This window comes from Desmodus rotundus, chromosome 12 (genome assembly GCF_022682495.2).
Source record: "Desmodus rotundus isolate HL8 chromosome 12, HLdesRot8A.1, whole genome shotgun sequence".
In the NCBI taxonomy this organism is placed as follows: Eukaryota; Metazoa; Chordata; class Mammalia; order Chiroptera; family Phyllostomidae; genus Desmodus; species Desmodus rotundus.
Genome location: NC_071398.1, coordinates 55,663,627 through 55,788,743, shown reverse-complemented (window position 1 = coordinate 55,788,743; position 125,117 = coordinate 55,663,627). Strand labels below are relative to the sequence as shown.

The following is a 125,117-nucleotide window of genomic DNA, read 5'->3' as shown; positions in this document are numbered from 1 at the left end:
TCCCATGCTCCGAACCCAGGCCTCTGGCTCAGCGGTCTCGGGGAAAGTGCTGTCCCAGTGCACTCGGATGTCAGGTTCACTCCTGGCCTCGGCGCCCTGTGCCCGCCATCTCCGCCGCTCTAGGTGTTCCGGTGCGGGGTCTTTCTCGCCTGTCACAGCCTGGCTCAAAGGTCACCTCCTCGCTGCCTGATCGGAGGCAGCTATCCATTCCAGTTGCCCTCCGAATCCATGGGCACACGAGTGTAGCTGCTCAGCATCCGCCTGTGTCACTGAGTAATTACACTGGACACATAAAAGAAAACCTCTGCCTCTGGTCACACTGTCAAAACAGACCCAAGGATGTTCACCCAATTTAGAGACTGTGAACCGGCATTTGTGGAAGGTGACAAAACCAAATGAACTTTGGGGAGTGCGACATTGCTCGCATTTCCACTTAATTTCCTCTTTCCCTCTCAGGCCGTCAGCATCTGCGACACGAGACACCTTCACTGGCTCCCTTCTTCTCAGACTCAAGAAGAAAAGCAAAGGCGCAGGGCCGCCGGCCCCCCAGCGGAACACCCTGAGCGAGCTCCCTGCAGGGGCCATGCCTGGACGCAGGGACAAACTGGGCCGGCTCATGAGCTCTTGCACCCTCGCGCCAGTATTGCAAAAACATCTGCCCAGTAAGTATTTAGTGAGGAGAGAGAAAAGTGTGGTTTTATGCCGCTCACACTGCAGGGAAGATGATTCAGCCACGCGCACCGAGTGTAGCGCCATATTCTGACAACTTGGGGTCTTCTCCTGTACTTTTTCCCATTCACCCTTTAATGCACGAACACAGAAGTAACTTAGAAGGACATGTTACCAAGTCCCATTCAAAATATCATCGAACGTTCCTTTTTACAGTCCGTTATGTCAGCCAAAATATTTTTACCTTCTCAGTCGTTTTGTCTTTTTTTAGGTTTTCATAGGTTTTTTTTTCCTCCAATTTTCTGATTCAGAAAACACCTTGGCAGGTATAGCCAAGGTTCCTAGTTTAGGGGCATGAAATACCTAGGTCTCACAAGCAGCACCATCGGCTCCACCTGCTGACCGCAGGTGGCTGTCGTGGGCTGTTCTCAGGGTGGTTGTCACCTGTTGCAAAAACCCTCGACTGAGATCTATCAGTAGAGGCCAAGAGGGGTTTGTTCTGTCTTTATTTTCACTCCACAGTGCACTCCGCTTTGGCAGAGACCAAACTCCAAAACTAGCTGACTTCAGCAAGGCTCGCGTGTCGAAACCTGACCCAAATGGCACCAGGTCTTCTAAGTAACGTAGTTGTTTTAGCGCCCCCTACACACCGATGCCCCAGGCATCTTCCCACCTGGCCCTTTCCCGCCCGGAAGGGTTCACAGGTGACCCTCCCAGCCTGACGGTGCCCTCATGCCGACCTTCTCCAGAACCTGGGCAACACATTTCGCCATTGGTGACCCTTCCCCGTCAGTGGTGAAGACGCCAAAGCACCAGGCCAATCCAGGGACACCAATTACATTCTCACATTGAAGGGCTGGTAGACATGGGGGTTGGGTCTAGTGGCATGAAAGGAAATGAACGTGGATGATGGAAGGGAAAGGGTCTGTGCCGGGGTGGGGGGGGGCTTCGCACTCAGGTGAAAGTGTGGAACTGCCCTCTGATAAGCTGAGTTCCAACTCCTGGAGCCCACACCCAGCAGGCTGTCTGCCACCCTGTGCCACTCCACCCCCTGCCCCCACCAGCAACCTGGCTTATTCACTCAGAGCCCACCAGGTGCCGCCCGCACACGCTGCTTTATCTGCCGAAGATTATTTTGAAACCCAAGGTCCTGAATTAGGTGTTTTTATTCCTACTTTAAGGATTCGGAAACCAAGGCTAAGCTGGGTTCTTCTCAAAACATCTCCTCTCACTGGTCTGCAAACCCAGGCATGTCTAGCTGGAAGAGGGAGGCGATGAGGAGCCTACCTTCTGAACCGAAGCCTGATCATCGTAAAATGCCCCGGCGCTGCAAACGGCCACGGTGGCCCTCCTGGCGAAGGGGGACCTGAGCACAGGTGAACTGCGGTAAGCCATAACCCCTTAGCCGGAAGCCCAGTTTCACGGAAGAGAGTCCCCACATGCTGTGGACCCCCCAGGGACTGCCCGCCAGTCCTGTCAACAAGAAGTGACGCTGAAGGAGCAGTGTTAACACTGCACAACGCGTGGAGCTCATTGCTTTTTCCGGTGACTGTGGCTCTTGCTTCCAACCAGGCGAAGGCGGAGGGATTACTCTCATCCTGATATTAAAGTGGAGGAAACAAACTCGGAGAGAATCGGTGATTTGCCAGGACTCAAATGCCAGGCCTTGGAGTCAGGCCCTCTTCATCATTTCACTTCAAGTCACACCTCTCCAGGGTGAGAGCTTTAATGTCACCTTTTGTGAAGTTAACCCTATCTTTAGGTCCCTAGTACTTGAAGCCTTTGGCTCTTACCTGGGACCTGAGTACTGGGTGGTGAGGAGCAGGTGGATGGAGTGGCCTACAGCTCCTCCTAGTGGCCACTAACACTCACTGCCGGGTTTCAGCGTCGGGAACCCAGGACACCAAGCAGCACCCGCTGCGGCTTCGCGTGAAACACCTGCACTCACACCCATCCCGAGCCCCAAAGAGGCCTGGTTAGACGTCTGACGTCTGGTCGACACTGGGGTGCATTAGCAACTGGGGACGAGCATCACGCAGATGAAAATGATAAAATTACCCCCGGATTCGTTCGGCAGAGGTGGAGCAGAGACACCAGGAGCTGCGTTTTCCAGCGTCTTCCTCGCACTGCATGGCAATACACGTCCAGGCTTCTTATCCCCGCCGATGACACAGTCGTCCGGCACCGCGGAAACTCCCTTCCTTCTCCGCTCCCTCCTGACCACACATGGCATCTCGATGCATCCGTCCTAACGACCGGCTCCCTCCTCTCTTAAGAACAGAGTGCTTCCAGATGCGCAGCTAATAGCTCAAGAGGGAGAGCTACTCCATCCTCCAACCCCGATTCCTTGTGGGGTTGATGCTTAGGGCGTGCCCTAATGCCAGGAGTTGGTTGTCCGGGAAAAGTGGCCGTTTCCAGAGCTGTTAACAAGACCACAATCTCAAACGTCTGTCAGACCAGCTGGGACTGATAGCCTCCTCCGCGGGAAGAGGACGCCTCACTGACAACCTCCCTCGGAGCTGGTCCATCCGCTCTGTAATGCAGTCTTGCTCCTGCCTGATTTCTGCACCAGAGCAGCTGAGGAGCCCCTAGATGAGATATCGGAACATGTGCTTCCAGAATTGGGTACAATTCATTGTTCACGTGATCGGAGACAATTTCGTGCTGAATGGAAAGCACCAGAAATAATGCCGATCTGGCAATGTATACACGCACCGGCTTTTGGAAGGGTAGCAATGTCGGCCTTGCGCTCGCGGGGCCTCCTGGCCGCTCTTCAGGGGACCCATTCAGTGCTCAGTGAAGGAATCACGTGGCTGTGGGCTTTTTAAAAAATGACTCAGTATGCACATCAACTGAGCATTGTAATGCTCACTTTAAAAGCTATCAAAACCAATCTTTCCAAATTGCAAGTGATTTTTAGCCATGAGTTCATTCTCTCACTTTTAAAATGCACATTACATCTCGGGTAGATGATGTAATCTGCACTTAAAAAGCAAGAAATCAACCTGAGGGGTTGGCGGGTCCAGGATGAGAGCCACGTGGCCCCCAGGACTCGATGTGGCCTCTCAGATGGAGCAAGGGAGAACCTCTCACACTGGGAACGTCAGTGCGGGGGGTGGGGGGGGGGTGGGGGGGGGTGGGCCTTGGAAACCATTGTTCTCCCCAAAGCAAGTCCATGAAAACAAACGCAGCAAGTGCTTTGAAGGGCTGTGGATTTACAGTATGTGAATGACAGATCGCACATTCGTCCTTATGTATTTTTTTTCTCCAAAAGAACCATGATTAAACAGATCCGAAGACTTGCCCAAAGCAAAGAATGGAGACTATGGCATCACACCGATAAACATTCACTGAGAGCCTACTACGTACCAAGCACAGTTCTGCTCAGACGTGCGTAGTGGTTTAGAAAATTTGGCACCAGCAGCCTGTGCCTCTCTGCTTGTCCACGTTTAGAAAATTCTCTCCGTAAAATGTGGATCCCCCGGGCTGACAGCCTCTCACCAGGCCAGCCTCCCAGCTGTGAGTCTCAGTCATTGTTGAAGCAGGACAGTGCCACCCAGAGAGGCGGGTGACGCGGGTGGGATGCCAGGAGCATGTCCTACACAACAACACACGTATGTACACCACATACAACACATGCATACACAGCTGCTCACCTGCATGCCTGAGCCTGATTTTTTGACGTCATTCCCCAAACCTTCTCTTAGAATACTCAGATTAATTAGTTTCTCCTTTCAGCTCTCCCTCTCGAACAATATGTATGCATATGGATATTCTCACCTGAGGACATTATTTTTTCATTGCTTTTAGAGAGAGAGGAAGGGGGAGAGAGAAACACTGATACAGGAGAGAAGCATCCATTGGTTGCCTCCCATATGCACCCGGACCAGGGGTCAAACCCGCAACCCGGGAACGTGCCCTGACCGGGAATTGAACCTACAACCTTTCGGTTATGGGATGACGCTCCAACCACCTGAACCCCAACCAAGCCCGACCAAAGGTTCTTTGTTCTCTCCCAAACACAGATCCTAGGAAGGAGCATAACCTCAAGTCAACAGAGACATGCAGGACTTGTAAGAGAATTTTTAAAATACGTGCATTTCTAAACACAGTTGTTGGGGTTACGGCAACTAATAAAAATGCAGAGAGACAGGCAGCTTGCAGTGGATTCAGGCACTAGGAACCCCCAGGGGCTTAGCTGGAGGAAAAGACCCCACCGGCTCAGGAGCAGCATCCAGATTATAAACTCCTCCCCAGGCTATGTGACAAGGAGCTTGCGCATTCATCTTTGCTCCTGCTACAAAGCTGCCGCTGCGCTGCTCTCTCATTACTGCTAGAAACTGAACACCCGCCGCAGAGCAGAGCGAGAATCCCAAAGTCTTAGGAAAGACAGTGCAGGATGCTCAAAAAGCACGCGTGAAAAGATTTGCCTTGGGAACCTCAAAATCCATTGGCAGTGGGTGGCAGGACTGAACAAGAGATACGACAAATTCTACCACTATTTTGGCTCTTGAATCTCAAAAAGTATATACATTTGTGGTTGGACTAATAGTTTCTTCTCAGAAGCCATCTCCAACAAAACACAGGCAAATTATTAGATAATTTAGAAGATTTTATGCGTTGATTTATACACATCACTACAGAATTGGACAAAACCCCCCAAACGAAGCTCTGTAAAATCCGAGCCCACGGTAACTAAGAAATGCCTAATGTAGGTGGCAGGTAACATTCTGAACTACTCTGCCCCAATAGAGACTGCGATAAAAGTGAAGTGCGAGTTTGAAAAACGGTGAATTATCCAGATCTTTATTCTAAGTCCAGTTCAACAATTACTGAGCACATCCTGGGGAGTTCTTCTCTGGCCTCGGCCGGTTCCTCACACCCATGCACTCACGGGCACTCTGCTGAGAAGGTGGGGCCCACTTCGGTCTCTGGGGGCTCCTTCCGGGTGGCACTCTCCTCTGCAGCCCCCTGGAGAGGCCATCACCGCGCCTCTTTCTGTCTGCAGATTCTCTGCTGTGTCCTTCCGACTTTGGGTGTCGGCCCAGCTCGGCCAGGGTTCTGCTCCACGTCTGTGGCAGTGAGCTAGGGAAATGACAGGGGCATACACTGTCCCCCACCCTCGGGGCATCAGTGCTGTCCTTTGCTACCTGATGCTCGTGCCTGGGTTAGCCTCATTCCATATATTGCCCCCTTGTTTACTTTTTCAGGTTCGGTGGTAGTTACTGTCCGTCTCAGTTGGCAGTGAATGTCCCTGAGCATATTCATTCTGACCCCAAAGGACAGCCTGGGAGCCCCAGCACACGAGCAGTGAAGGACAAAGGTGACAGTCACACAGTCCTGGGGACTCACAGGTTCCTTTGCGAAGTAACCCGGACAAAAAGGAGAAAAATGTCTTTGACCTGAACTGATGATGTCATTTAATGGGGCATTGCTCTCACTAAGTACTCTGTACTTGAAAATAATTTAAATATTTTAAAAATGTCTTTTAAAAATGTTTTACACTAGTCTTGAGTAGCTACAGTTGCTACATTGCCACATGCTGATTTTCTTTTTCACTGCCCATTGAAAGCTCTTCTCAACAGACTATAGAGAAATCTAGAAGTTATTCACTTTATATACTTTGTATGTAAACTCAACTTTAGAAGACTCTACAGAATAAATCAATGGAAATATTTCATAATAAAGGAGACATATTTGATGCGTGGGTAAAACATAACTTATGGAACCTCGTACCCATCGCTGACTGCACCTGCAGGTGAAATCACTTTACCTGCTTTGCCTCAGGTGAGGGCTTGGCTGTTTCGGACTCCCCAGGAATCTAGTTACATCAGTTGGACCATTATAGAATATGGAGCCAACAGTTAGCGAAACCGGCTCACCGAGTCGGTCAAACACGGCTGAGCTGGTCGTAGATGGAGCCGTGGACCCTCCGGGAAGAGTACTTCCTGAGAGGTGGTATGGGCTCTGGGGAGCACGAGGGGAATATTTACGATTTCTTCCATTTCCTGTAATGTTTCTATCGAAGGACTTTGAAGTTACAACAGTACTGAAGCTCCTTAGATCTGAGGGGCCTCTGCTCTCCGAGGCAGGATATCCGTGATCACAAGTAGTCGCTGGCGCGTCTAGTTCTCACAGCAGAGAAAGAAAACCACAGCCAGAGTTTGGCATCATCCCACCTATGCCCTAAACAGAACACCCGCATTACCTAAATCAAACACATACTACAAGAAACACGCCTCCCAGGTACCCACTGGCCACTACAAAGCAGAAGTATGAGCCCCAGATGGCATCCATGGGCGGAACTGTACATTGATGCTGGACTCACCAGTACACAGAGCACTTCTTGTCACTGACGAGGCAGTAGGTATCACAGTACCCACCAGCCTGCTTAAAACTTCTTAGTGGCAAGAATTGAAGTTTTTGCTTAGAGAACAGTTTTGTGGATTAAGAGACGTTAATGAAAAACAACAGCACAGCGCCCTCACCATCCTATAAGAAAAAGAACTCATGGACACGGACGACAGTGTGGTGATCGTGGGCGGGGGGTGGGGGATGGACATGGGGGGATGAATGGTAATGGAAAAATACAGTAAAATATCCAATTAATATAAAATAAAATGCCGTTGACAGTGGCGTCTTACAATTCCGGATCTGCTCCTAGCTGCGTGTTTTGGTTAAGAAAGAAACAGCACAGGCTGCAGTGAGCATCAGAAGGAAAATAACAGGATTTGAGATGGGGGCTGGGTGAAGTCTCACGGATGCCTGTCATTTTAACATGAGAAAATGCTTCAATGTTGCCTAATTTGGCAGGTGTTCCAGGAGGGGAAGCGACCTCACAGGAGCGAGGAGAGCAGCCCATCCGCACAGATCTATAGTAATTAGTTCTCCGAGTCTTGCCTGGTCGTTCCTCCATCTGCCCACGCTGTGACTCCCAACCCTACCTGCACAGCAGGTTCTAAAGGTGCCTCCTCCTCCCTCTCCATCCCGGGGCTGACTTGGCTGGGGGGATGCTGCTCTTCCTTATTGAAGAGCGAACGCTTCAGGGAAGTGCAAAGGGGCTTATGCTTATTACAGATGAGTTCTGAAGGTCTCCGGCCAGGATGGCAGTTTGGGGTCACGGTGAAGAACACAGACTTTGGTGTGAGTCACCCTGACGGTTGTGCGAGGCTGTACAAGCTCTGTCACTTCTCCAAAGCCTTCCTTCTTCCATCGGAGAAAGCGCAACGATTGTTGAGGTTTCATAATATCAAACAAAAGCTGATCACAGTAAAGTGTTTGATGCAGTTACCTGTCAAGAATATCCACAGTTACTACAAAATCAGAGAGGAGTGTCCTGTGTGTGTGTGTGTGTGTGTGTGTTCTCCCTGGAAGGGCACTGTGACCTGGTGGCTCTTTATTTTACTCAAGATTCACAACGGAACACAGCGAGATTTTTGTAGCTTAAATAAGTGTTGAGGCAACCATGTTTGCATGCATCCAATATGATGTATAATGAGCCCATCACATAGAGCCAATACCATAATGTGACTCAAGTTCTCTGTCAGATTTACCTGGGGACACCGGCTTCTCAAAGGTCCATGGGTGTGGAAAGACAGTGACCAAGGAGCTTCGAAGCCAGGGTGCTGGGGCTGGCAGCGACCCAAAGTGTGCGGAATGGGCCAGCTGTCTCTTGTCACCTCTTCCACCCTCTTCCTTCACATGAGCTGGACTCGGAGGCCTGGGGGCCAGGCATCCAGCTGATAACAGCTCCCCAGAGCTCAGGGTAACAGCTGAATTGGGAGGAATGCTGTTGGGAGAGAGAAAAGTTTGACTGAATGGTGTCTCTGCTCCACCGCAAGAACCAGAGAAATGCGTATTGAAATAGTAGAGAAGTGCATTATTCTCCTCTTTACTATTTTTCAAGCTCTTTTGGTGAGTGACTTATTAAATTAATGAATGGAAATAAGGAAGTGGAACAAATTTATTCTTTTCCATGGTGTTTGTTTGGACACGCTGGGAACCAAATGTCCCTCAGCCATCAGGGTTCTCCCCGCACGGTGCTGCTTTGTCGCCCTGCGGGGCCGCACGTGACACAGAGCCCAATGGGTCCTTCAGCTGGGCTCCGCCTTTTCCGACCTTCAGGCGACTGGGTGTCAGACAGCTCAATGAACGTATCGCCACCCACTCCCAACAAGATTATGCATCAGACTCTTCGTTATCCACTCTGATGAAAGATTTCTGAAAGCCAAAAGGAAGAAATTAACTCCACGGTGAAGTTTCCGTGGTGAAGTTTCTCTCTCCGTCAGATTGTTAATATTTCCACGGTTGTACAGTCAGCACGATCGGGGAGGAGACCGATTACATCACCTAAAGGGAGGACAGGGCAATTCGCACAAGGACGTGTGACCGTTGGGGCTCTCCGCCCACATTCGCTCTGGATGGAGCATCACAACAGCGTCCAAGGGCAAGAAGTAAAATAACCCATAGAGCGAGTCTTTCTGAACGTAATGTATACCCAAGCCAAGAAATCACATTACACTTTGAGTCAAATATCTCAGATTTTAATGATCTCACATGTAAGTTTTCCACTAAGCAGTGTTTCAGTGATAAATGCTTATCATCTGAGATGATGTCTGCCTTTTCATCATTAACGTCACCAGTGATGAGAGCGGCTGGTATCGGTGTGCGGAAGACGTTTTAGAATAAAACCACAAAGATCAGAAACTGTGGGCGACGGAGACACGTGTGGATTTTAAATGAGAGCACCAGCTCCAACGCTAGGTGCAGGCTTGATTTGCCAGGCCGCCTCAGGTGCCTTACGTCTCTGCAGAGTCATAAATGCCTAGTAATGTGCTTGGTGAGTGGCTTCCCTTTGCAAGGAGGACGACTGGAAGGACATGCAGACTTTACACATCTTTTACTTCCAAATGTTCAACTGAAAATAATTTAACATCATGAGTGCAGGCAGGCAGGGGGTGTATCAGTGTCAGGCAGCGTGTGACCGCGGTCATTATTCCACGGTCACCTCTCACCACGCCATCGCCCTGGCCTCCAAGGCACCTCTCAGTGTCCTCCCTTGCCTCCTACTAACGTGTCCTCTAAAAGGCAAGTGAGGACGTCTCTCTTCTCCGCCCAGAACTCTCCAGTGATTCGCTTCTGTCTCAGAATGAACTTGAAAGCACTCGCCATGGCCTGCAAAGGACCCTCCCCCTGCAATCAGGCCCCTGGGACCTCCTCCCCACGGCCACCCACCCCCTGCCACACTCACCTGCTCCAGCCACGCTGTCTCCATTGCGTTCGGAGACTAACGCAGCCTCCAGAGTTGGGAGCGAGTCTATCCCCGTAGTTTAAACTGCCCAGCCTGTGGTCTTGTCGCAGCCCTTAGCAAACCGACACACTGTTTTTATGAAGAAAAATACCAACTCTGTTGCCCAGAAAAATTAGTAAACAGGCCCAAGGTCGCACAGATAATAAGTGATTAGTTCAGATCCAGAGGTTGAGCTCCGAAGCCTTACCCTCAGCTATTAGCTGGGAGGGCGCCCGGCTCTCTGGCCTGCAGAAGTGGGTGTTCATTGCTCCCCCTGGATCACCCCCAGCACGCAGGCGCTCCATAATTACTACCCACGACACACTATCGATCGGTCTCTTCGGAGATCGCCAAATTAATGTTTGGTGTTACCAGGCATTAGAGGGAAATAATTACTCTAAGGTTAAAGGGGACAGAGAACGTGGGCATTTACAGTGTTTCTTGAGTGATCTAAATATGTGAGAACATTCTTGAGACATTTTTTACTTCACGAGGCAGATTTTGAAAACTGCCTGTGATTTAGCAGCCCACGCTGACCCCGAGAAAACCGCTCAGCTTAATAGTGGCTGAGCTGTAATTTACTCAAAACGGACAGAGAGAGCACTTCCCCTCAGAATGGAAAATGTACAAAATTATCGAGACCAAGTGGGAAGTACGGAAAATTTGTATCAGAAAAGTAAATTAGGCATTATCCTTCCCTAAATTATCTTATATAACATATCACATGTAATATATAAATCTATCAATATATCATATATAACATATTACCAGTATATATGTTTTATCTACATACCTATAAATATGTATATTTCTCAGATACTGAAGACCCTTAATTTTTTTTTAAGATTTTATTTATTTATTTTTAGAGAGATGGGGAAGGGAGGGAGAAAGAGGGAGAGAAACATCAATGTGTGGTTGCCTCTCGCACACCCACTTCTGGGGACCTGCCTGCCACCCAGGCATGTGCCCTGACTGGGAATCGAATTGGCGACCCGTTGGTTTGCAGGCCTGCGCTCAATCCACTGAGCTACACCAGCCAGGGCCTGGAGACCCTTAGTTTTTAATTAAGCTCTTCCTCCCTAACTCATATAGGTACATCAAGATGATAAGTAAAACTTTTAAATTTTTAAAAAATATATTAGTTTTAAAATGGTATAAATTAAAATTTTAATTTAATTTAATTTTCCAAAAAATCAAGTTTCTCAATTTTAAAAGCATTTTTCTGGGGCGAGTGATTTGTAATGAACTTGTGCTGAGGAGCAGAACCAAAAGTGTCACAGCGGAGAAAAAAGGGAGGCCCCTTCCCCGTTGCTGCCACCGGCCACTTACTTGCTGTGACTAAAGACAGTGACCTTCAGTGCTTGTGCCCTGTCTGCAGTATACGGGAAGGAGGTTATGGCAAAAGGAAAGGACAGTCACTTAAAACAATCTTTAGCCCCGGTTGGTGTGGCTCAGTGGGTTGAGTGCTGGACTGTGAACCAAAGGGTTGTGGGTTCGATTCCCTGTCAGGGCACATGCCGGGGTTGCGGGCCAGGTCCCCAGGGTGGGGCGTGTGAGAGGCAACCACACATTGGTGTTTCGCTCTCTCACTGTCACCTCCTAATCTTTGGATTAGGAGGTGACAGTGAGGAGAGAGGAGAGAGAGGAGACAGCTCTAATTCTGACTGTTGTCGAATTACTAAGACCAGGACCCACTACGAATTTGTGGGGCCTGGCGCAAAATGAAAATGCAAGGCCACTTGTTGAAAAATGATCAACTTCAAGCCAGTGGCAGCTGATCATTACACCAAGTGCCAGGCCTGCGAAGCCCGGGATCCTGGAGGACCATCCAGACCCCAGGCCACGAGACCGGTTCTAACTGAGACCCCAGCTCGTGGTTTCTTCGTAAACTCAGCGACTAAGTCAGCTGATTTCCGGGGTCCCTTACAGTTTTTAGGCTTCTCTTATGACTATAAAATACTTTATGCTTCTCAGATGAAAAGATTATAATGTTCACCTGATATAGCAGAATGTTGTGAACTTTTTCTCTAATTGGAATTATCTACCAAAATGTTGTCTATTATTTGTAGCCTTGACTTAGAAGAGAAAAACCCGGACCCCTAAATGGGATTCTTCATGACTCTCGCCCCAGGTTCCCAAAGGAACACTCCAGTAATCTCGCCTGTCAGAGAGAAGGGACAGCGTAGGACCCGCGCACAATAAAGAAAGAAGAAGATGCGGCTACTGTGTCTTTTCTGTCTTCAGGCTGAGAAGTGGACAATTACGTTTTTTTTGCTTTCATGTTCCATTTTAGTCCTTCAGAGTGCACTAAAACCACGTCAATTATGCCATCTTGGGTTCTTCGGGGTTTTGTGAGGCGATAATTAAACAAAAAAGTGCTTCCTCTAAAAAGGTATTGTGTGAAGCCCATTTTCCCCTTTCTTAAAATGTCAGACTGACGCCCTCACGGTGGGAGGTGTTCCGGCACGACAGAGGTGTGCAGGGGCTTGGAACACCAGGGTGCAGGACGGGTGCAGGACCGGGGGAAGGAAAGGGGAACGAGTGAGTGACAGTGATGTTACTTTAAGAGGAAGCCGTGTTTTAGAAGAACTTCCCAAAGCTGAATTAAGCGACTGCAGTGATGCTGTAGAAGAAACAAGGAATGGGGGAAGGTATCTGTCGGCCCTTCCCGAGTGGCTCTGGGCGGACGTGAGGTCCGAGACCAACCTGACGACGCCTCCGGACACTCTGTCTTCCGGTCTGCGAGTCCCCACAGTAGAGTCGGGGGAGTGGGGAGAAATAGGATTGCCATTCTGCCCCCCCCCCCCCCCCCCCCCCCCGCGGCTCTGACTCACGGCCGGACGGTGCTAGTCACCCGCCCATACTCAGCTTTCCCTTGGCCTTTGTCCTGGGACTCTGGTCTTACTTGGTGGAAGCTGTGTGCACAAATAAAAGTTAAATCCTGCGGTCTCCCTTGGAGCTACAGTAGGCACAGTAGGTGCCTGGCCCTTGACTTCCAGCACAGCTATGTATTCCAGCCAGCACAGATTTCCTATCAGCCAGGTGAACTGGTCCATCTCCTGTATGCTGGCTCTGAAGTGCTACACTTGACTTGTTTTACTTATCTTGCAACTCTGGCTTCCTTAGCCTTCAAAATTCTGTTTTCCCCCTTACATGCTAGCAGCTCCTTTCAAATCTCTGCTGCCACCACTTTAGTTAAAATCTCAGTAATCTCTAATCCATCCTGTAGCAGCATAGCCTCAATTAATCTCCAGCCTCAGACTCAAATGTAACTTTTCAGTTTTTTATACACAGAATCACCAAATTTTCCCTAATTGCTTCGAACTAGCACAGAATAAGAGAATGCGAGGCAGAGAGTTAAAGATAATTATTGTTACTGTGACTGTATTATTTCCAGACGTAGACACGAAAACTCCAGGAACAGTGGGAGATGACAGAACCCATGTATATATGGTCAATTAATTCTTGACAAAGGAGCCAAGGACACACAATGGGGAAAGGACAGTGTCTCCAACAGATGGGGACACTGGCCAGCCAGCCACAGGCAAACGGAACGGAACTGGACCCTGTCATACACCATACACAAAGGCCCACTCGAAACAGATTAAAGCCTGCAATGCGGGGCCTGAAATGGTAAAACTCCTGGAAGACGGATAGGGGTAAGTTCCTTGATACTGGTCTGGCAATGATTTTTTTGGATTGAAGCAAAAATAAACAAGTGGGATTATATTGAACTACAAAGCTTCTGCACAGCAAAGGAAACCATCAACAGAATGGAAAGGCCACCTATGGAGCAGGAGAAAGTACGTGCAAACCACATGTCTGATAAGGGGCTACTACCCAACATATATGAGGAACGCACACTACCTAACCTCAGCCAACTTCTGCTAATTCTCCCAATTCCTTAAACAAATTCTGATGAAGTCTTACCTTGAGACCCCTTCCCTCTCCTCCACTATGCTCCAGACAGCGCCTTTCACTTCGTGCAGTGCATCGGGCTTTTCCCCACCCCAGGGCCTTTGCACGTGCTGTTTCACGCAGTCCCAAAGTGCTTCCTGTGCTTATTTGGTTACTTCTTATTTGCTGGGTGCTCGGTGGTCCTTACTGTTTACTCAGTTTAAAATCGATGCTCAAGCCCTGGCCGGGTGGCAAAGTTGGTTGGAGCATTGACCCATACACCAAAAGGCAGTGGGTTCGATCCCTGGTCAGGGCACATACCTAGGGTGAGGGTTTGATCCCTGGTTGGGGCCCATTACGGGAAGCAACCAATGGATGTTCCTCTCTCACATCAATGTTTCTCTCTCTCCCTCTTCCTCTAAAAACCAATAAATGTATCCTTGGGTGAGGATTTAAAAACATCGATGCTCCATATTATTCTCTTAGTTGTCTCTACATCATAGTGCCTGCCAGTTTGTAGTTTTGCATTGTTATGGGTGTGCCCCTCAAAGAGGGCATGCTGAGGTCCTAACCCCCAGGTGATCAAGTTAAAACGAGGTCATCAGGGTGGGCCCTCATCCATTATGACTGGTGTCCTTGTGAGCAGACGAAATTGGGACACAGAGACACTCAACAGGAAGCAGATATGAACACACACAGGGAGAAGGTGGCCCCGTGCCTGGGGGGATGCCTCTATCCGAGGAACACCAGGGACTGCCAGCCAACACCAGAGGCTGGGAGAGGCGAGGAGGGACTCTCCCCTACAGCCCTCACGGAGAAGGTGGTCCTGCCGACACCCTGACCTCAGACTTCCTGCCTCTGGGGCTGCGAGACAGTCCGTTTCTGGTGTTCTGACCCATTTTGGGTGCTTCTTTATGGCCTCCCTAGAGACGAATGGTACATCGATTGAGATGTATTTATTATTATGCACGATGTCGGTGTTTTCAGGAGGCTTTTAGCTTACCGAGGGCAGGTCACCTTTCTCTTACTTACTGGTACTGTTCTCACTGCCCAGGTGGCGGGGTCGGTGCCTACCGGTGGCGGGATATGTAGATTAGCACATGAATGGACGCACGGATGGGGATTTTCAATGCAAAGAGGTTCAAAAGATTTTACAATCGCAGATGTTTCAAATATACCACTTAAAAGTAATAATAATTTAACCTTAAAATCAGTAATCATAATACTTCAAGTAGGAAGAGAAAATCTTTTATGCATAATTATCAGATGCCTCATTTAACCAGCTCTGATGAGCTCTTTAAATTGCATGTTCAGGGATGACTTCCCCCCAAATGAGAAAGCATTGTTCTTCTCATCTTACCCCAAAATTACCCTGTTATGTTTTAGAATAAAAAATACAAACAATCTCTTCAATCTCCATGACTTACATTAAGAGAACTATAAACAGGAACTGCGGAAGCTCAGTTTTGCCCTTTGGAATGTATGTAATAGAGTGTTGTCCCGAGAGGCCAAGGTTTCAGGTTCGATCCCCAGTCGGGGCACATACAAGAATCAGCCAGTGAATGCGTCAATAAGTGAAACAACAAATTGATGTGTATTTTTCCTCTCCAAAAAAAAGATCAGTAACTAAAAATGAAAAAAAAGAGTTACACTCGCTGAGGATGGCGAATGCACACACACAGCTGCCTATTTGAAAGGCTCTCATTGCTCAGTAACCTGATAACGAGGGACATCAATAGATTATCAAACCCCACGGAGCTGCAGTACACGAGAAGGAGGCAGTACCGGAAGAAGCAGTGTGCTTGCCGCTGGCTTCCTGCTCCAGTGATTTCTAATTCACATGTCTTTCCACCAATCACCACACACACTGACACACCACACATGCACACGCACCCGTGTACATAAATAGGAACTCACATATGTGTCTATGGCTACCTATAGTCACACATGTGCATTCTATGTGGAACCTTCCTTAATATATCTTTGTTAACGATGCCCAGTAGCTTGCTTCATCTCAGCCTGAATTCGTGGGTGGGCATTCGGGTGCGGGAAGGGAGGGGAACAAGGGGAAACTGATGCGGAATTTAATACTTTTTTGGGGGGGAGTCAAAGTACATAGCTTAAGTCAGTTGTGTATAATTTATTCTCACACTTCCTAGCAATGTACATCTGGCAGATTAATTCCCCCTTTCCACAGATGGGAAATTGGGGCTCAGAATTTCAAATGCTAGAACGCCTTTATTTCCTTTTTACAGTATGCTCAGAGCTTCATTCTACCTTGATGGCTCCAACCGCTTATCCAAAGCTGTTATTAAACACCCAGGGCCATTATTTCCGCATCTGCGAGCTGGGTGTCAGAATCAGTGCCGGAAAGACTCTGTGTCCAGGCAACTGCCATTTCTCTCTGAAGGTCGCCTGTCTCCCCACACCTGGTTTTTGTATGAAAAGAACACACCACAGCCTGTCCTCTCATATGAAACTTTTTATTAAAATTGAGTCTTTATAACATATTTAAAATGACAAGTCCCACAGACAAATACACAAGAACAAAAATTTCTGTATTTCATTATTGGCATACAAATTTAAGAACATAATTAAAACTAAGCCAAATATTTATACATATGTATATGTATATATGTATATGTGTATGTGTATATATATATATATATATATATATGTATATATATATATATATATCCCAATTTATATCAGTGATCTGGAATACCTGAGTTTCAACTTGTTGGTTTTCCAGATAGCGTGAAACATCTCACACCCACTTCATCAAAGACACGACCCATCCGGAAAGAATGACTTTGGCTAATTGGTGCTCCCTCCCAAAGGTCACGGGAGTCTTCCATGGGGTCAAGGATTCTCTTCACAGGGCTCTTTGGAGCAGAGGTCGCTCTGCGATGTGAGGAAGGATTCCCACGTAGCGAGGCACTGGGTAACGAGAACACATAGCACGGGCAGATGAGCAGTACTTCATGGTCAGTGTCAAAGGATGAAAGCCCTCACCTGTCTGGCCTACAGCAACCTGCCCCTCCACTCTGCCACCAGCTTGCCAGGACACTCGTCATTTTCTACATGTTTTCATTCTTAATGAGGGAAACTATTGCTCAGTAAGGGGAAAGCCTAGAAGAGGGGAAAAGATCAGCACGGATTTGTTGGCTGAAATGACGCACTGTCATCCCACTGTCTAAGGTACACAGAAGAGGCGGAGCTTTTGCGTCGGAGGAGGCAGGTGTGAGGTGTGGGGCAGAGGGGTGGCCACTCAGGTACACAGTAATCAGATCCGAATCCCACACTGCCAAGTGTGAGTTTGCACCAGTTGACAATCTCTATTAGAGTTTCTGCAGCTACAGCTCAGGTTAATGACAGTGCGCGCTTACCACCGCAGCAATTGTCAGGAAAAGTTAAATTTACGTCATCGGTATAAATCTTGAGGCAGAACGAATGCCTAGCACAGACCAGGTGCTCCAAAAATGAGCAATTACATAATGGCGGTCTGTTGGGATTAGGTGCCGAGACGTGGTTGTTAATGGGCCAGGAGAGACTGGAGGCGGTGAAGGCGCACACGGTGACGTGGCCCACGCCGCTGTCTTGCCCCAGGCTCATCTTCCCGTGGCCCATGCTCGCTTGTCTGGGTGAAGTTCATCCACAGAGCAATCTGAACAGTTTCCGTGTTATACACATAGGAAGAAAGACGAGGATGGCCGTATTTCTCGTCCAAAATAATGGGGGAAGAAAGTACAGCAACATTTTTAAAGTGGTAGAGGAAAAACCACTGTCAACCTAGAATCCCCCTCAAAAACAAAGGTAGAGTAAAGATATTTTCAGGCTTTCAAAAGCTATAGAATTTGTCACCAACAGACCAAACTAAATGTTTTTTTTTTTTTTTTAAGTCTATAAGGCAGAAAAGAAAGGAGCAGATAAAAAGAAGGACTCATGCAAAGGAATGAAGAGCCCTAGGTATGGGGACTGCATGGTTACATATGTAACATTTTAGCACTTAAATACATTTTAAATATAATTGACTACCTAGTTAATAATAGTAATAAGATCTTGTGAGAATTATAATAGCTGACGAGTGAAATGTATGACAAAAAGTGCATAAAGGCCAGGAGAAAGAAATGGAAGAATATAATTTCAGGTACTTAAGTGGCTGCTATAATATTACTTGAAGGCAGAATAGAAGACACGTCCAATAAGCCTGAAAGTAACCACTAAAATAATAAAACAAAGAGTTATATCTAATAGACCAGCAAAAGATCTAAAATGACATCGTGAAAAACTGTCCGTTAATTCAAAAGAAGGCATAACAAGGAAAATGGGAGCAAAGAACAGAACAGACAAATAAAAAATAAACAGCAAAATAACAGATTATGCAAAAAGGCTCAATAAATTTAAAGTCAAATCATATGAAGTTTATTCTCTGAACATAATAGAATTCAATTAGAAACCAGTAATAGAAAGATATCTGAAAAATCCCCAAACAGTTGAAATATAAACAAGACACTTACAAATAACCCCCTATGTCAAAGAAGAAATTAAAAGGGAATGTAGAAGTATTTTGAACTGAATAAAAATGGAAACACGACATACGACAATTTGGGGATGGCACTAACACAGGGCATGGACAAATTTATGGCACTAAATGCCCACATCGGAAAAGAAGAGAGGCCTTAAATAAATGACGTAAATTTCTACCTTAAAAACTCAAAGAAGAACAAATTAAACCCAGAGTAAGCAGGAAAACAAACCCAGCAACCAACCAGAAAAGAGGAGAGTGGGAATCAGTGCAGCATGAACGAGAGTAACACAGGCTACCAAAACTCACTCGGGAAACAGACAGCCCAAGTGAATCTGAACGTGGTGTTAAATAATTTCCACACACACATACACACACACACACACACACACGCAACTTCAGGCCCAGTTGGGTTCTTTCAAGCTTTTAAGGAAGAAATTGTATTATTTCTACACAATCCCTTCCAGAAAACTGAAGACACAGAAACGGTTCCAACTTACCCAAACCAAAGATACTACAAGAAAACGACGAACCATTACCCGTCATAAACATGGATGCAAAAATCTAAACCACATTTCAGCAAATCAAATTTATGACCAAATGGGATGATCAAATTGAGCGCTTGGATAGGAACAGATTCCCTACCCACCTCTTGGAAGCTCTCTCTACTTCCAAGAGTGCCTCTGCCCTTGAAGATGACTGAGTTGCTCCAGGCCCAGCACACAGTCAGTCCTCAGGAAATGCACCTGACTACGGAGAAGAATATACTGGTCGCCAAAACACCTGAACTTTCAGTCCAACTATTAATCGGTCGACATGCTGGCTTATTCAGCTAACTTCGTTTTCCCAGAAAGCCTGTCCCCTCCTCGGGGTGCTGACGAATGAAGGGGTTCCCAGGCCCGCAAGGCTGAAGGTCTGACCCTGACTGTGCAGCTGCTGATGCTACCAGATCTGTTCTGGAATTCTGGCAGCAAATTTTTTACTAAATAAATGTGAACTGCCACCTCCTGCCAAGGTTTAATATTCAGCCGTTCCACATTCATCCAGTTAATACACACAGATCTATTTAAAATAATAAAAGACAATATCTAACAGCTTTCAATCTTTGTTACTTTCGTGCTTTTTTGAGCATGACAAAACTAAGCAAAAACATAAGAAATGGATCGCTTATACAACATAGTGAAACAATTTAGCGCAGTCCAGGACATTGATAATTGGAGGATATAAAGAATCATCAAAACGACAACCACCAAAATCTAAAACCCTAGGGTGAGATTTGTTTACCATTGCAAATTACATTTTTAAAAAGCTATGAGGCTTCTCATTGTTTTCTATCAAGGACTTGATTTTTTCCCACTTTTAAATCTTCACGATTAGTGAAGCCAGCGAAAATCTATCAAAATTAGCATAACACCGGAAGTACTTGTATGATCATTGCAGAATCAGCCACCGAAATTCCACTTTTAGTTGAGTCCACACTATTCTCTTTGCTTCCATGCTGGATGAAATCGAGGACCTGCGCCTTAGAGCAAAGACAATTGAGACCCATAGACGCCAGCGGCCTCTGCAGTGTTCTGCTTCCCACGGACACACAGCGAGCACTTCTTCCGCAGGGGCCGGAGCCAAGGGCCCCAGACTACAGCTTCCTTTTGAAGGAGGAGCCCAAGAACTAGGCTGGGCCTGAGCTGGGGAAACAGACCCTGCAGGTAAACTTATTTTAATTCCAAAATAAGTTTAATTCCACATTTAAGAATCAGTATTTCCAAGCTGGTGGGATGTGAGGAGGTTCTGTCCCACTGTGTGACCTCAGGCAAACCTCTGCCCCTCTCTGGGCCTGTTTATGCGCTCCCAGAGGAAGGGGCTGGGACCACGTGTGCCCGATACCTTTCCTCCTAGAACTAGATGGGCAGGTTTCCAGGGGCTGACGGACATCACCTGCGATTCACAAATATGCCTTTCTGTGCTGGCCATGACGGAGTGTGAATGCATCACATGCAAAATTTTACTTCTCCCCTCGGTCTTTGATATCTGTGAGATAATTATCATTACAAAGAATTTCCAGAGATTCATACACAAATGAGACATATTCTCAGTTACTACTATTGCTACCCGTAGTCTACATTCACAGAAACCTTATTATGTGCTGGGCACTGAGTTAAGGATTACATATATCTTATCTATTGGGCAGCTGGGACTCGTTGGGTTGGCCAAAAAGTTCATTTATTTTCCCCGTAAGATGGCTCTAGTAGCGCTTAGTTGTTTTGAAGTTCACTGGAAACAGTTTTGTTAGATTGCATTGTGACAGGTGTCATATCAGCATGCCTTTAAAAGTTTTTTATCAAAATTGGTGAATTTTTGTGTAGCCATTTTAATATTTTAGGTGAAGAAGATAAGCAACAACTTCGGTGTACTGTGCTTTATTATTTCAAGAAAGGTTAAAACACAACTGAAATGCAAAAAAAGACGTGTGCAGTGTATGGAGAAGGCGCTGTGATTGATTGAACGTGCCAAACGTGCGTGGTTTTGCGAAGCTTCGTGCTGGAGTTTTCTGGCTGGACGATGCTCCACGGTCGGGTGGACCAGGTGAAGGTCATAGTGATCAGAGACATTTATTGAGAACAATCAACATCCTACCACACAGGAGATAGTCAACACACTCAAATAGCCAAATCAATAAAGTTACCGATGAAAGTGAAAAATGTGTCATTTATTTTACGGAAATAACTAAATAGACTTTTTGGCCAACCCAATACTTCCTATGTTGGCAATTTCACGCTCAAGGGAAAGAAATCCTGACTTAAAGGATAAGCTGGCTGAGACTCCAGAAAAATATTTCCAAGTATGAAAGTTTCAAAACACTTATGTTAGTGAGTTACCGGGAATACGGAAACTTGCTTCTAGGCCTTTTCTTTCATCTTTCTTCACGCTGTTCCATAGACACACACCTAGGTACATCTTCACACCCAAACAGCTCTATGGTGCAGGCACCGTGATTTTTAGTGCCTTAGAGAAGAGGACACTGGAATAAGGAAAAGTCTTCAAGGTCTCTCGGCTCAAGGCCACAGGCTACCCGTCCAAAGCCCACGCTCTCCGCCACCATGTGGCAACACCAACGCACAGTCTAACATCCTCCCCGATACTTAGGGGAAAGGCTGCAGCCCTGCTCACGGAACAGCTACCAGAAAACCTGGTTTCATCCGAACAGACTCACAGACACAGACAGACTGACGGTCACCAGAGGGGCGGGTGCTGGGGGGCTGGGCGGAAAAGGGGAAGAAATTAAGAAATGCAGATGGGCAGGTACAGAACAGTCACGGGGACGCAGAGCACAGCTTAGGGAATATAATCAATACTATTGTCATAACTCTGCACGTACCAGGTGGGGACTGGAAGTATCGGGGGGACACTCTGTAACGTACGCGACTGTCTAACCCCCGTGCTGTACACACGCCTGAACCTGATACAGAACAATGCTGAATGTAAACTGTAATTGTAAAGTAAAACTTAAAAAGGGACATTTAGTTTTATCCAAATTATCACAAAAATCAAATTAATATCCTCTCTATAGCTCTACACTAAAATAACCATAAATTTGCCTAAAATAACAATACCGCTTATGACAGAATGTGATATAAGCCAAGCCTTACCATATATTTGTTTTTTCTTTTAACTTTATTTATTTATTTATTTATTTATTTTTTAGAGAGAGGGAAGGGGAGGGAGAAGGCCAGGGAGAGAACATGAATGTTGAGAAAGAAACATTGATGGGTTGCCTCTCATACACACCTTGACCACGGACCGAACCCACAACCCAGGCACGTGCCCTGACCCAGGCACCAAACACCAAACTGACAGCCTTATGCTTTGCGGGACGACACCCAACCCACCGAGCCACACCAGTCGGGACCTACGTATTCCTTCCCAACCAAGAATCTGCATAGTAGAGCAACAGGCGTGGTGCTTCCCGCGTCTCCCACGAATGCCCGTGTCTAGAAGTGCCTCTGGGACAGCACCGCAGCAACTGCATCTCTCTCAATAAACCAAAAACGACAGCCGTGCCTGGATGTCCTCGAAGTGCTTGGATGCTGTCTCCGACCACCGTGGGCACAGGCGACATAGCTCTTATTTAAAGAAATGCAGAAGCTCAAATGTGTAAACGTCTCTCCATGGAGCCAACCTCAGTGCAGAAGAAATTCCCTTATAAAACTGCAGACTGTGCCTCAGGGGAGGGCTACGGGCTGCGGAGCGTTTGGGGAATTGCTTTTTATTCCTAACCCTAAGATTCAAATCAGAACTGAGGCCTCCAGGGAGCTGCGTATTTTAAAATTATGAAAAGTAATCAATCTCGAAAGACATTAGAGATGATGTTGCTAGAGGGAAGCAACAATTATTATTTTGAAACAGTTCAAAATTACTCAAAAATTTCATTTTTGGAAAAGTCCAAATCCAGCTTCTAAGAATCCCCTGCCTACGTATAAGTTTAGGAATGGCAATAACTAAAAATAATAGTATTTATATATTTTTTAAGTATCGCTTTTACATCTCTCTCAAGAACAAAAGTAATAAACGTGCATTTGTTAATACTGCAAATAATGAAATAACTACAAACGTGAACACCACATTTTGGACTCATTAGCTACACACGCCACCTTGTGGTCATTTCTTTATTATTTGTCCTGGGTCTCCAACTCAAGATCTGCTAAGGAGAGAAGGAGCCTCGGATTTCATTTATTCCACTTCCCGTTTTTACAGCTGGGAAGACTGGGACTCCAGGAGGACTAAGGCGGTCAGAATCTTTATAGCAAGAATTAATCCCCGAGTCAAAATTCAAATGCAGTATCTTTTGCACTCAGATATTTTCTATATCATATCATTGTTTTTGACTAATAACAAGCCAATTACAAGAAGCTGGTCCACGTCAGTACCAGACGCTTCAAACATGGAGTGTGTCTGTGTTTGGTTAGCCAGACCCCAGAAAACTGAAATGAGCACGTTTACCTTTGGATTACTGGACAATTACTGAGGCGCAGCCGTGATGTTGGACTGCTCTGTTTTAAGGCAGTTCGTGAGTTTTCTAATTTTGTTTTCCAAAAGAGTTGTGAGAGCTGTGGGGGGAGGGGAGGGGAGGGGAGATAACGGGAGGGGTATCGACCCCTCTCTTTGACAGGTGAGGGGACTGGGTACAGAGAGGACATGGTGAAGATTTTGTAATGAGCCAGAGGCAGGCATCCTGATACCCAACTTTATTTATTTATTTTTTATCAGTAAACCCATCTTCTTTCTTCAAGATCTTATCTCTCTTAAAGTACTCCAGATTTGAGTTCCCTTTTTTTTATATTTGCAAAATATTTATATTTGCCTAAATTGTTTAACTCACACTTTCACTCTCCTTGGTGGAAAAACCACGAGTGAAATAAAATTGAAGTACAGTAGTTCTGTTTTGTTTCCTTAGCACGGTTTCCATTAGGAACTCGTTTTGCTTACTTTATTAGTGCTCGTGAATCCCTCTTTCTCTGCCTTCCCAAAGCCCATCTTGGCCTCTAGTGGCCCCTGGTCTACGGGTGCAATCACACGGGAGTGGTCGCATCTGCTCATTTTCAGCATCCCTCCTGCTTGTAGAACTGGCCACTCCTCTTCATCATAGTCCCTTTGAGAGTCCGTGACTCTGAAAATCACCACGACCTTTTCTGTCATTTTTTAAAAGCGCTTCACGAAATTCTGGAACTATGACTGAGAATGGGCAGGGGTTCCTTCCTTTGCTTTTACCTCCCACTTGAAAAGGGCACTTTCCCCCAGGAGCCTCCCAGGTATAGGACACTTCCCCTCGGGTGGGTGGCACTAAGCCTAGGAATGCTGATTCCCACCTTCTCCTGTTAATTCATACAGATTAGCACAAAGGCCACCATTTATCCGATTCCCAGGGTTTCTACGAAAGAATGAAGTTTCAGAGAGTAATCTAAACTCCACCCACAGGAGTCAGAGCTCTGTAATTGCTCTGCAGAGATGAGTCCCTCAAAGCCAATGTGTGTGATTATCTCTGCTTGGACCAGGGTGTTTGAAACATTCACGGAACTTACAAAATGGTCCCAAGTGGGTAGTGAACCACTAAATTTAAAACTAGCAATTCCTGCACTAGAATTTCTCCACCCCCCAAAGAATGCATTTCTCAGTGAACACAACTATCCTCGACGGGTGTCCAGGAGAGTCAGTGCTCACCCGTTACTTACTGCTGGAAGGGCCACTACGATTACTAGCTCTTAAAAAATTTCTCTAATTTTTACATAGTCCACAGTAGCTTGACTTGGAGTTTAGGAAAATAAGCTGGGTCATTCATTTGGCTACATTGTGCATCCCTGATCACGACTTCTTTCTTTATTTGCTTTCCAGAAATAGCGCCCACTATAATTGTGTCCCTGCTTCCCAGAATTCCCTGCAGATACGTATATTTATATTGTTCCATAGTGATGATGCCTTTCTATGAAGGCTGTGCATTTTGACTCAGGTAATTTAAGTTTTCTTCCATTAAAATTTTAATTCGCTGTAAAGCTGTATCGATCAAGTGAAAAATATACGTACTCATTCTTCTTCCATAATAAACTGTAACTTCCTAATGATGAGATTTAAGTTCGAATTTGGAGGCTCCGTAGTGCTTAGCACAGGGTTTTGACGCCAACTGAACCTTAAGTGAATGATTTTCCATGCGGCATCTGACATCTTAAACAAGACTAAGAGCATCTGAATGAAGTGGCCTCTGACCTGGTGAGGCAACCACATGGGTTTATGTTGGCACAGTCAGAAAGGGCCATGATAACATGGTGAATCGCTTTCCTGTAATTGTACGTAAACGTACCACTAGGAGGAAAGGCTATGGGCACACAATAGATCTCTGTATTTGTCAGTGTCCTCAGCTCTGTCCCTGCCATTCTGGCTTGTTCTTAGCATGCATGCATGGATTTCAAAATGAGAAAAATAAGCCTATGAGACAGGGACCTCCATCCACTGCCTAGTCTATTGTGCAAAGGGATAAATTCCATCGTTTTAAGTAGTATGTTCACCTAACAACACACTGCTGTATTTGGCAAAAACTCACATTATGTGTTCTTTTCAGAATTCTGATGCTAAAATTAAACTTGCGAAGAGTATATCTTCTCAATCTGTAACATATACGTCTTCTCAAATCTCTTCACCACCACCATCACCAGCATCAATAGTGAGAGCAGGAGCTCTTTTGTTCCTGCTGGGGAGCAACTAGAAAATGCCCTGCACTTGATCGGACACGTCACGTTTGGTGGTGTTAGTGCTCCTTCGTATTCGAGCAGCAAATCAGTGTCTGGTCATTTGGGCGCTAATAGACTTTGAAATGATTCGCTCCTGTTCAGCTGGATTTGGAGTTTTATTGTTTTGCTCTTCTCGTTTTCAAAAAAATACCCAATAAAATTATTCTTAATTACTGGTCATACAAAACAAAATGGGAATAGCCTCATTTTATAAAAATACCTATTTTATATTTGGTGTCAAGTCTCCAATTAAATCCACACATCTAAGCACATTTCAGTACGATAGTATCTGCCTTCTGGGACAGATCTTCACCTTCTATTTATAATCTGACTTTCCTCTATCACTTTGATATTAAATTTAAAGTTATAAGCCAGCTGTGACCATTTGACTTCATAAAAGTAAGTCGAAAGGCAAATGTTTGTACTGTATTTCATCTATCACACCAGAAACAAATGTTGATGAAAACATGAAATGTTTTCCCAAGAATGTGACTACATTTACAAAGGGAATGGAAAGATGGCGGAACACCTCACTTCCCTGTGTATCTGAGATACTCTGAAGTTAACCCATCACAGCACATCGTGGCTGAATCACGAACACAGCACAGTCTGCGGGCTCATTGGGAAGCCTTGACTTTGGGGCTCCAATCCCCCGATCATGCGTGGACCAATGTGCCAATCACTTCGAAGTTACTCACTCGGGAAAAAACCAACAAACAAATAACTGGAGCCGTGGGCGCCTTCTGAGGCTGCAATAACGAAAACCAGCGGTTCCTGCAAGTTCACATGCCCGAGATGAAGTGCACCTGATGTACGCATTATTCAGTAACGTTTAGGAATGTAATTCACTTGCAGGAAAGTGTAAAAACATAGCATATTGATACCAAATGCTGTGAAGAACAAAACTTGTGATATGGTAACATGGCACGTGAGGCTAATGTAATTGTTTCTAAGAAAACAGTTATTTTGTATAAACGGAATTCAATCTATGAGAATGATAGAAGTGTGTATTTATGTGAGAGGTATAATCAAAACCAAACACTGCTGTGGGAGTTCCACAGAATGGCTGTGGACATTTTCTCTTAAAAAGAAAGTCCTGACTTAGAACAATTGTACAGATCTTATCATTGAAAGGAAAATACAGTAGGTGCATTTGTCACGTGATTTTCATACCCTAACACATTTCTGTTTTATAATCATAATCACTTATGTTACATACTCCAATTTGCTTAGGGGTGATTTCAGTTGGTTGTCCACTAGCTACTCTGTCAAGAAGTAAAATATTTTAGCTTATAGTACCTTTAAACTGACAAGCGCTACAGACTACAAAGCGTAAAACAGTTTTCCTAATGTATCGGTTTCCTGTATTCATTAATTCGGCCAGAGATAAGGTTAAAGATATATGTTGAACATATACCTTCTAGAATATGCTTAGAACATGCTGGATGAAGAAAGTGATAGGATAAAATTCATTTAAAATAATAACTGCTTTGGGGAACTGCTATAATAATAATCATTTGAAAAGCAAAACGATGACTAACTTCTTTCCTGCACTAAAACAAATAAGTAATTGAACTGAACTAAACTAAAAAAAACCCAAAACCCAAAACAAACAGCAGGCTCCCTCACTGATGGTCTGAGCAGCCACAGAAGGTTGGGCAGTCAGGAACACAAGGGGTGGAACATGGACGAACTTCCGCTAATTATAACTGCTGTTTCTTTCCTCACTTTGCTAACCCTCCACTGTACAAGGGAGAGAAAAGGGACGTAAGGTAGGAGAAGCCCTAGGAAGCCTTACCAAGCCCTTGTGAGGAACACAAGTCCTTCCAGAACAAGAAACTGAGGGGAAAACCACCAACCACATGGTGGCATATTCTCTCTCACGTGGAGCTCAGGGGTCCTGGGTGGGGGCTTGTGTGGAAGAAGAAAGAAAATGAGTCATCCGCACCCTCATCTCAGTGGGTGGGCTCAGCGTCACTGGCACCGAGCCACCAAGAGAGGCTCTTGAATGTGACACTTGTTTCCTTAATACTCTTCCAACACAGGACAGACAGAAAGCGAAAGAGGAGATAACTTTGTAGATGAGGCGATGCCCAAATCACGAATCACCTGTTCGTAATACTGGATGTTCCGCTCGGCCATGTCCGAGAAGGCTGACTTGATGTCATTGCGCATATTTTGTCTCCACCTTTCCCAGTCTGCTTTCAGCGCATTGTTAGCGCACTCCACCTTATCTTCGAGTTTTCCGATCTCTTCTGTAAGCTGCATCAGACACAGACAGGGAGAAATTGATCTACAGATTCCAGCCACTGAGCAAAGTCACTGAATCTAAGCCGAACATTATATCAGAACAGCTTAAGAATAGTTTCTGTTTTTTGAAAAGTCACCAGTACTTACTGGGCACCACCTGGTTAAAGTCGGAAGAACACTGAATTCGGTCAGAGATGTTGAGAGAGATGCTGAAGGCGGCCTGCAAAGAGCACCTGCCCCTGGCTAACTCCCTCCAACCTCGGGCTCCAGCTTCACTCATTACAAAGCAAAGGAAGTTGAACTCAAAGTTATCTTAAACGTCTTCTGCACTAACACCCTCATTACCACGACTGCTTGTGGTGATAGCGTTTAGGTTAAAGGACATGGCTTCATCCGCTTCAGCTTCCCATTCCCGGTCCTCAGTTTTCAATTGTTCTTTGCAGAACACTCAACGGACTGGCGTGTTATGACTTCCATAAAGATGACCGCATCCAACCGGAAGGCCAAAGGGATCCGTCTGTCCAATCTCACTCAGACAGTGGGTCACGGAGGCAGGTTTCTGTCTCAAGATACCGACAGCTTTCCCACGCTCCCCCAACAGGCCGAGTGGGGCATCTCTACCTCCTCTCACCTCCCCCGCCAGCCTGAGATGTAGTCCATCAAAGTGTTGTTTTACATTTGGCATATTTATATTTATATACATGCTTATATACTTATACATATTTTACGCCCACTTATATTTACACAGAGTCAGCATATATTTATTAGGTGTTTTCCTAGGACAGAATAAAGGCGGGTAGCCTCATCAGCATGCACTGGGTTTCAGACAGATTGTATGTTAGACTAACCCGAGTTCAGGTCCCACTTCTGGCTTTTACAAGCTCTGTAACATTGGGTAAGACTCCCTGTGGAAGCCCTAGTTTCTTCATACGTAAAATGAATATATACAAAGATCACTATGTCACATAGGAATTGTTACAAAATTGCATGAAATAATGAGCATTAGTTGATTTGTACAGTGCCTGACAATGTCTACTAAATTTTATCTCCTATCATACCTGCCCCTCTACCACCATCACCACTACGATCACCTCCACCTCCTTCACCACCATCATCAACTGATGAAACTGAAGCTGATTCCCTACCTTCCCTCCTCCAGGACTTTGGTCTCTGGAAACAAGCCACCCCTCTGCCAGGGTCTAGCTCTTAAGTCAATTTCTGGTGCTAGTTTTTAACCACTTCTCACTATGTGAGGAAACCGATGTATATGTTTTAAGTATATATGATCAATTCTTGCCCTCTTTGTGGTTATAGCTGAGTATTTTCTCCTCCTTTGATCATGTCATCATTACCTTAGTTGGCAAAGAAGACATGAAGCATTTCTCCCACACGGAATCGGCTCCCCATGATTTCAATTTAGGAAGCTCTGATAATTAATAAGCACAAAAAACCTCTGTCTCTCCGAACAATATAGAAAAGTGTAATATTATTAGGTGTCCTTCCTGTCATTTGACTTCAACGTCAGCAAGTTCTTGGGGATAGGAACTGTGCTTTCAGAGGGTGCCGCCCAGCCTCCGAACACACGGAACACACGGCCTCAGTAATAGTTACTCGAAGTGGGAATGGAAGGTGGCTTAGAGACCGGCAGGCCAAAGGTGCCTCTCCAACCACACAGCAGGCGCCAGGAACTCCACAAGCAGGAAACACAACTCCTGTTCTTTACTGGAAAATTTCACGGAAAAGGCTGCTGAAAAGACTCCAATCTCCAATCATTCTTTTCACAAATACTGGAGGCTATTTGGCCCTCTGTTGGTGGAAACAGAAGAAGCAAGCAACCTTTTTTATTCCCCAGTAAAATGTAATACCAGAATAAGTAATAGAAGGTTGTAAGTGAGTGAAAAAAAATTTATATTTAACAGCAAGGCTAATGGGTAATTTTTGGCCTCAGTTGTTATGTGCAGCTAGAAATCAGCCATGCTGCTGAGTGAAAACCATTAATACTGAGCATTCAGGCAAACAAGACAGCGTCCCTTTTCGACGGTGCGTGCTCACAACGGTACCGGTAACAGCAGCTGGAGTAATGACCGCCTAGGAAGCCATCACTACGTCATTTCGACTGCATAACAATGCTGCGAATTTGGTAGCATTATCTTCCTCCAACAAGCTGGGACCCCAGGAGGAAGGACCGAAAGAGATCACATAGCTCTCAGTGGCAGCACGGAGGCTCGGTCCAGGTCTGCCTGGGCGGAGCAGGCCCTCTCTCCACGCTGACTGCGCAGAGCCGGTGGCTCCCGAGGTTGAGCTGATTCGGCTCTGACCTCAGGGAGACTGCCATCTGTGGAACACAGACACGCAGAGATAAAGCAAACCCAAAGGCTGCCTTGCAAAGCAGAATGTGATTTGTATTCTAACGGAGGGAAAAGTGAAGTGGTCTCCGCGCTACAGAAGGATTCAATCTGGCTGGGGTAGGGGAGGCTGTGGCTGTGAATTCAAGTAGGCAGGGACTGGGGGCGGGGGTGGCGAGGGGGGGCCTGGATGAGGGTCCGGTGTAAAGGAAACCACGGACACGGTATGCTGCGGAGGGTGGCAGAGCTTGGGGAAGAGGTCGGTTAGGAGACTGGAGGTGGGTGGGGAGGCCTGGAGACGCAGCCGGGGGCTGGCAGACCACTGGAAGTGGGGAAGGCAGGGCATGGTGTCTGTAGGAAACGGGAAGACACGGCAAGTTTGCGACCAGGGCGGAGCTGGATCTGCAATAAATTCCCAAGTCTGAGACATGCAGGAATGGTGAACAGATAGGACAGGAGGGAGGGAACCGGTCACCTGCAGCGGAACTATGGAGACACAGGGAGCAATGACAGAGAGGGTCCACTTCATTGCCGCTCACTCATCCGCCCTCCACTCAGCAGCCCCTGCTCTGCCGTCCATCCGGGAGCTTGCTCTCAAGGACTCACGGTTAAGGGGAGAAATGAAAAAGCAGCTCAAAGCAAAGGGGCTCTACGTCACATGTAAAGCAACTAGCAGGTGGCAGTCCTAGAAGCATGCTTACTTTGGAGTTCCTGATGATTTACAGGTGGTCCGTGACAGTTGCTACCTGGAGTGTGACTAGGGGACCATGTGAGTACGGGACCGCCAGGAGATGAGGAAAGAGAGGGACAGTCATCGACCCTGAAGGGTTTCCACTGAGAGTATTCGGATTTTAATAGAAGTACAACAGAAACACTAAAGAAGCTTAAGGAAGGGGCAGGGCAGTTGTAACAACCAAATTTCCAATGCTGGGGTCCCGAGAGAGGGGAGATTAAGGTGCTGGGAGGCAGAATCACTAGGCTTTGGCAATGGACTGTGTGTGGGCGCTGGGGTACAAGACTGCTTGCTGATCAGGTACCCTGGAGGATGGGGGTGGGGGACAGGGAATGAAGGCAGCAGTCAGCGCCCTGCTGGGGGAGGTGAGCCCCCAGTGAAGGTGCAGAACGCTCACTTGCATCCGGAGCATCACACGATTTTTGGAGGCCAGCAGGAGTCAAGGTCTCATGTAGGCTTTGACACCTCTAAAGTGACCTGCTGTGGTGGTTTGGGAATTTGGGTGGTGGCGTCGTCTTACCAGATGCACGTGAGCACAGCTGAGCATCTGAAATGATGAAAAATTAGAGCTCTTTGTCAGGGGCAGAGAAGTAAAACCGAAAGGCAACCACCCAGAGAAGGTTCTCTGCACCTCAGAGCAGTGGCTGGGTGATTCCAACCGGCAAGAATGAGACCTCTCTTCCTTATCCAGGTTTTTAACTCGGTGTTTTCATGCTTCAGTTGCCCTAGAATTCCTTCTAGGGGGGGGAAAAAAAAAAGTGATGTGGCTGCTCTGAAAACTGCTAGAAGACTTGTTCCTATAAAATGTCAGTTGCCTATGGTATTAAGTAGTTGTTTTTGGCTCCTTCTCTTCAAAAAATTCATCATTGCACACCCTTCTAGGTCAGTGACCTTAGAGCCTGGCTCTGACGTCCCACATCAACAGCGTGACCTTAGACAAGTTCAGTGCCTCCAAGGGTGAAGTTTGCTCATCTATATAATGAGGAAAAAAGAATCTATTTCATAGGATTGTCTTGAATAATGCATTTGAAGCATGGGCAGCACAGGGTAGGTTAGAGGGATACTCTAAAGCCATTTTGAAAGGATAGGGTCTCATCACCGTCCTGACACAGGACAGGTGAAATGCCCGCCCCCTCACCTGTCCCACTGAGGACCTGCATGAAAGAGGGGGACCGGGCACAGAGAAACAGAGGGACACATCGTCAGTAGCTAAGGAAGCTCCCCAATACTACCCACAGGACTCAGTGTTGGTGGCCGGACTAGACAATGCTGCCAGGCAAAAAAGGCCATGCAAGGCCGCTAGGTCATGTCCGTTTCCAAGTTGGGGTCAAAGCCAAAGGGTCCAGAAAACACCTCCAGTCTAGGGGAAGTGGGTTGCCAAGTCAAGTTGCTTAATGCCCCCACTGTAATCCAAGCAATACCAGTATCTAGCCATTCACGGAATGATAAAACCCTAACACTGCAAAGGTGCTTTAGGGAATACTTCCTAGTAACTAAAATAACTGTCCAGGTTGAGTTTTGTTTTTTTTTAAGGCCATAATATTCCAAATGTTCTCTTAGGCCTTTAGTTTTTCTTACTTACCAGAGATTAGTGTTAGGTTTCAGAAAAGACATCAGTCCATTCAACAATTATTTGTTGAGCACTTATTACGTGCCAGGCACCATGCGAGGAACCGTCCTACTCTGTGAAATATTGTCCTTTTCCCATTTAATTTTTGTAAAATCCTCACTTGAGGATATGTTTACTAATTTTAAAGAGAGAGGAAGGGAGAGCGAGAAACATCGATATGAAGGAGAAACATTGATCTATTGCGTCCCATATGTGCTCTGACTGGGAATCGAACCTGCAAACTTTTGGTGTAGGGGATGATGCTCCAACTAACTAACTGAGCCACCAGGCCAGGGTCTCATTCATTTTTTCACATACTGATTTTGTGGAAGCAAATCTTAACATCAGAAGTCCTCTCAATTCTGATACCGTTTCCTGGTGAGACTGTACTGTGTGTTTCTCAGCCTGGGATTCCTACATCCCCAGGAACTCTCAGCAATGGACTAGGCTGCCCCTGTCATGCCGAAATACTGCACCCTCTCATCACAGACACTTCGCAGAAAGCATATAAAATAGTTTTAAATTAACACAAACTCAAATACATTCACATGGAACGTTAAACTTTGATCTCACATCGGCCACTGACGGGGCTCCCTCAGACTGCTGGGGTGCACGTTCCAACTTCCCTACATCCAAGAAAGTACTTGCTTTTTGTAAAAATGTTGGAACTACCTGTGCCATGAAAATATGTGCTGGAAGCAAGTCTGCCTAACCACCGAACTGCATGCTCTTGGCCTGACAATTCCAGGGGGGTTCATTGCCATGATTACCAACAATTTTGTCCAAGTATCAGTTATAAAAATTACAGATGGGGAATGCAGCTTCCCCACAGTCTATTTCTGCAGCAGTGGCTGCCCAGATGATAGGAAGACACAGACAACATTTTTCACCCGTCCTCTCTCCCTGCGACACAGCCGTCTAGGGGGAGCTCCCTTGTCTCTGTAAGAAAGAACCCCCTCCGTCGACTGTTCCATCGCCCACCCTTCCTCACTGATCCCCGAGATGGTCATCTTGCACCCCTCCCCCTTGCTGCCCCCAGACTGCATCTCCGTACATGTGTAGCAGGGGGGCCGTGTGGGCACAAAAACTCTCCCACCCCACAGGGCTAAACAGCGAACGAGGGTCTGTGCCTAATGCATTACGGGAAGTTTCTTTCCTCCAGTCACGAACGCTGGCAATCTCACACAAGTAAGTCCAGCGTGTGGGAACCTACGAGGCTAGCGCGGCCTTGATCCAAACCCCGACCTTTCTGGTGTGAGCAACGGTACTTACAGATCATTTCCCCCAGCTTTACTGAGGCATCACTGGCAGATCTGTGTATGCCGGCTGTGTACCACGTGAGGGTGAAGCGTTCTTATTCAGAAACACGGATACAAAAGTCCTAGAAAACTGAGCAAGCCAAATCCAGCAAGGGCCACGTCGATTCTACCCCGAGGATCCTCGGTTGGTTAAAATGAAAAATCTCAGTGTAAATCACCACATTAAGTACATAGTGGAGAAAAACCACACGATTATATTAGTAGGTATGGAAAACCAGTCAGTGAAACCCAGCAGCCACTTACGCGTCTGGTCACACAGGAGCAGGTAAGAACTGCCTTAATCTGATTAAATACATGTATGTGAAAATATAGATACATACTATGGCACACATCCTTACTGATGGAAAAAATCTCGAAAGCATTCCCTTTAGAATTTGGAATAATACAGGGAAATCCCATCACCAATAACACTATAATGCGTTTTTTAGCCCGCTCAGTGAGAAGTGGAAAAAGAAATGCAAAGTATAGTGATCGAGTAAATGAGACAAAACTATCGCATGCATCTGTGATAGAATTTTCTACATAATAAATGCCAAAGAGCCTACAAATTATTAAAATTAAAAATAATTTAGAAGATTGCTAGATATAAGATTAATATGCTAAAGTGAATTACATTTCTATACTCTGGCCAAAAACAACAGCAAGAAAATAAAAATTCCTAAATCCATAATTTATGATAAATAAAAATAAGATAGGAATAAATTTATCAAAAGATGTAGATCTTTTTGGAAAAAACATTTTAAAACTTTATCAAGAGATATCAAAGAAGACAAATAAATGGCAGGGTGCCTGATTCTATTTTTAAATCTTCAGGTTAATTCTCTTTTCAGAGAATTATTTAATTCCAGCTTAAATACCAGTTCCTCAGATAATCCTTCCGAGAACAGCATTTCTGTACAAAATAGGTTGTTTGTGCTAGTTTCTATTTCAATCTGCTGTTCAGTTCCTTACCATTCATTAGAACTAGCAACTGTCTTATGTATTTGCATGCTTTCCTGTCGGAAGGTAAGCTTTACTACCAGGGCCCCGGGTCCACGTTCCGACCACCACATACCCCCCATACTTCCGCTAAGTGGGAATTTGACAAATATTGGTGGAATGAATGAATAATTTTAGAAAGGTAAAATATTAGGAATGAATCTAGGCTTATTTCCCTACTGCCTGTACCTAACCCTAAAGGCACATATCGCCAAAAATTTTTGAGCCGAACAATACAATTTGAGGATAATAGCTATTCTTAAAAAAAAATCTTCATTGTGTTCTTTGTTAGATGGCTTCTCTATTATTTCCTTTTATGGAATAAAATCAACCATTCAATCTATTTATTCAAATGCTAAAAATTTCTCCTCATAATCAGAAAAGCTGGGAAATTATCATTTCGAAAAGTTCTTGAAAATAATATACCTAAATAAAAAGATTTAGATTGCCACTCCATCAGAAGACAATAGAAAACTCAAGAATTCAATTCTAATCTGACAGCTACCTCTTCTTCGCAAGCATTAATTAAATTGCAGGGGAGAGATAAGAGCTCTTAACAAGAAAATTACGTTATTTTGTGATTTGCGAGAGGTAAGACGTGTCTGAAGAAATGAGACGCTTGATTATACAACGCTGCTCAGGCACACGTGTGATTACTGAGTAGAACCTTTGTTACCTACTTCACAGCACACGCTTGTGTCAGGAAGTAGAAGCCCCTCTCCCCGAAACCCACGGTCGATTTGGTTATCGAAAGGGAACTTTGTGCAGTGAGAAGCAACGCACTTTCTAAAAATGACAATTTGAGTCATAAAATACCACAAACGTCGGTGACACATCACCTGTCACATCAGCGCCTCCAATGCCATTAACATCCCTCACAAAAAAGAATAATCACAATTTCCTGCAACCCTGGAAGCAACAGGAAGTCAATTATTTAAATGGTCCCCTTTTAGGACATGCTTTCCTTTGAGTCCTCTGCACAGCAGAGACACTAAAACACACATTCGAAAGAAGAGGATTCATTTCTTTCTAGGTGCTTCCATGAGTCCTGTTAATATAAACCCTTTAAGAAAGAATAATGTATCTCCTTAAAAATAAAACAAAGCCAGGGTCTTTTAACCAACTAGCTATGATAATGCCCTGCACTGGTGTCTAAAGCACATTATCTAAGCTTCGGAAAAATGCTGTGTTAACGTTAGGTTACTGAGGTTAAAAATTATTTCAAAGCTTGAATCTGAACTCACTGATTAATTACAGAACTTCACGGGCTATGTGATTTTCTGTCATAAAATATTTTAATTACATTCAGTATCTAACCAAACAGCATCTCACATCTCATCTCATCAAATGCTCACCATACACCCACCAGTAACTATTGTTTTTCCCATTTTACTAACAAAGAAAAGTAAGGCTTATTGAGGATTAAATGACTTTTTTAATAATTTCTTATGACCCAGGTTCTCTCTCTGATTTGATTCCCCGGAAAAAGCTTACTCTCCAAAGCCTAGAACTAGATTAAATCAAAATGCGCTTAATTTAGAGATATGGCACCATGTGAGAGGAAAAACTATGGCTCTGTTCTTTGTGGAAATATAATTTTTTTTTTGTTTTTAGAAGAACTATTTAGATGATTCAGAGTCTCTAACATATTATTCTTTTGTACTTTTTTCCTCTTAACAAAATTTTTACTGACACAAGCTCTAATTTATATGCATTAATTCATCTTCAAAATATTTTTCTTCAAAGTAAGCATTATTTCTGCATGTTCATGGCTAAAGAATAATTAATGTCTGATTAAGGTCACAAGTTAAGTAACGGTGAATCAGAAGCCTCCCAGGCCACAGACTCCCTGTGTTACTGCTCGGAGCATGATCAAATATTTATTGAGGCAGGGCCTGGGGGGAGAGAGAGATGTGAGACAGACCCTCAGGGCACATTTGTTATTAACAAAAAGCCTAAATTAAAAGGAAAACGAATCTATGTTGAGTTTCTACCTGGGACAGCTATTGAAACTATTGTATTTGTGGTAGGCGGAACTCCGCACGCCTCCCCCACCCCCCACTCATCCACAAGGGCACCATACTTGCATGCTCTTCAATCCTGAGATGCTGAAACGACTGGGATTTTCACCCACCCTTTGCTCTTTCTGTAGCAGGTGAGATGGGGGAGAGGGGGGAATGTTGCTGGAGAAAGACACAGAGCTTGCACTCTGTCTGCGGGAATTGCAAATGGCCACACACCACTACAGTGTCTCATTGTCCCCGCACACCCTGCCGTCCCCGGCTCACAGGCCCTAGTCACCCGGACTGTTCGGTGGTATGTTCTCCTTCCAAACCAGTAAGCCTTAAAAACACAGTCACTTCCCTAAACAAAATTCATGGGGAAAAGTTTTGGAAGGGGTACAATTTTTTCACCTCGCCCTCATTTTCCGCCCGGTAACAGTGGGCGTGCGCCAATTCAGGTTTGTGTTCACAACAGACATGCGCGTGTCTGCGGATTCCAAAAGGCACAGAACTGAAAACACACCTGGGGGTCACAAATATGTAGTAAAAACTGTGTATGTCTTTGAGATAATGTGGAGTTCTTTACCTCTAGTTCTTATATATTGTTTGTTCCTTATTTCCTCTTAGAGTTAAGATGGCTCCCACAATTATACTGTAAGTACAACTGGTTCAGAGAGATTCAGTAGATTAAATGTAATCTCACTTAAGGGCCTGAATGTAATTTCAACTCCTTAACAGTTAAGGAGGAGTTACGTGTATACAGTCCTGAAATACTTCGGCCCTTTGAAGGCAACTGTGAGGCTGATGTAGCCCCCTGGTGAATGTGAGTTTGACACCCCTGCTCTGGTGACTAATGTGAAGAGTCGGGGGAAGCAGGGGACAGCTCCAGGTATAAAAACCAAGATGTGATGGGCTGGAGAAAGCTAATGGCTCAGGAGAAACGAAACCCTATTGCTGAGACGTGAGTGAAACTTTTCTCCTGAGGCCTGGTGAAGGAGAAATGGAATGTAGTTGGTGCTGTTGACACTTAGGACCAAGTGGCCCAGGTTCTCCTTACAGATCGGTGGTGCACACCCAGGTGCAGTTTAGGTGAAAGTGTCCTACGGAGTCCCAACACACCCTCTGATAGTCTGTATAAATTCAAACATATTTCGAAGTATCCAGGGCAAGCGGCCACCGTTAATCTCAAGCTAATTGCAGTCTCTCTCTCTCTCTCTCTCTCTCTCTCTCTCTCTCTTTTTTTTTACATAACAGGAAGGTGTAGCAAGCAGGAGGACAGATACCACTTTCCGAACTTCGATCTGGGAGAAAGCAATAGCCGATATATACTTCAAAGAACATTCCTCTAGTACCATTTATACAAATATTTATAATCTAAGCCTGGTTATGCTGGGCTACGAGTTTCATGTGATTTATCAACCCTCTTGGGACGATATCACCCACTCTTTATAGCTGAGCCGACTCAGCAGGATGGTGGGGCACCTTGTCCCCCATGACAAAGGCAGACACACGGTGCTGAGGCTGAAATCACACGCGACTCTGTGACCGGATTTAAGACCTCCTGGTAAATGCTTTTCAGAGGCTGCTCTGTGAGGGAGTGCCAGGGGCCTACCAGTCAATGGCAGAGGGAAGAAGTGACGAGGCCAGATTCTGAATGGACGTCCCAGGCTCAACAGACTCGTATTCACAGGGTAGGGCTGCTTCTGTTGCTATTTGACCGAACCTTGATTATTATCCTTCATGAGCTTATATGAACAGGAGCACATGGGTGCTCTTCCTACCACTCCAACTCTGATGTCCTGAGTGAGGGGCCTGCCCAGGAAGGTACAGGGGGAGAGGGGTTCCAGGGCTGCCCAGTCCTGCGTTCTGGGAGGAGGCAGCCCAGGCCAAGGGTCTTCCTGGGCACGGCATCGCTCGTCACCGGGCCCCAGTTCCCACCCGGCGTGTGTCCACCACTCCTCCACGCTGCAGCACTAAGTAGGCGTGGCGCATATCTATAGGTTGTTGACCCGGAATCCCATGACCCGAAGGAGCCCCAGCTGTGGATGGGTATTTGCAACAGGCTGTGTCATGGCGTGTCCGAGTCAACTCTGACAGTCATGTGCCTGCTCCGGGGAGCGATCTGACCGTGGACTTCTCACAGCTCTGGCCAGTGAGATGTGAGAGGTGCTGATGACTTCTAGGACAAACTGATAAAAAGAAATCTACAGGGACGAACCCCCTTCTCCTTCCACTGGGGCGTGTCCTTCATCCACTGCTGTGTGAGTGTGAGTGTGGGCATCGGTGTGTGTGTGTCTCTCTCACACACAAAAGGAGCAGAGAGAGGAAAATGGATACTGGGAAATGAGACATATAGAAAGAAATAATTTGTAAAAAGGTCAGGAGAGAAAGGTAAGACAAAAATATCTGAGGAAAGGCAGAGGCAATCTCATGCCCTGCCCCCCAAACATACACACACACACACACACACACAAGCTACATCAACATGATCATTTGTTTAAAGCTCAGAGAGAAGGCAGTGTTGCTCTGTGAAGCACGCAGGGTACTATCAAGAGCATGCGAAGATTAATAACCATTATTTGAAGATAAGAGTAAAATACTGGTTCAAAAATAGCTAGTCACACAGAGCAAGGACCGGCTTGAATAAATTTGGTGTCTGTTTGTATCGACTGAATGTGGCTATATGCAAATCCAGACTATAATGATCTTATGAAAATGCAAATTTATTTTTTGCTCACAGAAATACCCTGCTAAACAGCGATGGCATTATTTCCAGATCCAACGCTCAGATTCTGTGCACATATTGCTAAATGTCAAATGTATTCATATTCATTTATATCTGAATGCTGCTTTGAGTGGAAAACTATAACTCACCCATTCAAAAATGAAAAATAAAAATAAAGTGGATATGCAGCATTATTTGGCACCACAGATGAACCTTATTTATCTTACAGTTAAGCAGTGAAGTGAATAAGCATTTTCAAACAGAAGCTCCGACTCTGAAAACTTACAACTAAACTGCAAAAACCTCAAGTTCCTCCAGATATCTGAGATTCCTCATCATCCCAGTTCTCGTCACACCTTCAGCTCCACGGTCAGGAATTCTCCCACTTTGAACAGTTGGAATGTCTTTTTCTTTGGGGCCCATGATATAACTGTCAATGTCTCCTGAAATATTTTATTTTCTACACTTATCTTAGTCATTTTTCCTCAAGCTGATTTTTATAAATGCCTCATAAATGGAGACGTGCTTAGGGAAGCCGAATGACCCTAAATGCATGTTTAGTCGTCATATTGGTCCAGTGACCTCCCACCCGCTGGAGCGCTGTCCACCCCCTTTCCTTACCCCCCAGACATCCCGTCTCTGACTCTGCATGTTGAAGTGGGCCAAGGGTGGGTCATGGGACCTCTTTATTCCCATCCTTCAGTGACCTCCACAAATCTCCTTGCTTGAAATACTGTCTGTCTGCTAACAACTCCCAAGTACATACCTCTAGGTGGATTCCTTCCCGGCCCCTGGGCTTTTACACAGATTTTCATATGTAACTCCCTGTTCAGCATGTCCACTCAGGAATCTGACAGACATCTTAGCTTCTATGTCCAAATCTGATGTGTTCTGAACCTGTTCTTTGCAAAGGCTTCCCCATCTCAAGGAATGCGACTCCTACCTCCCAGTTGCTCAGCCCCAAAACTCGTTATCATCTCTGACCCTTTCCCCCCTCCCAACCCACAGTCCGTCAAATAGTATACAGCTCAGCCTTTGAAATACACTCTGAACCTGCGTGCTCCCCGGCACTTCCGGCCTGGCCCAGCTCCGCCGTCTCCCATCCCACGCACACACCGCACACCTCATCCTTGTCTTTCCCAAGCTCAGTGGCTGTTTTGCAGCTTCGTGTCACTCCTCTGTCCACCTGTTCTCTGTCTCACTGGGACCGCACCCTGTGGCTGGAAGATGCTATGAGATCTGACCCCTGGTCACCTGTCTGACTCACTTCCCACAGCTCTTTTGCGTGCCCCTTCCGTTCTAGCAGTACCAGTCCCTGGGCTTCTCCTGAAATGTGCAGGCATTTCTGTCCTGGAATGCTTTGGGCCCAGGTGGGTCAAAACCTCGCCTCTTCCAGGTGTGACTTAATCCCCTGTTGGTAAGACCTTCCCTGACCCCTCATTTTAAATGGCACTGCCTCCCAGCCCTCCCTCTCCGCCACAAGCATCCAGTATGGCAGTACACTATCAATTTTCTTTAAGGCTTTATTTCTGGTCATCTCTAACCACTGGAATGCAGGCCTCCTGTCTCCGGGTGCTTGCCATGTGTCTCTCACGTGGTGGGTAGTGACACGGGCTGAAAGGTTTTTGTTGGACACCTCTCCCTTAAATGTCATCTTATTGTGATGGCACATCTCTGATTTTCTTCTTTTATGCTCTAGCTCAGTTTATCGAGCCACTGTCTACACTTCTTATAGGCCAGAAAAGTTAAGAGTCACTAACAGCTTGAAATGTTGGCTGCCCTCATGCTACGGAGTCAACCTTCCACCTACATTCCTCTCAAGTTCATGGCCCTGCTGAAAGTCCATGACCACTGACCTCTTTGGTTCAGGCTCTCCCTGGGTCCCCACTGCCTCCTTCCTGACAAATGATGACGTCCCCTTCCACCGGACTGCAGCCACCTTCAAAGCATTCCCCTACCTCCCCTGCTCCTGCTCTCTACTCCCCCACCTCCCCTGCTCCTTCTCTCTATTCCCCTACCTCCCCTGCACCCTGCTCTCTACTCCCCCACCTCCCCTGCACCCTGCTCTCTACTCCCCCACCTCCCCTGTACCCTGCTCTCTACTCCACCACCTCCCCTGCTCCTGCTCTCTACTCCACCACCTCCCCTGCACCCTGCTCTCTACACAGCAATCTGGTCTCCTTGGGCCAGGATGCTGCTGGAGGTTTTCCTACTTTCCAGCATGTCCACCTACGTGAAGTGTCTTCTATGTTCCTCAAGGAACAACAACTGAGTCACTTAACAGGACCCATCTAGGACATTAAAACAGTGGCAGATTGCCTGACTGGTATGGCTCAGTGGTTGGCCATTGTCCTACAAAGCAAAAGGTCCCTGGTTCGATTCCCGGTCAAAGTACCTGCCTGGGTTGTGGGTCTGGTCTCTGGTTGGGGCACATATGAGAGACAACCGATGGATGTTTCTCTGCCTGTCTTTCTCCCTCCCTTCCCCTTGCTCCAAAAATAAAATTAAAAAATTAAAAAAAATAGCAGCTAATGACTTCTGAGTGCTTACTCTAATCCACATAATTTTCTTGCATTGTATTATTTAATCTTTAAATAAGCCTACTAGGCAGGTACCAATAATTTCCCCAAATTATACATGATAAAACAAGGCTAAAAGAAGCTAAGAAGCAAAAAAAAAAAAAAAAAAAAGAAAGAAAGAAAGAAAAAAAGATGAAGAAGCAGCAGCAGCAGCTTCTAAGAAACATGTCCTAGGTCACAGGTTTAACAAGCACACGAGCTAGGATTTGATCCAACGGCGATGTAATTCCAAAGCCTGAGTGACCAAACTCTAAATGAACAGCTGGGCTGCCCTTCGCATGAGCGTGCTGAAAGCCTCTACTGGGTCTAGGTCACTTTGAAGCCGTAAATTTTATTATCATGAGATAAGAGCTACAAACCATAAACCCTAAGAAGCAGCTACTCTACAACTGCCCAGGTAATAACTCAAGAAATTCACTCTAAATCACTATTTTAGTTTGCAGGAAAACACATGATTTTTGCAGGCACATCTGAGTGATGAGAAAAACTAACAATAATGCCACCATTGCTGGTGTGCAGCCGGTACAAAGTCCGAGCGCAGGTGCAGACCAGTGGCTTGCACGAGCACGCCAGGAAGCCCACATACAGATCACCTGAGCGTCCAGCATGACCTCGGGAAGGCTACATCACTGCTGTGTATCTACCCGATCATTCCAACTCCCCCGGTCCTCGCCCTTCATTTCCATGACCTTTGCATTCCGAGCTGCTTTGCTGGGTTTGCATATAGCATCGCACCCAGAGGTGACTTGAATGGAGCCTGCGAAGGCCGCCCCAGTGGGTCTCCATAGAAATGGCCCCGGGGTTGTCTCCAAAGTGGCCTTGCTTGAGTTGCCATGGCAAACAACCAGGCTAGATTGCTATATTCAGTTCTCTGCCAGGGTCGCCATGGTGACTGCAAAGGATGGCTCCTTAGAAGGACCTCACAAGGGTGCGTTTCCATGGTGACCCTAGCCTGCATATTTCTAAGCCACTTCCTTTCGGTTGTTCTGTGACCAATCATGGCAGGTTCATGCTGAAGGTTTCTCCTGAAGATATCATCGTAACACATGGGGATTTCGAAGTGAGGTCTGTAAACAAAAAAACTGCTTGAAGGTGCCATTTACCAGTCACTTGATTAGTCCTTGTACATTTGGGGAGGGGCCCATTTGATGGGTAAGAGAAAAATACGTGCGATGTGTTTCAAATGCTCATTAATTAAAAGTATCTCACAGAAGATAATGCAGATAACAGAGGTTTCAGATGTCTCCACTCCGGCAACACAGCAGCGCCCTTGGTAAAGAAAATCTCTACAGTGTACCTGGCACACACACAGATGGAGCCAGGAATACAGATGGATCATTAGGTTATAATGAGATATCAAGGAAGTTTTTACAGAGCAAAAGACAAAATATTTGCAAGTCAAATGAAAAAAAAAAGTGCTTTTTTAGCTGAGTTGGGAAAGCCGGGCCATCTTTGGGCCCGAGCTATTTCTTCCTGTGTTTTTGCAGTTGGAATAAACCCAGCTGTTCTTCTTTCCCACTTAAAATATGAATCTAAGCTGTTCTGAACAGATGCTTGGTTTTTTAAGCCATTTTACTATTCTCCTGAAACTTGAAAATGATTTACTTTTTCTAGTATTTGGTCAAGGGCAAAATTTTATCTAATCACTAATTTCAATATCTTTAAAAATTATCTCACACCTAAAAATATCTCCAGTTCAAATGATATGATTACAGTTTCTGTACAGGTGCCCCCTCCCCATTCTCATGGACTCTTTCAATAAAATTAAAGTTACACACATACCCCCTTATTGAATGGGAGAGGTTAATCTTGGGTCAGTCCCACGGCCTTGGCATTTTCTGGTATTCTCTCTGAGTCCACTCCTCTCCTCTGCCCGCAGCAGCCCCCCACGCTGCACTCACACCCCATTCAGGGGCAGGAACTTGAGTTTGAAATGCGCATCATCGAGAAAGATGAGGATAATTCACTGTCACGTTTTAGTGAAGTCTCAGTGTTCTGCACAAAGAGTCTGAGTTTGTAGAGACTTCTCGCTTCAGGTCATCAGTGTTTTAATGGGTCATAAAAACTGCTATCGGTCAGTGCAATTTTCATTCATTCCTTCCCGGCCTGTTTACAGAGGAACTGCCTTGGACTGAGCCCTGTGCTAGGGGCTAAGAGCCTCAGGAAACAGATAAAAGTCTCCTGACTGTAAGGTGCTTAGATTATAGACAAGGAGAGGGAGAAAAAGGAGGGAAGGAAGGAAGGAAAGGAAAGGAAAGGAAAGGAAAGGAAAGGAAAGGAAAGAAAGGAAAGGAAAGGAAAGGAAGGAAAGGAAAGGAAAGAAAAAAGAAAAGAACAGAAAAGAAAAGAAAGAGAGAGGGAGGGAGGGAGGAAATATAAAGAAAACTAGTGAGGGCATCATATGTTGGGTTAGAAAATGATTGAAGCGAAGGAGCTGTTAAAGTAGTTTCGATGGGGGAACTATGATACTACGGATTAGCGGGGCTTTCAAGGGTGCCCCTACTCACCTGCTACCAGTGTACTCAATACTCATCTACATCTTTGAATTTAAAAAAAAGATTAAGAAAGTCTCTTTCATAGAACTCAGTAGAAGTCAATCAAAGCACTAATCTTTCCTGTGTAAACTTGTTCTCTGAGGGGGACAGGTGGTCGGAGGCAGGCGAGTGATGCCATCACTCCCAACCCCATCTCTGCTCAGAGTTGAATAAACTCAGCCACATCATTCCTCCTTCCAAGCCTCTGGCTCAACTTTAACATGAGAATATGCATTCCAATCTGACAGTATTACTCTGAGATAAAATACAGACCCTAAATATTGTGGGCGATCATATCATGCCTGGAATTAAAATGTCTAGAACAAAAGTGCCCTTTGAAAATACTCCAGGAAAAAAAGTGAGAAAATGAGAAAAAAGATAGATGAAACAATTGAGTGAATATTGGGAAATAATGAAGCCCAGTGATAGGTATCTGAGTTCATTATATTCTGGGACCTCTTTTTAGCTCTGAAAATTTTCATAAAAAGGTATTTCAAGAAAAGGATTAAACTTGAAAACAAAGATAAACTTCACCTTTGTAGAAGTTTTTACAATATCTAGACAAAAGTGTATAAGAACACCAATGTATTTTGTAAAAATATCTTATAAAACTAGATAAGTGGATTTATATACTGAGTACTTACTAACTTTCTAGAACAATGCTAGGTACTTTTCATACCTTCTTGTAACACTCCAATTTAAAAATGCTAACTTCATACTTCACTCGTCGTAAAAGACCAGAAAGACAGAAAGGCAGAGGAGCATCGCTGTTAAGCCCACTGACTCACTGGGAACTCAATGTGTAACAGATTTGGGGAGAAGCTTTGGTTTCACTTGCTGAATGCTTCCAAGCAAGCCTGGAAATGGAGTTCTACATTCCTAATAAAAGTTGTAGTCGCCAATTCTGTAGAGTTATGTCAAGAAACTTAAACACTTACCAGGTCAGTATCCGCCTTTTTATAGGTCAAAGCTTCCACTTTGGAGTCCAGTTCTGCTTGTATTTGGTCTCTTCTTTTCATAACACCCTTGGGATTAAAACACAGGGACTCGATCATCTTTGCACAATAAAAATATACATTTCAGAATATAAGTCACCATCATGACTTGAAAAAAGTGTTTTAATCTCTAAAAGCCAAACTGAAAGCAAGTGTTTAGGAAAGTTTTTTCCAAAACCCTTTGTTTTCCCAATGCACATCTTACTGGTGTAGGCGTGTTACACGCAGCTCTTCAGAAAGAGCAAAGAACCGACCAAACGAACAGCCAGCAGGGGCCCTGCAAACTCGGGCTACGGTGTAAACCCACTACCGCTGGGCACGCGGGCCACCCTTTTATCTGACTCCCCCGGTGTGGCTCGTCAGTCCATGACAAGCAGGGAGCCAGAACACAGAAGGGTGCATTCGCATCTGAAGATTTTATTGTAGCTTAAAATATATATGTATGAATCATAGCCACGCTCAGGATGAGAAATTGTGGCCTCTCCTCTGACAGTGGTTCTGTCCTGTTTTCTTGAATGACTGTGATTTCTTGTGTCAGGGCCGTGGCAGGGATGCTTCTGCGGAGGAATCTGCATGCAGAACTCGTCTGTCGCCCTGCCCGTGTCTGCTAGTCGTTTACAGCATCTTCCCCTTGGTGACGCACTTTCCTTCCAAGACATCCTGCTTGGGCTTCATGGACATGAGGACTCCTGTTATTCGCGCTCCTTTCCTGAGGCGTCCAGTGTTAATCAGATAATGATACTCTCATTGTGAACTCAAGTGGCTTCAACAGGTTAAGGAAAAGAAAATGATTCCCCCGGGAGAGTGAAAGGAAAGACATACAAGACGAGGGATTTCATGAGCCACAGGTCTCCTGGGTGTTTTCAGAAGCAGGGAAGAACCTAGACGAAAACTCGTTCAACAGCGACCGGAGGAGGCGGCTGTACAGCACCTGAGTGAGAACTGGGAGATGTGTGGGGAAAAGCATCCTGAAGACTGCTCAGTCTAGCTCGGTGCCCAGGGAACAGCCCTGAAAACGTTCAGAAGAGACGATGATTTCTCCCATTTTAAAGCAATCCTTACACAATTCAACTGATGACCACAATGCTTTTATACTGACTTCCCTGGTTAATTGCCACGGATGTCAGAGACCCCTTCCCTTCCCACAGATGACACAGATGACAATTTAGTCCACTTATTTAAGGTCTGTTTCTGTAAATAGAAAGTACTGTGCCTCCTGTGGGTAGAAATGTTAGCTAAGAGGTTGGTGGCTCAGAAGAAAACGGGTAAAAATTACCCCCACGTAATCATTTCATGGAGGCACATGCTTTTCGTTCCTCAAGCTCACACCGGAGAAACCTCCCCGTGGAAAACAGAAGCAGACGGCAACATAAATGCCACTGATTGTACCCAGGAGTCTAACAAATAATACAATTGAATGAGGGCCTAACAAAACAATTCTTCCTAGTTGCTATTATAATTTTCCCACACCTTTAATGATACATGATTTAAATTGCATAATTTCCATCTTGACATGATAAAGAGCAAAACACTCTAATAAGGGGAAAGAATACAGAATCCACGACTTTAAATAATACAAATCATCTCTTTGAACAGTCACACAAAGGAGGGATCAATGATGAAGTCAAGCAATGGAGGGTCGCCAAGGAAACCGACTGAGGAGCTGAGGAGGAGGGACAGGGGCGAGCCCTCTGGGAAGTGAGATGGGTTTGTCCACAGCACGACCCAAGGAAGGCACGTAACAGCAGAAACCCAAAATAGCCGCCAAACACTTAATGACTCTGCGAGAGGAAAACCTAGAGACGATAAATGTGGAAGGGGCAGATCCCCTGCTGAAAGGCAAAGGCAGCTTTTCTTACCGAGACAGAAGCAAAATTAAAAAAATATCCCCCCCACCCCGATCAAGAGTGCATGCAAACAGAAAGCAGACAGGGCTCGGGGAGAAGCTGCGGAGGAGGTAGGCTCGGAGGTAGGCTCGGCCGCAGCCTCGGCCCCTGCTAGGCGCTGAAAGGCCAGCCCTGGGAGGGGCACTGCGGGCAGAGCATCCTGCGGGTGAAGGACATAAGCTCTGCAGCCTGCACCGCTAAATCCCAGCTATCTGGAAACCTGAGCTCGAACTGAGGAGGTTAAACACAAAACTTGGCTCCAAGAGGGAGAAAGCCTTTTCAAAGAGTGGCAGAAAAACATTTTCACGTGAAGGATTTCTTTTTAGAGGCATCCAGAAGGCAGAACAAACATCGAGACCCAGCTCAAGTGCTTTCTACATAAGGACACGGACTACGTTGCCGGAGCCAACGCACCGCGCACCAGCGGGGAAGTGACTCCCTCACCAGGAGAAATGTCTAAACGCGCTGCCATGCTTTGAAAATTTTAAAAGGTTGGAGGAACGACTCGTATCCCCTGTCTAAATCTTGTCGGAGGATGCTTCAAATCTCCGCATAACCTTACCAACCGTTGTTGGTACTACTGACTAGTCCTGTCTTTTAGAGAAGTATTCCTCCGCTCAGCCATTCATTGGTGCAGTGAACACATACACAGGATGTATCTGCACGCGAAGCCTCCTGCAGCGACGGGAAGAGAGGGGTGCAAACCCAGGAGTGGGAACTGCCTTTAGGAAGCCTCGGACCAGGTCCGGGACTAAGGTGCAAGTGTAATTGGGAGCGCTTACCATTAAGGTCTCACCATAAAGCACATACTCGTGGACGACAGGGAGCAGGGCCTCGGGCAGCCGGGACAGGTGCCTCTCGGTGGCCGTGCTGCACCTGGCCAGGCAGCTGGCAACCCCGCTCAGCGCTTCAGCCAGACCTTCCTCAGACTCCGCCCACAGAGTATGAATTGGGCCGTATTCTTTCATTTCCTCCAAGTACTCTAAAAACAAACAAAAAAATACAATAAATTCTTCAGTTTATGGACGTTTTAACATCCCTGCTGATAGACAGCAAGAAAGGGGCTTATTTTTGTCAGCATTCGCACGTGTTTTTATACACGAATATGGAAAATGGGACATCATCCTTCATTAACTTGACCCGTCACACTGGTCTGCTCGGGTCAGCTGGCGAACGACGACTGTCCAGGGATAAGCAGTGATGGCATCCTTTCTCATTCTCAAAAGTGTCCCGGCTTGGAGGGTAGCTTGTGTGGTCACCATTTCTTCATGGGCTTCTGCCTGACAAACATGCACTACCCCTGAGCGTCTAACAGCAACTTGACCTACAAGAAAAACTTGGCTTCTTTCTCCCTCCTCCTGATTACTATCCTATGGTTGGTGGTAAGTGCTCCCAGGGAGCTAAGCAAAAAGTCTCGGCTGCACCCTGGGCTCCCATCTGCACAGTCAGTCAATCAGCAGGTCCCATGGATCTTCATTGTTACTATGTATCCATCAGCCCCCCCACCCGCCTATCCTCACCTCCATTCTCATCAGCGTCTCTAACCTGCACTCCTGCAAAGGACTTTGACCTCATCTGTCTCCTCCTTTCCCTTTGTGTGACAGAATATAAACCACTGACTTTTGTTTTAGGAATTAGAAAGTTCTGTATGATCCGTCCTCACCTTGCCTCTCTGGATCCAACTCTTGAGATTCTCTCCCAAAGAGGTTTTAATTGAAGCCCCAATCCTCGCTCCTGTATGAGTCTCTCCCGACTTCTGCTCGCTCAGATGCTGCCTGTACCGCTCAGCCATTGCCACCGTCCAACACACTGCGTTCAGCCCCTTAAATCGCAGTCCAAGTGAAGCTCTTCGATCCTGTTCCAAAGGATTCGTGGAGGCTTTGTCCTCAGTGAGCCTAGCATAATGTTACGGTCCTCTTCCAGCCTGTTATAATTTTATGCTGCTACTATCCCCCTCTGCAAGGACGGCTTGCGTAACTGACATACTCCTAGGCCATATGCTTCTTAAAATAGGGGCTGAGGCTTATTTTTTTCTTTTAAGCCTCAAAGCCCGATACATAACGTGTTCAATAAATAGTTCCACATCAATGAAAGAATACATGAATAACAAAAGGACTATTCAATGCTTGATAAGCCATTTATTCAGAAATTTGAATTTCATTTTAAAATCTGAATATTTTTACATTTTTGCTTTCACACTACCAACTTTTAGCAACAGTTTTTTTTTTATGGTAGAAAATGTGTAAGTGAACATTTTTTTTTTTTTGCCTGATAACCATATAAATAAAACTAAATTCTCTATATTTAATCATCTTCTACTCATTAGGGTTAGTTGTAATGCCATATTGTTCTAAGTTAAACAATTATAATTTCAAAAGTTTATACGATAAAGTAAACTGAAAAAATATTTCAAAAATTTAAAACAATGGAAATGTGAGTGGCCACCTAATGAAGTTAATTAGGTTTAATGACCTTAGACCACTTCCCAATCACTCTCCTTACCTAGGCCCATCCTGTATTTAAACAAGGGCCAGAGTAAAATAATATTCCTAGAATAGAAAATATCCTCCTTTACTTCTGTTCTCAATTTGTGTATATCTCAATGTGTGTCACTTAATCTGTTCAATATTTATTTTTTTAAATCATTTTTAAATTTTTATGCTACTACAGTTATCCCAATTTCCCCTTTGCCTTCCTCCGCCCATCCCACCCCCCGCTCCCACAGTCAATTCCCACACTGTTGTCCATGTCCGTGGTCATTCACACATGTTCTTTGTCTAGGCCCTCCCCCTTCCTCCCTTCCCTCTGGTTGCTGTCAGTCTGCTCCTTGTTTCCATCCCTGTGGTTCTATTTTGTTCCTTAGTTTATCTTGTTCATTAGATTCCTATTATAGGTGAAATCATATGGTATTTGTCTTTCACCGACTGGCTTATTTCATGTAGCATAAACTCTCCAGTTCCATCCATGCTGTTGCAAAAGGTAGGGGTCCCTTCTTTCTTTTTCAATAATAAAATAAATATAGAGCTTTTGTAAAATTCAAAAGTGTGCTTACAGAACACTCAGATACACTTGCTTGCACACATTTAACAAGTTGTGTCGTGGTTGGTCTGTTAATGCATTTGTTTCCCCCACTGGACGGCAAGCTCAGCACAGGCACCTACCTCATCCCTCCTCTAATCTCCTTGCAATGAGCAGCACAACATGGGCTCAGTACAAACTTGCCAAATAAACTGGGGAACCCCGAACAAACAAAATCAAAGAAACAACTGAATTAAAAAATAAAAAGAGACCACTGGCTGTGATCACCAAATTCTCTGATCTGAATATGAATGCAGCACCCTCTACCACCTTGGCTCCCAGAGCCACCGAAGGGAACACTCCTTCATACTGAATGGAATCCTCACAAGTGGGCTTCACACTCCTGAGACCAGAAATCCCTCACTGCCCTGGCTGGTGTGGCTCAGTGGACTGAGTGTGGCCCTGCAAACCAAAGGGTCGCCAGTTTGATTCCCAGTCAGGGCACATGCCTGGGTTTCAGGCCAGGTCCCCAGTAGGGGGCATGTGAGAGGCAACCACACATTGATTTTTCTCTTCTTTTCTTTCTCTTTCCTTCTCTCTAAAAATAAATAAAATCTTAAAAAAAAAAAAAAAAAAAAAGAAATCCATTCACTCCCTGAAAAAGGAGAGCTCAGATTTATGAAACCTGTCACACAAAGTCCAGTTCACCTTCTGAGCACCTCACAAACAGGGCTATCACAAACCTGAGATTTCTCACCTCTTCCCTTGCAACAGCCAACACAAAGCATATGGATATTTTATAAACCTCTTAAGTGTCTAGAGTTTCCAGGGGCCTCTCTGAATCGCTATCCTTCTTAACAAGGTATGAAGAACCCACTTAACAGAACTGGAATCACAGAACCTCGTTAAAACAATGAGCTTCTTGGGATTAAAGACAAAATGGCAAATGGTGACAAGGGCAGACCAAGAAGGCTTAAACAAACTGGTAAACCACATTCAGTCACGACAATGACCTCATTAAGTGTCAACGCACAGAAAACGTAGAGAAGCAGCCAACTGATTCCCGATGAAGCACATTTTCCTACCACAACCGATGTTCACTCATTTAGTTAAGTCATTGAACAGAGTTTAACTGAGTATCTTCTACATGTGAGACACTATCTAGAAACGAGAAATACAACAAACTTGTCCCCTTCTTGACCTGATTCAACTTACAGTTTAATGGGGGGCACAGACAATTAAAAAAAAAAACCCAAGCCATCAATATAGGGACTTTAAATAGTTCATTTTTAAAACCAATGTATATTAGGGAATATGTTTTATGACTTACCCATCTACTTTTTTAAAAATGATTTTATTGTTACAGGTAAATGCAATTAGAAAATTAGCAAAAGTCATCATGGAATTAGGAAAACGACATCATGGAATAAGGTTTAACTTATAAACTAAAAAAAAAAAGCAAACAGAAAGAAACTAGAAACAGGAAATGGTGACAGAAAAATAGAGACCTTTTTTCCAATATATAAATCTCTCTGCCGCACTTGGACAGGCCCAATACAGAGACGACTTATCCTGCCAAAATCACTCGAACATGTAGAAACCCTCCTTCCTGAGACTTTACTTCTTTGACTTTAAGCTATGGTCCATGGTGAACATCGAGACCAGCTTAATACAATGACACCCCAGATCTTACGCTCAGGGCTTACTTCACCAATACTATTTGTCAGTGGGGACAAGAATAGCTACTGACCGGTGAAAGCAAATTCGGACTGGCTGTGATGACCTTCCAAAGCATTTAGGAATCCGAAATTTGCACACTACATCTGGGCACAAGAAATACTTCGAAGGGGAAATTCTAACTTAATGTCAGGTGACTCCTTATGGAAGGACGTTGGAAGTTGCCATTGGGTCCTAACAACCAGTAAAATGCTGACCAGGCTGAAAAATCAACATCATCTCTTGGACCCCCAAGAGAAGGGAGGACACAGGACCAACCACTGTCCCTGGGAATGGAGCGACAGACAAGCATCGGGTCTGCCCAGCGCACATCCTCTGAGGTAGAAACCAGGTCTGGAAAGGCTGGGGCAGGGAGATGGGGCCTGGGACTGAGAATCTGCCGAGGCCGGGTGGGCAACTCTGAGAGGTGAAACCTCCAGGGGCCCCAGTCCCAGCAACACTATGCAGTTTATTCCTGGGAGCTCAGCTTGGCTCAGTTCCCACACTGTGTATCCAACAGAAGCCACTCCTGCTTTCCGCAGAGGCTGGAGAACAAGCGTCCTGAAATAGCCAGACAGCTCGGCTCTTCGTGACAAGGCCTGAGCTCAGGGGACATGGCTTACAGGGCCTCACCTACTGGGTGTCACCTGGGCCACAACCACCTGCAGGGAGGGAGATCCCGGCTCCTGCCCACCGGGGCCAGCCCATCCCAACGAAGGGGAGGAGAAACTGAGAATCTCGTGAAGGTCAGTCCAGAGGCTGAGACCTCATCACAGGGCCTGGGGACACTTCCCCTCCCCACACTTCCCCACCATGTGACAACTATTTAACAGTTGCTTGTACTGGGTACATCATGTCCGGTTAGTGAGGAAAAATTACCAGGCTTATAAAAGGCAAAAAAACACCATCTAACGAGACGGGGCAAGCCTCAGACACGGCAGGGGTGCTGGAAGTGTCAGAGTGGGAATGAAGACAACAGTGACGGACAGGCGGAGGGCAGCAGGTGAGGACGGACTGGCGCTGGGGGCAAAGGGTGCTACCCTCCCGCTGTCTGACCGCATTCTCGGATGTGAAGATCCGCCACAACGTAAGCAACGTTCAAGTCGCAAACCAGCGACCTACGTACCCCTTTCCTCCTTGTAAATTCTCTGCGATATTTTGTCTATCAAGTTTATTTTCTGGCTGAATGTTTCAATGAAGTCGTTCATGTCCATGAACTCCTCGGGGCGGCTTTTCACTCCTCGCATGGACCAGGCCACAGCTCGGACTGTCTGCCCCATCTTGCTGAGGAGCCCAGGCCCTTGCTTCTTGTGCGAAGACAGTTCCTAGAAATTCAAAAAAAACAAAAATTGTGGTCAAGGAAGCAATAACGCTCCAAGACCCAACAGAAAAAGAAACCTGATGAGAGGAGAATATAAAGATAATAAAAGTGTCTCATATACATCTTATTTTTTCATGTTAGTTTGAAGCAGATGGGTTTCATGGGGGTACAGCTCTTCCTCAACATCTTAGTCTCCTCAATAACACTCCTTTTCAAAGTAAATCATGTATCTGCGTTTCCTCAGGGCCTGGTCTTTAAAAAGAACACGGTTTATAGAGAGAGTCGTGCTTAGGAAGACCCTGAAGAAGACGGGATGAGAGGAAATGTAATCCACATTTTATTGAGGGACTTCATGGGAAAAATGAGTGAGAGAAGATTGCTCAGAGTCTCAACTACTCCCTGAAAAAAAAAAAACCACTGGAAAGCTTCATTAACTCTTTAGTTATAATAATAGCAAACATATATAGCAAGTTTTATACATTCCGGGCCAATCCTCGCATTTTTATGTACATAACTCACAATGACACCATGAGGGAGGTTCTGTTATTACCCTCGTTTTCCAGGACAAAATAGCGACATGGGAAGGTGAAGGAGCTTGTTCATGGCCCAAGAGCAGGAAATATGGACGGGGCTTGGGCCAGGTGGCACCTGACGCCAGAGGCTTCTCTGAAGCACTGACCCGGTGTCTTCGTTAAGTCCCCAGGATAGTTTGTAACTGGATACAAACTACCCCTGACTGTAGCTCTTCAACCTACTGAAGTGGGCCAACTGGTATACCACTTGCTACCGGCTATCTGTCTGCGGAGAAAGATTTTTTATAAGACACATCACTAGCTATTTCACAGTTAACCCAGGAGGGTCAGTGACAGACTAGCAACATAGAACAAATTTCCAAGCAGTACCATTCTGTGCGCAAATGAGAACAGGTGCCCTGCCTGACCAGTTCCCCTGTCTACCCAGGAGAACTCCAGTTTCACTCGATGGAGTGAACACCATTAGAGACAGCACAGGCCATGCTGGCAAGCTGTGACAGCCACTGCTGACTGTAGGCAAGGCTCCTAACAGCTTCTCCAGTGCTGGAGTCAGGCCACAGACTCAACTCGTGTGAGCCGCAAAGGCCTTGCAGACAGCGGGACTATCTGTGAGGACACAGGTGAACCGCTTTCTAGCTTCCATCACTTTAGCAACAACTGAGAGGTTGATTAAACTCAGCATCAGTCAGTAACTGTTTAATACGGACTGCTTGTCCTATCCAGGATCTTGCTTGATGAATTATATCTTCACAGGAGAAAATAAGAAAGAAGAGGAACATATACTGTTTCTATAGCAGAAATTAGAGTCCCTCCCCCGAAAAGAGTAATTGAAGGGAAATTAAGACATCGAATTATCTATCTAGGTATCTATCCTTCTATCCACCCATCCATCCATTTAATAGTGACTTTTATCCTAATTTGAAAATCCCTAAATACCCATTACTACTCAAAATAGTGTCAATAAAAAGAAATAAATATATTTGTATATGTTCAATATTGGCTACGCATGAATTAAAAAGTCAGCTACTGCCCTGGCTGGTGAGGCTCAGTGGACTGAGTGCAGGCTGTGAACCGAAGGGTCACTGGTTCAATTCCCAGTCAGGACACATGCCTGGGCTGTGGGCCAGGTCCCCAGTGGGGGCCATGTGAGAGGCAACCACACATTGATGTTTCTCTCCCATTCTTTCTCCCTTCCCCTCTCTCTAAAAATAAATAAATAAAACCTTTAAAAAAAATCAGCTACCAAGAGAAATGAGAGTACGCAGGGTGTGAGAAAGGTACAGAATTTCTGTAATGTTTATGTGTAGATTTGACACAGGGTTAAATCTGAAGGTATCGCTCCAATGTTTCAAAATTCTTCTTAATTCCAGGACCCTGCTGTCTGGTTTATATGGGTAAATAGGGGAAGGGTACCACCTTCTAGCCATATAGGCACTGAAGGATTGTATAAGTCAAAATTCTTTACACAAGCTTGTGCCGTAAGAAAAACTTTGAAGTCTTCATTAAATGTTAAAGTTGGATGATCAGCAATTCGGTTCAAAAATGCATGCAGTGCCTTCCGGCGCGTCTCGATGAAGTCATCGTTAAAGCGTTCCACCATCCCCTTCACTATGAACTTTTCTGGCAATGGCTGAGGAAAAAAAAAAAAAAAAAAGTTAAAACCGTACCTGAGTATCAGGTGGTGAAGGATTGTAAGAAATTCTGCATGTTTCCATGTTAGAAGACTATTTGTACCTGTGATCATTTCTCATAAAAATAATTCTAAAAATTCACAATGTTTAACCCCCAAATGACAAAATTTTAACATTACAAAGGTTAGAAATAAATAAATCTGTACTTAGATTGAGAAGTACTTAGATTGAAAAGTTTAAAAACGAATGTTTCTAAGATAAATGAATTACACTGAATTTCAAGGTCTGAAATTGGGTCTTAGGCATTTCATCGATTCACGAGACAAGGCAGTAGCTATTCAACGAGAAACAACGTCAACTTACTGGAATAATCAGAGTGGGGTGTGCTTCTTCCAGTTTTCCTTTTAACCAAAGGAAATCTTGATACCGCCTCCTAACTTCGAATTCACTGGAGTCAAATTCCCCACGAGACGTCTGCGGGAAGCGGGAGAATATCACGGCGCGTGCAATGTGAGCCGGGGGACATTTGCCTGCTGTTATTTTAGACTTTCTAAAATAAATGGGTCTCTAAGAAACATTAACAAATTCTTATTATTCAGTGTTTGTCAGCCCGGGCTTTTTCGTTTTTTTATTTTTTGCAGTCATCAATTCATGTAGCAGATGAAACAAAGCGAACTTTCCAGTATTTCCAGAAAGAAAGCAAACATCACACTCAAATTTAAAATCCAAACTGAAAAAAATCTGTCTCAGAGTCACCATCTGCCTTCCACAAGATTTAACAACGATCATCTTTGGCACGCCTTTCTTGCTAACGAGAACGTGTGTTCTGAATTTAGGTTTCAAAGATATGTCTTTTCTCAAGATGATCAGAATTCAGAATTTGAGGAAAGTTCTATTATTGCAACTTGGAAAAGAACTTGAACATAACTGAGAAAAAATGTTTTCCTGGAATTTGTGCAAATGGATTGCTTTGCTAAAATCTGCTTTCCATATATGAAAATTCTAACATTTTATAGAGTGATTTTACCCACTGTTTTTAAAAAAATGTTATTAATGGAGACTTGATGTGGGAAAAAAAAAAATGTTCCTGTCATTCGCAAGGAATTTTATTTTGAGTTATATGCTTAACTCCTAAAAATTAAGCAAATATATTAATATATCTGTTCTCAACAAACCAAAGACCTATGCCAGCATGTATGACAAGAACATGGGTACAGTTTGGTCAACCTCCCTTTAACTGCCCGGAGCTTCAGCCAAACACAAAAGGAGACCCTCTGACGCACACTCACCTCTCAGAAGAAGACAGTCACGCCCACCAACACCTTATTTAACTGAATTTTTGCATATTAAAGATCATACGCGGCAACATTAAGGTTGAAATGCTGCTGCAGGAGGAAAGAAGACGTAACACATCGCACACCCGTTTCACGTTCACCAGAAATCTCGGTCTCACACACAGATATACATGCAATTGTAACATGAAGTGGTTCAAGTCATCAGCAACCTTAACTGTCAGGAAATAAAGCTCACAGAAGCTGTACTTTCCAAGATTTATTCTGTTGAAATGAATGTTTAGAACACCATACAATGTATCTCAGTAAAACATTCCCTTTTTAGTGGAAAAAGTGGAGGTAAATGAGATGCGGAAATCTAAAGAACTAAATGCTCACAGAACACAGCGAAGTCTTGACTGTTATGCAAAGTGGTGCATGTTATAGAAATGGTAAAAATAGGAAGACTAAATCTAGTAGAAACACAGTTTAACAATATATATGCGTGGGTGTGCATACACACATAGATATGCGAATATACACACATATGCACACAAACCATGCTTTAGAGACACTCATTAAAAAGTAGTTATCGAACACCTCTTGTACCAGGCACAGATGTCCAGGTTCACTACTGATTTCCAAGGGGAAAAAAAATGGCATAGCTAAAAATAAAAACACTCAAAAACTGAGCAGTAAAGATGGAGCTTCTCGTGCCCTCCAGAATGGCTAGCACTTTAAGGAAACAGAAGACAAGAGGAAGATGTAACATGGAGTCACGTGAGAGTCGATTCTGTCCCCATTGTGGCCGAGGACTGAAAGCAACCCTCTCCAACTCCTGCAGTAACAGGGTGAGTGCAGGCCGTAAAGGCAGTGGTTCTTCCTTCCTATGGGCTCGCTGTCTCCTACACACGTGACTGTGACAAGGAAAACAAGTGCCATCGGCTGGCTTCAGATCATCGCTAATTTCCCCAGAGCACGGGCAGCAGCCTTGTCCCACGGAAAGTGGCCAATCGGGGCCGTTGGAAGACAAGTAAAAGCCACGAGATGGGATTTGGTGACTGATCTCCAACTCAGAAAGAACGTGTGATCTCAACAGTGAATTTGGATCACAAATCATGTTTCCGATCGAGAATACTGTTTTCCACGGGTGTTACATGGTAAATGGTGTTTAATTTTTCATGTCTGGCCGTTGACGCCTGGGTACTGGAGTTTAGAACTAATGGCTTCATGTGATCAACACCCCAAAAGGCATTCACTCAACACACTCCGACCTTCGGTCAAGGTCAGTGACTCTTCGCACTGAGGACACAGAAACCTGTTTTTGAGGGAACACGGAGCTAGAATCAAGAACACACTTTAGGCCCTACCTGCGGTCGGGCAGGCATTTATGAGTTCTGTCTTCATGATGAGCGTGGGTGAGGAAAGCCCCTCGTTCAATGTCAGGTCTCATGTCTGGGTGCATGAAGCGGTAGGTCTCCAAAAGAGAGAGTGCTTCCTTAGGGCGGTCCCCTCCCAGAGTCCCACCTGGAGAATGGAAGGTCATTTCCCATGGGGCCATAGTTGCCAGGAAAGAGAGCTTCCTGGTGTAGTTATTTTTGGTCAGATCATTCTTAAGGGTTCCTAAGTACATGTGAGTGCATCCATCCTTATAATCTCAGTGCCCACTGATATCAGTGTTTATGAAACAAAATCTCAGGAAGCCATCTCTGAACCTTGAAATTAGATAGGGTACCCCATGCTCAAAAAATGCCATATTTCTCTGCCATCACATGTTTAACTATAATGAAGTAATTAAGCATATAATGGAAGGTCCATAGCGGTGGAGGATACCGTCTGTTTTGGTTGCTGATGTCACCTTAATGTACAAGCACCTGAGACATAACTGACATTCAATGAAGCTCTCTTGAATATATGAGTAGATGAAGGCTTGAATAACAATGGAAATACTATGTTTGATGACATAATTTACACCTACGAAATGTTTATATACTCCTATTTGTACCTGCAATGCACAGTCTGCTCTACCTCGTATTTAAGCTCAGTCTGTGTACTAGGATGGAGTGAAAAATAATTAAAAAGAGAACAAAGAAACTTGAGTTTGTAAGAGTTCAACCGGAAGATAGAGATGCACAAATGTGTAACAGGAAACACGTGTAGCACGAGAGTAAACTGTCGGGAGTGAAATCCCAGCTCAGCTAACGGCTACGCTGCGTAAGCCTTGACAGGTTCACACAGAGCAGGTCCTCGTGCACAAAACGGGGGCAGATGGTGAGGGCTATAGCCCAGGAGCGCCGTGGGCTTAAACTAGGTGCTCAGTGAGAGCACTGCCTGGTGGGGAAGTAACGCACACGAATTGTCTGCTAGAATCAGTAGGAAGTCCATTTGGGGCTTATCAAGGACGTCTTTCTGAGAAACAGATGATGAGAAAAAAATTTAGTTTCACAAATTCTTTGCTTGAAAAGGTGCTGACAAGGGGTGATTGTAATTATAACAGTAGTGACAGGAGAAACCCGGCACCGTTCTTAGTAGTGTGTCTGTACGAACACATTAAATATTCACAAAGACCCTCCCACGCGGTGGCCATCACCCAAGTGACAAACGAGTAAACAGTCTAGAGAGGTGAATTCAAGTGCCCAGGACACAGAGCAAGGAAGGGGAGGAGTCAGGATTCAACCCCATGTAGTCTCGCAATGGCTAGGAGACTGAAACTTTCTTCCCTCACCGACTCGTTCACTAAAAGGTAAACTCCTGACTTACTGAAGCCTAAGGATTGTGCTTGGAATTATGGAAAATGAAGATACGGTGACCTTCTTTGGGAAGCTCACGTACTCGTTGGGAATAAACACAAATAAACAGCCCCGGCCAGTGTGGCTCCGTTGGCTGGAGCATCATCCCATAACCAAAAGGTTGCAGGGTGGACACCCAGTCAGGCACATACCCAGGTTGCAGGTTCAATCCCTCGTTGAGGTGCGTACAGGCCGTGGGGGGAGGGGTGCAACTTACTGATGTTTCTCTCTCTCTCTCTGAAATCAGTGCACATATCCTTGGGTGAGGATAAAACAAACAGCAGAAGAAGCAGAAGCGGACTGCCAGCCTGCAGGAGCAGGTTGAGCAGGGGCAGACGTCCTTCTGAGTGGTGTCTCGAGAAAGAAACAGCAGTTGTTCCATCGGAGAGCTGGCGGGTGGACCAGACAGAAGGGAAGCGCATGCAGAGTCAGGAGGACGAGACCTGCTGACCTCCAGGTGCAGAGACACAGTGAAGGGGGCAGAGGTGAGTCTTGCCTGGGGCCGGACACCAGACTGAGAGTGCTTCTGGTGTCAGACCAAAGCATTTGCGTGTTAGGTCGGAAACGGGGGTGGGGGGCGGTGGGTTGGGAGGATTGGAGGGGAGAGGTCAGGTTCATGGCTTGGATGGGAGGACATGCAGTGGAAGGACGGCAGAAGCTGCACTGGCCGGGGTGACTACAGGATGATGGTCCTAAACCTTGTCAGCTCCAAGAGAGACACAGGGAGACGCTTCGTAAATGGAATACTATAACTTAAACATACAATTCTTACAGGCTGCTACTGTACACAGGACTATTTTTAAAACGGTTATACTCCGGGTGGTTTTATTTTGTCAGAGGTAAAGTCTTTTTGCGGAGGTCCTCCCAGGATTAGGGACCCTTGGCTCTAGATCTGCCCTGGAATCACTGAAAACCAACAGCATCTCCTGCGTAAGACACAGGGACCACCAGCCCTTCTCTGGAAAACAGATGACATTATTTATTGTCATCTTCAGGAGAAACGTGACTACAAAACACCGCATCGTGTTCTTAACTTGTTGTTCTCTTTATTAGCCGGCGGAGGCTCTTCTTTTCCAAAGATATTTCTCTTCCATTTTTTTTTTAACTAAAAACTTAAAATGCTCCTATTTTAAGAAGCATAACTGCTGAGAAACGAGTGACTGTTACTCGCGTTAACTGGAGTTGGACTGATTTGACGCGGAGCGAGTGAAGTGCAGCTAGGACGCAGCATCCTACCCAGAACGCTTGAGAAACACAGAAGTCGATTCAGCAAAGACTCTCTAAGGCTGAGAGTCACGGCAGACAAGAGGCACTTCCCACGGCTGAGCGACGGCAACAGTCCTCAGGAAAGCCTCTGTGCCGTACTTACCTTGGTGATAACCCTGTAGGTAATGAAGGTTTCAAGTGTGGTGACGTGGCTCTCAGGTTCGTCGACCGTGATGAAGAGATCTTTCAAGTCTGGCTCATCTTCAAACTTGACCTGGTTGATCATTGATAAAGGGGACGTTGGCATCATAGGGCTGAAGGAATTCATGTCCGTCAGTGAGGCATCCTGAGGAAGAAAACGGTCCCCCATTAACAGCTATGGAAAAGAGAGTTAAGATCCTCTTCTTCTTAGACGCCACAACGGTTCAGGAAGTATGTCAGGAACAAAAAGGGCCATTTTTTGGTCTTAGCTTTCTCTCAAGTCCCACAAATGACAGTAAAGAAACAAATAAACTAATAAAACCCAAACCAAACCAAAAGGCATAAACCCTCAAAGCAAAAAGAAGAGACTAAGCAAAGTTTTCTTTTTAGAAACTGGAAATCTGCTAACTGAAATGTCAGTGTACAGAAAGCTGCAAAGTAAACCCAGGAGAGAACGGCAAATTAGGAAGGCGGCAGGTTTATGGCGGAGAATCCCAAAGAGACTCAGAATTAGAGCCTCCAGAAACCGGGGACATGGAGGAGGGATAGAGCTAAAGCCGGAGGATTGGTTGAAAAGCTAATAAAACAAAAAAAAGAGTTAGTACCTGAGATTCCCTCACCTGTCCCGTGGGATCAGGTGGCCTTTCTCATCAATTCTGCAGAAAACTGCAAGTTTCCTTTCAGAAGTGTCTCTGAACTCAAGAGCACCAGGCAATACAGGGGGAGGGCGGCCCTAGGAAAATACGAACTTCAAGGCCAAGTCCTACATCCTAGATGGAATGGTACCCAGCCCTGTGCCTCACAGGCCCCAGAATGTTGGCAGGAGGGCCCTTGTTTTTCCCTCAAATCAATCTGAGTGCTTTGAAGCATCAGTAACGTCCCGAGCACCGGTCTCAGGCTCCACTCCCACCGCACTCAAATTTGATGTAAACTTACAATTCAGCGTCAGGGTAAGCTTTCAGTACAATAATGTACGGGATGTCAGGGTAGGACACACTGGTTGGAGAGACAAGAATAAGCGTTGTTTTATTAAGAAGGTTCAAGCTATTGTGATTACAGAAGAGGTTTGTGAAAGAAAAGAAAAAGAAATCATTTAGGCATGGCATGGACCCAAAAATCGAAGAGCAGTTACAGATAGGTTAATCAGACAAGCAAAAGCATAGAGACAGTAAAGGTCTGGCAACAAGAGTTGAATGAAATAAATATGGTGTGTCCCTATGATAGGATATAATAAAGTGATTAAAAGTAACGTTTTAGAAGAATACATAGTAACATGGGGAAAGGTTCACAGTGCATAATTAAGAGAAAATCGCAGGTTATAAAGTTTGTGTTCAAGTAGGTTCTAATGTGCAAGTGTGTGTATGATGGAGGGTAGCCAGAGGAAGTAGAAAAGTGTGTGTGTGTGTGTGTGTGTGTGTGTGTGTGAGAGAGAGAGAGAGAGAGAGAGAGAGAGGGAGGGAGAGGAGAGGAGGATAGAGGGAGGAAGGACGCACTTGGTATGGATGAACTTAAAAGTTATACAAAAAAAAGTTAATAGTTATTCCAGGTGTTGGGATGGCTGCAGAATTTCATAGTTTTTCTACATGAGTATTTCCAAATATTCCAAAAAATAAACATGTACTTTGAGAAAACGTGAGATCCGTCAGAGTAAACACTATGCCGAGCACAGAGGCGGTGAGAACTACTGTGATAAATTCAAAGGGTCGCCTAGGGTCACTTTGGCAGAGGACCTTGGGTTACATTAGATTTTTCCCTTAACTCACCAAAGTGGCAGAGTTACACAGGAAATTTGAAAATATGTTGGAGGCACATGGAAATGGGATTGCCAAAATAGATTATAGGGATGCTAAGACAGTGGAACACTAAGCAGCCATCAGGAACAGAGTTTCGAGGTGCCAAGTAAATGTGCAATCAGCATGCACGAAAATCTCCCTCAATAACCATTTCATATAAGTGGCAGTTCTTCCGGCGGACGAATTTCGATTCGATGGGCAGACGTCCTTTGGAAGTCCCCCACACGGCCTACGACCACGGCTTTCGCGTTCTCTGAAGTCATCTATTTTACTCGCCACAATCCACTCCTTGCACCTACTACATCATTTAGCATTCTATTCCTCCTGCTTAAAATGCATCCTTTTGTAGAGCAGGGAGGATCTGCATGCATTTACAAAGGCTCACGATCCCACTGAGTGTAGTGCGGTGTCATAAAAATATGCCTCCACATCGAGCAAAGGAAGCAAATTACAGGCTGAAATTTAGCAACATCCAAGATTTCAGCAGAAGGATTTAAATTGCTATGAATCACTCAAAAGACATTCTTAAAACCTCAATAAAACCGACTACCCAAAGTGTTTTACATTCACTTCAAAAAAGAAAAAAAGGGGGGGGAGAAATATGCTGATAATACTCAGGATTTACGTATGGACATGAATAAATAAAGAAGTGTTTGAGAAGACCCAAAAAGCACTTAACCAAAAAGGACTCCACTTAACCTTTGGTGGTTGATGCTTTTCAGGAGAAATGGATCATTAAACTTTGTTTTTTTCCAAGCAAAGGCCTCGCCTCCGCAATGATGCATGCTAGTCCGCCCTCTCCCCACCCCCGCGCCCCCCATTTCTCCCCCCCCCCACACACTACAACTTCATTTATACATTCATTCATTCTTAGCACTTGGATATGTGCCCATTATCTTATGAAAGCATATCTTGTCATTGTTTTCTCCAAGAGATTAAACCAAAAGGGTTGTTACCTATGCGGTAAATCTCTAGTTCTTTAATACCACTGGATGCCTCTCCCGTAGCTAGCAGAGTGAAAAGACACGCGGAGACACACGCAGATGCCCACACGCACGCAACATGGATGTCATGCCTGGTTTCAAGCTGAGAGCTGAATATGAGGAGTAGAGCAGGCCCTTGGCTGTAGGGATCCTTGTCTTTTGTCCCCACTCCAACCCAATGCATCCGCTGGAAGAAAAACCACCCAAGGGACTTGACTGATGGGAAAAAATAGGACATCATTGGAACTGGAATTGTATTAGCATGAGACTGAGACTGGCTGACAAAGCCTCGTCCAAGTGGAAGTGTTCTTGCTGTTACTTGTGGTTCATTGCGAGCATTGGCTAAGTTGAATCGTGTCCTTCCAAGCTTTGGATGTGGAAGTCGCCTGGTACCTTAGAATGCAGCCTTTTTTTAGAGAGAGGGTCTTTATAGAGGTAATCAAGTTAAGACATGGCCATGGGCGTGGGTCCTGATGCAATGTGACCACTGCCTTTATAAAAAGGGGGTCTTGGACACAAGAGACTTCTACATGGAGGACGATGTAGAGAGACACAGGGAGGAGGTGACCACCTACAAGCCGAGGACAGAGGCCTGGACACACACTCCTCGCTGCCCTTGGAGAGACCCAGCCCTGCCAAAAACCAGACTTCAGACGGCGAGGGTCTGGAACTGGGGGAAAATAAACCTGTGTCGTTTGGGACGCCTAGTCTGTGGTACTTGGTCACGGCAGCCCCCACGAACTCACAGCACTCCTACACAGCAGGGAGCTGTACGTGGTAAAAATCTAAGGCAGTAAAGGGAGAGAGGAAGGAAGGGATTATGATGTAAACAGTTCAGCCTTGCTCCACTCATTAATTTTTTACAGGTTATCCATCCACTCCCACAATTTCTGAGAAATGTATGTGCCTCCCTTCTTTCGTGCCATTAGGTGTTTCCAAATTTCTGTTGAAATACATAAAATGCACAGCCAAACAGACAAGGGTTTGCCAATGCGTGAGTCCTCTGGAGGTCAACACCAGAAGAAACAGGTCAGAAGGGGAGACAAGGCCTCTCTGTGGGGTCTTTCCCACAGGGACCTCTGTGACATGCGCACAGAACCGCTTGCAAAGACTCGCGGGTGGCTCGGGGGAAGCCCCATACCGCCTCCGCCATCTGTGCCCACAGCTCTTTCCCTTCTGCACTTGGAGGGGAGCAGCCATCAACGGGAGAAGTGTGATAACCCAGAAAGGGCCACGCAGAGAGAGCCGCTGATGCCCGCGGATGGCGCACACCCGGGACATCTGGTGGGACAGCACCTCGCACTGGAAGGAGCTCGAGGAGCACGTTGTTCTCAGGGACGCTGGTGTGATGGGACTAAATTTAGACTCGGCAGCTGTGTTTGGGTTTACGACTCCTTCCAATCTGCCTGCGTGTAATCATAATACAGAATCAGAAAGGCCTGCCGTGGAAGGCTGGCGAACACGCGATGGGGCGGAGCCGCGGGCCGCACTCTGTGAAGGCGCGCACAGCACCCTCGCCCTAACACACGTCCAGTCCCGGGGGGTGCCGCATCTGCACCCCCGCACACACTGACCTCCTCTCATTCAGCCGTGTTTGTGTCGCTAGGGCTTCCTTCTTCCAGCTGCGTTGCCTTGCATGCACTTGGATTTCCTTGGGTTTTGTATGCTACGCAGCTACACTGACCATAGAAATTTTTCACATAGCTTTATTTGACGTGATTTTCCCCTCTGGCAGAAAAGAAAGAAAGAAAGAAAGAAAGGAAAGAAAGGGAAGAAAGGGAAGAAAGGAAAGGAAAGGAAAGGAAGGAAGGAAGGAAGGAAGTAAAGAAAGAAAGAAAGAAAGAAAGAAAGAAAGAAAGAAAGAAAGAAAGAAAGAAAGAAAGAAAGAAAGAAAGAGGTATATTAAAAAAAAGTCTCTGTAGCCAAGTAGAGCTAAACTTAGTTCAAGTTTAGACATCTGCCACCTGTGGGAGCCTGGCAAGTGACTTTAACTTCTGAAGTTCAGTTTTCTCACTCGTGACCTCTTAGAGAGGCCATATCCTTGGTCAGAAAGGATGAAGGAGAGGTTACAAAGAGGTAAATGAACGTGATGTATACATCGTCTGCTGGAAGGCTTTACGTGCATTACCTTCCGTACACCTTACCACGACCCGGGCCAGCATGCTGTTACACAGCAATGAAAACCAACCACACCTTCATGCAAGAACAGAGGTAACCCTCACAAATTAAATTTAGGAGGGAAAAAACAAAGCAGAGAAGGATTCATCCAGGATGGTATCACTTTTAAAAGTCCTAAACATACAAGATCCAAAATCACATAAATCCTTAAAATATATTGCCTCAAGATACATATATAAACTTTTATGAAAACCAAACAAAGAATGAGCAAAAGTCAGATGATTATTTTCCTTTAAGCAGATGAGAGATAATCTCGGGGAGGACCACACAGGGATATCAGAAGGTGGAGTTATGTTTTATGTCCTAAGCTGAGTACTGGGGAACATGGGATGCAAATTTTATTATTCTGTTACTAGGAGTCTGCAAACATTTCCCAAAAAGGGCTAGATAGTAAATTTGGGCCTCATGGGCCATCTGGTCTCTGTCACCTTGGCCACTGCAGTGTGAATGCATTCACAGGCAATACATCGATGAACAGGTGTGGATGGGTGCCAATAAAACTTTATTTACAAAGCAGACCAGCTCTGGCGCACAGGCTGTCATTCGCTGCAACCGCATGCTATAGCTGTTACATAGATATATAGAGACATATAGCCATAATAGACATACACTTTCACATATATTCCTTTGTATACGTGAAAATATTCTACAATAAAAAAATCATTTAAAAAGTTTTAAGAAGCATTAAAATAGTATGATCAAATAGGATAAGGATATATTCTGGATTATTAAAAGTAGGGCATTAATTTCCTTTCACAGTTTCTTCATGAAACTTAGACATGAAAAGAGAGTCCTCTTGACCTTTGCTGGGAAGGCAGAAGGCAAGTCCGTGCTGGGGTTTTAGCATCTGCGTTTCCAATCGGGGCTTTTTCAAACCCTCAGACCCGCCCGCACACACACTCCCAAACCCACGGCGTTGATCCCCACAGGAAAGGTGACTGAAGCACAGAACGAGGAAACCTCTGGGGCTGAAAACTGGGCAGAGCCCCCCACTAACACGTACAGCACGCACAGTCCATCCTGTGACTGTGTGTCAAAGACATTCAAGGTCAAGGCCGCCAAATGCATGATGACCAGGAGCTCCTGAAGCCGTCTTAAACTATGCCCGGGGTTGACATCCAGCAGCAAAAAAACAATCTAGGCGCCTTTCGGAAGGGACTCGCTATATAATTATGGTATCGGGAAAAGTAGCAGCTAGCTAAACCTGTGTACCGAGAATACTCTCCGCCCTGGTGCTGCTCAGTGGCCTGGCAGATACCTAGCGAATGACTCATGCACAGCGGAGCTCTACACAAACACAGCCTTTAAGAAGTGAGACCGGAATCTGGGGAATGTTCTCCACAGTCGCTGAAGGCACACGCCTTCATTATTTCCAATTAAAAGGGCCCCGCCTCTGTAACTGCATCTCCACGGGGCCTGCTTTGGCTCCATGGGATTTTTTCCATGATTTTCATTCAGTTAGTCCCAGTCATTGTGTATGTACATACATACACCCCCACCTACACTCTCAATATACAACCACAATAACCTCCCTTCAATAAGCAGAAGCTCCTTAAACATAGAAACAAATGTATTTCTGGGATTCTCTGCAGATCTCACCACAAATGCAAAACGGATGCTCATATGAATTAAAAACATTCACCTTAAATACATAACAGCAAATACCAACTGCTTTCGAGCACCCTGGCACCACGTGCCAGCCTCATCGCATGGAATCCTCCCTATAGCCCCATGGGGCCCGGTGCCCTAGTCAGTGCCAGCATTTCCCACACAGCACCTGCCTGGACAGGAATGATGCTGCTTCTCCCCAAAGCACTTAGGTCTGAACTGGTGGAGCCGAGACCCCCCCAACCCCCACCACCACTGCCATCACCACCACCCATACGCACACACAGAGAGCACCCAGCGGCGGAGCATCGCCCCGTTTAACAAGCGTTCACTGAACGTCCCCCACATGTCTGTCCTGGGATGGGCATACAACAGCAGCCAAGTGGGACCTGGCTCCTATTCTCAGGAGCTTACACTTTGGTTAAGGGGAAGGTAATAAACAAATAATAAACAGCTAATAAACAAATAAGCACAGGAAAACAATTCTAGACTTGACCAGGCATTGGGGAGCAAGGGTGTGAATTCCAGAGAGAGAGAAGCGGGCTGCAAGGATAAAGGGCTGGGGCACAGGGCAGGAGGGATGCTCCGGACAGAGCTGTGGGGGGTGGAGGGGGATGTCCTCAAGGAGGAGGAGGAGCTAGCCACTGGAGCCAGGAGGGGACTGGATCCCAGCAGGAACGTGCAGGCCTAAGGCAGGAAAAGACTGGGAGCCATGAAGGACGGCCCAACCGCAGGCTCCAATGAAGGTGGAACCCACAAAACTCATGTTGAGATTTACTGGGTCAGCACTGTGAGTATTCATGTCTTTACCACCCAGGTCTCCAACACGGGGAGGAAAGCGCTGCCTGATGAACGATGGCTGTGCCCCCAGGTCTGGAAGTGATACATTTGTTGCACAGCCTGAGGTCTTTAAGGAGCTGTGTGGTCTGACTCAGATTACTCGTGAGAAGCATTAGCCAATTGGAGGTTATTAATTATGACTAATGCCTTCCCATGTATCTCAATTATGCTTGGGCAATTTCTTGCCTGGTGGAAAATTTTCTTTTTTGTATTTGACACAATAGGAAAAAATTGGTTTTCCTTATTCAGAAAGGTCCAGCATGCCATTTGCCTATATCTTGGCCACCAGAGCACTGTGGTTGTTCCCGATGACCCCCCATCTTCCCATGGGAGGGTGACCCCTCCCGGTCCATGTCCAGGTGGCTTTCAGTGTCTTCTACGGAAGACGAGTTCGCCACCCCGTGGATTTGAACAGGCTCTGGATAGCAGCCTGTGTGTCTGAGCAGATTTGGGAGCCATGCCTGCTTCCGGGCTGACATGTCCTAGTTGGGGGGCACTCCTTCCGTCTGGACCCCGAAAGGAAGAAGACGTGAAGCAGACTCGAAGCCTAGAACAGACTCCCAGCCCAGCCACAGCTAAGAGGGACCAGGGAACGAAACAAGTGTTGGCTGTAGGTTAGCCACTGCGACCTTGAGGTTGTTTGGACTACAGCGTAACCTAGTGTGAGCTGATGGCAACACCATTCAGTGTTCAATTAGATTAAATACATACATGTCTGTACATATGGACGTATGTAGACACACACACACACACACAAACACACACTTACCCCTCTCAGAGTTCGTACAAACGAACAAATTAGGGATTTTTCCCCCAGTTTTGAAGATTCACATACCAAGAGCTTGCCATATGTTTTTGGTCACATATGATAAGGCTTTTATTTTAATTTTAGACAGAGTTTTTGCTAATGTGTCACCTTAAATAATTAAGTCATGTTTTTCATTTTAAAGCTTTATTTCATATATCAAAAATTAAATCTGTGACTAAAAAATGATAAAATTACAACAAAAGTGAGCCTCAGATATTATGCTCAATGAAAGAAACCAGGCACAAAAGACTACACGTTGTGTGATTCCATCTATGTGAAATTTCCTGAAAAGCGAATATATAAAGCCAAGAAACAGCAGATTGACGTTGTCTACGGTTGGGAGTGAAAACAGAGATTATCCACACGGGGCATGATGGACTTGGGGGAAGGGCGTAAAAATGTCCTAAAACTGGTGTATGTCGATATATAATTCAGTGAGTTCACTAAAAACCAATTCACCCCAAATGGGAGAATTTTATTGTTATATAAACTATACCTCAATAAAGTTAGTTAAAAAACCACTAACAAATGGTATGTCATACCAAAGCTTTGCTCAACATAAGAAAAATAAAATTATTTCAGTTGCAATTTTAAAAACTACTGGTTCAACCTTCTGTTCCATCATAAATGTGTTCTGATTTTTATGTCACTGCTTGCTAATAACTTTGATTGCCTGACTGCACCCTTTTTTATTAATCCTACCGACAACACTGTGTTCCCCAGCGTGACCGGTCTACGGGCATCAGAGCCGGTCAAACATTCCGCTTAAATCGGACAGACTCCTTCAAGCATGCACCTTTTCACTCGTTTGTTGAGAAAGCTTTAAAGTATATTCTTAAAGTGAGTAACTGCGAATGTAAATTTTCACTGTAGCCTTATACTCTCATTGGATAAGGCTGGATACAGGCGAGTCACTGCAGAGCCTGCAACGACGGCACCGACCGCACTGCCACACCGACCGCACAGCCACCGAGTGTCGCCTGCGATCCCACCGGCCACTCCTGAGTCGGGAGGCTCCACCAGTCAGCCTGTGCCGCGGCATCAATTAGAACCGCGAGCACAGGGACGTAAGACTGCGCCCATACAACTCTGGCCAGTCCGTTCTTCCCAGTGTGGAATGTTCAAATCTGGAATCTCTTGACATCATTTTTCCAAAATATTTGTAAAAACTTCCCCCATGGCTACGGACCAATAAACAAACAAAATGCTGTTGTCTGCACAAGCAAACTGCAGTCTCCTTCCTACAGATCTCCGGGGTGGGCTTCCTTTTTCCTTTTGGTGACACGACATCTGCCCCCCTTTGCAAACATCAGGTAGGCTTCTAGTTTCTGCTGGCGCCTCTCCTCTGCACCTGTGTTTGCAGCTGCCCCCCACCCCCAGGTCTACTCGGGAAGCTGCCTAATATCCCTGCCGGAGTGGGCTCTGCTGCCTGCAAAACGGCCTGCTAATCAAAATTAGCACCCCTGACTGAGATGGGTGCTATTAGCTTAGAGGGATTTGTTTTTCAAAGTACAGAAAGGTTCCTAAATAATTTCATTGGGTTTTTTTGTTTACACTTTGTGTTTATTTCTAATACAATCCAAAGAGAAGACTTTGTCCAGGCTGACGCTTGACATAGCTCTGTCACCAAACAATCACCTTCACTCACCATTCATTAAGACCAATTTGTTTTAATCATATCTGCCTCAGCATCCTGCTTGGAAAGACCAATACGATACAAACTGAATTTACTGAAAACAGATCAATGAGAAATTACAGTCATAATTGGGTCTATACACAGGAAAAAGGTCACGGGCCGAGCCCTCCGCTAATGTCTTTATTCCATAAACATTTCAATTTCCTACTCTCCTCCCTTCCAGGAGATTAATCCATTAGACAGAGACAAGCCACCAAGGTTTTGGAGGAGAGAAATACTGATTTCTAAGGTATGTATTTCACTCAGAATTAATTCTGAGTGAGTGTATTCAGAAATTATGAGATTCCAAAGCCTACTATGAGGAGCAGAGTGGGGACTTCATTCTACCTGGAGATGCAGAGGCTGGTAGGGAAGAGTCAGCTTTACACGGGGCCGTCGATGACGGCAAGGATACTGTCTCGTTGACACAACAATCATTAAAACAGAGTCTGGAAAGCACAAAATTCACATCATGGCAAGTGGACGACCTAGTTCAGGGCTTTTCAATTTGCAAGGGGCCAACAAACCACTGAGCCCTGTTCCACCGCAGACCCTGACCCCCTGGATGTGCGGTGGGTTCCAACAAGCTCCCAGGGGATGGGACAGGTGCTTGAGGACAGCGTGGGGAGGCAGCACGGCCAGGTGCAGAGCCTTGAACGGCCAGTGTGACCACAGGATCAGTGCTCCATGCTCCAGCAACACGCTAGCTGCCGGCTCACAGGACAGAGTCAAGGCCAAATTGCTGAGGCTGAGACTGGAGACGACCGAAGGGCTCTCTAGGTAACCATGCTGACTGTAGCCATGGAAACCAGAGGAGGGCACTAATTCCAGAGGTAGCAAGAACGTTGAGCAGATGGGGATGTGGAGAGTGAGTGAAAGGGATAAGGAGAAGGGTCCACTAGGTATTTCATCCTGGATAGCTAAGGAACTGTCACCTCACTACCAGAGCATTAAATGGGAGAGAGAACAGGAATGAGGAAAGAAACATACAAGAGTTAGGAAGTGGCGGAACACAGTTCAGGTTGGGACTTAGGTTGAACGGTGAGTAGGGCCATCTAATTAAGACTTTCCACTGCTCCGGTAGTCAAATTTAGTAGGTTAAAACTGCATTTGTGACAGCCGCTCAGCGTTGGAAGGGACAGTCCAACTGTTGTGTGCCCTTTTTTCTGGAGTCAGTCACCCAGCTTGCACTGGAGCATTCCCAGTGATGGAGTTCGTGACCATAATGAGCGATCCCTTTCACGCTGGAACCTTCCATTAGAAAACTCTTCCTTAAACTGACCTACAACGTGTTTCCTTGTATGTTTGACCCGGTGCTTCCAGTTTTGCCTGCAAAGCTCCATTTAATCCACCTGGTTCATCCTAACTCTTCGTAAATGACCCATGTCCTTCCCCCGCCTTTCTTCCCAGGCCACGGCTGCGGGACACACGGGTGAAACCCCTTTGCGTGGGTCCTTCCCAGTGGCCCGTGCTGGCAGCCTCCCACCTCTGCCTGCCACCTCTGCAGCTCCATCTCTGCACAGCACGCCCAGGCATCCATCAACACCAGGCCCTGACTTCTGCAGACAAGGTGACAGCCCTCTGCCATCTTCTGCCATAAACTGTCAATTCCCCTTTAAGATTCGAGGGTGGAGGGACCGCAGAAGTGAAAGGGACAGTTCCGATTACAGTCCACCGAATACTCCAAGTGACCTTGGGAAGACAACGTCTGTTTAGACTCAAAATCACGTCTTTGTGTAAACCGATCTTTCCGTCCCTGAAAACCGCGAGGAATGTTTGTATGTAGGATGGTCCTGCACCAGGCCTCCCCCGCTCATTCTGAGATGTTCTCGTGTGCGTTACTCCCACTGAGAACCTGTGGATTTTTTTTTCCTTGCTTCTCTCTCCCCTTACTATCTGCCCCTACCCCGCCCCCTGCCCCTGAGACACAGGAAACAGTACTGGCCGTGTCTAAAGCCAGTGATGGCAGGGTGGAGCTTCTGGGGGCAGGGGTGGAGGGCGGAATATAGTAAATAGTCCAGATCAGCCTTTTGCCTTACTGGTCCCTGTTTTTTAACCACCACACTCTAAGACCCTCTGAGGCAGCATCAGCCTGCAGGCGAGGGGAGCGGGTCACAGGCCCTGCCTGCTGGAATCCTGCCTGCTCGCTCTTCGGTGAGTCGGGCAATGGAGACTGCATATACACACGTACACATTCACATATGCACACGCCATGCACGTGTGCTGCACGTGTGTGTGTGCATACATGGGTGTACCGTGTGTATGTTTTATATAGCTTAGCAGATCGAAGTAGGAAACCACTCGTTCATTCAAGGATATTCCTTGTTTGTTCCTGAACGCTGCCCAAAATTCCATGAATAGTTCCTGCCTTATCTATGTTCATTTAAATCACCGGAGAGAATTCGGATTCTCCTCGGGGCCAGAACCGGTCCAGGAACACAACAGACACTAAGGAGAGATGGTTCAGAGGACAAACGGGAAAAATCAGTACCCAAACTTCCAGTATCTTCTCCTAAGTATTCGACAGGACTGCTGAATAGCGCAACTACGTCCTGCACCGGCACACAGGATTTCTGGCCTGGCCGAGACCCAGCACAGATAGGAACTGGACGTCTCAACAACTGTATCCTACTATTCTTTCAAAAATCATTATTTCCATAAACATAAGGCTCTTTCAAAATGGTGCTCAAATAAACATGTCTGTTGTTATATTTCTGATTAATCATGAAAACAATCTTAATTTTCCATTATTCTTATAAAACATGGTCACCTCTCTGTTTTTAAAGTGTTTATGAACAAAACACTAAGTCGTTCTGTAGCTTTGATAGTTCTGTTGGAGACTTAAATTAACATCCTTTTTGCTGGTTATTTTTAAAAAGACAGCTATCCTAGCTGGTGGGCACCGTACCCGAATTCCACACCTTCTCAAAGGCCATTAGTGGCAATGAGGACAATCACATCTGTAAAGTCCCTGAATATCCTACAGGACAGAGACCTCATCTTATTTCACGGCCATGAATGCCTCGAGAAAAGCCGACAATCAGAGCTGTCCCTTCCTGAGGGACAGGTAAGCGTCTCCGTGTTCCCTGGGACACACTCGCCAAAGCTCTGTTTCAATGACTATTTCTTCTACACATCATGTTATTGAGTAAAAAAAATAAAGTCAATTTACTTTACTGTAATATATTATTTTCCACCCGAAGGAGAACTTTTCCCTTTAAATGTACAGCAATTGACCCCTTTGGTCTAATTAAAATGTTTGCAAGCCTCCTCTCACTTGCCCAGGCCTAACACTGGTCTTACACTCTTGTAATTTTTAACCTTCTTCGTTTTTTGAGTCATTGGTCACGCGCTCCTACCTTCCAACATCAAGACTTGATCTTTTAGGTCAATGTCGTGTGCCTGCCCTCTGGAGGCAGGCCCTGGAGGCAGGGCCTCATCTCTCCTCACTGGACGACTTCAAAACTTAGAACAAAGCAGGTCTGTTGCATTTTCCCTCTCTCTTGGTTAGTCTGCCTGCTCGAGTGGCTGCCCCATCTTCCCCCTGGGCTCCAAGAACGGAATCTCACATTTCTTTTTTCCAAAGAACCCTTAGCGCAGCTTCTTACGTAAAAACACTTAACATGTGTTTGCCAAGTACTTCTACTATATACCGTGGGGGGATAAAAAGAAGTAATCACAAGTCAAATTCCTGCTCTGTCTGGACGGGGGCATAGTATACACTCACAAATTATCTAGGGGAATAAGGGACCACGATGGTGAGTGTAAGTCGTCGACATGAACGCATTACAGGGCAACCTCAGAGCCTTCGGGCCTCGTTCCCGACGCCACGCTGGGGCGGGCTGGCCAGCGGCAGCTTCTGCAGAAATAGAGAGAGGCCAACAAAGAGGGCTTTCTTCAAGGTGCCTGTTTAACTACCTGTGGTTAATGGTTGAGAAATTCAACGTACTGAAATATAAGCGGGCAGCTCATTAAAAATTTCCAGGCATTCTTTTCTGATTTTCACTGGCATTACATGCTTACCTTAATCTGCGCGGCCAGCTCCTAGAGAGGTGGTCCTTAACTTTTCTCAGTGTCTGACCGGGGTCCTTATAAAACACTAACAAGCTGGGTGGAGCCAGGTGTATGGGGTGAGGCTTACGTTCTTTTAAAAAGAATGCAAAATAGCAAATGCAAATTTAGGTAGGAAAACAAGTTTACATTTAGAATGAAAAAAGATCTCAACCAGTGGTTGGAGCCTTAGAGGTCTAAAAGCCTTTCTTCTGAGACAGCTGGAGGCAATTAGCAGAAATGCTTATTTACAACTACTTCTGGGTGGTTCCCCCTCCCCCTTAATCCCTTCACCTTTCTCACCCAGCCCCCTAACCCTCCTCCCCTCTGGCAGCTGTCAGTCTGTTCTATGTGTCTATGAGTGTGTTTCTATTTTGTTTTTTAGTTTATTTTGTTCATATGGTACTTGTCTTCCTCTGACTGGCTTATTTCACTTAGCACAATACTCTCCAGGTCCATCCATACTGTTGCAAAGGTAAGGTGTCACTCGAAACCTGTATGGTTTTATTAACCAGTGTCACCCCAATAAATTCAATAAGAATAGAATAGAAAAGTGCTTCTGGCTGCAACCTGTCATTCCCTCCCCCCCCAAAAAAAAACCCACCAACAGCTCCCAGGTACTCCCAATATTTCCAGAGGCCTAAGAAAATGAACACCCAAAGCTTAGACTTCATTAGCTTCCCTTAGGTCTGTCTCTGACAACAGGCGCTCATTAAGAGAGGGCTGGGGCACTTAGAATCTGGGGCAAGCAGTCATATGACCAGTTTAAAAGGATCCCAGCTGACTCTGATACACAGTGGCCACTCCCATCACCAGACTCCCTCCCAGGCTGGAAGTTTCACAATGCAGCGCCAAGCCCTGACATCCATGGACCAATAGCCCCTCAGAAGGCAAGCGGCGGATGGCCCTTCAGTGAAAATAAAGAATGTGTGGGATAGAAAAGGCAGTGTTAACTTGTTGCAAGGGAACCTAAATAAGTCCATTGTCTTGCGATTGAAACACCATGAAAGGTCAAATGACTTTAGCAAGAGCACAAAACTGCCACTGGCTGAACATCTGGACTACAGCCCTTGCCTACCATTTCATACACATTTAAGGGGAAAAAAGTTTTACATACTTCTCTTTGGGGTCGGAGAATAACTGTTCACTTTCTAACTTGGGTCGCTCTCCCAGAATAAAGCAATGGTTACATCTGTTACTTTACGTGACACCTCAAGGTACCATCTACCCACTGCCCGGCCCTCTTAGTAATGAATACAATGTTGTCATCACAAGTCTTCTACCAGCCTTAAGGTAAGAACACCGGGTGACATTCTACGGCCCTGCAAGAAAGAATTCCTTTTGCGAAAAGAAATTGCAACCACAGTCTACGCACACACTACTCCGCCACGAACCCCAGTCAGCTTCTCTCCAACTACACTACACGCTGGGGGTCGGGGGTCCTAGATGTCCCTGGGGCGGGGGGATGGAGGCGTTGGCTGTGGGTCTTGTGGCCGCGGCTGGAGTCTGAGGTCCTGGGCTCCTCAGCGGAGCCTCCTATCGGACCCACGAACCGGCTTCTCCCGAAGAGGGGACTCCGGGGCACCTATTCCCGCTACACTTGAGACGCACCTGAGGTGTCCCCCGGTCGCAAATCCGCAACACCGAATCAGGCTGGCTGCGCCCGAAAAGAAGCTGCTAGCGGCGGGGCACTGTGGGCCACCGCCTCCCGGTTTGGGCACTGTCCCAAGAAGTCCGTATCGGAGCAGGAAAGAGGAGATCCAAGGGGCAAATCAGAACTTTGCAAACTCCACCAGCCTACAGCCCGGCCCCGCGGGAGGTCAAAGTGCAGGCAGAGGAGGGAGCGGCGGCGGCGGCGGGACCCACCCACCTCCAGCCCCCCGGGCGCACGGCAACTTTCGTGGACGCCGCCGCGCTCACCTTACTGAACACCTCCAGGTCGTCCTCGTCCCCGTCCAGGTCCAGCACCTCCGCGGGCAGCAAGGCGGAGGGGCTGTCCCCGCCGGCGCCCCCCGCCGGGGGGCCCGAGGAGCGCTCCGGAGCCGCGGGGATCTCGCCCTCCATCCCGACAGTGCGCGCCCACCGCCCGCCGCCGCCCTCCAGGCCCCCGAGCGCGCCCATTGGCTCCCGCGCAGCCCGGCCTCCCGGCCCGCTCCAGCCCCTCGGCCGCGGCGCAGACGCGGAACTGCCGCCCGGCTCTTCCCACCTGGCCCGGGGCCCGCAGAGGCGCAGACTCCGTGCGGGCGCGGGGAGGGACGCTGCCCTCCGAAGGCGGCGGCGGGTGGGCGCCCTGGCACCGTCCCGGCACCGACGCGGCTCCCCGCCGCCCGGCGAGGGCTCCCGCGCGCGCGCGCGTGGGGGTCCGGGCGTGGCGACCCGCCAACTCGGCGGGTCCGCGGCGGGGCTGGAAGGCGGCCGACCTGTCTGTCCCGCCCAGAGAAAAAGCCGATACTGTATTTCCCGTGTTTTAATGGTGGCCTTTCTTCTTGGCGTGGTTTTCGACTCTTTTACTAAGGCAAATGCAGAGAAACTAAAAGACGTGAAAAGCTCTTCTGTTTCGGAATTGATTTTTGACCCAGTGACCGGATTGTGTGGTCATTTCGCTGTCAAGACAGGGCAGTTGGATTGAAAAGCTATTTTCAGCCACTTTCAAATGTAATTTTACTCCGGGAAGCCTTCCTGGAGTTCCTGAGCTGGAATCAGGGAGCAGGACTGGGCCCTGACACCAAGAAATTACTTTCAGTCTCTGCCACTGCAAACCTGTGATTAGTTGTTCACTGCTTTTTATTTTTCAAAAACCCTGAGTTCCAAAAATAGTGGCGACACTGAATGCAAATGGGCATATTTTGGACTGTCTTCAGCCTTTGCTCCCCTAGGCCCGGCACTTTTCTCCCAGCGGCCCCGGAGAGAATGTCTGAGGAGTTGGCCCAGAGCCGGGGAGGAGGCTGATTCAGACTTGAATTCTCAAACCGCTCCTGGCAAAAGATAGAGCCCACTGTTTAAAATTGTTTCACTTTAAACAAAGTAAAAGATGGATGTAAGATACTCGGGGGAAACACAGAATTGCCCTATTTCTGATTGGAGGACAGACCTTAACAATATATTCCTGCTTAACCATTCAGATGTGCCTCTCTGGTTTCTGTTCCTATCCACACTCCTTCCGTCAGAGTGGCCTCAGGCCCGTGAGTGTCCAGCGTCCTTCCTGAGCTTTGCAGTCCCTGTTCCCAAAGTGCCATCCCCTGCCCATCCTTCGGGCGTTGACGACAGTCCTGTCTCTTTCAGAAAGACTTGACAAGCCACCCAGTCTGCTATCGAGTCAGCTTTTGATTTTAGTCCATGGTATAGACTGTGTTTACTTCATGTAAATGCCTTTCTTTGGCAAAGCATAATATTTTAAAGTTAGGGATCACATTATTTATTAATAAACTGCAGGATCTGATATAATCCCTTAGAAAGCCTCCCTGCTGAGGCCTGTATGGAGTACAAGATATTAAGAGACTATTTTTCTTCTCTCTAAGCTCATTCTGGCTCCTGAGGAAGTTCAAGTCCACCCCCCCCACCACCATCTCCCCACCATCTGAACCAGGAAATCCTTTGGGATACTGTGACTCAGCATTGCCTGAGAGCACAGAATCATGTGGGGAAACTGGCAGAACAACCCCGGCTGCACAGCGGGATCACAGAGGACTCCACCACGGACCTGATGGGGCTCCCACGGCTGTACCGTTGCCGAGCACCGGTGGCTGCATGGCCTCCGTGTACTCATATGCGGGATGGGGTGGGATCAGCAAGAGCAGTGCTGAAGGAAAAATCTACACCACTAAACATTAATACTGGAATCGAATGCAGATCCTAATCAATTACTTCCACGGCAACCTGAACAAACTACAATAGAAAAAGAGGAGCAAATAAAACCCAAATAAATGAGAAGAAATAATAAAGGTCACAGTGAAAATCAGCGAAATATAAACCAGAAATGCATATTATTTGAGATCAGTAAGACTGATAAACCTCTATTCAGATCAGTCAAGTAAAAATTAGAGAAGGCATGACTTACCGATGTCAGGAATAAGAGATAAACTTGTAATTTCTCTAGATGCCAAAAAGATGGGGAAAGTTCACGAAAGCCTACGTGTTATTTAAATCAACAAAGTATAGGAGATCCGATTGGTGACCTTATGAGAAAAGGAAAAAAGGAAAGGAAAGCTCTAAAGAAATAATTAAAAAGAAATGTGCTCTCCAGATATTTGATAGAATGTCCAGTAGTTTAAATTTATTTGGTGTTTTCTCATGATGAGGCTGAAGTTTGGCAAAGAATACCACAAAGATAAAATGGTTCCATATCTTACAGGTTCTCGTATAACCAAATCCTCCCACATGTGTCCCCGGGAATCACAGCCCTGTCTCTTACTTTCTTTATAGTTTTGTCTTTTCACAGAAAGTCATATGTAAACAAAATCATACAACATGTAGGCTACTCAGCTGGCGTCTTCCACTTGGCAAAACGCACGCGAGCTTCATCCCTGTCATGTTCGTCAGTTAATTACCTTTGATCGCTGAGTAACAGTCCAAAGTACGAGAGTAATTCAACTTGTCTAACACTGACCCACCGAAGGACAACTGCATTGTTTCCGTTTTCTGGTATTTATGAATAAAGCTCTAAACATTCTCACGCACACTTCCGTGGGAACAAAAGATATCAACTCGTTTGGAGAAAAACGTAGCAACAGGATTGCTGGGTTTGTCTTCTAAGCGTCTGTTTAACTTTATAAGAAATTGTCAAGTCATTTTTAATTTTGGTCAGGCCCAAGACATTATTTTTTTATGGACTGTGTTCTTAGCATCATATCTAAAAACTCTTTGCAAAGCCCGAGATCATCTGTATTTTTTAAAGAAATTTTATAGTTTTACATTATTCGGTAACATCTGCCACTCCACGTGAGTTCGTTTGGGGGTCGGGTGCCAGCTATGGCTGACACTTAGGTCAGGCGCCTTCCCCAGCATACGGTCATCTTAATCACTGCTGAAAAGACTGGGCCTTTTCCATTGAATTGGCTTTGCATCTACGTCAAAAATCAGTTGATTATATAGTGTGGGTTTATTTCTGGACTCTATTCTGTTCCACTGGTCAGTGTGTCTACTTTTTTTCTCAGATGGCACATGTTCTTTCTTTGCTGCATTACTGTATCTTTTATGTAGTCTTGAAATTTGTGTGTTCTGTTTTAATTTTTTTCAGAATTGTTTTGACTCTTCTATTCCTTTGTCTTTCTGTTTATAGTTTAGAAGCAACTTGTACATATTTTTTTTAAGCCTTGGAATTTTGATTAGAATTGCATCAATTCCATTGAGTACATTGAGGGGGATTTACATCTTAACAATACTGTATCATAAATCCATAAACACAGTATGTTGTTCCATTTTTTAAGCTCTTGTTTGACTACTTCCATCAGTAGATTTAGTTTTAAGCATATAGATCCTGCATGAATTTTGTTAACTTTATTCACAATGATTTTATATTTTTGGGTGCTATTATAAATACATAAAATAGAGTGGTATTTTTAAATTTCCAAATTTCAGTATCTCACTGCTGGTAATAAAGGATGTGAGTGGCTTTTGTATGTCAGCCAGGAGGCCGAGACAAGCCTAAAAATGCTAATTAGCTCTAGATGGTTATGGAGACTTTTTTGGTTTTCCTACATATATAATCATATATTTGGATATTAGAATTATTTGAGACAGTACTATGTCTCCAAATAATTTAGATTTGGGAGTGAGAAGATTGCCTCCTTAAAAAAAACAAAACAAGTAAAATGCATGAATTATTTATTGCATTAAGTTTGCAAAAATAACCTTAAAATGTGTTCATGTTGAAGGATATAGAAAGGTTCTCAAAATTCTAACCATACTAAAACTATCACCTAACCGGTGTTTTGAAACCTATCTAAAGACAATGTTACTAGCTATGGAACTTAGAGAAGGTAAGGCAGAAGGGCATGGTGTTGGCATTTATGGACTAGCCATTTAACCAGCAGCACATTTCAGGGGAGATGGGCATCGCAGCTGAAGGGAAACGAGAGAGGTTTCTCCTGTGGACAGCGTGGCCTGGACGCAGCTGTTCCCAGTGGCGGGACTTCTGCAGCCTATCTGTGCATTTTCCTAGGTGATTCTGGGCCTCTTGTTGGTGCTACTTTTTGAAGGGTTCAAAGCGACAAGATGAGCACCCATCACGGCCCAGAAGTCTGCCATCAGTGGGATGTGAGGTGAAGTCCCGGTGTCTCCCCAATCCATGACTAACTGCCGTTTTGCTGTCTTCAGGATGCAGCCCTCTACACCAACAGAATGGTCCAGGGCCCCGTTTATTGAAAGCAGTCCAAGCAAGAGGGATTTAGAGAGAGAAGCTCAAGGAAAAATAAGCAAAGTCAAGGAGACAAACAAAGGTGACTTATAAAACTGACCCAAATCAGAAATCAAATGGATGTTAGGATTCGAGCTAATATTTACTAGTTGATTAGAAAGAGATTTCCCTGCAAGAAGAAGACAATGTTTGAAAGGCTGTAAGTTAGTGAGATGTCTATAAGCATTTAGGCAGAATATGCAAAAATTAAAAAAAGAATTGGAAGCCCTAAATCGCAGGATTTTTCTGAGTAGAAATTACAGTTTTTGCACCTAGTTGAAACAGCCGCACCTACCCCGGGGCTTCCCTTTGCACCCCTTAGCCAGTCTAATTGTTTCATATAATAAAAACATCAGAGTTGCTTCCAGTTTTTTAAAACTTACATGCAAAAGATATCATTGGTGTTGGTAATAGCTCCTTTCACGTTTCGTGAACAAATAAACTGGGCAGGGGTCCAATCAGGTCCCACGCCTGGGGATTTCCCGTGCACGATAATTCCCTCTGTGACCCCACTCTCTGAACATGGTTCGCACCTGCGTTCCGTTTGGTGTTTACTTCCTGTGTCACTCACAGGGGAGCGGGATGGGAGAGTGTGGACGGCTCCCTGCTACTCTAACGTGAAGGATAGATCTGTTGATATATGATGAGCTGAGGGGAGAAAAATGAACACATTTAACTGATTGCACCTACGTTATTTCCATTGATAATTCTCTGGTTCCACAGTCCGTATATTTTGATTGGGCCTCAGAAGAATAGGACTTTTCATTTTTTAGCTTACTACACAATTAACCCAGCTAGGGATCCAGAGTAAAACTTGCTGTTTGTACGTGGCTCAGCTTGCTGGGGATTTCAGACAGAAACACCAAATGCCGGTGGGGAATGGTGAGCTGTCACTGACTTTGAGCTGAATTATCAAATACGCCACAGAGATGCTAGAGAAACCTCTAGCAGTTTCTATTACCTCAGAAATGGCAAGACTCTGAAACCTCTCCAAAGCCCTTCACAACCCCCCCGAAACATAAAATCAGTGCCAATCAGTGTTAAAAACTCATTCAATTTGCATTGTTAGTGAAACTAAGTTCATTTATTTTCTCACTTAGTCTTTAAAGAAAATATACATTTTCTCACTTAGCATATAAAGAAAAAATATATTAATAAACAAATGCATATCCTCTCTGACTTGGGCAATTCTGCCAGAGATATGATTATGCAGCTTGTTTCTATGATTACCATTTTTATGATATTTTGATTCCGTAAATCCTTTGTCAATCAATACTTAGAGGGTTTTTTCTTTTTTCTTTTTTTTTCAGTAAGTTTGAAAGTCTGCTGACAAATCTTAAGCCTAAAATATTTACCAGGTAAAATGCTACCAAGTCCTTATTTTTTTTTTTTTGTCAAGATCTAAAAACATTTGCTATGACACCCTAGAGCTGGAAGTATTGATTTTTTTAATGGGTACACTTTTCTCAAATGGAGTCCATCACTTAAATCCAACATCCGCTTCTTTGTTGAAGGAGCAGTTTCTTGTTTCCAAGTAATTACTGTTCTCCTTTTTGCCACTGATAATGCTGTAATATTTAAGAATCTATATATTCTCCCAAGGAAAGTTAAAGTTGGTCTTCTATGCCGGGAAGCAAAGAGGAGATTGAATGTTAATAATTGATAAGTTGCTATGTTATTACACAGAACTTTAAAACATAGAATTTTAAAGCAGAATTGTGAGCTTTATTCTGCATAATAAACATACTTTGTATCTGGGCATCTCCCCAGATGGGGTGAATAGGTCTACTATTTTTTTTCACTTTGTACACATTCTCTCAAGAAGCTGGGGACTGCGGAGGCACCAGAGATTACGATGCTCTATTCCACCTTCCTGAAAAAGAATACACACATCCCGAGCGCAAGGAAGTTGAATCCTTTTAGCCCGAGTTCCAATCACTCAGACGGTTGATCACCTAAGTACTAGGTATTTCCCAGCAATCTATAAGCTACATGGTGTAGAAGGTGGTAGAGAGGGTCTTCTTTTCTGGATTTCCCAGAACTCTCTTGTCTTGGGCCAGGCGGGGTCGAGGCATGTTTGTTCTCTGTCAGTTCTTTCGAGTTCCCTGGATGAGGGCCCTTGGTCCATTTTGACCCCTCCTCCCTACTATGGCCTTGCTCATAGAGCTGGGCTACCAGCCAACATTCACTCATTTGAACAAAGCTAGGTGATACTTGATGAATTTGAGGACAGCTCGCTCTGGCTCTGCACAGTGGGGGAAGGGCAGGCCAACCAGAGGAAGCAGAGACTGGGCCCATGGTGGATAGGAGAAGAGCTCAGCAGGGCTGAGACGTGGCTGCAGGAGGCTCTGTAGGAGGCCGAGGGGCTGGCAGGGGGCAGGCCAGCCAAGGCGGAAGGAAGGGGAGCCATCAGATGCCTCACCTGCTGCCCATATTGGGTTTGGACTCGATTCTGAAGCCGGAGACCCACTGGGTGACACCAAGCAGGAGAGGAACACAGGGACCATTGTTTGGTCTTGTTTTGTGAACACTCACTCAGGATGTCAATGGAGAGAAGCTTAAAGCAGGAGAGACTGGAGGCCTCTGAGCAGCCAGGAAGCTCCTGCCCAGCCCGACTCAGACACCTGAGTGCACAGTAAAAGAAGCGACCGTGGACTGATGTGAAGACGGACTGGGAAGATGGGGAGAGAGAAGGAGAGGGACCATTTATTGCCTGATTAGACACGGGGATATAGGAAAAAGTTGATGTCTGAAGTGGCTGCAGAATCTGATTTGAGTAATGGAGTGGAATTTTAAATCTATTATTTATCTTATGTACCAACACACAAGTTTTCAAAACAGTTTAAGTGACTACAAAGAATTATACTTAAAATGATATTATAATCAGAATTATAAAAATTCAAGGGATTCTTATAAAGATAAGTAGAATTTCAATGTTATACATTTATAAAAATATTTTTCAACTTTACAAATTGATTAGGTTTTCAACTTCCAGCTCCAGTGCATTTTAACAATCCAGGGCCTCACCTCCGAGCTTCGGCATCATGCAAAACTCAGGCAATATATTATTTTCTTCTAATGCGATCACTCGTGCTTGATTTCATTTTATCTTCCCCATCAAAATTTATCCTAAGTTCTTAAACAGATTCAAAGGCACTTATCCATTGGATTTCTATCAACTTTAAATCTGCATCCGTTTAATGGTAAGGATTTTTAAAAATAATAAGTGTCCGTTTAAATGATTAATGCTTTCAAAACTGAACTTATTGTTGCACAAAACAACGACGATTCCTTAAGCCGTGTGTTTGATGAACACGAAGGCCACGGGGGCCCATTTCAGTGAACTCACTCTCCGCCGAAGCCCTACATCGTGGGACGCAGGGGGAAGCGGGTGTAGAAGACCCTGCTGTCCATCCCCGGAGTTCACCGACAAAGAAACGGACGCTTAGAGACATTGTGTAGCTTCTCCAAGGTCACAGCGTGATGGTGCCATGTTAAGGGCTTAGTTATCCTTGAAATTTTCCAAAAATCCTAAGGTTGATTCAAGGCCATTCTGTTACTCCTCTTTCTGCATGAGAAAAGAGCAGTCACTTAGGACATCAGGTGACTTCTTTCTTTCTAATTTTTAAAAATGTTTTTAAAAAGATTGAATTTGCTTTTAATGAGACCAGCTGATTCCCAAAATGTTCAAAGCAGCAATCAGTCATAGCGATAACGAATAATGACTGAACACTTACCATTGAGCCCTTTGGTCCTGGAGACAGTGGGCCTTATTTCGATCTTAACACTTGACTCAAAAACAAGAACAAAACTAGGTTGCTAAGTCCTATGAAGGGAAGGTTCGGGGAAGGCCTTTGCAATAAAACAGCCAGTAGTCCCTGTTTTATGTCAGATGGGGTAGTTGGCTTTCCTCCTACTTAAGATGTAGTGTTCTATTATTTTTTATTGATTTGTTTTGAGAGAGAGAGGAAGGGGGAGAGAGAGAAACATCAGTTTGTGGTTCCACGTATTTATGCACTCATTATTTACTGCTTGTATGTGCCCTGACCAGAGATCGAACCCCCAACCCTGGCGGATGGGGAGGATGCTCCAAGCAATCGGACTCTCCTCGGCCAGGGCCTGTATTGCTCTATTAGCATCAGTCGGTATTCGTGCAGCCGCCTCTGTAAATTCTTCCACCGGAGCGTGATGTTCTCAGGCGAAGTTTATGTGGTCAGGTGTCATGGCCTCCGGAGTATTTATATCTGTGGGCAGACTGATGAAACGTCGGTGCTGCAGACTTCAAAGAGCTCTCCTCACCCTTTAATACTTAAGATGTTCGGCAAAATAGGTTAGGATTTGCCGGGGTGTCACGATAACCTCCTGTTTAGTGTTATAACATGAAAACCTGTTGGCTTGCTATTTGTCATTTGCTGCCTTAATTTTTGCACCTCTGAAAAGATTTCTTTTGTCACGCATGAAAAATCATCTCCACTATTTTCCCTGAAACCCTCTCAATGGCGAGCAGAAAAAAAGTAACATAATTCGTCTTCTTCCACGAGCTCTCCTCAGGTTTTGTGGAGTGGTAACCTTGGATGTCTGATTAATTCCGCCCCTTGGGATTGTATCCTTTTATCCCCTTGGGTTATCATTTCTACTTTGGGGGTCAGACGTGTGCCCACACGGTGTTCATGGAGCCAGATGTGCACTTGCAGCCTGGGAACACGAGCCAGCTCGCCTGGGCCTTCTTTACGATACGAGCCTGCTGTTTCTCAGTGCACGGCTGCCTTGTCACTGCTGCAGGAGCAGAGTCGTGGCCATTTGCAGAGCTGGCAGTAAGTGTGACATCAAGATGTCTGATTAGTGCTTTACGGCATACGTAAGTTAATAGATGAGCCGGAAGATGGTATTATGTTGAAGAACGGAGTTTCATAGTTTCTGCCTCGGGTTTGATTTTCACCTGCACTAAGTCATGAAAGGTTAGCTTTTGTAATGGAAAAAATTAAGTGTGAAAACATTTTCATTTCTTTTCCCCAAGTTCACCATGTGAAGAGTACCATTTAGTAGTGGGACAAGTGACAATTTTTCTGAGAGAGAAGAGTGAACGTGTAAACCCCAGACAACTGGGAAATGTCACTCACCCGTAAGAAGAGGGTCGTGGGGTGGTGTGTGATTTGCCACAGTGCAAGTGAGCCTCCCCTGTGGAGGAGACAGGGCTGGGAGGTGATCCAATATTGCCAAGGGCAATCGACACCCAGCCTTAGCAAACAGTTACACATATGCACGAGAGGTTTAGTAAAAATGGGTCTGAAATCAGAGAAGGAACGTTTTTTACCAAGGTCACTAAACAAAATAATTAAAAGAAAGCTTTTATTTTAAGCCCTCATGGCATTTTGCAGGGAGAGATTTTTGCCCTCGCTTCCCTTCAGATGACTAATTCAGTTCGCCCGCAAATCACGTAGCTTTGGAATAATGAACGTGAATTCAGTAAGAGGAGACCAACGAAAGAGAGGAGAGAGGCGTGCTCAGAACCGTGTGCACTAGGGCACTCGGTGGACGCTCAGTGCTTGTGTGTGTGTGTGCACGCCCGTGAATGAAGGAGTAAATGTTGGGGGAAAGGGAAGGGACAGGGTTGTGGACAGAAAACAGCCATGAGGATGGTGGGAGGCATGCTTTGCAGATAAGAGGGGAATGTGGGCGCCGTATTGGCTCAGTGGCTATTGGCATTCAGCATAGCCCTTCAAAGCCGGGGAGCCCTTACAGGATTGGGGAGCCCCCCACTCGAAGGGGATTTAGAGGCTCGTGCAGGAGTCTCCACTTGTGGAGAACCTCCCCTTGCTCTCAGGAGATTTCCGCAGTGTCAGGGCGTCCAGGCTCCCCCGGGGAGAGACTGCTATTAATTCTCATGCACGTGGCCTTTGAACGGACGGGGGTTCAAACCTGGGCTCTGTCACTGCACAGCTGTGTGATTTACTGCCAGCAAATGGCTCCACCATTCAGAGCTCGAGGTGGGGGACTGCATTTCAAGTGCAAGAACCATGATGTTTACGTAGTAGGCACTCAATAAATGTGTACTTAAAATAAGCAGGTTACATATAAGTATTTTTGAAAATAGGATTTCTATTGCTATAGGTAGAACCCTCCCTTACATATTCTGATTTGCTTTTATTTTTGGTCAGGCTGTTCTGGGCTTTTCTAAACCGATGAAAATATCTCCCAACTTCTGCTGGCCCCATATGCAATTAACCTATGCCATTCTTTGCAGGTCTTGTAAGTCTATGGTTATCTGCTGAAATAAAAAATATTCATGTAAAAGAAAATCTGTTCCTATTGCTGATTAGACTATTTTGATCATAGAGATATATTTATTGTGAATTATTTTACAAATAAGAATTATCTATCCATGTTAAAATGTTCTGTTCATGCAGCTAAGCACCCAGCCTCAGTAAAGGCTGTGTGATGGATTCTTATTCTGGTTCTCTTCAACTTCCTGCTTCCTTTTTCTTATCCCTCATTCTTTATCCTACTGGCTAGTATTCCATAATAAAATAATGGACCACAAGATCCCTGCCTCCGGCTCGGACTACACCCAAGTGGAAATGTCTAGTAAGCAACTGGATAGAGAAGTAGAGAGTTTAGGAAACAGGTCTGAAAAGAGAGACTTTGGAGTTGTTAGCATTGCAATAAAATGGGCAGCCTGTAGACGGACTCAGAAGCCCAAGAGAATGAGTGTCCCTGAAGAAGGTGTACGGGGGACTGGGAGGCAGGGTACTCCATTATCCACAGCTTACAAAATGAAGAACAGCAGCAAAGGAAGCTGAGAGTGAAGACTCGGTGAGGTACGAGGAAACGAGGAGAATGCGTGGCCTCTTACAGTCCTAGAGAGCATCCTTCAGGAGAGCGGGAAGGACCGTGCCGGCTGTTGCTGAGGGCTGTGTCTGATGAAGACCGGGTTTTGACCGTTTTGTTTGCCCACGTGGTGGCCACTGTGTTCTTGGGGAGAGGTTTTTGCTGGGTTCTGGGGCCAAATGCAGACGGATGAATTCAAGACAGGATGAGAGGAGTGGAAGTAGTTTCAAGGAGTATAGATAGCTCTTCCGAAGTATTTTTCTCTTTGCATTTATTCCGCTGATGACCATAAGCAGTTTAAACGCATTAAATGCCATCTACCTATTGAAAATGCCCAAACACTTACATCCAGCCCAGACCTCTCACCTTATCTATAAAATTATACGTCCAAATACTTTGTCAACATCTCAACTTGGATTTCTAATAGATAATATAAATTTAAAATATCTAAAACAGACTCCTGATCTCCCCAGCCTTTCCCAAAGAACCTTATTCTCCTTTTCTCTTCCAATAGCTCAGTTAATAGGCATTTCATTTGTTCTGGTTGTATGTCCCCAAATCTTAGAGTCTCTCTCTCCACCTATACCATTACATTTGCTAGTAAACTCGCTTTTCCATCCTGGCTGTTTCTCCGAGTCTGGGAACATTCTGGGTTTGGGGGCTTTTGCCTTAGCTGTAACCTCTGTCTGGAATACTAAGAATCAAGTCTTTGCCCAAATGTGACCTTCTCATTGAGGTCATTGTAACCCAACCCTGGCTCTCTCTGTTCCTCTTAACTTGGTTTATTTTTTTTTCGTATGGTACTTAACACTTGCTAACACACTTATAATTTATTTATTATGTTGACTATTTTCTTCGAGGAGAATGCAAGTTCTTTTGACAGAGATTTTTATCTGATTTATTCGTTGTTGTGTTTTTAATACCTAGAATATTGCCTGACATATATTAAGTACTCAAAATATATTTGTTAAATGAGTGAAAATTATTACTGATACATCCACACACACACACACACACACACACACATATATGTATATGTCAGGCAGGAAATGTTGGTAAGATTTTTTAAACAAGCTTGGTATCATCCGCATTGGAATCAAATTCCCTTGCTCTGCCAGCTTGCTCTCAAACTAACGTAATCTTTGCATCGAGGACGTACAATTTTTGATGTCCATGTTCAAAGGTGCTTGCAAGTTCCGTTCCGGCATGTTAGAATGCTCTCTCTTGTGCGGAGGGCCAACGATAAGGCAGCACCAAGAAGAGGATGAAACGAAAGGTGTAACACGGGGATATTTTGGAACATTTGCTCACAGAACACAGAAGTGGGGTGTGTGGATATGAATTTCTTATTCAGAGCCAAGCTGAGCAACGCAACCCTTTTCCAAAGCGTCTCACTCTTTCCTTAGTTGACTGATGTGAACCTTCTGTTTTATTGAAGCTTATGGTGATAAGAATATTGGGCTCAGATTAATCTAACATCTCTTTTTTTTTTTCTTGAAATCCAATGAAAGCATTTTATCACTTATGAGAAATACATTTTACATTCAGATGAAAAGTAGAGAGAAAAAAAGTAAGTAAGCTTCTCGCCATGGGCATTCTAAACCGGATTTCAACCTATCACTGTTAAAGAACACTTTCTTCCGTTTTATAAACAAAATATGTTATTTCCAAAGACATCCTTTATTCCTCCTTAGAGATGTTCTGAAACTCAGCAGAGAGAGACAGTTTGTTAGCACAGGACTAAAAAGCAAAACAACAAAAAAAGCCCCTAACACGATGTCAGAGGAAAGCCTGAGAGAGCTTGTTGCTCCGGATTTTCAGCTTTGGCGATAGAGTGACAAACGACGACTTTACAAGCTAAGAAATCACTCTTTAAAAAAAAAAATTGTTGTTTTCAGACATGGAGAATATTTTTTAAATGTTATGTGGAAAACAATATAAAACTGCAGGTGGATGATTGGCAAAGACAACCCAGAATTTGAGATCAATGACCTTTACGGTTGTACTAGAATAAACAACCCTTCCTCAGGCTCCTTCGGCCCCGCGGAGAGGAGGAAGGCACAGCTGGCGAAGGCTGGGCCTCCCTGCCGTGGGGTCTCTAAGGACTGCTTCCCATTTGCTTCACAAGACAGGCTGATCTACATTTTCTAGTATTTCTCTTTCTTCCTTGGCTTTCCCCAGAGGGTATTGTTGGGGGCATTTTTCCTTATATTTTAATTTGTTCTCAGAAATGTGAGCTCATTTTTCTAGCTGAAGGAATGGAACTCTGCCCAGATGACAGTGAAAACTGAAGCTTTCAATCACAAACCCGAGTTACTGAGTTACTGCCATATCCAAATTTGTTGAATGGCCAAATTCTTGAACATTTTAGTCCCTATTACTGTGTTACTATTTTTTCCCCTGTGATTCTTTTTTCTTATTTCTTTCTCCAGTTGTTTCCCTGTAATTTTATCAAATATTTTTATTTGTCTTTTGGGGAATATGGATTTGACATTTAATAAGCCTAAATACCTGTAACATTTATAAAATTGAAATCTATCATGGGAGAATGAATGGCTTAATTTAAAATGTCATTACTTTATATTTATATAAGGATCTTATCATTCAAAATGATGACCTTATTATACAGTACTTGTATAAATAATTCTGTGTCCAATATAGTGAGAATATTTTATATGTGCATTTAATGGTAAGAATCATTTCTAGGCCTTGGCTATAGCATATGGAAGTTATTTCTATGTTATGTAAATATTTGCTCCAGTAATTTCTACAGCGAATCCAGTCCGGGGCAAAATGAAGTACGATTTACTCTGTCTCTCCCCCCGAACGCAAACACCAGCCCTGAGCAGAAGGCACGGATGAACAGCCACCTGAGGACTGAGACTAAATGGAGACAAACACCCTCGGGAAGGAGTCCAGAATCTGAGGTACCACCCGACCAGAGGTAAGTGTGCCGCCCCTGTTACCACCTGCCAGAGGCCACCCGAAAACCTGTCAGTGCCACCTGGCAGGGACAGGGAGGCTGGAAAGAAGACTTGTAGCATCCAGAAAGAACAGGGGTCAGTCCTCTGCTTTCTTTTCTTCTTTTCTCTCCTGCCACAGCCCCCAGGCAATAGCTCAGTGGCACAGAGGCCAGGCACACACCTCGAACAGGGAAGACGAGGACCTCCTTCTGTGAGCAAAAGAGCCCTGGGTCATGAATATTGAGAGGTGTGGCTCCTTTCAGTCCATTTTTCTAAGCTAAGGCGGTGCCCCCTTGGTCCCCAGTGTCCACATCACACGGATCTCCTCATCACCCACCCGAGACCTGCAAGGCTCCCTCCTCTCCCCACACTGGCTGGAGCTGGAAGTCAAGGCCCTTGTCGTTTACATTGGGTCAAGTCATAACATCATCGTGTTTGACGTTAAGGCCTGGAAGGAAGGCCACTGGGATTTTCACACACGGAGCCCCAAACTAGCGGAAAGCATCCTCCTGGGACAGACCAGGGTGCAGTTCAGGGGGGAGGCTGGTGCCGGGGATCCTGAGCAGCGCGAACCCCTGTAACTGCAGGGAGGCTCCAGGGGCCTGGCTGACATTCCAGGGGTGAGAAAGGACAAGGGTGTGCGGCTGAGGGTTGCCCCGTTTCTGCCCCGGGACCACTCTTTCCTCCCCGGGGGGAAAAAAGCTTTCCCTTCCAAGATGAATTCTACCTCTCTGGATCCTGGCCCAATCCTCCTTCACGGCCTATGGAGCACATGTCTTCTGGTCTGCTTAAGGCACGTGCTTGGGTGACACCGTAGAGAAACAAAAGCCTACCCGCCAGGTGCACCGCGCCTTCAAGTCTGCGCCTTCCCATCCACACCAAAGGGACAAAGCCGTCCCTCGCTCACAGCCGCCCGTTGCTCTCCCCTGGGGTCGTGTCCTTCCTCCCCCATGGGGCTGAACCGCTTTGCCAAAGGCAATGCTTCCCGGTCATCTTTCTTCCTGCCCGAAACGTCGCAGGCTCTGGAGGGCGAACTTGAAAGCTCCGAAGGTACATCAGGCCCCACACCTGAGTGGCCCAGGCTCCACCTGCCAGAGGTTTCTCCTCCTGCACCGACCTGTGGTTGAAACGCACTATTTCATGATCATCTGTCTGTAACTGGTGGGCACGGCTGCGGCCACGCTGGGAAAGTCACCACTGCACTTCCCAAGCCAAGCCCCTGGACGCTGGGACGCCCACCCACGGCCCTTGTTGTCACGCCTCCATGGGGACTGAACGAAGACGCGTTCTACCTGGAGCCTGTTCTTGGACGCAGAGCGAGATGTCGCCTGTGCACGCCCAGCTCTCAGAACTTAGGTGCCTTCAGGAGCCCACCACAAAATGCTATCATGGATGTCCTCTCTAAGCCAGAATACAACACCTCATTCTGAATAAATGAGTGAACGAATGGAAGGCAGTAAAAGCGCCTACCCACCGGGAGTAATTCATATGGATACGCTTTATTCACATCAACAGGGAGTTTGCATTTGATTGCAATGAGCATCAGTAGACCAGAACAAAAAAGAAAACATGGTAGCCTCCCATAGTTGTCATTTAACATTTATTTCAGCTTCTCCTCCTCTAATTAAACAAGGGCACATGACTTAAGGACCCAACGAAGCTCTTCCCTGGGTTGGGCACCTCGGATAACTGAAGAAAACGAGGATGTTAATGTTGATGGCTGTAGGTTTTGTTCTGAATAGGGAAGAAGCCGAATTCATGCAAAGCGTCACCGCGTGGATCTCTGAAATTCCTATTACCATCTGTCCTACTGCTGTTCTATACCTTCAGTTAATAATTTATGACAATTTTTCCAGTTAAAGACACTTTCAAGCTCACTGGCATAAGAATCTATCATACAGGTTATTACTATTCCTTACTCCTTCTTCTTACATTTAAAAAAAAACTGAATGGACCAACTTATGAGAGCTTTCCTGTGTGAAAATTACCACCCCAGGTTGCAGGTTTGCCTTCTAGGCTTTTTGTAAATACAGATTTGTATAGAAGTCTCCCCTTCCCTACTTCAAACAGTTCTGAGTGTGTCTTCTTTAAAACACACAACCACTTGCTTACAGTTACCGTTCATCATCTTTGCAGAAGGGTTGCACCTCCTTCCTCAGCGTCGGATGGGGTGTGAGGAGAATTCTGGCAGAGCAGAAACTATTTTGGCCTTTTCATGTGGGACAGTCATACGTGGAATCAGAAGAATCAGAAGCTTGATGAGAATTTACTCCAATCAACTGAAGAATGCTTTTAAATAGGGACTCACAGCAAAATAAAAATGATGGTGGTAGACATATAAAGACTTGGTATAATCTCCAGAGTGTTTTTGTGACAGTAGTAGAATAGTACGTCTACAGTTACAGACAAGCCTTGCCCTGCATGCCGTCGTGAAACCTTTATATCGGGCGCAGCTGCTGATCTGGGAAAACACCTGGGCACTTGGACATCATCACAGATATGGTGTGGGGAGCTGCTACTCTCCCCAAGTTGGGAACCGCCCTGCCTGGCTTCAGAAGCTGTTAACCCCCATGGCTAAGGCTGAGTGAGAGACCTTGGGACCATAAGCCATTAAGGAGACAAAGCTTATCTCCCTGGCAGGGGCACCGCCTCTGCCCACTTTACTTCACCCTGCTTGGCCCCCAGTGCATGACCAGTTGGCCAATGATGGGTAAGATTCCTCAAGGGAAGGACGACCTGAGACAGGCATGGTCACGAAGAGGTCCTCAGGGAAGGCCTTGGGGTGCTATAGAAAAAGGGGGTGATGGACCCTCACCCCTCAGCTTTGACATAGCCTGAGTCCTCATTCTGTCTGCAAGAAGTCTCCTAATCTCTTGGCTGCCTTACTTCCCCTCCCGGATTTAAGCCTGAAACAATGCCTTAAGCCTGAAACAATGCCAAAGGTGGGTGCGGCCCTGTGCTGGAAAGGGCAGGTTCCTTATGGCAATCAGGCCTAAGAAAGAATGCATAAAATCCTATGAAACCTACTTTGCTAATACCCTCAATTTAAATGATAAGGGTCCAAACCTGAAATGAGCTTGTTTCCCCAAAGTTTTAAGGCCCTTTAACTATCTGACCCTGACTCAGAGTAAGCCCTCAGAGTTCTTTGAATGTTATCTATTGTTTGATCGTTTCTGCCTAACAATGATTGATGAGCTTTACGTATACACCCTGTATTCCTATGCAAATTAAACCCAATAAAAGCCCACTGAGGAACAGATTCCTGGCCCTTCTCCTTTGAGAGATCCGCCACCTTTCCTCCCCAAGCAGATCATGTCTTGGTAGACTTATTTTCATCTGTGGCTGTTGGGGGGCCCTGCGGGCGGAGCCCCCCACATCCCCATGGTAGAAACTTCTGGGACTGGCTGCTGGGTCTAGAAAGCTGCCACATATGATTAGCAGCCTGCTCATGAGCGTCCCTCAGACCCGGGACCTGTGCCCTTCGTTTCCTCAGGTCTGGGAGAGCTGTGGATGAGAAGGAGTCTAGGACTAAGGGATCCAGACCTCCGCAGGCCGGTCTGTCTGCAGGGAGGGTGGAGGTGGAGGTAGGGGAGATAGAAATGCTACTTCAGGAATGCAAAGGCAGGCAGGAATCCAGCCTCCACCATTCAACAGAGAAGATAAGGAGTCAGTTTTCTGAGGAAGCTGGCTGCTGCCCTGCGGGAACATCTTCTAAGTGTTTAATCTTTGATCACAGCGGGAGCCTGCAGGGCGTGAGGACGGGGTGGGGGGGGGGGCCAGGGGTGGAGGCTCTCCCACTGTGTAGGGAAGACCCCGACACCACACAGGGCAGCGAGGCAGAGGGACTTTATATTCTATGCTGAAGGCATGGCCACCTGTGATTACTGATTTCCTCCTGTATGTGTGGGGAGTTGGCAGGAGGAGCGAAAGGGGCTGAAAGGTGAGGATAACTCGAAGAGGGGCAATGGGAACTCTTGTCCTGAGTCCCCACTGGAGAATGTGGGAAGCGGCTGGCTTGAAATCGACCAAAGAGGAGTATGGTGTTTCGCTTTCTTGAGGTTCTCTGTTTCCTGTGTGCACAGAGGAACCTGAAGTCTGAGAGTCTGCCTGGAGTGCTTGCCAGAGGGGACACGTAAAAGGGAATCGGGCTCTTCGGAGAGGCAAGGGTGATGGGTCTAGGCAGGGACTCAACTGCGCATGGCCAGACTGCAGAGGACCTCAGGGGAACTAAGATGAGGGGTCTCCCAGCTGAGACAGGTTCTTTCCCTGCACGTCTCCAGGCCACAGTTACAGACCCCAGTGTGCAGGTGGGCCGAGGCCCCTGTGTCTGCAAACATCCCCTGCCAAGAACCAGCTCCGTCAGGTGGCAAACACTCCGACCCCATCTTGAAGAAGAACTCTTGGGTTGGGGATAGGGCGTTGCAGAGGTAAGAAATGCCAAGAAATACGTAATGGAAGGAATATTTTCCATCACGAGAGGAGGCTGAGTGTAAGGAGCTTCACCTGTTTGCATCGTGGAATTACTGAAATCTGTCACCCAGTTACACACGTGTTAGTATACATAAACACATGTTGTTACGTGCTTTAAGACTTCTCTCTTAAAAGATTATAAGAAAATACTGGCCAAGCCCTGGCCAGGTGGTTTAGTTGGTTGGAGCATCACCCCATACACCAAAAAGGTTGTGGGTTCGATCCTCGGTTGGGGTGCGTATGGGAGGCAATGGATTGATATTTCTCTCTCACTCTCTAATCTCTCTCCATTCCTCTCTAAAATCAATAAACCTATCCTTAGGTAAGGATAAAAAAAAAAAGACTTATTTCGCAAGTTTGTAGGTAAAACACTATTATAAAAATTGGAGGACTTTGAGAAAGTATGCTATTAATAATTACTCCAGCACAGTAGGCATAAACCAGGACTATTCCATGTCATCTGAGACACCCCTATGAAAAAAGCTGAATTCTGTTTAAGATGAATTTTTTTCTTTAATTGGGGTACAGGGAGGACAGGGAGAAAACCTTTGCCTTAATGTATATATCAGTTTATAAAATTAGTATTTTCTTGGGCCTATCTTAGCTGAGAGATTTAGACAAATAAGAATTGAATTGTTCTGTTTAAGAAATAAACAGGAATTCAGGGGGTATAAGTTGGCTAAAAACTGGAGGCAAGAAGAATCCTGAGACAGAAAGGGAGACTGGAGAGAAGAGCAGTAATTTATCAACTAAAAGCTGGGTTGGGTGCAGGGGGGCACATGGTGGGTAAGAAATTTCCAGTGGGTGGATTGTTATTGCTGATACAGATTTTATTCTTTTTAATTTCATTTATTGATATGTGTGTGTGTGTGTGTGTCTATGAGAGAGAGAGAGAGAGAGAGAGAGGTACCGCTTTGTTATTCTACTTATTTATGCATTCATCCATTGATTCTTGCCCTGACTGGGGATCGAACCTGCAACCTTGGCTATGCGCTAACAAACTGAGCTACTTTTCTATGCTCCCATTTCTGTCCACATCCAGAGAGCTACTTTTCTATGCTCCCATTTCTGTCCACATCCAGAATGCCCAAATCTTTGTAAAATCTGGTATGTCCTTTTGGTTATAGTTCAGGAAATGGGAGTGAGGGAATGAAGGCATAAGGCTATTTGAAATGAGGCATAAAACCAAAGCCACATGAAAATAATTCATGAAGCCCGAGAAGTCAGTCCTGGTGGAAACTGAAAACGTACCAGCAGCAAGGCCTTGGAGGAAGATGGGGCCATGGATGTAGGAACTACCCACGGTGCAGTGAGTGGGCACGGGTTTCCACCAGTAAGATCAGACTTCCATCCAGTCTACCGAAATACTCAAGAAAACGTTCGCTTAAGCCCAGAAACTTAGAAATCACTAGGCTGTAGAAATCTAGGTTAAAGTCATTTTCACTATGTTATACAATTCAGCAGTAAATTTCAGTGATCAGTCGGTAACATTTATTAATTAGCCATTCCAAACAGGTTGCTGTACTCAACGCAATGAATGTCTTTGAACTCACAAACTGAGTTAATTCCATAGGAAAAAATAAACTAAGAAAAAAAAAGACATTCGCATTAGCATTCTTCTGTGGTTATTGAAATATCTTTTCCTTCTCCTGCGTTAGCTATAAATAAATAATACCAATTCTCCACTCTCAAATTGTTTTTATTATTATTAAAGTAACCATAGCTTACAGATGGTGGCGTAGTTTTAGGCCCACTGGTTATTTAAAGTTTAAGAAATGCCTTCCGCTCCCTGGAGGAAATGCACTGAATATGTATACAAGAGTAATAAAATGATATTATGCCCCAGGATAAGTGGTGTTCCCGTGTCTTCAAACTGCGAGGATCCCGGGCATTTTTCAGCACAGGTTGTTTATAAATGAGGCCCCCGGCTGAGACTGAGCCACTCAGGCAGAAAGGGGGAGTGAGCAGAGGATAATCACCCTGATTATAACAGGATGCTGTTTCCACACCCATCCAGGGTGAGCTGCATCCTCCCCAGGAGGAAACTGCCCAGTCAGGATCTCCTAGGAAGTACCATGTGGCGAATTTCCTCCTTCCAGGTGCTAAGCGATACCTGGATGCCTTGGAAACCTTAATGGGTGAGGGGTTTACTCCGAGAGTGTTTTATTCCCTCTGAGTCCACAGAGGATGCTGCCCAATTAAGTCTTGGAGGGCAGCATTTGCCCTAGAAAGGGCAGTTTAAAGGTTTAGAGTTATCGAAGCAATATAAAAACGAGTCCCTGAGGTAGAGGAAAGAGAGGACTTCTCACCGTGGGTAAGAGTTTCATTATCAGCAGAGTTATAACATTTTCCTCGGCGGCCAAATGAAGGGGGGAAACGGGTGGGAGCTACCCTTAAAATATGAAATGCATTAACCTTTTCTTATGTGGATTTGTTTATAGTCAGCCGACTGTCTCTTGGTCTCTTCTGGAACATGCCACGTCATCTGGCCAGGGTCCCAGTGTCTGGGACACTTCAGAAGGCTGCCACACCAAGTGAATAAGTATTACGGTTTCCTCTGGAAATATATTTTCTATGTTTAATGCATTAGATGTACTCATTGAGACAACATAGAACTCAAATGGGCTGGAGGCAATATTGGATTTCGAACTAATTTTTTTTTAGTAGAGAAGGCTAAAATGGCATTTTGTTCAGCTTTATCTAATTATTTCTCCAGCTCTGTTCTACAGTCGGTGCAATTAAATTAACAAAATTGAATAATGAATTTTTGAGGAGGTTCTTCTTTAAAGAATCTGATATTATTGTGGTTATTTAAACAAAATGGATATACGTTTTTTATGTAGTAAGAATGCTTAAAGTGTCTTTGAACCTAGTGGAAGGAAAAATGATCAAGTACGTAGCCCGGCAGTAATTATTTTAGGTGGACTCACGAGGAGGTCTTCCTGCTATCACATGGGTAAAGCACTTCCATTTCCTGAGACATGGCCGATCTTTTGGTCCAATATTTTAATTGTTTGTCAACAGGCACCCACGGCGTAGGGAGGGGAAGAGATGGGCCCCACGTGTAGGAAGCCGAGGCTCTAGGGCAGGAGGCCCCGAAGAGCTGTGTCCCCTCCTCTAACGCAGCCCTACTTCACATCTGTCCAAGTGTGCCGCAGAAGGAAACACCCAGCCGCGAAATGTAGCTGTGGAAACGGGCGGCAGCTACATGGAAATGAGCGGGAGTGCCTACGTGTATTTTACGGACACGGTGGCTGAGAAATACCTGAGACTGCTCAGACCTGCCGCCCGTCACAGCCCCTGAGGAGCTGGGTAGTCACCCCCGTGAACTTCAGATTTCTTGTCTGCCCTGTGGGAAAACAGTCGCATCTACTGCCTGCAGGTGTCCCCAGGATTAAGAGAGGCCAATTCATTTAAAGCACTGAGCACGTTGCCTAGTAAGGACATTCCTCAATAAATGTTAGATGTTATCATCACATTATTGTTGTCATCGTAAGTATTGTTTTAGTTTTGGGACCAGCACTGTCAATGTTGTGGACGGTATAAATGACACAGAACACACAGAATTTTGCTATTTGAGAAAGTGGTGTGTAACGTGGGAGAATATATGAATAAAATAAGCAGGAAAGGATGGTTATTGTTATATGCATGATAATTGGTATAGATAATAAATACTATTGGTGATGCATTTGAGAGTTTTATCAGTCAGAATCCTGTTCCCATTTTTGTCACTGAGCACAAATATCAAAATATATTAATTTATTCAATAGCATGTCCTTAAATACCCACAGTGGACCAGATACTTTTGTTTAGTAGACAAAGCTGATACACTTCTCCTCTTCCTGGAGCTTACCCTCTAGCTCAAGTTGGAAATGATCCCATACCGATGGAACTCTTTTTACTTTTTCAATTCTGTTTCCAAATGTACTTTTAAAAAACGACTTCAAAGGCAACTAGAAACTGGACCCAAATCTCAAGGCGCTCTTGTAATCATTCCTTCCTTAGTTTTCTCCTACACCCTCTGCAATGCTGGCTCTTAAATTCCAGGAAACTTGTGGAACCATTTGAGAAAATGGCATCTCAAATTCCCCATCATCCTGTTACAGCAAAACCAAGTTGTGGAGATGGTAAATGATCCACTTCTCCCTTATTCTCTGCCTGACCGCGTGATACACGCCCAAGCCCTCCGGCCAGTTCGGAGGATGGCTAGTCTCAGTGTACAGCACACCTGGCAGGAACACAGCCTCCGGGACCCTGCTCCTCCCCTTTGCTCACCTGCCCATGTGGGAGAGTTGTGCACCTGGCCGGCTTGTGATGGGACTATGTGAACAAAGCTTCCTAGCAACCATGCCTTAAAAATACATGGTTCTTGAGAAAAACCTTGTGTGCTTATTCCCAGAAACCGAAATGCCATTACTTTTTGAATAATTCCAAGTGAATCACACGTGAGAGGTAGAAAAAAATTATATTCACCAACATTTCTTCCAGGAACACTGCATTTGTTCTGAAGAAAATGTTTTCATAAAGCCTACTTGGGGCTGGGATGTCTCCAAAGTTCAGTCCTAAAGACATTCCTTGAGGTGCTGAGTATTACTCACCGAGAGTCAGGGGGTGAGAACGTCCATAACTAGAGGAAAGAGATAAGAACCGGGAGGAGGGAGGGAGAGCTTGCTAGGGCAGATAAAACCAGCCAGTGTGTGGCACAGGGACACAGAGTACCACGGCCTAGCGTGAGCTGTTTTTGCAGCTCTAATCATAAGTACACATTTAAAAAATGATGCATTGTATGGCTTTTTTTGTTTTTGTTTTTGTGTTTGTTTGTGGGAGAACACGCTCGGAAGAGATCAGCTCCAACACCCAGAGTCTTGGTCCAAGTAGACTCAGCCGTGACAGACGTAATAGGTACACAATACACGGACTGTGTGTTCAGTTTTGAAAATGGACTCTTCGGGAATGTTGGGAAATGGATAACATTTTAAAACTTATTATACACTCTTAGGGAGGGGCTGCTGCCTTGCAGCAGGCAGGCCTGGATGTGAATCTAGACTCCGCTTCTTACCAATTACGGGCTTTTTTGAATTTCTGTTGTGGGATTTGAAATAGATAGCATAGGTAGAGTTCATTTCCAGATTCACATTCAATAAATAATACTCATGATGATGAAGAAGAAGAGGAAGAAAGAGGAGGAGGAGGAGGAGGAGGAAGAGGAGGAGGGGAGGAGAGGAAGAAGCAGCCACTGAGCCCAGCATCTGACAGGTTCCTACGCAGTTACAACAGCATGCTAACGCAATAATCATTGGCATTAGCATAGCACAGTGTTATTTAAATATTAAACAAAGGATTTTATGTTGACAAACATTCATACAAGGAAAAAGATAAAAGTGAATAGGAGTGAACAAAGATGTGTGTTTCCATATTTCTTATTAGCAAACGTAATGGTAATAGAAATAAAACTCCTATTAGCAGCACTGTGATTTCCAGAAAGATATCTTGGAGTCATTAGGAAACTGAGAACAGAAGATAATGTGAAACAGAAATGACTTCTCCTAAAGTAGCTTTGTTTCTGATGAACACGGACATGGGTTTGCTGGTGAATACTAACTTGGACTGTTACCAAAAATCAGGCCATCGTAATGTGATGACTCAAGGACGTATCCGGTAGGCCTCGCATGAGGGCCTCCTGACCCTCCAGAAAAGTATAAATATGGATTGTTCTCTGGATTGGCTCAAATATAAAACCCTGGGATTTTTTTTGGGGGGGGGGAGGGTGACTGTGTCTTTATAAAATATCAAAAGAGAGGAAAATGTTGCTCTTTTAAAGAATACTTCCCATCAGACTCGATGCTCCAAGGAATCGACAGTTAATAATACAGGTAAAGGAAGCAGCATACATGTAATATCACGTATGACAGAGAGCTCACACCTGTGCAGAAATCTTCCTAGTTACCCAGACTGTCCAAAGAGGTAAATGTCTTCAAGGTTTCATGATCGAGGTGACTGGTGCTGGCATTTCTAAGGACACTAAACAAGGGCTGGGTTGTGGCAGGCTAGCGTCACCAAACATTGGTCTGTTATAGAGACCCGCGTATAAGACCTTCTTCCCCCTTCTTCATTGTTCTGCTAGCTGAGACCATCTCTTAGCTATTTATTAAGGCACGATTGATTCAAAGATGCTATGTGTACCTCCTCTGTAATTGCTGGTGTAATATATATTGTCTTTATTTCCATTCTCAGATGCATTCTTCGGAAAGATACACTCGCCATATTTTAGGTGTGAATAATTAGGTGTAACTGAGAAAATAAAGTTGCAAATTCTTTCCTTATTTTCTCGACAAATGCAGTTTCTAGTATATTCAGATTTCTACTGTATTTTTTTTTGTTTTTGCTATATTCCAGCTTTCTCCTCTATTTTTGTTTGAAAATTCTAACACAGAATTTCATGCCAAAAAATATTTTTTTTCTCCTGAAAGCTGAAAGAAATCATTTCAAGTTTCAAGCCTGCGAAAATTGACTATGCCTGACTTTTTCCAAAATGACTTGTAATGCTTTTTGCCAGGCAGATCCTAGGACCAGTGAGTTTATGTTCAAAACTTACAGATGGTACTTGTAGAAGACTAGCCAGTAGGGCGTTTTTCAAGAATGTCAAGATCAAAAACTATAATTAAAGGTTATTTTGGGAAAAGCCAACATCCCCATCAAACTCCACAGGGGAAAAAAGAAGAAGAAGAAGAAACGATTTTGTGACAAAGTAATTGCTGACAAAAATATTGCAACCCCACATGCCATTTGAAAACAATTGAATTTCTGGTCTTTTCATTGGAGAACCTTAGCTTTCAAAGTGATGGCTAGGGTTATAATGTATAATGCTGACTTTTCCTCAAGATCATAGGTTATTTCTCAGCTGTCACCATCCCGCAGACATCTTCCCTGTCACCTGTGACTGCAGCCCGCCCTTGTTAGTTGATATCTTTATGCCGAATCCTGGTAACATTCCATCAGCACAAGGTCGAGGTCGCGTGATGGCAAGTCCGTGATGAAATTCTTACCTCTTAACAACAGAACAACTGAAAATGTTAGGCACGGAGGCAAAAGCAGAGAAATAATGAGTGTCTAGAGTGTCATTTCCACGCGCCACTGATTTGGAGCGGCGCCGTGACCACCAGGGTGGAGTAGTAGAGGAGTTAAAGGGGTGGGCTGGCGGTTTAAAGATGAGAATTAAATTCATGATTAAAGTTGGATCCGTGCCAAGGGCCGTGACAAAGTGTCAGTTGCCTGACTGTGTCTGTTTCAGTGCCAGATAAGAAACATTGAAAACTTCGTAATAATCACCCTGTTTCTTGTACAAAACAAAGTCCTCACGCCGAAGTCTTGCTAACAATAAATAAATTCTATGGATACCTGTCTTGAAAAGTAACCAATTTTAATTATACGTATATTTTTATGTACTGACTGATAAGCAGTTTTGGGATCTCTTTTAGGTCAACCAATCTAATGTTGCATAGGTACAGGTTCATGTTTTTTCCCCCTTAATTCTGTAGTCTAGGAAACAATTCTATGACCATAGAGTATGTAATTAGTCCTTGAATTAGTATTTGTAGTTCAAGTTTTTATTCCTTGATAATGAGCACACATTTATAATATTTTGTTACTAGGAGAAATGGCAAAGCCTATTTTCAGCATTATTTATTTATAGGCTGAGCGTTTTGTGGTTAATGACCACGTGTAAGCTTCCATTGCAACGTGCGGATTGTTCACACAACAGAGAACTGACTGGGGTAAATGAAGAATATGGGCTTCATTTGTACTAAGCGTACATCTGCATTTTATGCTAACTACTGCAGAGGACACTTTGCAAAAGCATCCCTCAATATTTATATTCTCTATGTTTCCTGAGTCCTGCTTTTCATTAGGCATCTGGAATAAAAACAGTAGGCTTTCAAACAAAGACTAGTTGCAACCCTGGAAGAATATGTAAAAAAAACCTATTTCATGCGTAGTGTTACTTGTCTGAGAATTCTTGTTTTTTGTTTTTTTTAATTTTAAAAGGACACTATGAATTCCCACAAAGCAAAACTCAAATATGAAGCTTTTTAAATATAATGCTTTGTTGGTTAGGGAAGGCCTAAGACAGACTGATTTTCTCGGTAATAGACAAATAAAACACACACACAATTTGCGTCCAGATCTGCGTTCAGAGCTGTGCTTTTGCTGTAACATTCGGAGTTCTGTTACTTTGTTTTGCTCAGAATTGAGGGCCTGAGTCACTGGTCAGCACCCAACAAATAATAATTCATGATGACAAGTCCCGAATCCAATTTGAAAGCGGAGGGGGAAATGGAAGTGGTCCCGAAGGCCAGTGTTCTGTGCGTCAATTCCATCTGTGGAGGAGCTGTAGTTCCAGATTTTCATGTTCGTGAAATAATTCAAATGACTCTCTTCTATTTTTAACTTCCTGATGGGCCGAGGAGATTTTCACACTGGAGATGACGGCTTCCACCACGCTGAAAAAGCGAGCGCTGTGCGAGAGGAGCCACACCAGCCTCGACCTGATGAGACACGCAGGGGTTGCCATGGCGACCCCGTTTGCTGGAACTTCTCTCTGTTGGCTTCCCTCTGACATTACAGCCTAAAAAGAATCGAATGAAAAGGTGTGGTGGCTGTGAAGACAAATGCGAGGCCATGAAGATGGAACTTTCTTATCTTTCTTTCTCCAAAAGAGACGACGTGTCGTCCCAGATGAGCAGGGCCACCAAGGTAGACGGAGGGTTGGCTGAGGAGGTGTCCTCCTGAGATTTCATGGACACCTCAGGGTGGGTTTCTCTTGGGCGTAGGTGGAAAATTGGCCATTCCTGGGCCATGAGCAAAATCACAACGTGGAGAAGGACGCTTAGAGTAATTTGAAAGATGAGGGGGTCTTCGCCCCTGAAAGAACCAAGTTCTGTTTTGTTGTGGTGGCGGTGGTGGAATTGTTTAGCTTAATTTTGAGCAGAGGCTCGATATGTTAAAATTTCACTTAAATCCAGGCATCCACAGCAAATGAATCCCAGACCTGAATATCTTTGAATGGGAAGGGAGATGTATTCATTCACCTGGTATCATTTCTTTCTAGACAGACCTTCCTTTCAGAGATTATAAGCAACACAATGGTTTATAACAACGACCTCAATTAAAGTCTCGTTGCAGGCATTCTGTCAAGCATTTCTTCCCGAGTAATATCACCTAACTCTTCCCGAGCACCCCTGTGAGGTAGACACTATTGTCCGCTGCCCTTCGCACTGGAAGGAAGGGAGACTCAGAACATGAAAGTGGGCTACCAGGATTAATCATCTAGCAAAGGGAAACCCGGAGCCTAAGCCCAGAACCCACCTCACTGCATTATTAAAGAGAACTCTGCCAGAACTGGGGGGGAGGGGACGGGCTCCTAAGAATTTACTGACAAGCAGGAAAATATGTAGTTCTGACACTACTGTGCAAACATCCTTTTCCAAATTACAAAATAGAACCAATCAGGTAAGACTAGGGAGGTGACGTATCAGAGAATCTCGTGCCTTGAAAAGAATCCATTTTGCAGGTTTAACTCAACAAGAATCCTTCCTGGAGCTCTGAGCGTTTTCTGTAGGCACAGACAGATAGACGAGACAGACAGACGTCTCCGGCACCCGCCCGTGCCCCAGACGCATCTCCCAGTTCCTGGGAGAGAAGAGTCAGCGAGGAGAGGAAGGATCCCCTGATTTAGTGGTGAGAGCGTTTTGCTCTAAGACAGAGGCTTTGAAGGAGTGGCCCGAGGGCGGAAGTGGCCGTCAGACATGTTCCATTTGTCAAAACCCAATGTGATTTTGGACATTTTTATTCCATGACCACAGTTAAAAATTGAGGCATTTCACATAAAATCTGAATCTTCTCATTAAAAAAAAATCTATCTGTGGACATGAAGTCACACTACCATCTGATAATAATCAGCTGGGACTAACAGAAAATGTCCACCTCAGCAGTGGTTTTCCAGACCCCCCCACCCCGCCTTCCCCCCTCCCACCATGAAGTTCATTGGCAACTGTCATTCATGTAAAGCTTGTGTTGTTATTGTTATTCCTGTTATATTCAAGACGGAGCAAAAGTAGACTTACAGTTGCTCATATGGAAAACAATGCAATAGTTAATAAATAACAGCCCAAGAATAAACTGTGTGTACCACATACTCACAACTGTAAACCTACTTTTGCCCCACCCTGCATGTGTTTTTTTTTTTCCTGGCCCCTATAGGCTTCTGAGGTTGTCGCTTTTCTTGTAAAGACACTAAAAAGCAGCGGAGACACAGATTAGTCATAGATAAGAACAAAAAATCTGTCCTTCCCAGAGCAACCGCGTGCTCCTACTTTCTGCTGGTGTGAGCTTCTGTGGATGTCCTCCAACAGCCACACAAGAGATCGGGAATGGGAATCAAAGTCGCCACCACTACCGAGTTCTTCAGGGATAGGGTGGACGGCAAAACAATTTCAATTTCCTGCAACCTGCAGAGGGCGTAGGTCGCTGAGAGGCCCAGGTGTGGGCGGGTTGTGTAAACACTGGCAGATAAGCAGGCGCCGTTTCTGTGCATGAAGATTTCAGCTGGGGCTTAGATTTAGAGGAAATAAAATGGGCAAGGGGGCTGGAAGGAGGGAGGGAGGCAGAACTTTCAGAGGGTAGGTCACAGCTCCTCACACCCCTCAGGACCCCTTGGAGGCTCTGCTGCTCCTCACCGCTCACCACCACCCCCTCCCCCAGCCACAGATCACACGGACGGCAAGCTCTGCCTGGAATAACGTTTTTCTCTGCAAACCTTCAATTCACCTGATTTTCTCTTACTTGCACTGCACTGTTCAAGAGGCTCATTTTCCACTAAACTTTTCTGTTGCCGTTTAGAAGAAGGAGCTATTTCCTCTGGGCTGCAAATCCCTTGCGTGGGCTTCACTCATCGGACTAACGGCATCCCGCGGAGATGACGGATTCACTCTCCTGCTGCCCGGGTGGACTGCCTGCTCTTCCTCACCTCCACCTCCATCGTGGCAGGCCGAGTATTGGCTGAAGAGTTGAATTAATACATTCTCCGACGGGAGCCAGATTAAAGTATTGCATTAAAATTTTCTTCACCTATTGACTGAGTACGGGGCCGACATATCACCCCAATAGTGAGTTTACATCTATAATTATTTGTTCCGTTGGCAATAATTGTGATCCTATTCTGAAGTTATATGTGTGCGCGCAGGCATATACCCATACCTGTGTATCTATAATTAGTGGAACATGGCCTTCCTCTGGGGGTACTAAATTAGTCACTCCGGAGAGCATCTGAGTGAAAATTTAATTACATAATTAAATAAGCATTTCATTTCATTAAAAATTTTACCAACTGTACTCCTTGTCCAGCCACCCACTAAAGTCTCTGTGTTCTTTCACATTAAAATATTAACCAAGACAAGGAAACAACTGTGAGCCTTCTGTCTAGCACCTGGGATATATATTTCACCTTATTGAAATATAATGAAGCCAAGTGCACCTAAGTGTGCAGCTCAGCTGAACACATCTGAGTGAGAGCCCCCAGGTCAAAAACACAACGCAACCACCAGCTCCCCAAAGCCCCTTCTCCCCTCCCCTGTTCGTAGTCCTCTTGCCAGACTTCTAAAAGCATAGACTTGTTTTTGCCTGGTTGTAGTAACGGGAATGTTTACGCCACTTAAAGTACTCATTGCTTCCACAATGCATACATTATGATCCCATTACAAACACACACCCTAACTCTGCAGAGTTACAGAGATGTAGTCTTGACATCCCAGAGGGTGGTCTGGTGCGGGAGGGAACACTTAACCAAACCACCTGTGGACACCCTGATTTTAAAGCCGGGTTCCCTTCAGGTTGGCAGAAGCAAATCTCCTTGTATCTCCATGATTGTGGTGAAGTGGTCTCATGGAGAGACCTTTAAATCTTCTCACTGATAAGACCCGGAGGGAGGGAAAAGCACCAATTTACCCCCTGGGGTGGCTCCTTGGAGGAAGAGCTATTCATCAAAGGCAGGGGTCCTCAGCGGCTAGAAAGGTGTGTCAGGAGGCTGTGTGTTAAAGCTGCTCTGACTTATGGATGGGAAGTTGCACAAATGAGAAGAGTTTGGGGACATTTTGCTGTGGGTTGCAGGGAACACTTTGCTGTGGGTTGCAGATCACCCAGGGGTGCACTTCCAGGGAAAAAGGCTTCTAGGTTGCAGAGACAGGTGGGGCGGATCTGCTTTGTCTCTGGGGGGCTAGACAGCTGCTGGCCACTAGGAGTATGAGCTGGTGAGTATGGAACAGTTTTTCGGAAATGCCTTCTTTATGCTCCAAATTAAAACCTAGGCCCTCTGTCAGGTGCTCTTCCTTGGGAGTAGAGTGGTCCTTGCTCTATTAAACAGTTGTCCCCCAAGAACCCACAGAATCCTCTCACTACTGCGGCCCATCGCGAGGGGCCTCGCATTCCAGGCTGGGTCTATTTGTGCTCCCCATTCCAGGCCACCCTCTAGAGCAGGCCCTTCCTGACCTTACTCTGCTTTCAGCCCAGGAAACCACTGGCTCATGTGTGCTCCCCCTGTAACCCAAATAATTCCCCAACAAAAATTCTCAAGAAACTCCAACCAGTTTTGGAGAAAAAGCGCCCCCTTGCGTGACATCGCATGCGCAGAGGCCGCGCTCTTGCTGCAGGACGTTCTGAGAACGGCAGCGTCGGGCCGCACCGGGGCACTGAGCTCGGGGTCTGAAGAGCTCCAGCCGGAACCACAGCTGGGCTCCGAAGGACTCGTGTGCCCGAGACCCCGTGCGGGAGAGGTCGGGTGCGGGTGTGCACTGGGTGCTGCGGGCCAGCCTCCCTGAGGCACACGGAGGGAAGCTCAAGTGCTCCAGTCACAGGATCAGATGACAGTGACAGAACGGCACCACGCAGACCCACCCCTCTCCCCCAGCCCTGCTTCCTCCCCGCCTGCCCGGGGAATCTGTCCCAGATTTGCTTAGGGAGGCCTGCTCTCTCCCGGCCCAACTCACGGCAACACGAGTTCTTACATTCATGGGAAGGATGCATTAAAAAAAGACCAACTTCACAGTGTGGTCTCGATTATGGAAAAAACAAAAACTATACATTTGTGTAGTACCAGAGAAAGGAACTCACACACACACAATATAAAGAGAAATAAAACAAAACATATCCAGTGATTTCTCTTTCTGGCCTGTTAGAGGACATCGACGTGAATTTTGCTCCGAAGCTCATCTATAATCAGAAAGTGTTCCTGGCTCTGAATCCGGTGTCCAAGGAGCCCGTGACTCAAAGTGAGTCGGGAGGACTGACCGCGGTGAAGTCCCTTCGATTCCTGGGACTTCAGCGGCCAGAACCTGAGAAGGTGTCAGGAGTGTTATTTGCCTCTTTAGAGAGCAAAGCAATGGATCGTGCAACTTATCCCTGAGCAGTAGTTACCGCAGGGACAGCCACTGAGAGTAATTTTCCAGTGAAAGCTGACATTTTCATAGCAGTCCAGTAAACTCCATTCCCCTGCAGTGAGAGATGGGCTTCTAGAGCGTGGGACTTGACTGGTTCCTGAAACTCCTGTGGGAAACAAAAGGGAAGAGGACAGTGATGTCGACAGGCACCATCGACTTTGTCTTCATTGGACACCTGCCCTCTGAAGACCTTCCTGAGGAGTCTGCTCTCCAGGATGGGTCCCAAGAACCCTTCTCCCCTAGGTAGGGGGAGCTCTCAGCTCCTGGACTGTCCGGGCGATAAATGAGCACGAACCCCTCTGTGACATGTCTATTATTAGACTGGACTCTCTTTTAAATCTTGCATTGCCATTTTGTTTCTCACTTACGCAGGCTCTGTCTCTTCAACAGGAACTGTGAGGCTCTGGAAGGTCACAGAGCACGTGTCCCAGTTCCCGTCCCAGCACTGTGCCTTTCAGAGTCTCCTGTAGGTACTGAATAAATATTGATAGATTGGATAAGATTCAGCTGAAAACACCCAACCTGGGCTTTGCCTCTCAGCTGCCAGTTCAATTCCATGACTTGCAAATTTAATTTTGAGTGAGTGCAAAGTACTCACTTATTCTGCAAAATGAAAAACCGTGCATATTAGAAAGGATTGATCTTCTTCTAGTGACATCAAAATTCCAGATTTCCTTTCTCCCTGAAAGGCCCAGAGAGTAATTTACACACTTCTATGCTAATTTACAAGTACTGTAACTTAATAACTCAGCATTTCAAAGAAGCACACCCTGCAAATATATATTTTTTTAAATCTGGCACTTCTATTTATGACGGGTTTTACACCACAGAGAATGAGTGAATTTTACCTGTGGATTATAAACTACTCCATGTAAACCTTATACCTTGAAACACCAAAGCCTCCTAATTTTGAATTAATATTCAATAAAAGTTACATGCAGAAGGCAGATGGAATTTTTACTTAATTTGTGTCACACAGGTAAAAGGTAAAGGCAAAAATCATACAGTATTAAGGCAGAGATGAATTATTTTCTATTTAGTGGAAAAGATAAATAGTCAAATGAGCTAAATCTTTACGTGGCTTCAAGTTGGCAAACTACTTCAACGAGAAAATATTTTCTTGATGACAGGGAGGGACGTCCGGGCAGGAACTCAGGTGTAACGTATCCGCACCCTGGTGTCGGAGTTCACCTGTCGCTCTCACCTTAGCTGTTTCACCAGGAAACCCCTGAGGCGCAACCCAAAAGATACGTTGCGTACAATCAAAGGGTGAGAAATGTAGCAGCGTCTGTCTTCTCACCGTCACCTTAACATTTTCAAACCAAATGATACAAAACTATTAAAGACGTCAAAGTGGCAAAAAAAAAAAAAAATCATTTAGAAGCACTGGAATATGAAACTAGAAGTAGCGACTTGAAAAAATAGAAACTTTATACCCCTCAATAGCCTTCATATGCCTTTCCCCCCCTTTCCCTGAAATAAAAAATGCTTTGAAACAACATCCAGCCTTTGAGAAGTTTCAAAACACCAGGGCAAGGCTCTGGCCTCTTAACTAACAAATTCACATGGTAGCTGCTGTTCTGTGGTTTCGAAATTACTGTCCATTTTATTTTGGTGAAATGTGGGAGGGCCTAACTTTTGTATCTGTTTGAGCAAATGCGGTTTTTCCACCTTGGCCAATAAAAACTTCAGGGAATCAGCGAAATTATAGCATACATTGCTATGCCCATTACGTATCTCCCAGGAGTTGATAATTTGGAGGAAAAAAAAATTAAAGCTAAGTGGCTTTGATAAAACAAATTTACTACTCAAAATAAATGACACGTTATGGTTCTTGAGAAAATGGTGGACATTCAAAAAATTCTGTTTTCAAAGAGATATATTTTCTATATACATGGACAAAGAAGGGGCCTGGAAATGGCAAAACTTCGGAAATAAGACAACAGAAGCCCCGTCCTCGGCCTTGGGTTTGTCGTTGTTGGCGACATGGCCGCCACCCACTGAGGTGGGAAGACTCCACTCCTGCTCAGCCCTGGGTCACCTCCTCTTCCCGATCACTACCCACATGGTAACATCTCCCTTTTACTGTAGTTGTGTTATTTTCTTCTGTTCCTCTTTGCTCTCTTACAACATAAATATTATCCTAAAATGAGTTTTCTTTCTTCAGGCTTAAGAAGTCCTCACTTCCTGTGGTATTCTGGGGGGGGGGGGGGAAGACTGGAAACAGTGGCCTGGATTTGCAACAATTATTTACGTTGCTTCAGTTTCAGGAACTTGAAGAAGACAGAGTGTATTTTCATCTAATACTAGCGTGTTGGGAAGAGGCTCCTTCAGAAACCTTGACTATGGCTTGCCTGTCCAGCGTCCACTAGATGACACTGTTGTATAAGCACAATATGAGAGGCCGCGGTGTGACAATAACCAATTTATCATATATATATATATATATATATATATATATATATGCTGTCAGTGTCTCTCTTTCAAGATGAGACTGGCTTAGCATTTTTAATTGGATATGGCTGGTAACTACAACTTCATATAATTAAAGTAAAGTTACCCTCAAAGGTTAAAATGTAGGGGGAAGAAAAGAAGCGTATCTATTTCACAGCATTCAGACTTTTACAATAGGAAGATCTTTCAGAATCTGGATTTTCCCCAGTTAAAGCAGACTTCATCATACATTTCAAATTGGGCCATTTCAAATCGAGGCATGATAATTGTACTGATAATGCTGGTTTTCAAGTAGCTCTTGTTGGTGATCTTTTTTCCTCTCTCTTCTCTCTTCCTGTGGCCTCGTCCTTTGAGCCTATCTTTTCTATTCTTTTCTTCTTCTGGACTGAGCGCAGCGCCTAAATCAGGGAAGAATCCACGGTCCTAGTGGCCTCTGCGCCACGTGGTTGCCAAGCCGGGAGCCCTTGGCCTCGTGAGGAGCAGAGGCAGCAGTCACGCTGACCGCAGTGGCAACGGTGCGGGGCCCTGGGTCCTGCGCTGCACGTTACTGCACCGACCTCACGCTGCTCCCCGGAGCGTCTCGGAGGCGCGGCCTGGCCTGAACGGAAACAACTCCAAGGGCGGGTGGCAGACAAGTGCTCTATAGCACGTGGCACGTCTCAGAGGGAAGCGACAGACTCGTCACATTGTTTTTCCTCTTTTCTGAAGCCAGGCCTGCTGGAGCTAGGAGCGCAGAGTGCCCGATGCTCAGGGCTTTGGAGGCCACGACGCGGGCCCCTGCGGGCCGGGAGGCTCAGCCCCAGGCTGAGTCGTCGCTGGACTGTTTGACCGAGCAAACCGATCAGATGACGCCGTTACGTTTCCAACAAGGTCTGCAAAGAGAGCCTCATGCTGAACCTGTTTTCAAAGACACGGTCATCACGCTTGGACGTGGGAACATCCTCGGAGCAGGTGGATGCTGGTCATTTGGATCGGGCACCTCACGCAGAATTTACTTTCTTTTTTTTTCACTTCTCTGTGCTTTCTTTCCTTTTTTTCTTTCCCTTTCCTTTCTTTTCTTTTCTCTGCACCTGTGTTTTGTCGTCTTCTTTTCCCCTCTGCTTACTCCAAAAGGAAAACTATTCTCTGTAACTTTAACTGAAACTCTATTATAGATAGCAGCATATTTTTAAGTCTGCTCCTCCACTCTGGGTGTATTATATAATCTCACAGAGCCTTAGATTGCCCGGCACGTAATTCCACATACGTTATTATGAAGATTAAACAAGATCATAATATTTGTGAGGCAGAGGGCAGGATTTTGATTTACAGTAGGTGTTCAGAAAATGCTGACCTATAGAAGACTTCCTTTAAACGATTGTGTCTTCTTGTGGCCAGGTAGCTCAGTAGGTTACAGCGTCATCCTGACATGCCAAAGTTGTGGGTTCGATCCCAGGTTAGGACTCATATAAGAATCAACCAATGGATGCACATATAAGTGGAGCAAGAAACTGATGTTTCTCTCCCTAAAATCAATCAATAAAAAAAAAAATGCTTTAAAGCTGGTGTAGGGAAAGCGTCCATTTTAATGGTGGACCATCAGGTGAGGTTGCTTCAGGTCTAGACAGAAAGCAAGGGAGGCAGTACAGGAGCAGAAGAAACTGCAAAGTTTCCTCAAGTCAGAGAGAAGAGAACCTGGAAATGGTGTTACTAGCAAAAACGAGAAGGAATAGTGTTATGACGGGGGAAGGACTGTTTCTGGAGTGACTGACTGTTGAAGCCTAGGCACTCTTTCTACATCCTCTCATTTTATTCCCACAATGCCCCGTAAAGAGTTTTTATTGGCGTCTCCTTTTTCTAGAGGAGGAAGCTGAGGTTCAGAGACTTCAAGGATCAAGTCCAAAGTATCCTTGGCTCCTACGTGGTAAAATCTATTACATTTCCGAACAACTTTCCTCTGCCGTTGTGACACCCCTTTCTCCCAACACGTTGCAGATGGAGCAAATGGGGCTCGGATTTCGACCTTCTTGCAGCCCCATGCTGGTATTCATGGTATCGGAAATTTCATCTGAACACTCATCATGGATTTTCCTCTGGGAGTAAGATTTGTAATGCAGGGTACCTATTTAGGCTTTTTTTTTTTTAAATCAAAAGATTATTTAATTCAAAATGTAGCCAATTGATAGTAGGGTACCCGTGGTGGAGGGTACTACAAGATACTACTGCAAGAAAACGATTCCTTCTTAATTCCAAATGAGCAAGTGAAAGCCTCACTAGTCTTTACCGCTTTTTACCACTTAAACCACATCAGGAAGCCCCTTCTCTGATTCTCTGATTCCTACCGTGGATAGATTCAGTACGTGTGAAGATGAAGAGGAGGGATGGATTTCCCAAAATATTTAGGGAATGCAACAGCACCTATCACCATACTCTGCTAATCGTGAGCTACCTGTCAGGTGAGTGCCTGTGTGTGATGCTAAGTGAATATATGGTCTGGCAAGCATCTATATGCACAAGACGCAGCAGTTTAATTAAATGCACGGACATAATAAATTTACTGCCATCACCAGTGCAATGGCCCCTCTGAGATCTGAGATATCGCCGGCTTGGCATTTTCCCCTTCCCTGGCACACACAAACAACCCAGAAATAGGAAATCCGGGTGTCTGACCAGGAACTGCCGTAACATTGAGTGAAAGGCAGCGTGACTTCAGCAGTTGTCTGTGAAGCTGGACACACGCACGCCTCTCCCGCACACACGTCCGTCTCGGTGCCACGGTCTGGATTTTTACCGTGTCTACCCGCTTAGCTGTGGGCCTGGAGGTGTGATGAGTTTTTCACAATGACTCCCTCTGTTCCCAAGGCCCTGCCAGGGATGCCCTGCCGTGTTCTTTCTGAGAGGCCTGCACAGAATCACCCGTGATGACCACCCACTGGCCTGAAGGACCTATCACTGTGCTTGGTGCACTGACCACCGACATTGGGGGAGGTGAAACCGCTCATTGATATTGGCTACCTTTACATGTTTTTCTATTTCCAGCTGAATATCTCTGGTAACCCCCCTTCCTGCCTCCAGACCCCCTAACATTTTCCCATTTACCCTATAGTATCCTTTCCTTCTGACATTACCTATGATTTACAAGCATTTATTTTTCTGATTAAAATTTTTACTTATGCCCCTGTCTAGAGGGTCCCCAGGCACGGCACCCGTTGGGTGGGTACTTACAATGATAAGGATAGTTAGGAAGCCTTAAAACAGGGGTGTCCAACCTTTAGGGCCACACTGGAAGAAGAGTTGTCTTGGGCCACACATTAAACACATTGTGACACATAATCACAAAAAAAATTTCATAATGTTTTAAGTAAATATACAGTTTTTGTTGGGCCGCATTCATAGCCGTCCTGGGCCGCACGTGGCCTGTGGGCTGTGGGCTGGACATTGTTTGGGGCCTAAAAGATGTGGATCTGTTCTCAGGCCTACGGTTTCCTGATTCAGCTCCCTTAAGACTTAAAAGTTATAATTTGGTACAGGTGACAGGATTTCTGGGCTGCCGAACCCAGAAATGAGATGTCACCCACAACACAGGAGGGGTCCAGCTGTCGTTGCTCCATGGTAAATTCAGGCTTTAGCAACTTCCTCTATTAAACAAGGCGTTTCAAAGGCCGCAATTCCACATTCACAGGGGGACCTTTGTAGGGCCCGGGTACACCTTGGACATTACATGGGTATGGGTTCCACCTCTTTGTTCAGATCGACATTATCCCATGACCTTTGCAGTTGGAGAATTCATGGTATTATGAAAAAGAAATTCTTTATTTTCAGCAAAATGCTGAAGATTTAGAAGCAGGACCAGTACCCAAGTAAGCTAGCTACGTAAACACAGAGACGGGCTTCTAGAGGTCTTTGTCCCCAAAATGGAAGGGTTGCATACATTTTAAAAATTAAAACATTTTAGAGACTAAAGCTTTTCCTTTCTCCTTCATACCCATTGGCTAATTTCTTGGTAATGGGATGGTTTCATTTGAACAGGAAAGCATGATTGAGAAGCTTTTTATTAATTTATCAGAAGATGTATAGGAGTATGAATTGCTCTTATTGAAGTAGCATCACAGGAAGACCAAGGTCAAATGTTGATCACAACGGATAAATCATCAGAAAAATAGATACAGCCACCTGTCCCTTACCCAGCCTGCATGGGCTGATTTTTCAGAGCAAACACACACACACACACACACACATCTGTCATATCTCCTTGGTATACAGTTCAGTCACCTGCCAAATGATTCACTCAATAGCTGAGACTTGGTCCCCTCTATTGGAGAATGGAGATGCTATTATTTTGAAGCCACTCTGAGCATTAAGAGGCAATAGAAAGTATGTGGACATGATTTGTAAAGGGGGAAGCTGTAACAAGTAGAGGATATTATTGTCATTTTCAGAGCTTCCCATATATCCAGGATGAACTATGTTTAAAAGACAAAGCCAGAAACTAAATTTTGAGACACTCTTAGAAATTAGGAGCAGTGCAACGCAATAGTCTATTTTCTAATGCAAAGGGCTGCCGTTATGTTGACATTTTCTTGTTTGACATAGACAAGTAAGGTTTGGTTTCTAGATAAGAAATGATTTTCTAGCAACTCAAGGAATCCACCCAATCAAATAGCTGCCTTCTAAGGCAGAGTGTTCCCACTGTTAGAATATTCTGATGACATCCCTGGAGGGACAGGGGCGGTGTCACTCTGTGTAATGTGTGGTGGTGGAATTTCTTGTCCAAAAGGAGCATTCTTTTTCACTTTGCTTTCCAATTTTGCCAGCACTGTTTATTGAAGGGGGTTTCTCTTCTCCATTGTATGTTTTTGGCTCCTTTGTCAAGAACTATTTGCCCATATGCACGTGGGTTTATTTCTGGGCTCTCAATTCTGTTCCATTGGTCTGTGTGTCTGTTTTTCTGCCAACAGCATGCTGTTTTGATCATTGTCACTTTGTAATGTAATTTGAAGTCTGGGAGTGTGATACCCCCGGCATTGTTCTTTTCTGGATTGCTTTGGCTATTTGAAGCCTTTTGTGGTTCCATGCAAATTGGACACAGAATTGGTGGTACATATATACAATGGAATACTACTCAGCCATAAGAATAAAATAAAATACTGCACTTTGCTACCACATGGATGGATCTTGAGAAGATCATGCTATGTGAAATAAGTCAGAAAACATCAAGAACCCTATGATTTCACTCATATGTGGGACATAAAATTGAGAGCAACAAAGGAACAAACAAGAGAAGCAAATAAACAAAAACTCATAGACACGGACAACAGTATGGTGGCCACCAGAGGGAAAGGCAAGTGGGGAGCTGGTAAAGGGTCCAGGGGGTCAAATGTGTGGGGACGGAAGGAGATTTGACTTTGGGTGGTGGGCACCCAACATACAGATGATTTGTCATAAAACTGCACTATTGAAACCTATGTAATTTTATGATTCAATGTCACACCAGTAAGTTCAATTTAAAAAAAAAGAAAAAGAAGCAGTCCTTTGGCATTTCCGAGTCTTTCCGTCCTTCTCTTAATAACTATCTCCACGGAACCACTATACATAACGTTACTTACTCACCTGATTTACTGTCTCCCAGCAACATGCAGTGTCCATAAAGGCAGAGAGTTTAATTCATGTTATTCATCAGCATATTGCCCCTTCTTACAATGTGACGGGCACATAGTAGGTACACCATGAATATTTTTAACGTATGAAAGACTGGATGAATCTTTTAAAAATGAATTGTTATACAGAGCTTCATTATGTAAATGAGGTACAAATCAGGGTTTCCTGACAGTTTAAACCTTCATTGTTTAGCAGAAAATATTTAATTAGTTAGTATTTCCCCACACCCTAAAGCACCATCGTGAACCCCTGAGATGCGAGCCCCTGAGTTTTCTTGAGCAACAGTTTGAAAATCACCAATCTCAAGAGCAGTATTTTTTTAAGAAAGGACATGACGCCCAGACTTCAGATCTCGGGTTTAAGTGGAGTTTTCCCCTGGGCCCCATGGAAAGCAAGAACACTTCTTGAGAGCCACGGAAAGGCTTGTATTGATCCCCCAGAGGACTGGGTCACAGCATGACTCTGGGCGAATGGCTGAACCTCCTGCTGTGTTAGGGTTCTTTCTGTAAAATGGGGTTGTTGATAGTTATCACGTCCCCTCCACCCCGGAGATGCTGGCAGCATTAATGAGTGGTTGTTGCTAAGGCTTTAAAGGATCCTTTGGAAAAAGGCTGTGGGTAAGAAAAGATAACAACATAATTTATTCGATCTTGCTCAGTAAATGCTCTCAGAGAGACAAGAAACAAATACCAAAGACTCTAAGTGGAGAGTGTCAGCTCCAATTTCCGTCTCTGCCCAACTGAGGGCCAGCGCAGGGTGTGGACCGGCTCCCTGGAGCCCGGGTGTGTGGAAAGAAGCTGGGTCTGGAGCGCAGGGCGGTGGGCGGACTTGACTGAGCACCAGGTCCTGGGGGTGGGGCACAGCAGCGAAGTGGGGCAGGGTGGGGGGCAGAGGGAGACCGCCTGGCAGGAGCCAGGTGGGCGCTGCGGAGAGCAGGTTACTCCTTGTGCATTTGAACCAGGAGCTGGCTACAAGCCAGGAGCAGCCATCCCAATGGCAGCCAGTCCTCCAGGTGTGCAGTGTGGGAGGGCAGGGGTGTCGGTCCACTGCACAGCTGTGGCACCCAGCCAGCGCGTCTGTCCAGCCCTGGGCAGTGTCTTCCCAACTCCAGCTGTCTTATGGACTCGAACCTTTCTCATTGTGGCAGTCAGGGCTATTTGCAGAGGTGAGGGAGGGCGGGACAGTCCCCCTGGGACAGACCACTGGGATGGATCTCCTTCTTTCCACCCCCACCCACTGCCCCAAGGTCGGCTGTCTTCATGTCCAGCCTGAACGACTTCAGCGCTTGCTGTTCTGGCTCAGTGTCTTGGCCTCTCATCTCTTTCTCTGGCTTCACACTAGTGCGAACCAGGCTGTGAGCCCACTCTGAGCTCGGCTGCTCTTACCCTGTGCCGATCCCTGAAGTGTTAGCTTTTGGTTCGTGTTCAAGGTCCTTCGTTCTCTGAACCAGCTCACATAGCCAGTCCTTCAGCTCTGACCTTGCCCTCCCTTGGAACACGTCCTCCTTCTCCTGGCTCTCGGAACTCAGTGCATGGTCTTCTGTTCCAATGCCTTCCCACTCACCGATGGACACACTGAGGCCCTACCCTCCCTTCCACCCCATGCAGCTGGCTGCACCCAGATCCCGGATGACTTCCCTCCCCTTTCTCCATCCCCTTCTGTCACTGGGCTCATTTCACCTGGGGCACCTGCAGTGGGCTTGGGGTCCAAAGTCCTGGGCTCACCTGTTAGTAGTGATTGGGGACAAGAAGTCCCTTTCTTTGAGCCTCAATTTCTTAACCTGTACATGGAATACAATACTTTGAAATGAGGTAAAGCACATGAAAGCCCTTAGCCTTGTACCCGCACAGAGGAGGCAGCTGACAAACCCTGATGGCGTAGGTGAGGAAGGAGACGTAAACGGGTGGAGTCTATAAGGTGACAGGCAGCATCCTGACCCTTGAGGGGCAGAAGGACACCATGCGTTCTTGCTCTTCAGCCCTGGGATGAGTGGACCTCTGATAAGCAGCCAATGCAAAGTGGGGGTCAGCCCGCGGTGGCAGGCCTGGCCTGCCTGTGATGCCCCCCGCCATTGCCCTCTCCCCTGGTCTCATGCATAAAGCCTCTTGGGGCAGATCGGTCAGGTCTGCTTACCTCCACATCCAGTGTCCGGCATTTTGCCAGCTCCATCGCTGCCCCTCTGCCAGTTCCCTTCCACCAGACAAAGCGCGAGGCTGGGCTTTGAAGTCCCAGGAAGCCGGGCTGTCAGTTTCGCGGGGATGCGGGGAAGTACACGTGAAAGCGGGCATGAGAGGCGGGGAGATCAGAGGCCGTTTGGAAAGCGGCAGGGGCTGCTCAGAGGGTCTCTCTTAACGGGGCTGGGCTGTTGGACTCTTCTGTGTGACCAGTTGGAAATGTGTTTGTAGTTCATCAGAGTCCTGATGTCCAATTCCCGGTTTCGGGGGGCAGCGATGGCCATTCCTGACCCTGGGCCCGGCCGGCAGCCTGGCCCGAGGAGCTGTGCGTGCTGCGCACCACGGCCGCCATTCCTGGGGAGGGCTCGGCAGGAGATCAAAGGGAAATCGGATGCGCGCCCCATTTATTGATTCTTTTGCTCCCAGAACAAAGTCAGCGCCAGGAGGCTGAACTCCAGCACCGAAGTGCGAGGCAGGCACTCAGCAAACATTTGCAGATTGGTCCGCTGAGTCACAGAATTGTTTCTTTGCCCTCACAGGCGGCACTAGTCTCTTTCCAAGTTACACATTTAAAGAAGAAATGTGGGCAACCCTGGAGGGGGTTCCTCTGACAGCTGAGTTTGACCACCGAGAAGAAAGGAAGAGAAGAGTCCCCTGGTTTATGTTTCTCTCTGTGCGACGTGATCAACTTGAGGATGAGCAGACTTATTGAACTAAAATATTAAGTTGTATGAACAGGAAAATTGAAGATTTGAAGATTTTCAATTTTCATGCAGTTAGTTGCCTCTCCCTAAAAGCCTGTAATGGGCCAGGGTTGGGGGGCGAGGAATGGCCCTGAGGGTCATTTCCCTTCCCTCCTAGGGGCACGACCCTCGCTGGCCACGCCCCATGTGACTGCTGTCTTCTGATTTGAGCTTCCAAAAGCACTCTGCCAGATGACAGTGATTACTGGATCACGAGCTGGAAGTCAAAATTAAATTTTATTACTTTCCGGTGGAATACCTCGAGGAAATAAGGGCATAGATCTTGCACACCTGAACCGCATTACTCAGTTGTAGAAACAACAACAATGACGAAAACACCGTTTTTCCGCCTTTCCTTTGCATCAGAGCACTGTATTCTGTCTCAGAAATCAGGAGGAGCAAACTTCACAGAACAGACACCCAAACACGGCAGGCTGAAGGGAAACAATGGTATGATCCAACTCCAACTCCTTACGTAAACTTACAGCGTGTGATAATGTAGTCGTACTGCATATTCAATTTTGATGTGTAACCTTTGAAATAAATTGGAATATTCTTCCCTGCCACTCCGGGCACGCACGGAGCGACCATAAACAATAATCGCATAAAGGTCACCTGCTCAATAAGAGCTGCTTTCGGCAAGAAGCATTCGGCGCTACTCAGAAACATTTCTCCATCTCCCCGAGAGTCTTAATTTAGTCTCTCTTGCTTCTTTGAAAAGCTCCAAAAGAACACAGATTTCCTTACACCAGATAGACTTACCGGATTTCCGGCATGTTTATTGTTTTTCTCCCTTTCTTATACTTCACTCTTTTTTAAAACTTAAATTGGCTGATGGAGAGCGGGCAGAGAAGGCTGGGGAGGGACAGGGAAGGGAGTTAAGTTATTCAGCCAAAAACGAATTGGCTATTTCAAAGAAAATGATTATTTGATTTCAGTTTCCTCTCTCCTCAAATTAATTTGTGTGAATAGACATGGCTAAAATAAGGATGTGTGTGTGTGTGTACACATATATAAAATATTTTCTCTTACAGAACTTGTTCATTTACACAGTGCATTTCAGGACCCCCAAATACACCTAATAATGCTTTGCCACAGTCACTTCAGCGCATGTTGCAAAATGGAAAACTGGGTTTTGTTATATCCGAGCTCCAAGCATGCCAGCTATGCATTTCCCTCTTACTCACCAGCAACGTAGCCCCAATCAATACAAAGTGCCTGGCAGATAATAACTAACTTCTCCGAGGACGCACCAATGCCATCTGCTGCCAGAAACATAGGTGACTGTCTCTCTTATGAGAAAGCGACATAGGAAAGGACTGCCTTGCCAGAAACCTACCTAAAGACATCCCCATGGGTCATAGCCACAGTGACTGGTCACCCGGAAAGCTACCTGGGAGCTGCAGGAAAGCTAGCAGGCCACACAAAACCTTCTGTCCAGATGGTCTCCCTGCACCCCCAACTTAAAGCCCGTGCATTTCAAAATCGCCTTACAAATTTTAATCACATAATGAGGACAGGACACTTTAAGAATGACAGTAGTAAAATAAAACTTTTCGTTACTTTTATTCCCCTTGTTCTAAATAGATTCGAAGCAACCAAAGACGCTTTGTTGTGGTTTCGGTGTACTAAATGCCAAGTTCTTCCTTTCAGTCCTCACATTCAGGGTCTGTCTCCTGGACGTCACAGAGTCACTTAGCAATGAACCTGGTTCTCTCTCCATCGCTCTCTTCCTCACTCCTTTAGAATATGAATGAAATACCGTAGGTTTTAAAGTAAGGATGAATTGATTTGATTTCCAGTTAGGGCTATGGTGAGAAAAATTATAGAATCGGTGGCCTTTGAACTGGGCCTTGGAGCAGGAGCAGGTGCCAGGGGACACTGGGGTAGGGGCACCATTTACACAGGGGAGTGTGGCAAGGGGACCCCTCCAGGAGAAGCTTCCTTTCACCGTTTATCATCTCTACAGCATCCAAAATTTGTGACGACTGGTGCTGTCAGAGTGGACTTCTGGGAAACTGCAGCATCTTGAGACATGTTCCTTGGATACCTCGTGTTCTCTTCTAATAATTAAAAGTGGAAACGTGGTGGAGGAAACACGGACCTTACCTAGAGCACATAGTGCTTACATTCAGAAAAAACCACTGGTGGATTTACATACATCTAACAGATGTTAAAATATAGATTCTACTGCTCAGTGAATCTTTTTCTCAGCAACCAAATGCTGGAAGAACACGCGTCTAACAGAAACCCAGCTGGAATGGACTTTGGGAAGGAGGGGAGCCAGCCAAGGTGGCCTCTGGTAAAGGAGAGACCGCTGTGGCTGCGGCCGCTTCCCACAGAGCTTCCTCTTCGATAATGACTGAAAGTCAGAGGGCTTCGTGTGTGGTCAAAATCTGTGGTCTATTTCTGTGGACTAAAGGGGGCAGTTATTGCAATTTCTGGGTAATTTCAATTTCAAACTTAGGCACAAAATACCACTCATAATCCAAACGAATTCACTTGGATGTTAAATATTGAAACACAGGAATTCATATATTTGAGACAAATTACGGCGCTAATATACAGTCGGGCAGATGGACCAAATAAAAACTCCGAACCGGACACATTTCAGGGACTGTGAACACATTTGGTAGCGTATCTCTAATTCGGTCACTTCTCCCGTTGTTTCCGTCTTTATTTAATATGCCACTTCACGTGTCTAGCACCTACAGGGATGTATCTGGAAAATGTGACTTGGCTTTATGAATCCTGTAAGAATTTGCATTTATCTTTGTCAAGAGGATAGGTGAAGACAGTGAGGATTCTGTGAAATATTCTAATTAATCCAGCTCACCACGTTTTTGTATTCTGAAAATCCCATCAACTCAAATTCAGTTCTCCTCTTAAGAGGAAGGAAAAGAGCAGAGGTGTCCCTGAGGAGGAGAAAGAGAGGCATTAAAATTTAAAAAGTGACGAGAACTGAAGGAGGGAACCAAAATAGGACACTTTTGCATAAACATCACCCATCTCTCTGCTTCCCTTCCAGCCACCCCTGACCTCTACCTTCCTGTTGTCAGGGAATACTCTACTCTTCGAGAAAACCCAGAAACTTGTACCGGGTTGGCTTAAACTCGGCCAGCTTGTTAGCTGGTGTCTGCATTCTGGCAGCCTCGTCTGTGGGCAGAGCTGTCCCTAGTGGCCGGTGGATGGGGTCCTTCCGCATGCCAAGGATGCCTCCCAGTCCTGAGTCAAGCAGAGGCCCGTTTGCTGAGACTCCGCACCTGAGCCACGCTGGGAGACTCTGCCCAGATTCGGGTGTGAAGATGCAAATCTCAGATGGTCCTTCTCCTGATTAGCACGTGGCCAGGCCTCCCGTGTGGCTGCCCGGAGGAGTCCTCTTTAATGGGTATTGTTTTTGCACATGGATCTTCCAGTGCTGGGCGAAGGCCTCCCTGTCAGTCCGAGGGTGGGCAGCTGGACACTCGGAGATGACCTCAGTCCCATTTTGTAGCTTCTCATGGCCACCTTCCAAAAGCTGCCTTTGGCCCTGACGGTGTGGCTCAGTGATTTGGGTGTCACCCCGCAAAGCTAAAGGTCATCGGTTGGTTCCAGGTCAGGGGACATGCCTGGGTTGCAAGTCCAGTCCCTGGTCAGGGCACTTACAGGAGGCAACTGACAGATGTTTCTCTCTCATGTCCATGTTTCTCTTCCTCTTTTTCTTCCTCCCCCCTCTCTAAAAATAAGTAAATAAAATCTTCAAAAACAATAAATAACAGGTGCTTTTGTCAGCACGTTTGAGGTGTGACACTTCCCATCGGGGTGACTCAGCGCTTGGGTGTTGGTGTGTGTTGGAAGGTAACTCTCCAAATCCGGGAGCAAGTACCCCACTTCGCAAAAAGATTAGACAGATACCATACGTGACATTTGTGAATGTGGAAAGGACAAGTGGGCCATGGCCCTGATGTTCACTTTTCTTTGAGTGTTTAAAAATATCTCAAACATGTATTACTTGAAAATTAAGTGTAAGCCTGCAATTATGAGTATGAAATAACCACCACTGAGAGCGAGTAAAACATGGGCAATCATTTGAATGCGACAAAGGATGATGCACAATACGACAAAGGACGGTTATACTTGTTAAACTGTTATTGCGGGTGATTTCATTTCTGAGCGTCTCGTATACACCTGAGAGTGCAGAGACGATGCGCTTTACGGATTAGGGGACAACAGTGACAACGGGAAAACTATGTCCTACGAGAGTTGTTAAGCGCTGGAGACTTAAGGTCCTGCGAAAATCACCTTCGAGAGAGTGCAAACCTCTGTTACTACAGTTTGGAGACAAGGAGAGCGTGGCCGCCGAGCGGCAGCCTGTTACAAACTGAAGAGAGAAAGTCGGTGCCGTTTGCTCTCCGGGCACCGTTTGTCTAGCAGGCCTGTGACCCCGTTAAACATGACTGCTGCTATACTCTTCTGGGCTTGTCCCCAGGACTGGAAGTGACTGGCAAGTAGGAACAGAATGTGACTGCTCCCTATGGCCACAGGAGAAGATACCATTGGAGAAAAAATGCAGCTTCTGTTAGAACACCCCAACAGCCCAGGGCCACACCTCAGCACCCCCACCCTTTCATAACACAATTACAATCCCAGACAAGCTCAAAGCTCCCACCCCGCCTTGCTGGTGTGTCTCTCTACAGTATGCCCCTCTCCTTTCTCGGAGACTGGAGAAAAACCTGGCTCTCCACACC

General features: G+C 45.5%; 1 protein-coding gene across 2 annotated transcripts; it reads right to left on the bottom strand.

The window, feature by feature from the left end:
- Positions 1 to 16,346: 16,346 nt before the first annotated feature.
- SNX7 (sorting nexin 7) lies at positions 16,347 to 77,373 on the bottom strand. 2 transcript variants are annotated; one of them, XM_053915947.1, is made up of 9 exons: positions 77,158 to 77,373; positions 61,265 to 61,447; positions 56,199 to 56,309; positions 55,670 to 55,834; positions 53,477 to 53,675; positions 48,399 to 48,598; positions 45,674 to 45,760; positions 27,770 to 27,922; positions 16,347 to 16,795 (listed from the first exon to the last, which is right to left on the bottom strand). In XM_053915947.1, the coding sequence occupies exons 1-9, from the start codon at positions 77,356 to 77,358 to the stop codon at positions 16,718 to 16,720; spliced, it is 1,377 nt and encodes a 458-aa protein (XP_053771922.1). In that variant the 5' UTR covers positions 77,359 to 77,373; the 3' UTR covers positions 16,347 to 16,717. The 2 variants fall into 2 exon arrangements, with proteins under 2 accessions (XP_053771922.1, XP_024426330.3); XM_024570562.4 differs by lacking the exon at positions 77,158 to 77,373 and adding an exon at positions 76,849 to 77,024 and having other exon boundaries at positions 16,348 to 16,795.
- Between the last annotated feature and the right edge of the window lie 47,744 nt (positions 77,374 to 125,117).

Bases quoted from the DNA above. Each gene is read 5' to 3' on its own strand.
- SNX7 (XM_053915947.1), bottom strand. From the start codon at position 77,358: ATGGGCGCGCTCGGGGGCCTGGAGGGCGGCGGCGGGCGGTGGGCGCGC. The intron at 48,599-53,476 runs GTACGTAGGTCG...GTTTGTTTTTAG, and splicing joins AATTTACAAGGAGGAAAGGG to AGTACTTGGAGGAAATGAAA. The intron at 27,923-45,673 runs GTAAGTGTTTAA...TGTCTGATGCAG, and splicing joins AAAAGGCGGATACTGACCTG to CTTACAGAAGAGATCGGAAA.